Genomic DNA, 121,896 nt, shown 5'->3' on the forward strand with positions numbered 1-121,896 from the left:
GTTAGTATGTCGAAGATCTTGAAAAAAACGTAAGGGGTTAGTATGTCGAAGATCTTGAAAAAAACGTAAGGGGTTAGTATGTCGAAAATATTGAAAAAATAGTAAGGGGTTAGTATGTCGAAAATGTTGAAAAAAAACGTAAGGGGTTAGTATGTCGAAAATATTGAAAAAAACGTAAGGGGTTAGTATGTCGAAAATATTAAAAAAAACGTAAGGGGTTAGTATGTCGAAAATATTGAAAAAAACGTAAGGGGTTAGTATGTCGAAAATGTTGAAAAAAACGTAAGGGGTTAATATGTCGAAAATGTTGAAAAAAACGTAAGGGGATAGTATGTCGAAAATATTGAAAAAAACGTAAGGGGTTTGTATGTCGAAAATATTGAAAAAAACGTAAGGGGTTAGTATGTCGAAAATATTGAAAAAAACGTAAGGGGTTAATATGTCGAAAATGTTGAAAAAAACGTAAGGGGTTAGTATGTCGAAAATATTGAAAAAAACGTAAGGGGTTAGTATGTCGAAAATATTGAAAAAAACGTAAGGGGTTAGTATGTCGAAGATCTTGAAAAAAACGAAAGCGGTTAGTATGTCGAAGATCTTGAAAAAAACGTAAGGGGTTAGTATGTCGAAAATATTGAAAAAATAGTAAGGGGTTAGTATGTCGAAAATGTTGAAAAAAAACGTAAGGGGTTAGTATGTCGAAAATGTTGAAAAAAACGTAAGGGGTTAGTATGTCGAAAATGTTGAAAAAAACGTAAGGGGTTAGTATGTCGAAAATGTTGAAAAAAACGTAAGGGGTTAGTATGTCGAAAATGTTGAAAAAAACGTAAGGGGTTAGTATGTCGAAAATGTTGAAAAAAACGTAAGGGGTTAATATGTCGAAAATGTTGAAAAAAACGTAAGGGGTTAGTATGTCGAAAATGTTGAAAAAAACGTAAGGGGTTAGTATGTCGAAAATGTTGAAAAAAACGTAAGGGGTTAGTTAGTATGTCGAAAATGTTGAAAAAAAACGTAAGGGGTTAGTATGTCGAAAATATTGAAAAAAACGTAAGGGGTTAGTATGTCGAAGATCTTGAAAAAAACGTAAGGGGTTAGTATGTCGAAGATGTTGAAAAAAACGTAAGGGGTTAATATGTCGAAAATATTGAAAAAAACGTAAGGGGTTAGTATGTCGAAAATATTGAAAAAAACGTAAGGGGTTAGTATGTCGAAAATGTTGAAAAAAACGTAAGGGGTTAGTATGTCGAAAATGTTGAAAAAAACGTAAGGGGTTAGTATGTCGAAAATGTTGAAAAAAACGTAAGGGGTTAGTATGTCGAAAATCTTGAAAAAAAACGTAAGGGGTTAGTATGTCGAAAATCTTGAAAAAAACGTAAGGGGTTAGTATGTCGAAAATCTTGAAAAAAACGTAAGGGGTTAGTATGTCGAAAATCTTGAAAAAAAACGTAAGGGGTTAGTATGTCGAAAATCTTGAAAAAAACGTAAGGGGTTAGTATGTCGAAAATCTTGAAAAAAACGTAAGGGGTTAGTATGTCGAAAATCTTGAAAAAAACGTAAGGGGTTAGTATGTCGAAAATGTTGAAAAAAACGTAAGGGGTTAGTATGTCGAAAATATTGAAAAAAACGTAAGGGGTTAGTATGTCGAAAATATTGAAAAAAACGTAAGGGGTTAGTATGTCGAAGATCTTGAAAAAAACGTAAGGGGTTAGTATGTCGAAGATCTTGAAAAAAACGTAAGGGGTTAGTATGTCGAAAATATTGAAAAAAACGTAAGGGGTTAGTATGTCGAAAATATTGAAAAAAACGTAAGGGGTTAGTATGTCGAAAATATTGAAAAAAACGTAAGGGGTTAGTATGTCGAAAATCTTGAAAAAAACGTAAGGGGTTAGTATGTCGAAAATCTTGAAAAAAACGTAAGGGGTTAGTATGTCGAAAATATTGAAAAAAACGTAAGGGGTTAGTATGTCGAAGATCTTGAAAAAAACGTAAGGGGTTAGTATGTCGAAAATGTTGAAAAAAACGTAAGGGGTTAGTATGTCGAAAATATTGAAAAAAACGTAAGGGGTTAGTATGTCGAAAATATTGAAAAAAACGTAAGGGGTTAGTATGTTGAAAATGTTGAAAAAAACGTAAGGGGTTAATATGTCGAAAATGTTGAAAAAAACGTAAGGGGTTAGTATGTCGAAAATGTTGAAAAAAACGTAAGGGGTTAGTATGTCGAAAATGTTGAAAAAAACGTAAGGGGTTAGTATGTCGAAAATGTTGAAAAAAAACGTAAGGGGTTAGTTAGTATGTCGAAAATGTTGAAAAAAAACGTAAGGGGTTAGTATGTCGAAAATGTTGAAAAAAAACGTAAGGGGTTAGTATGTCGAAAATATTGAAAAAAAACGTAAGGGGTTAGTATGTCGAAAATATTGAAAAAAACGTAAGGGGTTAGTATGTCGAAAATATTGAAAAAAACGTAAGGGGTTAGTATGTCGAAAATATTGAAAAAAACGTAAGGGGTTAGTATGTCGAAAATATTGAAAAAAACGTAAGGGGTTAGTATGTCGAAAATATTGAAAAAAACGTAAGGGGTTAGTATGTCGAAAATGTTGAAAAAAAACGTAAGGGGTTAGTATGTCGAAAATATTGAAAAAAAACGTAAGGGGTTAGTATGTCGAAAATATTGAAAAAAAACGTAAGGGGTTAGTATGTCGAAAATCTTGAAAAAAACGTAAGGGGTTAGTATGTCGAAAATATTGAAAAAAACGTAAGGGGTTAGTATGTCGAAAATATTGAAAAAAACGTAAGGGGTTAGTATGTCGAAAATATTGAAAAAAACGTAAGGGGTTAGTATGTCGAAAATATTGAAAAAAACGTAAGGGGTTAGTATGTCGAAAATATTGAAAAAAACGTAAGGGGTTAGTATGTCGAAAATATTGAAAAAAACGTAAGGGGTTAGTATGTCGAAAATCTTGAAAAAAAACGTAAGGGGTTAGTATGTCGAAAATCTTGAAAAAAACGTAAGGGGTTAGTATGTCGAAAATCTTGAAAAAAACGTAAGGGGTTAGTATGTCGAAAATCTTGAAAAAAACGTAAGGGGTTAGTATGTCGAAAATGTTGAAAAAAACGTAAGGGGTTAGTATGTCGAAGATCTTGAAAAAAACGTAAGGGGTTAGTATGTCGAAGATCTTGAAAAAAACGTAAGGGGTTAGTATGTCGAAAATATTGAAAAAATAGTAAGGGGTTAGTATGTCGAAAATGTTGAAAAAAAACGTAAGGGGTTAGTATGTCGAAAATATTGAAAAAAACGTAAGGGGTTAGTATGTCGAAAATATTAAAAAAAACGTAAGGGGTTAGTATGTCGAAAATATTGAAAAAAACGTAAGGGGTTAGTATGTCGAAAATGTTGAAAAAAACGTAAGGGGTTAATATGTCGAAAATGTTGAAAAAAACGTAAGGGGATAGTATGTCGAAAATATTGAAAAAAACGTAAGGGGTTAGTATGTCGAAAATATTGAAAAAAACGTAAGGGGTTAGTATGTCGAAAATATTGAAAAAAACGTAAGGGGTTAATATGTCGAAAATGTTGAAAAAAACGTAAGGGGTTAGTATGTCGAAAATATTGAAAAAAACGTAAGGGGTTAGTATGTCGAAAATATTGAAAAAAACGTAAGGGGTTAGTATGTCGAAGATCTTGAAAAAAACGAAAGCGGTTAGTATGTCGAAGATCTTGAAAAAAACGTAAGGGGTTAGTATGTCGAAAATATTGAAAAAATAGTAAGGGGTTAGTATGTCGAAAATGTTGAAAAAAAACGTAAGGGGTTAGTATGTCGAAAATGTTGAAAAAAACGTAAGGGGTTAGTATGTCGAAAATGTTGAAAAAAACGTAAGGGGTTAGTATGTCGAAAATGTTGAAAAAAACGTAAGGGGTTAGTATGTCGAAAATGTTGAAAAAAACGTAAGGGGTTAGTATGTCGAAAATGTTGAAAAAAACGTAAGGGGTTAGTATGTCGAAAATGTTGAAAAAAACGTAAGGGGTTAATATGTCGAAAATGTTGAAAAAAACGTAAGGGGTTAGTATGTCGAAAATGTTGAAAAAAACGTAAGGGGTTAGTATGTCGAAAATGTTGAAAAAAACGTAAGGGGTTAGTTAGTATGTCGAAAATGTTGAAAAAAAACGTAAGGGGTTAGTATGTCGAAAATATTGAAAAAAACGTAAGGGGTTAGTATGTCGAAGATCTTGAAAAAAACGTAAGGGGTTAGTATGTCGAAGATGTTGAAAAAAACGTAAGGGGTTAATATGTCGAAAATATTGAAAAAAACGTAAGGGGTTAGTATGTCGAAAATATTGAAAAAAACGTAAGGGGTTAGTATGTCGAAAATGTTGAAAAAAACGTAAGGGGTTAGTATGTCGAAAATGTTGAAAAAAACGTAAGGGGTTAGTATGTCGAAAATGTTGAAAAAAACGTAAGGGGTTAGTATGTCGAAAATATTGAAAAAAACGTAAGGGGTTAGTATGTCGAAAATGTTGAAAAAAACGTAAGGGGTTAATATGTCGAAAATGTTGAAAAAAACGTAAGGGGTTAGTATGTCGAAAATGTTGAAAAAAACGTAAGGGGTTAGTATGTCGAAAATGTTGAAAAAAACGTAAGGGGTTAGTTAGTATGTCGAAAATGTTGAAAAAAAACGTAAGGGGTTAGTATGTCGAAAATATTGAAAAAAAACGTAAGGGGTTAGTATGTCGAAAATGTTGAAAAAAAACGTAAGGGGTTAGTATGTCGAAAATATTGAAAAAAACGTAAGGGGTTAGTATGTCGAAGATCTTGAAAAAAACGTAAGGGGTTAGTATGTCGAAGATGTTGAAAAAAACGTAAGGGGTTAATATGTCGAAAATATTGAAAAAAACGTAAGGGGTTAGTATGTCGAAAATATTGAAAAAAACGTAAGGGGTTAGTATGTCGAAAATGTTGAAAAAAACGTAAGGGGTTAATATGTCGAAAATGTTGAAAAAACGTAAGGGGTTAATATGTCGAAAATGTTGAAAAAAACGTAAGGGGTTAGTATGTCGAAAATGTTGAAAAAAACGTAAGGGGTTAGTATGTCGAAAATATTGAAAAAAACGTAAGGGGTTAGTATGTCGAAAATATTGAAAAAAACGTAAGGGGTTAGTATGTCGAAAATCTTGAAAAAAAACGTAAGGGGTTAGTATGTCGAAAATCTTGAAAAAAACGTAAGGGGTTAGTATGTCGAAAATCTTGAAAAAAACGTAAGGGGTTAGTATGTCGAAAATCTTGAAAAAAACGTAAGGGGTTAGTATGTCGAAAATGTTGAAAAAAACGTAAGGGGTTAGTATGTCGAAAATATTGAAAAAAACGTAAGGGGTTAGTATGTCGAAAATCTTGAAAAAAACGTAAGGGGTTAGTATGTCGAAGATCTTGAAAAAAACGTAAGGGGTTAGTATGTCGAAGATCTTGAAAAAAACGTAAGGGGTTAGTATGTCGAAAATATTGAAAAAATAGTAAGGGGTTAGTATGTCGAAAATGTTGAAAAAAAACGTAAGGGGTTAGTATGTCGAAAATATTGAAAAAAACGTAAGGGGTTAGTATGTCGAAAATATTGAAAAAAACGTAAGGGGTTAGTATGTCGAAAATATTGAAAAAAAACGTAAGGGGTTAATATGTCGAAAATGTTGAAAAAAACGTAAGGGGTTAGTATGTCGAAAATATTGAAAAAAAACGTAAGGGGTTAATATGTCGAAAATGTTGAAAAAAACGTAAGGGGTTAGTATGTCGAAAATATTGAAAAAAACGTAAGGGGTTAGTATGTCGAAAATATTGAAAAAAACGTAAGGGGTTAGTATGTCAAAGATCTTGAAAAAAACGAAAGCGGTTAGTATGTCGAAAATATTTAAAAAAACGTAAGGGGTTAGTATGTCGAAAATGTTGAAAAAAACGTAAGGGGTTAGTATGTCGAAAATGTTGAAAAAAACGTAAGGGGTTAGTATGTCGAAAATGTTGAAAAAAACGTAAGGGGTTAGTATGTCGAAAATGTTGAAAAAAACGTAAGGGGTTAGTATGTCGAAAATATTGAAAAAAACGTAAGGGGTTAGTATGTCGAAAATGTTGAAAAAAACGTAAGGGGTTAGTATGTCGAAAATATTGAAAAAAAACGTAAGGGGTTAGTATGTCGAAAATATTGAAAAAAAACGTAAGGGGTTAGTATGTCGAAAATATTGAAAAAAAACGTAAGGGGTTAGTATGTCGAAAATATTGAAAAAAACGTAAGGGGTTAGTATGTCGAAAATATTGAAAAAAACGTAAGGGGTTAGTATGTCGAAAATATTGAAAAAAACGTAAGGGGTTAGTATGTCGAAAATCTTGAAAAAAACGTAAGGGGTTAGTATGTCGAAAATCTTGAAAAAAACGTAAGGGGTTAGTATGTCGAAAATGTTGAAAAAAACGTAAGGGGTTAGTATGTCGAAAATGTTGAAAAAAACGTAAGGGGTTAATATGTCGAAAATGTTGAAAAAAACGTAAGGGGTTAGTATGTCGAAAATGTTGAAAAAAACGTAAGGGGCTAGTATGTCGAAAATGTTGAAAAAAACGTAAGGGGTTAGTTAGTATGTCGAAAATGTTGAAAAAAAACGTAAGGGGTTAGTATGTCGAAAATATTGAAAAAAAACGTAAGGGGTTAGTATGTCGAAAATGTTGAAAAAAAACGTAAGGGGTTAGTATGTCGAAAATATTGAAAAAAACGTAAGGGGTTAGTATGTCGAAGATCTTGAAAAAAACGTAAGGGGTTAGTATGTCGAAGATGTTGAAAAAAACGTAAGGGGTTAATATGTCGAAAATATTGAAAAAAACGTAAGGGGTTAGTATGTCGAAAATGTTGAAAAAAACGTAAGGGGTTAGTATGTCGAAAATGTTGAAAAAAACGTAAGGGGTTAATATGTCGAAAATGTTGAAAAAACGTAAGGGGTTAATATGTCGAAAATGTTGAAAAAAACGTAAGGGGTTAGTATGTCGAAAATGTTGAAAAAAACGTAAGGGGTTAGTATGTCGAAAATATTGAAAAAAACGTAAGGGGTTAGTATGTCGAAAATATTGAAAAAAACGTAAGGGGTTAGTATGTCGAAAATCTTGAAAAAAAACGTAAGGGGTTAGTATGTCGAAAATCTTGAAAAAAACGTAAGGGGTTAGTATGTCGAAAATCTTGAAAAAAACGTAAGGGGTTAGTATGTCGAAAATCTTGAAAAAAACGTAAGGGGTTAGTATGTCGAAAATGTTGAAAAAAACGTAAGGGGTTAGTATGTCGAAAATATTGAAAAAAACGTAAGGGGTTAGTATGTCGAAAATCTTGAAAAAAACGTAAGGGGTTAGTATGTCGAAGATCTTGAAAAAAACGTAAGGGGTTAGTATGTCGAAGATCTTGAAAAAAACGTAAGGGGTTAGTATGTCGAAAATATTGAAAAAATAGTAAGGGGTTAGTATGTCGAAAATGTTGAAAAAAAACGTAAGGGGTTAGTATGTCGAAAATATTGAAAAAAACGTAAGGGGTTAGTATGTCGAAAATATTGAAAAAAACGTAAGGGGTTAGTATGTCGAAAATATTGAAAAAAAACGTAAGGGGTTAATATGTCGAAAATGTTGAAAAAAACGTAAGGGGTTAGTATGTCGAAAATATTGAAAAAAAACGTAAGGGGTTAATATGTCGAAAATGTTGAAAAAAACGTAAGGGGTTAGTATGTCGAAAATATTGAAAAAAACGTAAGGGGTTAGTATGTCGAAAATATTGAAAAAAACGTAAGGGGTTAGTATGTCAAAGATCTTGAAAAAAACGAAAGCGGTTAGTATGTCGAAAATATTTAAAAAAACGTAAGGGGTTAGTATGTCGAAAATGTTGAAAAAAACGTAAGGGGTTAGTATGTCGAAAATGTTGAAAAAAACGTAAGGGGTTAGTATGTCGAAAATGTTGAAAAAAACGTAAGGGGTTAGTATGTCGAAAATATTGAAAAAAACGTAAGGGGTTAGTATGTCGAAAATGTTGAAAAAAACGTAAGGGGTTAGTATGTCGAAAATATTGAAAAAAAACGTAAGGGGTTAGTATGTCGAAAATATTGAAAAAAAACGTAAGGGGTTAGTATGTCGAAAATATTGAAAAAAAACGTAAGGGGTTAGTATGTCGAAAATATTGAAAAAAACGTAAGGGGTTAGTATGTCGAAAATATTGAAAAAAACGTAAGGGGTTAGTATGTCGAAAATATTGAAAAAAACGTAAGGGGTTAGTATGTCGAAAATATTGAAAAAAACGTAAGGGGTTAGTATGTCGAAAATCTTGAAAAAAACGTAAGGGGTTAGTATGTCGAAAATCTTGAAAAAAACGTAAGGGGTTAGTATGTCGAAAATGTTGAAAAAAACGTAAGGGGTTAGTATGTCGAAAATCTTGAAAAAAACGTAAGGGGTTAGTATGTCGAAAATGTTGAAAAAAACGTAAGGGGTTAGTATGTCGAAAATATTGAAAAAAACGTAAGGGGTTAGTATGTCGAAAATATTGAAAATAACGTAAGGGGTTAGTATGTCGAAAATATTGAAAAAAAACGTAAGGGGTTAATATGTCGAAAATGTTGAAAAAAACGTAAGGGGTTAGTATGTCGAAAATATTGAAAAAAAACGTAAGGGGTTAATATGTCGAAAATGTTGAAAAAAACGTAAGGGGTTAGTATGTCGAAAATATTGAAAAAAACGTAAGGGGTTAGTATGTCGAAAATATTGAAAAAAACGTAAGGGGTTAGTATGTCAAAGATCTTGAAAAAAACGAAAGCGGTTAGTATGTCGAAAATATTTAAAAAAACGTAAGGGGTTAGTATGTCGAAAATGTTGAAAAAAACGTAAGGGGTTAGTATGTCGAAAATGTTGAAAAAAACGTAAGGGGTTAGTATGTCGAAAATGTTGAAAAAAACGTAAGGGGTTAGTATGTCGAAAATATTGAAAAAAACGTAAGGGGTTAGTATGTCGAAAATGTTGAAAAAAACGTAAGGGGTTAGTATGTCGAAAATATTGAAAAAAAACGTAAGGGGTTAGTATGTCGAAAATATTGAAAAAAAACGTAAGGGGTTAGTATGTCGAAAATATTGAAAAAAAACGTAAGGGGTTAGTATGTCGAAAATATTGAAAAAAACGTAAGGGGTTAGTATGTCGAAAATATTGAAAAAAACGTAAGGGGTTAGTATGTCGAAAATATTGAAAAAAACGTAAGGGGTTAGTATGTCGAAAATATTGAAAAAAACGTAAGGGGTTAGTATGTCGAAGATCTTGAAAAAAACGTAAGGGGTTAGTATGTCGAAAATATTGAAAAAATAGTAAGGGGTTAGTATGTCGAAAATGTTGAAAAAAACGTAAGGGGTTAGTATGTCGAAAATATTGAAAAAAAACGTAAGGGGTTAATATGTCGAAAATGTTGAAAAAAACGTAAGGGGTTAGTATGTCGAAAATATTGAAAAAAAACGTAAGGGGTTAATATGTCGAAAATGTTGAAAAAAACGTAAGGGGTTAGTATGTCGAAAATATTGAAAAAAACGTAAGGGGTTAGTATGTCGAAAATATTGAAAAAAACGTAAGGGGTTAGTATGTCAAAGATCTTGAAAAAAACGAAAGCGGTTAGTATGTCGAAAATATTTAAAAAAACGTAAGGGGTTAGTATGTCGAAAATGTTGAAAAAAACGTAAGGGGTTAGTATGTCGAAAATGTTGAAAAAAACGTAAGGGGTTAGTATGTCGAAAATGTTGAAAAAAACGTAAGGGGTTAGTATGTCGAAAATATTGAAAAAAACGTAAGGGGTTAGTATGTCGAAAATGTTGAAAAAAACGTAAGGGGTTAGTATGTCGAAAATATTGAAAAAAAACGTAAGGGGTTAGTATGTCGAAAATATTGAAAAAAAACGTAAGGGGTTAGTATGTCGAAAATATTGAAAAAAAACGTAAGGGGTTAGTATGTCGAAAATATTGAAAAAAACGTAAGGGGTTAGTATGTCGAAAATATTGAAAAAAACGTAAGGGGTTAGTATGTCGAAAATATTGAAAAAAACGTAAGGGGTTAGTATGTCGAAAATATTGAAAAAAACGTAAGGGGTTAGTATGTCGAAAATCTTGAAAAAAACGTAAGGGGTTAGTATGTCGAAAATCTTGAAAAAAACGTAAGGGGTTAGTATGTCGAAAATGTTGAAAAAAACGTAAGGGGTTAGTATGTCGAAAATCTTGAAAAAAACGTAAGGGGTTAGTATGTCGAAAATGTTGAAAAAAACGTAAGGGGTTAGTATGTCGAAAATATTGAAAAAAACGTAAGGGGTTAGTATGTCGAAAATATTGAAAATAACGTAAGGGGTTAGTATGTCGAAAATATTGAAAAAAAACGTAAGGGGTTAATATGTCGAAAATGTTGAAAAAAACGTAAGGGGTTAGTATGTCGAAAATATTGAAAAAAAACGTAAGGGGTTAATATGTCGAAAATGTTGAAAAAAACGTAAGGGGTTAGTATGTCGAAAATATTGAAAAAAACGTAAGGGGTTAGTATGTCGAAAATATTGAAAAAAACGTAAGGGGTTAGTATGTCAAAGATCTTGAAAAAAACGAAAGCGGTTAGTATGTCGAAAATATTTAAAAAAACGTAAGGGGTTAGTATGTCGAAAATGTTGAAAAAAACGTAAGGGGTTAGTATGTCGAAAATGTTGAAAAAAACGTAAGGGGTTAGTATGTCGAAAATGTTGAAAAAAACGTAAGGGGTTAGTATGTCGAAAATATTGAAAAAAACGTAAGGGGTTAGTATGTCGAAAATGTTGAAAAAAACGTAAGGGGTTAGTATGTCGAAAATATTGAAAAAAAACGTAAGGGGTTAGTATGTCGAAAATATTGAAAAAAAACGTAAGGGGTTAGTATGTCGAAAATATTGAAAAAAAACGTAAGGGGTTAGTATGTCGAAAATATTGAAAAAAACGTAAGGGGTTAGTATGTCGAAAATATTGAAAAAAACGTAAGGGGTTAGTATGTCGAAAATATTGAAAAAAACGTAAGGGGTTAGTATGTCGAAAATATTGAAAAAAACGTAAGGGGTTAGTATGTCGAAAATCTTGAAAAAAACGTAAGGGGTTAGTATGTCGAAAATCTTGAAAAAAACGTAAGGGGTTAGTATGTCGAAAATGTTGAAAAAAACGTAAGGGGTTAGTATGTCGAAAATCTTGAAAAAAACGTAAGGGGTTAGTATGTCGAAAATGTTGAAAAAAACGTAAGGGGTTAGTATGTCGAAAATATTGAAAAAAACGTAAGGGGTTAGTATGTCGAAAATATTGAAAATAACGTAAGGGGTTAGTATGTCGAAAATATAGTATGTTGACATTTTCGACATACTAACCCCTTATGTGGTCAAAAAATACACATTGTCCCTTTAAGATATGATACCGAAAGCTGGTATCTGTACATGTTCAAGAACCATGACACCCATTTAGCATTAGCATTTTAGCATTGTGGACAATTTCAATCAAGTTTTTGTGTAAAATGTGTTTTTTTTCCCTCTACTTCCGATACAATACTTTTGGGTATTTACCGTATTTCTCCTACTATAAGGGGCACCAAATTATACGATGCAAAAAGCGAAAGCATGTCAAACATAACATTTTATTTTAAGCACACTGAAGTGATGCACAAACTCGGAGGCCACTCTCAATCGATGGATACAGGAAGCAAAAGTAAGAAGTGGGGGCTTCTTCGATGTGTGGACAAAGATCTCATCAATATCACTCCATCCTTTTAATCGTGATCTTTCATACTAAAATCCTTCCCAGAGTCATGATACTTACTGATGAGCTACACCCTTTATCATGATTTTTGTTAAATAAATCTCGGGGATAATGTTTTCAAAAGCAGGGAAACCCGAGCCACTTCGGAAGAACGGAATCCTCAGAGGAACAAATCTTCAAAGTAGTCATCAAACTCTTCTTCCCTGGAAAAGGAAAAAGGACCAATAAATGCCTGACGGGAGCTAAAACGAGCGTACGGGACAAGAAAAATCAGTCACCTCCAGACACGGAATCAGTAAGTCAAATAAAGGTGAAGAAGGTATTAGTACTACTCCGTCATGGAGGGTGGTCGCCCGTTCGCTCACATTTAAGTAGCTTAGCCGGACTCGTTTTCACGCAGGCACTCACCTTGACTTCTCCTCCACGGCGGGGGCGGGTCCTCGCCAGTGGTCCGACTCTGACGGATGCTCGGACTCTTCGGGGTCTGAAAACGTAGAAAGTCGGGGTCGGTTAAACAAGAAAACACCAGATTTCGAAGATTTTCGGCCCTGCTCTGAGTTGTTTATGTCGCGTGTTTCCAGACCTTGTGACCATTCGATATGACGAGCACGTATATGCTACTACTGCGCTGAAAGAAAATGCAAAAGTGGGCTGTATTGCGTAAAACACAAGCCCAATATTTTGAGACTACAGCGGCGATTACACGAAGGAGAATAGTGCCAGATTGCAACGCAGATGTGGAAGTCTTCTTTTGGTGTGGTCTTCAGTGGTTGCCAATCTTTAACAGATAGCATATTTCCTAAACAATAAAGCGCAGCTAGAAAATGAATATTTTGAGACTACAGCGGCAGAGGCGAGTACATGGAGGAGAATAGTGCCAGATTGCAACGCAGATGTGGAAGTCCTCTATTGGTGTGGTCTTCAGTGGTTGCCAATCTTTAACAGACAGCAAATTTCCTAAACAATAAAGCGCAGCTGAATAATGAATATTTTGAGACTACAGCGGCAGGGGAGACCGCACAGCGGAGAATAGTGCCAGATTGCAACGCAGATGTGGAAGTCCTCTATTGGTGTGGTCTTCAGTGGTTGCCAATCTTTAACAGACAGCAAATTTCCTAAACAATAAAGCGCAGCTGAATAATGAATATTTTGAGACTACAGCGGCAGGGGAGACCGCACAGCGGAGAATAGTGCCAGATTGCAACGCAGATGTGGAAGTCTGCTTTTGGTGTGGTCTTCAGTGGTTGCCAATCTTTAACAGATAGCATATTTCCTAAACAATAAAGCGCAGCTAGAAAATGAATATTTTGAGACTACAGCGGCAGAGGCGAGTACATGGAGGAGAATAGTGCCAGATTGCAACGCAGATGTGGAAATCCTCTGTTGGTGTGGTCTTCAGTGGTTGCCAATCTTTAACAGACAGCATATTTCCTAAACAATGAAGCGCAGCTGAATAATGAATATTTTGAGACTAAAGCGGCAGGGGCGACCGCAAGGCGGAGAATTGTGCCAGATTGCAACGCAGATGTGGAAGTCCTCTGTTGGTGTGGTCCTCAGTGGTTGCCAATCTTTAACAGACAGCATATTTCCAAAACAATAAAGCGCAGCTGAATAATAAAAATTATGGGACTACAGCGGCAGGGGCGACCACACGTAAAAGAATAGTGCCAGATTGCAACGCAGATGTAGAAGTCCTCTTTTGGTGTGGTCTTCAACGGTTGCCAATCTTTAACAGATAGCATATTTCCTAAACAATAAAGCGCAGCAATAATTTGCCAGAATTTCAAGGAGCTAAAAGCGTTTCCTGTTTCCAGTTCTGCCCTGAGTTGTTTACGTCGCGTGTTTTCATATCATATTCAATATGGCGAACACATATTTACTACAGTGCCGAAAGAAAATGCAAAAGTGGGCTGCACTGTGTAAAACACAAGCCCAATATTTTGAAACCACAGCAGCAGGGGAGACTGCACGGCGGAGAATAGTGCCAGATTGCAACTCGGATAATGAAGTCATGGTTGCCGCTGCAAATTGTTAACCTCATATGAACATGACAATTCTAAATATGATAAACTGATATACAGTATACTCTGCTTACGGTTAGAACATGTCATTATTACTAATAATTTTCCTTTTTTACTTTTTAGATTTTTGTCACTTTACTTTTGTTCCCTTGAAAAGTGTTAACTTTATTTCATGATGAAACAGTCAACCAAAGTTGAGACATGTTGATTTCTGTTTGCAATGATGTCATGTTCAATAAAAATTAAGAATAGTAAGAGCACTTTTTTATAAAATTGGTTCTGGGCACCCTCTGCTGGACCAAAGTGGTACTACAACTTTTAGCGTCAAAAAATGATGGTGTTGATCGAAGGTACTTAGTGGCTCAAAAATCACGTGATGCGACGGCTCGATGACCTATTGAGTTGCCAACACTTTTAACAATATATCAATCCACTTTATCGATTAGTTGTTGCAGCCCTGGTATCGCTACTAATCAGTGATTTCAAAAGCAAGATTTATTTGTTGAATCTATGGTTTTTAATAATTGAATTGATTTTTAGCATATTTTTCCCAAAACAATTACTGTCAGCAATGCAATTTTCCACATGATGTTAAGAAAATGACATTTGCTTGTTTACGTCCCTCGAGGATGAAAGGAAGCTAACCTTCACTGCTGTTCTATCTGGATGTATAAATGGAGGATCTGGTATTTTCGAATTTTTATCCCAAAAGCAGTAATTAACTCCTAACTCAATTTTACCAATATCCCTGGATGATATCTACTGGATTTTCTGGAATATAAGGCGCACCTAAAAAACAAAAACTGACGGCAATTCGAAAGTGCGCCTTAAAGTTCGGAAAATTCAGAGCTAACGTTTTGAAGGAATCAAGCTGGCAAAATGAATAGAGTAAATGTTGATCAGTCAATAATAACTTCCCATTATTGCTTGACAGAGAATCTCACCAAGGATAACACCTCTTATATATTGAAGGTAGGGCATCTATCACAGCAAATCCCATTATTTCAGACGCAATACCCTCAAATTTAGAATATAAGCCGCGACCCTTTTTAATGCAGTCAACCCTGCGGCTTATGCAAAGATGCGGCTAATTGATGTATGTTTTCAAACAGCCACCAGGGGCAGTAGAGGTCAGAGTGAGACAGGTGGAGTATACGTATTGGCTTATAGTCAGGTGCGGTTTATGTCTGTACAAAATGTTCTTTTCCTTCGAGAATGTACCGGGTGCGGCTTATAGTCAGGTGCGGCTAATTGATGTATGTTTTCAAACGGCCACCAGGGGCAGTAGAGGTAAGAGTGAGACAGGTGGAGTAAATGGGTTGGCTTATAGTCAGGTGCGGCTTATGTATGTACAAAATGTTCTTTTCCTTCGAGAATGTACCGGGTGCGGCTTATAATCAGGTGCGGCTAATTGATGTATGTTTTCAAACAGCCACCACGGGCAGTAGAAGTAAGAGTGAGACAGGTGGAGTAAATGTGTTGGCTTATAGTCAGGTGCGGCTTATGTATGTACAAAATGTTCTTTTCCTTCGAGAATGTACCGGGTGCGTCTTATAATCAGGTGCGGCTAATTGATGTACGTTTTCAAATGGCCACCAGGGGCAGTAGTGGTAAGTGTGAGATAGGTGGAATATATGTGTTGGGTTATGGTTAGGTGCGGCTTATGTATGTACAAAATGTTCTTTCCTTCGGGAATGTACCAGGTGCGGCTTATAATCAGGTGCGACTAATTGATGTATGTTTTCAAACAGACACCAGGGGCAGTAGAGGTAAGAGTGAGACAGGTGGAATATATGTGTTGGCTTATAGTCAGGTGCGGCTTATGTATGTACAAAATGTTCTTTCCTTCAAGAATGTACCGGGTGCGGCTAATTAATGTATGTTTTCAAACGGCCACCGGGGGCAGTAGCGGTAAGAGTGAGACAGGTGGACTATATGTGTTGGCTTATAGTCAGGTGCGGCTTATGTATGTACAAAATGTTCTTTCCTTCGAGAATGTACCGGGTGCGGCTTATAATCAGGTGCGGCTAATTGATGTATGTTTTTAAACAGCCACCAGGGGCAGTAGAAGTAAGAGTGAGACAGGTGGAGTAAATGTGTTGGCTTAAAGTCAGGTGCGGCTTATGTATGTACAAAATGTTCTTTTCCTTCGAGAATGTACCGGGTGCGGCTAATTGATTTATGTTTTCAAATGACCACCAGGGGCAGTAGCAGTAAGAGAGAGATAGGTGGAATATATGTGTTGGCTTATGGTCAGGTGCGGCTTATGTATGTACAAAATGTTCTTTCCTTCACGAATGTACCGGGTGCGGCTTATAATCAGGTGCGGCTAATTGATGTGTGTTTTCAAACAGCCACCAGGGGCAGTAGAGGTAAGAGTGAGACAGGTGGAATATATGTGTTGGCTTATAGTCAGGTGCGGCTTATGTATGTACAAAATGTTCTTTCCTTCGAGAATGTACCGGGTGCGGCTTATAGTCCAAATTTTACAGTATGAGGATTTGTTCGATGAGAACGTATTGTAGAGAATCATTCTCTATGTGAGTCAAAATAACGGGAGAATGGACTCGAGGAACCCAAAAGAAAAAAGGGGAGACCGTTCCGAAAACATTCAGGAGCCAAAAACGGGAAGATTACCTTTGCTTGGAGATTCCGAGCCGCTGGAGGAAGCGGATCCGTCTGTGGAGGGGGAGGGGGAGCGCCCCGGTCAATAAGGGGGTGACTTTCCGAGACGGCCATTTTGCTTTTTCTTACCCCGACGCCTACCGGGTTTGTGCTTCCCGGACGACGCCCTCTTTTTGTCCTTTTTCTTCTTCTTTTGGGACGGCTCCGGGTCCTCTCTCCCTACTTTCGGCAGAGTCTTCTTGGCTTTCACCTCTTTGCGCCTAAAATTAAAAACGGGGTCAACGGCGTGAGTGGAAAATGTTTGGCTTTAGAAAGAGATAAAGAAAAACCGAGAAAAAAAGAGAAAGAAAAAAAGAGAAAAAGAGATATCAAGAAAGATGGCAAAAAAAGAGAGAAGAGAAAGATAAAAAATGAGAGAAAGAGGAAGAGAAAGAAAGAGAGAAAACAAAGAGAAAAATAGAAAGAAAGAGAATATGAAAGAGAAAAAAAGATATAGAGATAGAGAAAAAGGAGGAGAGAAAGAAAGAGAGACAGATAGACAAAAAGGAAGGAAAAAAGAAAGAGAAAGAAAAACAGTGGGAAAGAGAAAAAAGAAAGAAAAAGATAGAGGTATAGATAATGAGAAAGAAAGGAAAAGACAAAAATGAAAAAGAAAGAATAAGAAAAAATGGCAAAGGGAGAAAAAGCGAGAGAACGAGAGGGGAAGAGAAAAAGAGAAAGAGGACAAGAAAGAAAGAAAATAGAGAAAGAGACAGGGGAGAGAGAAAGGCAAAGAGTGTGAGAGAGAGAGAGAAAATGGTAGAGAAAAAGAGAAAGAGACCAAAAAAGATAAATAAAGGGAGACAGAGAAAAAAGACAAAAGAGAAAAACAAAGAGAGAGAGAGAGAGACAGAAAAAAAGGGAGAGAGAGAGACAGACAGAATGGGAGAGAAAAAAAAGAAAGAGAATAAGAGATAGAAAATGATAAATAAAAGGAGACAGAGAAAAAAATAGGAAAGAGAAATAGAGAGAGAGACAAACAGACAGACAAAAAGAAAAGAAAGAAAAAAAGAAAGAGACAGAAAGAAAGTTTACACTTACTTGTGGTGGTAGTTAAGTTTGAAAGAACACTCGGGGCAAAGTCCTGTGAGACAAAAAGTCAATTATAAAAAAAGGAGTGGGAAAAGGAAGGAGCCCTGTGGAATCCCACTTTTTAAGTCAATGGAATAACCCATCCTAATTGTCCATCAATGAGACCCCGTCAAAGATCTTTCTAATGCCTTTTGAAATCAAGACTATCACGAGCCGCCTGAGGAGGACGCGGGCCTCGAACCCGGTCTCCTCCCCCTCCGAGTCTCGAGGACACGCCTCGCCAACGGATTGAACTTACTCAGTTTGACCAGGGCGTTCCGCTTCTGTCCTCGTTCCACGTAGGCAAAATTCACCTCCCAGCTTTTCAGGCCTTCCTGCTCTTCGCAGCGTTTGTTGCCGCACTGGAACTGGCCTGCAGGAACACACATTTTTTAACTGGCCATCCATCCATCCATCCATTATTTGCACCGCTTATCCACAGTAGGGTCGCGGGGGTGCTGGAGCCCATCCCAGCTATTTTCAGGCAGTGGGCAGGGGACACACTGAACTGCTTGCCAGCCAGTCGAAATTCTCCATTGGGTATGTGTTAACAATGCTCAACTGAGTTCAAATAGCCTTTATATGTTTTCAAAGCAATAAAGAAAGAAAGAGAGAGAGAATGAAAGAGACAAGTGAGAAAGATATAGACCAAGAAACAGATGAAGAGAGAGAAATAAAGAAAGACAAAATGAAAGAAAAAAGAGAAAGACAAAAAGAGATGGATGGGGTGCGTAGTTTAAGGTCTCCTTCAAAAGTTGAAAATCTAAAAAAAATTCTCTGTTAACAATGCTCAACTGAGTTCAAATAGCCTTTATATGTGTTTGGAAAGAGACAAAGGAAGAGATAAACAAAGAAAATGAAAAATAATATAAGAAGGAAAGAAATAGACCAAGAACGAGATAAAGAAAGCGATAAAGCGATAGAGATAGAAAAAGAACGAAAAAACAAATCAAAGAAAGAAGGGAAAAAGCAAGAAAGAAAAGGAGAGAAAGAAAGAGATAAGAGATGAAAAATATATAGAAAAAGGGACAGAGATGGAGACAAAGAAAGAAAGGGATAGATAAAGGAAGAATTAAAAGAGAAAACAAGAGATAAAAAATAAAAAACATAAAAAAAGAAACAGTAAAGAAAGAGAAAAAGAAAAAGGGAGATAGAAAAAAGGGAGAAAGAGAATGTGATAGAGAAATAAAGGCAAACTGAAAGAAACAAGAGAGGAGAAAGAGAAAAATAAAGAGATCAAGTGATCGAGATAGAGAAAGAAAGAAAAAAACAAATGAAAGAAAGAAAGAGATAAGGGAGAAAGCAAGAAAGAAAGAGAAAAGGCGAGAAAAAGAGAAAGAAAGAGATAAGAGAAAAAAAATATAGAGAGAAGGGTACAGAGAAGAACACAAAGAAAGAAAGGGATAAAGAAAGGAAGGAATAAAAAAGAAAACAAGAGATTAAAAAAAAAACTAAGAAACAGTAAAGAGAAAAAGAAAAAGGGAGATATATGAGAAAGAAAAAGTGATAGAGAGAAATAAAGACAAACTGAAAGAAATAAGAGAGAAGAGAAAAAGAAAGATCAAGTGATAGAGATAGAGAAAGAGAGAAAAAGCAAATGAAAAAGAGAAAAGGGAGTAAGCAAGAAAGAAAGAGAAAAGGAGAGAAAGAGATAAGAGATGAAAAATATATAGAGAAAGAGACAGAGATGGAGACAAAGAAAGAAAGGATTAGAGAAAGGACAAATTAAAAGAGAAAACAAAAGATAACAAAATAAAAAACAAGAAAAAAAAGAAACAGTAAAGAGAAAAAGAAAAAGGGAGATAAACAAAAGGGAGAAAGAGAAAGTGATAAAGAGAAACGAAGACAAACTTAAAGAAAAAAGGAGAGAAGAGAAAAAGAAAGAGATCAAGTGATCGAGATAAAGAAAGAAAAAAAACAAATGAAAGAAAGAGATAAGGGAGAAAGCAAGAAAGAAAGAGATAAGGAGAGAAAGAAAGAGATTAAAAAATATAAAGAGAAAGGGACAGATAAGGAGACAAAGAAAGGAAGGGATAAAGAAAGGAAGGAATAAAAGAGAACACACGAAAAGAAGTAAAAAAAGAAATAGATTAAAAAAAGAATCAAAGCAAGACAAAGGAAATTCTTCTGACAATAACCTGAAAACGCCAAATTAATCTAGATTATTTTCTACTAGGATTAAAAAATAGATATCCTTAAATTAACCCAAAGATATATACCATCCAAAATACCATAGAAGAAGAAAAATCTAAAATAGGATTTCTCCATTTCACATCCTATGTGCAAGACATGGAGAGGTCCAAGTAGGGTCACGGGGCCCCCGGGATGCTGTCGTCACGGCGACCGGCAGCGGGCGCGGCCCCCACGTGCCGGAGGGGCCCAAAAGGTCGGCACCGGGCCGAGAGGTAAACCGGGAAACTACCGTCCCTCTTACGTCAATGGCTCCTAAATCCCGTGGAGCGGCAGATGGCCCTGTGATTAAGCGGGGCCCCGGGTGACGCGGCGGGGCCCGGGTGACGCGGCCCCGGACCTGGCCCCCTCCCCCTCGCTGACGCTCTTCGCCCTCGGATTGACGTTAACCGGGAGGAGCTCCTCGCCACGTGCCGGGAGGACTTAGGATTTAGGAGCATGGGCGGGAGGGGCCGGTTTTCGAGCTTTCTTAACCCGTCCGGTGCCGTGACGGGTAAATAGGTTCTCTGAATCATTGTCCCTGAGTGCCAAAACAAAAAAATACATGATTTCAGGATGAAAAATCATAAGATGGCTAGAGTGGCTTCGATCTGATCGTTGTCCACACATAAAGGAAGCCCCCACTTCCTAGTTTTGCTTCCTGTATCTGTGGTGGAATGTGGATGATAACCAGCGTTGGGTAATTTTGGATGACTCCAATACCAAATATGCTAATAAAAGACAAAACAAACTAAATATGGATACAATGAAGACTCACAACACGTGGTAAGCTTTCTCTCCTGGCTTTGATCTCTTTGATCTCCGGCAAAACAAACATCAAATGCGACAGAAACAAAATGAAAATCAATCCATCATTTTTGCCGTTCCATGTATTCGTTACTCCCCAAGCCTGCACAAAATTGAGTCATTTGATTCCTATTTAGTTTCTTTTGTCTTTTATTAGCATATTTGGTGTTAGAGTAATCCAAAAGTAATTAAAAGTAATCCAGTTAAAGTAACCCTACCCAACCCTGATAATAACTAATGACAAGTATCTCGGCATCTGGCGAAGGTCATGGGATGAACTTCACGAGATATCTCAACTTTATTTGAGGATAATATGAACGTCCGGAACTTATCCCGATTGCAATAAAGAAGGTTCCCTTTTTGCCATATCTCCTCTCTGCGTATATTTTGGGGCGACGCCCTTTCTCTCCAAAATAAGTGGCGCCCAACTCGGAAAATTGAAACGACGTTAAAACCTTGAGACATTGCTGGTGAACAAAAGGCGCAATGGAGAGTTTAACCCCCGGTAACCCCCGAGAAGACACGATCACCATGGTGACCGAAACTGTTATTTCGCAGGCAAAGTGCCCTTGTTTTATGGAAAGCATTGTTTAGATCGCAGGTGTCAAACAGATCAGGCCCACCGATGGTTTAAATCCAGCCCGCAAGACAACAGTGAGAGAAGTGCAAGAGGAAAATGAGCTGTAGTTTGAAATATTTCCACTGGATGTCACCCAAGCCAGTTAACACTTGCAAAACAATTGTGGTAGTATTTCTCCATTTCTCTCTGACTCACTTCTTTATTTATTCCTCCCTCTTTTTTTTCATCCTGATCACTCTCTTTCGCTCTCTTTTTCTCTTTTCTCTATTTCTCCTTCACTCTCTAACTCTTTCTTTTTCCCTGTCTTGCTCTCTTTCTATTTTCTCCCTCTAATTTACACTTTAATTCTCTTTCTTTCTATGTTATTCTTTCTTTCTCACCCTCTTTCTCTCCCATTTTCATTTCATTTCATTTTCATTTCTTTCTTTCCCTTTTTCGACATCTCTCTTTTCTTTCTCTTTCTCTCTCTCTCTCTCTCCTTTTCTTTCTTTTTCTCTCTTCTCTTTTTCTCTTTCTATCTCTCTTTCTCTCTCTCTCTTTCTCTCTCTCACTTTCTTTCTCTCTCTCTCTTTTGCTCTCGTTCTCTCTCATTATCTCTCTCTCTCTTTCTCTCTCTCTTTCTCTGTCTCTCTCTCTCTCTCTCTCTCTCTCTCCTGCTGACTCTTTTTCTTTCTGTCGTTTCACTTCTCCCTATCCGTTTATTGCTCTCTCTCTTTTTCTCCCTCTCTCTTTCTCTTAAATTTACTAGTCCGCCCCCCGTGAGATTTTTTTATTGCATTTGTGGCCCCCCAGCTAAAACGAGTTTGAAACCCCTGGTTTAGATATTGAAGGTATCAAAAATGAAAAACAACACCAAAGTCAAACTTCTCCTTGAAATGTATCCTTTCATCAAAAGCAGTTTTTACCGTAGTTTTCTTGGAAACGAGTATTTTCAAGAAACCTAGCAATGTTATCTACAAAACAATGCTTAAAGCTAGAAACATTTATTCATAAATTGTGAATGATGTATAAAAGTATGTTTGGATGTGACTTATAGGCTCCGAAACGGCTAAACCAATTCAAGTGAAAATGAACACTGTGGTACTTCAGGATTCTGCGAGTGTCTTTATCTAAGTTTTTTGTCAAGACACCCCAAAATAAATACCAACAAAATCGATAAACATCTGCTTTCATGTGTACGCGTCTCCGAAGCTGTGCGCGATTATACTGCTCTTTGTCACCCCCTAGTGGCTCCTTGGAGCTTTTTTCAACAAACCATAGCCTCAACAACCTCGCCTAGTAGAATGCCTGGCAACCCAACAGGCTCAGGTTATTGCTATGAATCTATTCTCTGCTGAGCGTTGTGCTAATAGCCAATCGCGTCTTTGTCTGGAGCTGTAAGTAACACATGGAAATGGCGGCGCAAACATCAAGTACCTAAACGTACAAAACGAAGTACATTAACAGAAAAATTCCACCGTTTCCATGACTTTCATTTTATATTTCGTACGTGTACCTTTGGCGACGCGCTGGATGGAGTTACTAGAAATTCAATTAAACCCGGTTCAAGAGCGACGGCGATGAAAGGCTAGAAATGCAAACGCGGAAGGACGGCTTTTGTTCGCTTGATTTGGATTTTTTTCTATCGTTTTTTTTTTTTTCAATGGCGGCCTTCGGTTTCCTTTGAAAAGGTTGCGAAGACGTTTCTGAGGGGAGACAAATAACCACGGAGGTAAATGCTGATGAGCTGAACTGCAAAAACTATGTGGACTGGAACTCAATTGGATACACGGTGTATGCTACATAAAGAAATCATATTCTATTGAAAAAAATACATTTTTTTAAACTATACTTTTTGTTTTTTTAGAAATAAAGAAACTTAAATTAAGCCGATTTTTTAGAGACAGATAGATAGAGAAAGATATATAGATTGATAGATAGAGATAGATATATAGATATATAGATAGAGATATAGATGGATAGATAGAGATAGATGGATAGAGATAGATGGCTAGAGATATAGATAGATGGATAGAGAAAGCGATAGATAGATAGATAAATGGATAGAGATATAGAGAGATAGAGATAGGTGGATAGAGACAGAGATAGATAGATAGATAGATAGAGCGATATAGATATAGATGGATGGAGATAGATAGAGATAGATGGATGGGTAGAGTTAGAGATAGAAATAGATAGAAAGATAGAGATAGATAGATCGATCGATAGATAGATAAAGAGATAGGTAGAGAGATAGAGATAGATAGATAGAGATAGATGGATAGATAGAAAGATGATAGAAAGATAGAGATAGATTTAGAGACAGAGATAGATAGATAGATCGATAGAGATAGATATAGATGGATTGAGATATAGATAGAAAGAGATACATAGAGATAGATGGATAGATATAGAGATAGGTAGAGAGATAGATAGATAGATAGATATATATAGAGATAGAGATAGATAGAGATAGATGGATAGATATAGAGATAGGTAGAGAGATAGAGAGATAGATAGATATAGAGAGAGATAGATAGAGATAGATGGATAGATAGAGATAGAGATAGATATATACTTTATTCATCCCCGTAGGGAAATTTACACTTCCAGCAGTATCCTTGTGTTGAAAAATAAAATAATAAAATAAAAGATATAGAATACAAAAATACCCAATATAACGTTTTGCTATAGAATATTTAAATAGTGCTACGGAAAATAAACACTGCAATAAAAATAGGGAAATATGCAAATGAGGGGATAGGGTTTCATGTGGGCTTTTACTCCCCCGGGTGGCGTTAAAGATCCTCATGGCATGAGGAAGAAACGATCTCCTCAGTCTGTCTGTGGAACAAGACTGTGACAGCAGTCTGTCGCTGAAGCTGCTCCTCCTTAATGATGGCAGATAAAGTACAATTGTTTCAATGAATTTAATCATTTTAAAACTTATTACAAGAATTATTTTTTCTTATTATAATATACCTTCTGCCTAATAAAAATAATTTTCTTTTAAATAAAATGATTTTTTTTTTAAAAGTAAAATAAGCAGCAAATACAGTAAAACGAAAAAGTATAACTTAAAATGGTGTTTTCCTTCTCTCCCTTTATTTTAGTAATGAAATGATTAAAGAAAATGACATGCGAGAAAAAGGGGTGGCCTTAAGACCAAAAAGGACGCAGGTTCGATTCCCGGCTCATCCGAATTAAATTTTGAAGCCTCCTAGGAAAAGAAACTGAATCACTAACGCCCCTTATAATCATTTTGAGTGAATGAGTAAGTGTGAAGCGCTTTGGAGGTCCGTAGTGCTATATAAATGCAGTCCATTTTCCATTTAGCATCTTGATTATCCTCAAAACGTTTGGAGGCTGACTCCCTATTAGTGTGTGCGTGTGTGTGTGTGTGTGTGTGTGTGTGTGTGAATGGGTAAGAGTGAAGCACATTGTAAAGCGCTTTGGGAGGTCTCCATTGACTTGAAAAGTGCTATAGAAATGCTGACCATTTACCATATACCATTTAGCATCTTGATTATCCTCAAAACGTTTGGAGGCTGACTCCCTATCGGTGTGTGAGTGTGTGTATGAATGGGTAAGTGTGAAGCACATTGTAAAGCGCTTTGGGGGGTCATTGACTTGAAAAGCGCTATAGAAATGCAGACCATTCAGCATTTAGCATCTTGATTATCCTCAAAACGTTTGGAGGCTGACTCCCTATCGGTGTGTGTGTGTGTATGAATGGGTAAGTGTGAAGCACATTGTAAAGCCCTTTGGGGGTCATTGACTTGAAAAGCGCTATAGAAATGCAGTCCATTTACCATTTAGCATTTTGATTATCCTCAAAACGCTTGGAGGCTGACTCCCTGTGGTGTGTAAGTGTGTGTGTAAATGGGTAAGTGTGAAGCACATTGTAAAGAGCTTTGGGAGGTCTTCATTGACTTGAAAAGTGCTATATAAATGCATTCCATTTATCATTTAGCATCTTGATTATCCTCAAAACGTTGGGAGGCTGACTCCCTATTAGTGTGTGTGTGTGTGTGTGTGACTGGGTAAGTGTGAAACACATTGTAAAGCGCTTTGGGAGGTCTTCATTGACTTGAAAAGCGCTATAGAAATGCAGTCCATTTACCATTTAGCATCTTGATTATCCTCAAAACGTTTGGAGGCTGACTCCCTTTTGGTGTGTGAGTGTGTGTGTGAATTGGTAAGTGTGAAGCACATTGTAAAGCGCTTTGGGAAGTCTTCATTGACTTGAAAAGTGCAACAAAAATGCAGGCCATTTATCATTTACCATTTAGCATCTTGATTATCCTCAAAACGAGTCCAAAATGGAACTTTTTGGAAGGTGTGCAGCCAATTACATCTGGCATAAAAATGGAACCAAATTTTGTTTTGATAACCTGAAAGTTTTGTGAGTGACAAATATGCAAAAAAAATAAAAATAAAAATAAAAATCAGGAAGGGGCAGACTATTTTTTCACGGCACTGTGTCGACAAAACATGGCCGTCAACCACGAATCGGATAAAAGCCGCCTGCCGAGAAGCTAATGAGCATTTTACGTTCGGTGTGCTCTTCTTTTGCCCGTTGCCGGGCAACCTGGGAAGACGACGATTCGGCAAGAGAAAAAAAAAATTCATTATCGCCTTCTGTGCCATTGACAGCTGTAGATGTCAAAGACCCATGTTGGCTAAGCCGCCATTGACGACTACAGATGTTGCATTTGATTTAGCTAGGCTGCCATTGACAGGCTGGAGACATTAGAAACCCATTTTAGCAAAGCTGCCATTGACGGTTGGGGCATCAAAGACCCATTTTAGCTAGGTTGTCATTGACAACTAGAGACGTCAAAGACACATGTTAGCCTAGCCGCCACTGACGGGTATAGACGTCAAAGATCCATGGTGACTGCATTGCCATACACGGCTATAGACATCAGGCATCCACTCAAGCTAGATTTCTATGGACGGGTATGGACGTCAAAGACCCATTTTAACCAGGCTGCCATTGACGGCTATAGACGTCAAAGATCCATTTTGATTGTGTTGCCATACACAGCTATAGATGTCAAGCATCCACTCAAGCTAGGTTGCTATGGGCACCTAGAGATGTCAAAGATCTATTTAAGCTAGGTGGCCATTGACAGGTAGAAACGTCAAAGACACATTTTAGCCTGGCTGCCACTGACGGCTAAAGACGTCAAAGATCCATTTTGACTGCATTGCCATACAGGGCTATAGACATCAAGCATCCACTCAAGCTAGATTGCTATCGACGGGTATAGACATCAAAGACCCATTTTAGCTAGGCTGCCACTGACAGCTATAGACGTCAAAGATCCATTTTGACTGAGTTGCCATACACGGCTATAGACGTAAAGCATCCACCTCAAGCTAGGTTGCTATGGGCACCTAGAGACGTCAAAGATCCATTTAAGCTAGACGGCCATTGACGGCTAGAGACGTCAAAGACACATTTTAGCCTGGCCGCCACTGACGGCTGTAGACGTCACAGATCCATTTTGACCGCCTTGCCAGACACGGCTTTAGATCTCAAGCATCCACTCAATCTAGGTTGCAATGGACAGATAAAGACGTCAAAGATCCATTTTAGCTAGGTTGCCATTGACGGCTAGAGACGTCAAAGATATTTTAGCCTGGCTGCCAGTGACTGCAATAGACGTCAAAGATACATTTTGACTGCCTTGCCATATACGGAAATAGATCTCAAGCATCCACTCAAGCTAGGTTGCTATGGGCACCTAGAGATGTCAAAGATCCATTTAAGCTAGGCGGCCATTGACGGCTAGAGACGTCAAAGACACATTTTAGCCTGGCTACCACTGACAGCTACGAACGTCAAAGATCCATGTTGACAGCATTGCCATACACGGCTATAGACATCAAGCATTTACTCAAGCTAGATTTCTATGGACGGCTATAGACGTCAAAGACCCATTTTAGCTAGGCTGCCATTGACGACCAGAGACGTCAAAGACACATGTTAACCTGGCTGCTACTGATGGCTCCAGACGTCAAAGATCCATATTGACTGCCTTGCCATCCACGGCTATAGATATCAAGCATCCACTCAAGCTAGATTGCTATGGACCGGTATAGACGTCAAAGACCCATTTTAGCTAGGCGGCCATTGACGACCAGAGACGTCAAAGACACATGTTAACCTGGCTGCCACTGACGGGTATAGACGTCAAAGATCCATATTGACTGCCTTGCCATCCACGGCTATAGACATCAAGCATTCACTCAAGCTAGGTTGCTATGGACGGCTATAGATGTCAAAGACCCTTTTTAGCTAGGCTGCCATTGCGGTTGGGGCATCAAAGATCCATTTTAGCTAGGCGGCCATTGATGGCTAGAGACGTCAAAGACACATGTTAGCCTGGCTGCCACTGACGGCTATAGACGTCAAAGACCCAATTTAGCTAGGCTGCCATTGCGGTTGGGGCATCAAAGATCCATTTTAGCTAGGCGGCCATTGACGGCTAGAGACGTCAAAGACACATTTTAGCCTGGCTGCCATTGAAAGCTATAGACATAAAAGATTTTGACTGCCTTGCCATACAGCTATAGACGTCAAGCATCATCTCAAGCTAGGTTGCTATGGACGGCTATAGACGTCAAAGATCCATTTTAGCTAGGTTGCCATTGACGGCTTGAGACATCAAAGATCCATGTTGACTGCCTTGCCATACACGGCTATCGATCTCAAGCATCCACTCAAGCTAGGTTGTGTGGATGTATCTTGAATTTTCAGTTGCAGGAAGTTCTTCCCATTACAATCTCCCAATAGTAAACATTACCATATTTTTTGACATACTTCATAATAATTTCCCATAATTGATATGTAATCCTTGCATTAATACACATTTCATCGAGCCCTTTTTAGGTGTAGCATGCACCTGTCCTTTTGGGCGCCATGATACTCTAAAGCCAAACAAACTAATGCGAGCTCCTGTTAAAGACACTGAAAGAAAAAAATGCAATGGAAAAGCAAAGCTACCAGAATATGGGCGTCGGCGTCATTTTTAAGCAGAGTCGCTTTCACTTGTCTCCATTCAATGCGCGGTCTATCGAGTCACACTGCAGAGAAGCCTTTTTAAGGATTTCAAGCACCCGTACGAACCCTGAACCTTCCATTTCCCCGTCTGTCTGTTTTTGTTTGCTTTGCCGACGCGTAGGAAGCGCAACATTTCGTAACGTTTGTTGACTCGGCAGACGGGAAAGAGCGAAGGGCGCCCGACGCAAACCTTGTCAACAAATAAGGGACGAAGATCGCCGTCGACCGGGACGGAACTTCGTCCCGAGGAGCTAAAATCAAAGAGATTCTCTTACTAGAACAGTGGTTCTCAACTGGTGGTCATCGCTCGAAAGTGGGCCGCGGACCTATTTTCAAAGGGCCTCTGTGTGTCTAACAGTCCTATGCACAAATTTTTCCTAACTAAGCAGTATACCCCTGCAGGGTCTCTTGGTTGCTTCTCTGATTAGTTTTCTCCTCGTTCAGGTCAACTATCGATGGATCTGTGGATTATCACTCTGTGAACCACGGATTTTCCATTTCCTCCTACATTTAAAAAGGGAAGTTTTTCTGTGTAACCGTTGCGGACTTGGTCGTTTAGGTCGACGTTGGATCGGCGCTAAGGGATTGAATCCGGCCCGCGAATGAACGCTGAGAGGAGCGCGAGAGAAAAATGAGCTGCAGGTCGAAATAGGTTTGGCTGATGTTGCAGAGGCCGGGTGCCTCGAACAAAGACGCTGTACTTGTGTTTCTTTTTTTCTCTCTCACTCTCTCTCTCTCGCTTCCTCCTTTTTTTTCTCTCACTCTCTGGCTCTCTCTCTTTCAATCTCTTTCTCCCTTTTTTCTTTCTTTGTTCATCTTCTTCTCTTTCTGTGTGTCTTTTTTACCTTATTTTCCTCTCTCTTCCCTTTTTCTTTTCTCTCTTCCTTTCCCCTTCTCTTTTCTCTTTTTCTCTCTTTCTCTCCTTCTCTTTGGATTTCTTCCTTTCTCTTTTTCCCCTCTCTCAATATTTCTCTTTATCTCATTTGTTCCTCACATTCTCTCTTTCTCCTTCTTGCTTTCCCCTTCTCTCTTTGTTTCCTTTTCTTTTCTCTCCTTTCTCTCTTTCTATTTCTCTGTGGATTTCTTCTTTTCTCTCATTTATTTCCCCCTCCTATTATTTGTCTTTTTATCTCATTTGTTTCTCACATTCTCTTTCTCTCACCTTTTCTCTTTCTCTCCTTCTCTTTTCTCCCTTTCTATTTCTCTTTGGATTTTTTCCCTTATCTCCCTTTCTTTCCCCTGCTCTATTTCTCCTTTTATCTCATTTGTTTCTCACATTCTCTCTCTCTTTCTCTTGCTTTCCCCTTCTCTTTCCTCTCTTTCTATTTATTTCTCTTTGGATTTCTTCCTTTCTCTCTCTTTCCCCCTCTCTCAATATTTCTCTTATTATCATTTGTCTGATTATCTCTCTCTTTCTCTTGCCTTCCCCTTCTCTCTTTCTCTCATTCTCCTTTCTCTCTTTGTATTTGTCTTTGGATTTCTTCCTTTCTCTTTCTTCCCCCCTCTCTCACCATTTATTTTTTTATCATTTGCTTTTCAGATTCTCACTCTCTTTCTCTTGCTTTCCCCTTCTCTCTTACTCTCCTCTTTTTTCTCTATTTCTCTTTGGATTTCATCCTTTCTCTCTTTCTTTCCCCCTCTCTCACTATTTCTCTTTTTATCTCAATTGTTTCACATATTCTCTCCCTCTTTCTCTCCATCTCTTTTCTCTCCTCTCGTTCTATCTTTCTATTTCTTTTTGGATTTTCTCTCTCTCTCTCTCTCTCTCTCTCTCTCTCCTCTCTCTCTCTCTCTCTCTCTCTCTCTCTCTCTCTCTCTCTCTCTCTCTCTCTCTCTCTCTCTCTCTCTCTCTCTCACTCTCTCTCTCTCTCTCTCTCTCTCTCTCTCTCTCTCTCTCTCTCTCTCTCTCTCTCTCTCTCTCTCATCTACTAGTCTTGCCCCAGAGAGAATGTTTGTTCTATTGTGTGGCCCCCCCGAGTTAAAATGAGTTGGACACCCCTGGTCTAGAAGATCGTCTGGAAGCCTCTGGATGAGCTGAGAGAACAGGGGGGTCATGTTTTTTGCAACATCGACATTTAAGGTTTTTTTGCCGTAAATATGCTAAAAATGTTGATCTCGTTTGGTTCCACTTCCCGAAGGATTGCGAAACAACGAGCCTTCGCGGCCGTTCCACGCCGAGGATCAAAAGTCCCTTTCTGTCAAAACACGTCCTGCGTAATTCGCCTCGTGTCTAACATCGACGTGTCGTCGTCGCTGGGTATTTTGTGTTTGTTTTGGGGGTTTTTCTGCCCTCGGATGTCGATTAGGGAAAAACGGCAGCGAGTTTTCTATTGATCTATTAACCTCGAGAGGAAAAAGCGAGAAGCTCTTCTAGGAGGTTAAAAGGACGGTGTGTGATGTGTAGCGCCTCCTGCTGGTACAAAAAAATTCAGTAGGCAGAGAATGCCGTGACTCCTCTTGATCTCATAATGACTCTTAGCTTGGGGAGGAAAAAGGTCAGCCTTCCGGTTAAGCCGAGTGAGACGTCATCGGAAAAATAACCTTCCCTTTCAAATCGGCGAGCGATCGATATATCATCAGAAGTAACTTTTTCGTCAAATCGGCGACCGATCGATGAATCGTCCTATTGCGCGTTCACCCCCAACCCAAGGCCACCTCCGCCACTTTTAACATAATTGGATGAGTATCGATTCCGCCGCGATGCCTTCATGAAAGTGGGAATCGGCGCGCTCGGAAGACACGTCCTCTAATCTCGTTTCTTGTCCAAATTTGCATCTTCGAAATGCGACTGACCGGGATTACGCCGACCTAATCTGGGACGATATATTGGTTAAGTGGGATAAATCGGCGGCCCACTACTTTATTCCCACGGCACAATTCTAACATAAGTGATAATGGTATCAGTAATATATTATATAAATCTATTGTGTCATTCAGGGGTGTCAAATTCAGCAAAATGGCCGCCCTCAAAGAGCCTGATGTAAATAATAAGTATCACAACATGAAATTGGTGTGTTAAATAACTGAGGACCCTTCTCAAGGTTCCCTTTTTTCCTCATGTTGAGGTTTTTGAGATTTTCCTTGCCCTCATGTAGGTTTTAGATCAGGGAATGGTGTCATAATAGTCTGTGGTCTGTGCAGCCCTTTGAGACTGTCCCTTCTCAAGGTTTCTTCATTTTCCTCATGCTGAGGTTTTTAATTTTTCCTTGCCCTCGTGTAGGTCTTAGATCAGGGGATGGTGTCATAATAGTCTGTGGTTTGCAATAGTCTGTGCAGCCCTTTGAGACTCATTGTAATTAAAGGCATCCCAAATAAACATGATTTGACTTGAGGTTTTTGAGTTTTTCCTTTCCATCATGTCGGTCTTAGATCAGGGGATGGTGTCATAAGTCTGTGGTTTGCAATAGTCTGTGGTCTGTGCAGCCCTTTGAGACTCATTGTAATTAAGGGCATCCCAAATAAACATGATTTGACTTGAAGTTTTTGAGTTTTTCCTTTCCATCATGTCGGTCTTAGATCAGGGGATGGTGTCATAAGTCTGTGGTCTGTAATAATCTGTGGTCTGTGCAGCCCTTTGAGACTCATTGTAATTAAAGGCATCCCAAATAAACATGATTTAACTTGAGGTTTTTGAGTTTTTCCTTTCCTTCATGTTGGTTTTAGATCAGGGGATGGTGTCATAATAGTCTGTGGTCTGTAATAATCTGTGGTCTGTGCAGCCCTTTGAGACTCATTGTAATTAAGGGCATCCCAAATAAACATGATTTGACTTGAGGTTTTTGAGTTTTTCCTTGCCCTCATGTAGGTTTTAGATCAGGGGATGGTGTAATAATTAGTCTGTGGTTTTGCAATTGTCCTTGGTATGTGCAGATCTTTGAGACTCTTTGTGATTAAGGGCATCACAAATAAACATGACTTGACTTGAGGTTTTTGAGTTTTTCCTTGCCCTCATGTAGGTTCTAGATCAGGGGATGGTGTTGTAATAACTTGCAATAGTCTGTGCAGCCCTTTGAGACTCCTTGTAATGAAGGGCGTCACAAAAAATGATGACTTAACTAGAGGTTTTTGAGTTTTTCCTTGCCCTCATGTAGGTTCTAGATCAGGGGATGGTGTTGTAATAATTTGCAATAGTCTGTGGTCTGTGCAGCCCTTTGAGACTCCTTGTAGAAGGGCGTCACAAAAAATGATGACTTAACTAGAGGTTTTTGAGTTTTTCCTTGCCCCCATGTAGGTTCTAGATCAGGGGATGGTGTCATCATATCTGTAATGATAGTTTGCCTATGATCGGTGGTCTGTGCAGCCCTTTGAGACTCTTTGTGATTAAGGGCGTCACAAATAATGATGACTTGACTTGAGGTTTTTGAGTTTTTCCTTGCCCCCATGTCGGTTTTAGATCAGGGGATGGTGTCATAATAGTAGTTTGTTGATGATATAGGAAAAGGCATTAGGTTTTATTTCATTATCACACTATCGTCTGTATCGTCCTAAAATATAGAAATAAACACAAACAAAGCACGACGAGGGTAACAACTCCTCGGTGTATCTGATGATAAATCGGACTTTAATATTAATTAATTATATTAACAACGAGGTCGACAGTTCGCTTATGGCTTTTCGTGTTTTTTTGATGAAAATAGTACTTTGTGGCGATAATGGATCTTTATCCAGTAAAACATTTACCTTTTGCATATTTTTCGTACGTATACTCATATTATTCATGTATTCAAATGGATAAATACCTAGATGGATTAAAAAGTGAAATGTGTCCTAAATCAATGATTTAAAATAAGTTATATTGATTAAAAGTTCAATTAAATGGTTCCATAAAATAAAATAAAAAAAATAAATAAATATATATATATAATATATATAATTAAATTAAAAAGTTCATAAATACATAAATATCCAGATAAATAGATGTGTGATGAAGACGTACTCACAAAGTAACTTTAAGAAGTCAGATTCTGCATTTGTTTGTATTCTCCTTGCAATGAAGAATGCTCGTAATGCCAGGGTTGTTCTATTTTGTTCTATTGAATCAAATCCAAATGGTAAACCCACTGGAGTGGCTCAATTTTCTATAGTTGTTTTGTGTTGATCAGGGGAGTTCATACCCTCTTTATACAACATGGTAACCGTGAGTAGAAATAGTGGGATGACGAGATGCCTTTTCCTATGTCATCTGCATCCCTGGAACCAATACAAAGTAGATAGCGACCAGGGTTGGGTAGGGTTACTTTAACTGGATTACTTTCAATGACTTTTGGATGACTCCAATATCAAATATGCTAATAAAAGACAAAAGAAACTAACAAGGAATCAAATGATGACTCACAACACGTGCTAAGCTTTCTCTCCTGGCTTTGATCTCTTTGATCTCCGGCAAAACGAACATCAAATGCCACAGAAACAAAATGAAAATAAATCCAAACATCATTTTTGCCGTTCCATGTGTTCCGTTACTCCCCAAGCCTGCACAAAATGGAGTCATTTGATTCATATTTCGTTTCTTTTGTCTTTTATTAGCATATTTGGTATTGGAGTAATCCAAAAGTAATTGAAAGTAATCCAGTTAAAGTAACCCTACCCAACCCTGATGGCGACAACGCCCTGCTGGATTTCTTCCTGTTCGGTCAACCGGCAGCGTTCCAATTGTGTTTGAGAGATAGATACCGCGTCTCATTTTATTGTGATTTTGTCTGTTTTCTTTCTTAAATGGTGTTGTTTGCAGAGGAAGATGCGAAATAAGCAAAAAAACCTAGACGAGGGGGGTGTTTTCCCTTCCTTCTCTTTTTTCAGATCCCTCACAAATGATAATCTAGACGCCGGCGGATCGTTTTGTGGGGAAAACCAAACACAGAAGCCGGCAGATAAACCGGAGAGACGCGCTTGTTAAAGGTTAAGGGTGCGAGAGGAAAAGGGCTATTATATGAAAAGCCTTTACAAGAAAAGGTCAGAGATCTGAAAAGCATGCTCGGGCCATTTTTTGTCAAGAAGGAGGCCAAAGTACAGTGACCCGTCTCAAGGCTCGAGGGGGGGATTGTATAAAGAGCTGCAGGCTGCTGCTCTTTTCCTTGTCTCTGCTGCCATCTAGCGGCCAAGATTGAAAACTTCATTTGAAACCCATGGAGCAGCCATTGTTTTGATTTGAATCGAATCCAAATGACATTTAGGTGTTAGGTGTCCCCTCTAAGCTGCGCGCGTGCGCACAAGAAAATCTAGCCGGCGCACAAAAATGAGGGCTCAAAATTACTTATTAAGAAGCGACTTAAGTCAAAGTTACAGTGCATGAAGGGAAAAATACACGGGTTCCCCTGACGTTGTGTCCTAAATGCGGTATTTTGAAGTCGAGTCGAAGTAGAACGAAGTTGAGTAAAGTTAGTAGCGTTTGTCGAGAACCGGCTTCTTCGGCTCGGCTCAGTAAAAGGAACCGGCTCTTTCGGGTCCTAAACGGCTCTTCAGGTTGTTTTTGCTTCTCTAATCCCAACGTGACCAAATATTATGTAAAACTATGCACAAAATGACTTAAAAGAAGGGGGGAATAGAACAAAAAGGAAAAAAAATAGAATAGTGAAAAACGGAGAAAAAAAAAAACAAAAGGAAGAGAAAAAAAAGGAAAAATTTAGAAAAAAGCCAGAAAGAAAAGAAAAGAAAGAGACATAGGAAAAAAGTAAATATAAAACAAAGAGAAAAAAGTAAGATTTTTTTTAAAGGAATTAAAAAAAAAAATAGAAAAAAAAAAACACGGAAAATGGAAGAAAAATTTTGTGTAGCATTCAAATAATTTCCAATTATATCAAGTGAATCTTGTTGCCAACATTGTACTTCCACTAAAAAATGTGATTAAATACAGTTGTGTATCGTGCAACCGACTCAATAAGCCCCCCAAAATGTTAGTATTATGCGACAAAATATATCAGGAAATAAAAAGAAATGGATATCTTGTGAAAGAATTGTAAAAACAAATGACGTTTGTAGGCAATCGCACATGAGTCAATTCATTCAAAAGAGAAAAATAATTTTGCATTGCCGGAAACTCAGCAAAATGTCAAGTTTTGGACATGTTTGATCATGACTTAGTTGCCACACTTGGGATTGCCGTTGCTCACTGTTGTTTCAAGCGTTGCTCACCGACTTTGTGCGAACGCTCAGGCCCCTGGAAAATTACAGGGAACATTGATCATGGCCAAATTCAAGCACTTTTTAAGAACTTTTAAAAGCAAATATTCCAAATTTTTAAGTATTATTTGAAGAAAATAATCCTGTGAGAATCATGTATTTTGCCGAGCTACACATATGCTATGTTTAATCTGGAGTAAATTGCACATATATTTGTTTTTGAGAAAATTCTCTCCCCGTATAGGTTTTGGGTAAAAATGACGGTAATTTGTAACTTAAATTTTCAGTTGCAGGAATTTCTTCCCATTAAAATTTACTACTGGGAAACACTACCTTGTTTTTTGCATAAATGTCCATAATTGATACATAATCCTTGCACTCATACCCATTTCATGCTGCCCTGTCATGAGCAAGACCCAAAGGGGGCGATGACGCTTCATTGGACAATACCATACAAACTAATACCAACTGCCGTCAATGACGAAGGAAGAAAAAAATCAATGGCAAAACTAAAACGCCAGAGAGCAGTGTCGGCGTCAATTATAAGCAGACTGAATGAGAAACGTGGCAACAGTTTCAAGCATGTACAAGCTCCACCCATGATAAAATATAGCCCACATTTTCTGTTGCAGGAAATTGCAAACGCTACTTTAATTTTTTGCATCCCCTGTCATAAATGTCCATAATTGATACGTTGTCCTGGCACAAATACACATTTCATACTGCCCTGTTTACAACTGTCCTCATGAGCAAGACCCAAAGGGGGCGATATTGGACAATACCATACAAACTAATGCCAGCTGCCGTTAATCACAAGGGAACAAGAAATGCAATGGCAAAACTAAAACCCCAGTGAGCAGTGTTGGCGTCAATTATAAGCAGACTGAATGAGAAACGTGGCAACAGTTTCAAGCATCTACAAGCTCCACCCATGATAAAATATAGCCCACATTTTCTGGTGCAGGAAGTTGAAAACGCTACTTTAATTTTTTGCATTGCCAGTAATAAATGTCTAGAATTGATACGTAGTCCTCGCACAAATATACATTTAATAGTGCCCTGTTTAAGTGTAGCAGACGCCTGTCCTAATGAGCAAGACCCAAAGGGGGCGATGACGCTTCATTGGACAACACCATACAAACTAATACCCCCTGCCGTTAATCACAAGGGGAAAAAAAAATGCAATGGCAAGGCGTCATTTTTCAGCAGATTTGTTGAGAAACATGGCGACATCTACAAGCGTTTACAAGTACTACACACAAAATTCAAGCACTATCCAAACCTTGAAAACACAACATTATAATTAAAGCATTTTCACGGATTTCAAGCTCCCGTACAAACCCCGAGGCAGACAGAAAGGGTATAAAACTACATAAACTAAGTGTAAAAATTTATTTATTACATGAATAAAACAAAATCCAGTCAAAGTCTTACTGATTTTTTTGTGTGCTATAAAAATCCGTGTCTGCCATCCGGTGGTGACTAGTGATATTGCAAGTAAAAGGTCACTTTGGAACCGTTTTTCATGGAAAACACGTATTCAATATTTCTAATCATTATTTAATGAATTCGATGAATCAAGACCACTCACATTGTCCTCGTCCCTCCTTGTCGGGACCTACTTTAAATCAAAGTATCGAAAAAAAAAAGAGGCAAGTCCTAGGAGAGCTCAAAATCCTTCAGGTGAGGCACAATGTAAAAAGTTTGAAAAATAGAACAGAAATAGAGCGGCGGCTCTCAACTGTTTCCACCCGGAGACCCTCGTTTCCCTACTGTTGCAAATTCCCGACCTACTTTAAAGGAAGTTGGGAAGAAAGACGGTGCGGTTTCGAAATAACCTTGAAAAAAAAGATTTGAAAAACTATTTAGTAGACTAAGAATCTCGTTTAATCGTATTTAATGGAAATGAAACCCTAAACAAATACCGTAAATTCCGGACTATAAGCCGCTACTTTTTGGATGGCTTCAGTTCTAAGGAGGAAGATGAGGACGGTTTACCGTGATTTTTACAAGTACGGCATGTTTTTTTTACCAGACCCGTTTACTGAGTTGCGAGCGTGTTGCTAGCGTGTTGCTACCATTAACTGCCCTGTCACAGGAACCGTTTGGGATGAAAGTTATATTATTATTATGAAAGCTTTGAAAACTCTCTCGGTGTACCGTCTTTCTTTGTAAATATGTGTAACCATGTATAATATGTATTTGCAACTGTATATTTTTGTAATGTATTTATTTGTATTTATTTATTTGTCCCCGGGACGCAACATTTTTGACACCAAATTGTCATTATTACCCGATTACTTTTTTTTTTTAACAAAGATTTACACACTCCAAACTTTTCGTCAGGCAGGTCCGCCATTGTTGTTTTGGTCTCGCGCCGATCTCGGCAACCGAGATCTCGTTGCTTCGAGATGACGTCGTTGTTGTGGCGGTTGTCGAGTGAAAGAGAAGTATGCCTCCGAAAAAACAGTTGGTATTAGGTGCAAATCAACAAAAAGTTGGTCATTTCTTCAGTGTCGGTAATAAGTCGAAACATAACACAGAAAGTGGTTACAACGGCAATAATTCCGGCACGAAAAAACGGCGGAGAAATTCTTCACAAGACCGCAAAGGCAAGGAAAACACGCGTGCTGAAGCGAACGACTCGACGAAAGAAAATAAACAAAAGAATACTAGCGAGAAAAGGATGTTTCTGTCAAATTTGACTCAATTATATTCCTGGTGACGCTATGGGGAGGATGATAATGGATTGGACCTTGAGAAGGCATTACAACTGTGGCGGGACAGCAAACCACCAAGAATATATGAACTGAAAAATCTGAAGTGAAAACTGATTTGTATTACCAATAAACTGTGATGATTAAAACGGAATCAATATATAGATTCATATATTTGTCGCCGATTTACAATTTCAACCTGGATAAGACTAAATTTTGGGGAGCCATAGATCTCTGTTGGGACCCCTAGATTTTTGAGCATGCGAGACCCCGGGACCCATCACTTTTCTTGCTTCTATAAACCTTAAACATACAAAAGAAAGCACTGAAGTATACGAACAAATTCAACTTACGAACAAATTCAACTTACGAACAAATTCAACTTACGAACGATCGTACGGAACCTATAAGTAGGGCAGCATCTGTACTTATACATCACTGATGTCAAACAGGCGGCCCGCGGGCCAGATCAGGCCCGCTAAGGGATTGAGTCCGGCCCGCGAGGCAACACTCAGAGAAGCGCAAGAGAAAAACAAGCTGCAGGTTGAAATATGTCAACTCGATGTTGCCAAAGCCAGCTGCCTCGAACAAAGACACTGTACTTGTATTTATTTCTCTCTCTCTTTCTCTCTCCCTCCCTCTCTCTCTCTTTTCCACCCCTTTTCTCCCACTGTCTGTCTTTTTCACTCTCTGTGTCTCTCTTTTTCTCTTTGTTGCTCTGTCTCTTTCTCTGAGTCTTTTAAACTCTTTTGCTCTTACTTCCTCTTTTCCTTTTCTCTTTTTCCTTTCTCTCTTTCTACCCTTCGCACATTCTTTTCTCTTTTCTCTCCTTGTGTCTTTCTATTTCTCTTTGAGTTTCCTTTCTTCCTCTCCCTTTCTTTTCCCCCTCTCTCATGACTTTTTCTCTTTTGTTTCTCACGCTCTCTCCCTCTCTCTCTTTTTCTTTCTTTGTCCCGCCCTCTCCCCTTTTCCCTCCCTCTTTCTCTTAATTATTTATCTCTCTTTTTCTTTCTCTTTAATCTACTCGTCCGGCCCCCGAGAGAAAGTTTGCTCTATTGTGTGGCCCCCGAGTTAAAATGAGTTTGACACCCTTGTTATATATGATCTGACTGTGGCTGCAATCATGACTTTAAGCCAGGAGATGGCAGCAGAGAGTAAAAACATGTCCACATTTCCTGACAGCACCTATAAATCCAGAAAATATCGCATTCCCGTTCCAGAATCTTCTGTAGTTTATCTCGACTAATGTGAGTTGGACAGCCCTATTTATATTTTTATATAAAAAGAGACTTTTATCAATCTTAACGAATCAACTCAAACGCCGGCCTACCTTTGCCCGAGACCACCTCGCTCTCCGTGCGCCATCGGAATCCAAACTAAAAAAAGAGAAACAGAGGAAACCTCAAAATTCTATTCACGCTTTTTTCGACAGGGATAACCGCTAGGGCAGGGGTGTCAAACTCATTTGAACTCGGGGGCCACACGATAGAACAAACATTCTGTCGGGGGCCGGACGAGTAGATTAAAGAGAAAGAAAAAGAGAGATCAAGAAATAAGAGAAAGAGGGAGGGAAAAGGAGAGAGGGCGGGACAAAAAAGAGAAAGAGAGAGGGAGAGAGTGTGAGAAACAAAAGAGATAAAAAGAGAAGTCGTGAGAGAGGGGGAAAGGAAGGGAGAGGAAGAAAGAAATCCAAAGAGAAAAAGAAAGACAGAAGGAGAGAAAAGAGAAAGGAAAGCAGGAAGGGTAGGAAGAGAGGAAGAAGAGAGAAAAGGAAGTTAGAGCAAAAGAGGTTAAAAGACACAGAGGGAGAATGAGACAATGAGTAACAAAGGAAGAGAAAAAGAGAGACACAGAGAGTGAAAGAGACAAATACAGAGTGGGAGAAAAGGGGTGGAAAAGAGGGAGAGGGAGGGGGGAGAGAGAGAGAGAGAGAGAATGTGAAAAAAGAGGGAGAGGGAGGGGGGGGAGAGAGAGAGAATGTGAAAAAAAGAGAGAGAGAGAGAGAATTTGAAAAAGAGAGAGAGAGAGAGAGAGAGAGGTGTAGAGAGACAGAGAGAGAGAGAATGTGAAAAAAGAGAGAGAGTACAGTGTCTTTGTTTGAGGCACCTTTCTTTGGCAACATCAAGTTGACATATTTCAACCTGCAGCTTGTTTTTCTCCTGCGCTTCTCTGAGTGTTGTCTGGCGGGCCGGATTCAATCCCTTAGCGGGCCCGATCTGGCCCGCGGGCCGCCTGTTTGACACCTGTGCGCTAGGGCATTTCACCGACCAAGGCTAGTCTGAAAATAAAACCTTTAGGTCCAGTTAAATGAATCGGACCCCAAATGTAATCGCTTCTTCGCTTCGCCGAACCTCCCGTCCTCGACGGGGGTACGAAGAAGGATGCCAACGCACGGGACATCATACAAAGCAGGGCTGGGCAGACTACGGCCCGCGGGCCACCTGTGGCCCGTCGGGCTTTCCTTACCGGACATCTACACCGAAATGGTCAAAATATAGCAGCAATATGGCTTTTGTACCATGTGATACTCGGGTGGGCATCTGGCATGGCTGTCTCCGCAACTGGTGTGTGAGTGTGTGTATGAATGGGTAAAGTGTGAGTGGATTCTAAAGCCAGGGTCCGTACACCTTTTTCCAGGCCGAATCCAAGCACGAAATACTACAAAATATTGAGAGAGAGAGAGAGAGAGGGAAAAGAAAAAGTGAGAGAAGAGGAGAGAAAGAGAGAAAAGTAAGAAATCCAAAAAGAAATAGAGAGAAAGAGAGGAGAGAAAAGAGATGGAGAGAAAGAGAAAGAGGGAGAGAATCAGAAAAGCAAATGATAAAAAAGTAAATGGTGAGAGAGGGGGAAAGAAGGAGAAAGGAAGAAATCCAAAGACAAATAGAAAGAGAGAAAAAATAATGAGAGTGTGAGAGAGAGAGAGAGAGAGAGAGAGAGAGAGAGAGAGACAAAAGAGATAAAAGAAATAGTGAGAGAAGGGGAAAGAAAAAGAGAAAAAGAAGAAATCCAAAAAGAATTAGAAAGAGAGGAACAGAAGAGAGAAAAAAGATGGAGAGAAAGAGAAAGAGGGAGAGAATCTGAAAAGCAAATGATAAAAAAGTAAATGGTGAGAGAGGGGGAAAGAAAGAGAAAGGAAGAAATCCAAAGACAAATAGAAAGAGAAAAAAGACAGAGAGAGACAAAAGAGATAAAATAAATAGTGAGAGAAGGAGAAAGAAAGAGGAAAAGAAGAAATCCAAAAAGAAATAGAGAGAAAGAAAGTAGAGAAAAGAGATGGAGAGAAAGAGGGAGAGAATCTGAAAAGCAAATGATAAAAAAGTAAATGGTGAGAGAAGGGGAAAGAAGGAGAAAGGAAGAAATCCAAAGACAAATAGAAAGAGAGAAAAAAGGATGAGAGAGAGGAAGAGAGAGAGAGACAAAAGAGATAAAAGAAATAGTGAGAGAAGGGGAAAGAGAAAAAAGGAAGAAATCCAAAAAGAAATAGAAAGAGAGGAAGAGAGGAGAGAAAAGAGATGGAAAGAAAGAGAAAGAGGGAGAGAGAGATAGATCGATCACCAATGCCCGCTCCTTTGGCGCCAACTGCCTGGGATTCTGATTGGCTCCCTATCCCCTATCCCTATCTATCTCTCTCTCTCGTTCTCTTTTTCATTTTTTTTCTCTCCCTCCCTCTCTTTCTTTCTCTTGATTTATTTTATCCCCTTTTCTTTCTGTCTCTCTTTCCCCTCTTTATCTTACTCTCATTCTATCTCTCTCTCTTGTTCTCTTTTTCATTTTTTATTTTTCTCTCCCACCCTCTATTTCTCTTGATTTATTTTCTATTTCTATTCTCTCTCCTTTTTCCTTTTTTTCTCTCCCTGTGTCTTTCTATGTCACTTTCCCATCCTCCTTTTCTTTTTATTTCTTTCTCTTTCTCCTGCTCTCTAGCTCCCTCACTTTCTCTTGATTTATTTTCTATTTCTATTCTCTCCTATTTTCTCTTTTTTTCTCTCCCTGTGTCTTTCTATGTCACTCTTTTTTCCATCCGTTTCTCTTTATTTCTTTCTCTTTCTCCTGCTCTCTATCTCCTTCTCTTTCTACCTCTCTCTCTCAATTTCTATTTCTCTCTGCCTAACTTTTTTTCTTTCTTTCTTTTAATTTTCTCTCTCGCTCTCTTTCTCTCTGCCACCCCCCCCTTCTGTCTTTCTTAACTCTCTCTTTTCTCTATAATTAAATATTCCGGCTCCGGTGAGAGTGCCTTAGAAGAAATCCATCATATTGATGGCTAGTGCTGCTGGATGGTGTACAGCACAGGTGTCAAACTGGCGGCCCGCTGGCCAAATCAGGCCCGCTAAGGGATTGTATCCGGCCTGCGAGACAACACTCAGAGAAGCGCAAGAGAAAAACAAGCTGCAAGGTGCCTCGAACAAAGACACTGTACTTGTATTTATTTCTCTCTCTCTCTCCTTCCTTCCTTCCTTCCTTCCTTTCTTTCTCTACCCCTTTTCTCCCACTCTGTCTTTCTATTTCTTTCTACCCCTTTTCTCCCACTCTGTCTTTCTATTTCTCTTTGGATTTCTTTCTTCCTCTCCCTTTATTTTCCCCCTCTCTCACGACTTTTTATCTTTTGTTTCTCCCTCTTTCTCCCTCTCTCTCTTTTTCTTTCTTTGTCCCGCCCTCTCCTTTTCCCTCCCTCTTTCTCTTATTTCTTTATCTCTCTTTTTTTTTCTCTTTAATCTACTAGTCCGGCCCCCGACAGAATGTTTGTTCTATCGTGTGGCCCCTGAGTTAAAATAAGTTTGACACCCCTGGTGTACAGGCTCCCCCTAGTGGTATACAAAAAAAAAAAAATCACTAAACTTAATGAAGTGGGCCTTTTTTTAATAAATCCGGGATAGTAAATAATTTCAGGTACGTAGCAGCACAATAGCATAATATCTGAACTGAAGTTTCTTGATAGAAAACATTTTCCCTTTCTTGAATCTCAAATTATAAAATGATCCCGGGTTGAGAGCCCACCTTGTTTTCCTTGTATCGACTGAGATCAGCTATGCAGTATTCCTTATAAAGCTTGTCATAATACTTCTTGGCCAAGTCTTTCTCCCTTGGACATAAAAATACCAGGAATAAATACTTCAAGAGAAGAATAAAAGACACAAAAAATGTGAGAAAAAGGAGTGGGCGGGGCTTTACCACGTCATGTCCTCTTCGTCCTCGTCCCGCCATAGAAAGCGATGGTTCTCTCGTAGAACGTCCGAGTCGGTTTTGTCCTTTGCGCTGAAGGGAAGAAATCGAAACGTCTGGAGATCTACTAGTGGATCGCAGGAGTGGTAAGGGTAGATCACGAGAATTCAGTGGTTTTTGTCTGTTGGGACATGCTGCCATCTAGCGGTCAAATGTGACACTGTTATTATTCCTTTGCCACTGGCTTTGGAAACGAGACTGACTTGACACTTTTTACAAGTCATGTTTATGGATGCACAGACCACAGATTATTGCTAACCACAGACTATTATTAGACCATCCCCTGATCTAAGATCTACATGAGGGCAAGGAAAAACTTAATAACCTCAATTAGGAAAATGAAGAATCCTTGAGAAGGGAGAGTCTCAAAAGGATGCACAGACCACAGATTATTGCAAACCACAGACTATTATAACACCATCCCCTGATCTAAGACCTACACGAGGGCAAGGAAAAACTCAAAAACCTCAAGTCAAGTCCTGTTAATTCTTTTGGCACTTAATCACAAGGAGTCTCAAAGGGCTGCACAGACTATTGCGAACTACAGACTATTGTGACACCATCCCCTGATCTAAAACCGACATGAGGGCAAGGGAAAACTCAAAAACCCCAACATGAGGAAAATGAAAAAACGTTGAGAAGGGACAGTCTCAAAGGGCTGCACAGACCACAGACTACTGAGACACCATCCCCTGATCTAAAACCTACATGAGGGCAAGGAAAGACTCAAAAACATCAAAATGATGCGAATGGAAAAACTTTAAGAAGGGACAGTCTCAAAAGGCTACAAAGACCACAGATTATTGCAAAGTACAGACTATTATGACACCATCCCCTGATCTAAAACCTACACGAGGGCAAGGAAAAACTCAAAAACCTCAATATGAGGAAAATGAAGAAACCTTGAAAAGGGACAGTATCAAAGTGGTGCACAGACCACAGATTATTGCAATCCACAGACTGATATGACACCATCCCCTGATCTAAGACCTACATGAGGGCAAGGAAAAACTCAAAAATATGAAGAGTACTTGAGAAGGGACCACACATGAGGTCATCCCCCTTCCAGGATGACCAGGCTGCAACAGATGGTGCAATAACAAATTGTACCGTATTTAAATAAAATATAAAATAATAAAAGTATAATAAAAAATAAATCACAAATATGAAACCTAAAAAAATAAGCAAATAAATACATAAACACATTTTAGAATTATTGTGAAAGGAAGGAAAAAGTTGTGCAGCCCTATTACACACTGATTAATCCTTGTGTTGTCTTCGTTTAAAGGACCATTTAGGTCAGGGGTGTCAAACTCATTTTACCACGGGGGCCACACGATAGAACAAACATTCTTTCGGGGGCCGGATTAGAATATTAGAGAGAAACAAAAAGGGAGAAAGAAAAAGAGAGAAAGAAATAAGACAAAGTGAAAGGGAGAAAGAGAGAGGAGAGGGAGAGAGAATGTGAGAAACAAAAAAGATATAAAGACAAATAGTGAGAGAGGGGGAAAGAAAGAGAGAGAAAGAATGATATCCAAAGATAAATAGAAAGAGAGAAAGAGGGAAGGAGAGAAAAGAGAGGGAGAGAAAGAGAATGGGAGAAGGAGAGAAGGGGAAAGCAGGAGAGAGCAAAAGGAAAAATGGAATAGAGAGCAAAAGAAGGTAAAAAGACACAGAGAGAGAAAGAGACAAAGAGAAACAAAGAAAAAGAGACACAGAAAGTGAAAGAGAGAGAGACACAGAGTGAGAGAAAAAGGGAGGAAAAGAGAGAGCGAGAGAGAGAGAGAGAGAGAGAAAGAAATAGATTCAAGTACACCGTCTTTGTGAGACGCACCTGGTTTTGGCAACATCAAGTGGACATATTTAGACCTGCAGCTCGTTTTTCTCTTTCGCTTCTCTGAGCGTTGTCTCACGGGCCGGATTCAATCCCTTAACGGGCCCGATCTGGCCCCCGGGCCGCATGTTTGACACCCCTGATTTAGGTACTCTTTTTTACAACTTACATGAAAATATATATGAAAACAGTTCTTTTTTTCTACTGTTGTTTAATAAAAGATCATTTAAGAGGATTTTTCGAGGTTTTTGACAACACAATGGAGGGTCGTTTTGGACCTGAGGACAACAGGAGGGTTAAGTACTCACATAGAACCGAACTAGGAAATGCACGTTTCTTTTAAAATCCAAAATCGGATTGAAATTGCGATACTGGTCGGAAAAAATCGCGATACGATTATTTTCTTTACGAAATCCTATGGCTCTGGTAAACACGTTTAATGTATTGAGGCCTGCATTGACAGATATTGTCAGTATTACACTATAGGGGGGGAGGGATTTTTAAGGGTTATTGTTCTATCTTCGTTTTTCATTATCCGTTATCGGTCAGTTCATAATACGCTACAAAGCCTAGGAGCCGGGACACTTACTCTCAGCCAAAATGCCAAGCTAAGGTCCCAGCCCTAAAGCCTTGCTGCGATCATTGCGAATGCACCGTTCCCGGAGGTACTGCAATACCGGGCCGATGCGTGGAGTGGACAGAGCAAGCTCTTATTCCATCTCCGGATTGCAAAAATCAATGATCATGGCTAAAATACTCTCCCAGAGTGACATTGAATCCTGACCGTCACATGCCGACATACCGCATATACGGTAAATAAAACTCTTTCTGTGTACCGTCCTTCTTTGTAAATAACTCACGTTTTAATGTGGGCACATGCGGCTTATAGTCAGGTGCGGCTTGAAGGATTTTATACATTTGACTATAAAGGATTTTATACGATTGAATACAAGTAACATTTATTGAGTGCAATGAAGATTTTCACCGAGTAGGCTGAAGTTCAATGACAGGTCACGCTGATCCGAAAGCGGAATGTTTTGGCCAGGGAATTTTGATAACAGGACTCTGACGGAGGACGGCAGGCGATGTTTCGAGAACAAGGCCCCGATGACGTAGAAACGCTCTGTGTTGTTTTGAGTTTTCCAGACATCGCGACGCCCAGGGGGGGGCTTCCTTGGCAGGCCCATGGGAGGAGTCGAGACGCCATCTTGCGGGGAGACGTGGGCCGAGAGGAAAAAGCTAGAAGGCTTCAGAAGAGGCATGAAAGAGACTCGAGCTACACTAATTCGGCCATATTTGATGGAGTTCACTTAGTTAAATCTGCCCCGTGTGAAAATGTCGGCTTTTCTTGTTCATCTTTTCCATCAAGAAACGAGCGCGCATTGGTGGGTGAATGTAGTTGTGTTTGATAAATGGAGTCAGACAACGAATTCAAACAATTTGGTAAACGATACATTTGAATATTGAATTCCCAACAGGCTTATAGTCCGCATTTTACGGTAGATGTTTCACAGTATTCCTGATGGGTTGATCATTCCGAGCTGCCGGTTTTTAAGTAGCCTACTTAAATAGTGTGTGCACCCTTACACAAGATAACTCAAAAAGAGACTCGTTTTAACAAAGAAAATGCATACCTAGAGCGTTTGAAGTCAGCCATATTTCCTCCATAGTAAAGGATGTAGTCGCCCACAAACTTCTTGTGTCTCTCAAACTGGAGACAGCTGTTTAAGGACACCGGTTAACCTTTATTTTGCGGGACTTTACAACAGGGATGTGATGAGAAAAAGTCTGAAACCTAGCCGGGGGTTTGGGGGCCGGGGTGTCCAGGGCGGAGCCCCCCCGAATCTCCTGGGTTTTAAGCAATTTACTTGTCCAAAACCATGCTTAACATAATCATTTAAGTAACATCTTTAGAAGATTTAAATAACAAAATAATTTGCCCACATACCTGATTTTTTTGTAAATACTGCAGGGTCAGTTCAAATGCAATTCAGACCCTGCAGCTTGTGCAACGATGCGGCCAATTTATGCAATTTTTCTAACGGCCGCCAGGGTGCGCCAGAGCAATAAAGGTAAGAGCGAGACAGTCGGATTTTTAATTTGTTTGCTCCGCAAATGAAAAAGTGAAAGAGAAAAAGTCGGAATTCCGAATATAGTCGGAAAAATCACATCCCTGTTTACAAGTTTGCAGTTCCACACAAAGGATACAGCTGTTAGTGATATCAAGTGGGCTCTTCTGTTCCTGGCTTCCTCTCTGCAAAAAACAAAGAAATTAATTGCATGATTTAAAACGTTGATCTTTCATTTATTTGACAGTACAAGTAAAAGGGATCGATTGGGGCGTAACCAATGTTCCCTCTAAGCTGCCCGCATATTCTCAGCGCACAAGAAAATCTATCCAGCGCAATGTTCCCTCTAAGCTGCGTGTGTGCGCAATTGCGCACTACCCAGAGCTTTTATGCGCACAAGAAAATCTAGCTAAGCTCACAAAAATCAGGGCTCGAAATTGCTTATTAAGAAGCAAATTAAGTCAAAGTTACAGTGCATGAAGGTAAAAATACACGGGTTGAGGAGAACGAAGTTGAGTAAAGTCAGTAGAGTTTTTCCAGAACCGGCTTCTTCGGCTCGGCTCACTAAAAAGAACCGGCTCTTTCGGGTCCCAAACAGCTCTTCAGGTTGTTTTTGCTTCTTTAATCCCTACACGACCAAATATTATGTAAAATTGTGCACAAAATGACTTAAAGGAAGGGGGGGATAGAACAAATGAGAAAAAAAATACCAAAATGAAAAAGTAGTGAAAAGCTGAGAAAAAAAGAAACAAAAGGAAGAGAAAAAAAGGACAATTTTAGAAAAAAGACAGAAAAAAAGAAAAGAAAGAATCAAAGGAAAAAAGAAAATACAGAACAAAAAGAAAACTGTAACAGCTAGGAAAAATAAACACAGTGAGATTTTTTAAAGGAATTAAAAAAAAAAACAGGGAAAAAGAATAAAAAGTTTGTGTTGCATTCAAATAATTTCCAATTATACCAAGTCAATCTTGTTGCCAACATTGTACTTCCACTAAAAATGTGATTAAATACAGTTGTGTATCGTGCAACCGACTAAATAAGCCCCCAAAAATGTTAGTATGCCACAAAAGATACCAGGAAAAAAAAGAAATGGAAAACTTGTGAAATAATTGTTGTAAAAACAAATGACGTTTGTAGGCCATACAACCTTTGCAATAATACATGAGTCAATTCATTCAAAAGTGAAATTTTTTTTGCATTGCCTGAAACTCAACAACATGTAACTTGATGTGAAGTTTCGGACATGTTTGATAATGATTTAGTTGCCACACTTGGGATTGCCGTTGCTCACTGTTGTTTCAAGCGTTGCTTATAGACTTTGTGTGAACGCTCAGACCTGTGGAAAATTACATGGAACATTGGACGTACCGGTCTACTTCATTTGAATGAAATGTGCAGTGAGCCACGCGTGAGTTCCGATCTTTCTGGAAAGGCTTTTGTAGAATTTCCTCTTCGTGTTTCCTGGCGTGGAAAAGCACACAATGAAATCGCTTTTATTGACTTTGAGGGATCAATTGAATACATCTTTGAATCATATTATATTGTACCTCTTTAGTTTGCTCTCCGAGTTCTCTCCTTGTTTCTCATCGTCGCTGAAATCTGAATCATAATTTGCACCACTGCCGTGCACCTTTTTAATACACACACAAAAACAACATTGTTATATTCAGAGTCGTTCATTCCTCTGTGCAGGGCATGCGTTGCAGGGTTGGGTAGGGTTACTTTGACTGGATTACTTTCAATTACTTTTGGATTACTCCAATACCAAATATGGTAATAAAAGTCAAAAGAAACTCAATATGAATAAAATGACTCAATTTTGTGCAGGCTTGGGGAGTAACGGAACACACGGAACGGCAAAAAGGATGTTGGCAAGCTGTTGTGAGTCATCATTTTATTCATATTGAGTTTATTTTGTCTTTTATTAGCATATTTGGTATTGGAGTAATCCAAAAGTAATTGAAAGTAATCCAGTTAAAGTAACCCTACCCAACCCTGATGCGTTGCATGATTCGATTATAAAAAAAAACACTCGGTGATCGTGTAGTAAAAGCAGTCTGCAATTAGTGTAATCACTATAGTTTGTTGTTTTGAAAATGAATCAAAAATAAAGCTTGTAGGTCGCTTTCTGTGCAGGACCGACGAGTTAGCAAACATTTAAGCAACGTGGCGACAATCTTCTCGCGTTTCTGAAATCAGGTCTTCATATAGTAAGCCAAATAATCGTTAAAACACCCTAATATAGTGAAAAAATACATACTTTGACGAGATTATCCATGCTTTCCGGTTTCGCGTGGAAAAACTAGAATGTTTACAACGCTAGGTCGCGGAATATGACGTCGGAGTGACGGCGCATGTTGATGACGTCATATCCCCCCCGAAATCAAGGTTTAAAATTTACCACAGCGTTGTAAATTTTATATATATTTTTTTGTTTTTAATTATGTAGCCATGAATAACAACTAATTGTGTGTTTCTTTTATTTTTGTTGTTTTTTTTTTAGATAAATAACAAAAACGTTTTCTACCTCAAACAGCGACCTTATTACGAAGAGCTTGATAATCAATTTATTTCGGTTTTTTAATGCTACATTCGTCTTATACGAATGATAAATGGAAAAAATATTTTTGAAAAAAAGCAGTCAAGGAACAGGAAACGAGTGTGAGATATAATCGCATAAACGGGATCCACGCAGTCGGTTTCAGTTCTCCGTTTGAGACATAAAGAGGCTATTATGAATGAAAAATGACGAGTCATCCGTTTTTAAAGATGGTGAAGAAATGAAGAAAGAAGTCTTCTGTTTGGTGCCGTTTTTCCCACATACTCAGAACAAAAGAGTCAATGTGGGATTTATTGAATTGAATCTTCTTGATTGTCACTGAAAGCAACGTGTATGCAACAGGATGGCCTCGGGGTGCTGTGTTCTAGTTTAGTACTCCAGGGTAAGCATGTTATTAAGACTTTAAAGAGAAAAATAAATCACTCTCAGGACAATAGTCAAAATGAGTACGTGGCTTACATTGTCGTAATAGTGCCATAAAAAGAGTGTCAAGAAGCGGAACGGGATCAGGACCCAAATGCGTGACGTTTCTCACACAAGGCTTTTAATTTACGGGAAATGGGGAGTCATGCGCATTGGGCAGAAGTCTGCAGTGGAATGATAGGAAGCCAGAGGCCGACGAGATTGATCCCAATTGCCTGAGGAGAAAATTTAACAGGACAAACTGGACGGGAATGAAACTGGAAACCGATATTAAACAACAGGACAGACAGGGTTGATATCAAAACAGGATATCGAAATTAAACAGGACAAACTGGACGGGAACGAAACTGGAAACCAATATTAAACATTGGGACGGACAGGATTGATACCAAAACAGGATATTGAAAATAAACAGGATAAACTAGACGGGAACGAAACTGGAAACCGATATTAAACAACAGGACAGACAGGAATGATATCAAAACAGGATATTGAAATTAAACAGGAGAAACGAGACGGGAACGAAACTGGAAAACGATATTAAACAACGGGACAGACAGGATTGATATCAAAACAGGATATCGAAATTAAACAGGACAAACTAGACGGGAACGAAACTGGAAACCGATATTAAACAACAGGACAGACAGGATTGATATCAAAGCAGGCTATTGAAAATAAACAGGATAAACTAGACGGGGACGAAACTGGAAAACGATATTAAACAACAGGCTATCAAAACAGGATATCGAAATTAAACAGGACAAACTAGACGGGAATGAAACTGGAAACCGATATTAAACAACATGACAGACAGGATTGATATCAAAACAGGATATCGAAATTAAACAGGACAAACTAGACGGGAACGAAACTGGAAACCGATATTAAAGAACGGGACTGACAGGATTGATATCAAAACAAGATATCGAAATTAAACAGGACAAACTAGACACGTACGAAACTGGAAACCGATATTAAACAACGGGACAGACAGGATTGATATCAAAACAGGATATCAAAATTAAACAGGACAAACTGCACGGGACTGAAACTGGAAAACAATATTAAACACAGGACGGACAGGGTGGATATCAAAACAGGATATCGAAATTAAACAGGACAAACTAGACGAGAATGAAACTGGAAACCGATATTAAACAACAGGACAGACAGGATTGATATCAAAACAGGATATCGAAATTAAACAGGACAAACTAGACGGGAATGAAACTGGAATATTAAACAACATGACAGACAGGATTGATATCAAAACAGGATATCGAAATTAAACAGGACACTGAAAACCGATATTAAACAACGGGACAGACAGGAATGACATCAAAACAGGATATCGAAATTGAACAGGACAAACTAGACGGGAACAAAACTGGAAACCGATATTAAACAGGACAAAATAAACAGGAACAATACCGGACAGGAAATACCAACAGGAAACAGGACCGAGTCGAAAACCACGTCTTGCGGGGCAGAGGTTCGTTGACGGACTGACAAAGGAAGAGTGAGAGCTCTGAGCTTAAACAGACGGAAAGCCAATCTGTCAACGAGCTGCAGCCGGCGCTACAAGGGCGAGGCCAATTGGGCGCCATGGCAACCGTGACAAAGAGTGCATTGGTGAAATAGTGCAATGAAAAGTGCAATCATATTTAGCAGCGACAAAAAAATCCCAAAGCGTTCGTGATGTATATAATTTTTAGTTTAGCACGCTTGTATAAGGAGGTAAATAGGGCAAATTATTTACAACCTGAGAGTTTTAATAATAGTGAAATAAAGAAATGGTGCATCGCAACAATAGTGCAGGGGTGTCAAACTCATTGGAGCTCGGAAAAATGATTCTCACAGGCCGCACTAGTAGAAGGACAGAGGGAGCAAAAGGGGGAAATGAGGGAGGAAGATAGAGAGAAAGAAAAAGGAAATTAACACAACAAAAGAGGAAAAGAGGAAAAAAGAGAAAGAAACACAGAAAAAAAAGAAAAAATAGGTAGGGAATAAGTAATACGTAGATGAAAAGACAGTAAAAAGAGAGAGAGAGGGAACGGTCGAGAGGAAGAGAAAAAATGATAGAGAAAGGAAAAGGGATAAAGAAATAGGAAAAGAGAAAGAGAGAAAGAGAAAGAGAGAAGGGGCGATGCAAAAATAGAAAATAGAGAGAGATATAAATAGAATCAGAGAGAGGGGGGCTAAGAAAAACATAGAGAGGGGAAAAATATGGAAAGAAATAAAAAGAGAAAGAGAGAGAGAAAGTAAAGAGAAAAATAAGGAGAGAAAAGAGAGAGAAAAAAGAGAGGGAGGGAGAAGGAAAGTAGGATAGATTCAGGGAGAGAGAAAAAGAAAGATAAGAGAGATATGAAGAGAGAGAGAGAAGAAAGGGAGGTCAAGGAAGAGAAGGTAAAGAGAGACTGAGAGATAGACAGAAAGAGAAAATGAGATGCAGGTGAAGAAAGAAAAAAAGAGAGACAAATGGAGAGAAACAGAGAGAGAAAGAAAAAAAATGATCAAAAATAAACAGTAGAGTGAGGGAGAAGGAAAGTGAGAGAGATAGAGGGAGAGAGAGAAAAAAAGAAAGATAAGAGAGATATGGAAAGAGGGAGAAGAAAGGGAGGGAAAGAAAGACAGAAGTGAAAAGAGACTGAGAGATAGACAGAAAGACAATGAGATACAGATGAAGAAAGAAAGAAAAAGAGAGAGAAATGGAGATAAACAGAGAGGGAAATAAAAAATAGATCAAAAATAAACAGTAGAGCGAGGGAGAAGGAAAGTGAGAGAGAAGAGATAGAGAGGGAGAGAGAGGGAGAGAGAAAGAAAGATAAAAGAGATATGGAAAGAGGGAGAAGAAAGGGAGGGAAAGAAAGAGAGAAGTGAAAAGAGACTGAGATAGACAGAAAGAGAAAATGAGAAACAGATGAAGAAATAAAGAAAAAGAGAGACAAATGGAGAGAAACAGAGAGAGAAAGAAAAAATAGATCAAAAATAAAAAATAGAGCGAGGGAGAAGGAAAGTGAGAGAGACGAGATAGAGAGGGAGAGAGAAAGAAATATAAGAGAGCTGTGGAAAGAGGGAGAAGAAAGGGAGGGAAAGAAAGAGAGAAGTGAAGAGCAAATAGATAAAAAATAAACAAGGGGAAGAAAGAAATAAAGACAAAAAGAAAGACAGGAAGAAAGAAAGACAAATCATTTCAAAAGATTCAAAGCTCGTTTTAAACTCTTTTTCGCTCGTTTATTGACGCTTTTTTTGGGGCGCTTCTCTTTGCGTTGTCCCGCCGGCCGCATCTTTGACACCCCTGCAATCGTGCAATAAAATAATAGTGCACAACAGCGAGTCAATAGTGAAATTTCGGTGATATTGGGGAAATATTTCGTGTTCTATTGCGCCTCTTTGTCTCATCTGGACCACAAAACCAATCATTTGGGGGGGGGGGGTCCTCATAAAAGCTCTCCCAAATGAATATTTAATGCATCTTATTAGCAGGGTTGGGTAGGGTTACTTTAACTAGATTACTTTCAATTCCTTTTGGATGACTCCAATACCAAATATGCGAATAAAAGACAAAAAAAACTAAATATGAATCAAATGATGACTCACAACATGTGGTAAGCTTTCTCTCCTGGCTTTGATCTCTTTGATCTCCGGCAAAACGAACATAGGATGCGACAGAAACAAAATGAAAATGGAAGGGAGTTCTTCTATTACAATATACCACTTGGAAACGCTACCTTCATTTTTGCATAACCCAAAATAAATGTCTATACATGATGCATAATACAGCAACAAATACACATATTTATTCAACTACTGGGAAACATGGCAACAATTTCTAGCATTTACAAGCACTTTGTTCCAAATTCAAGCCATTTTCAATCCGTGAAAACACATTGAACCACCAAATGTTTCCAGGATTTCAAGTACCCATACGAACCCTGATTAGAATCAATGCAAAATGAACTCTTAGCAGTTATTATTATCAGGGTTGAGTAGGGTTACTTGAACTGGATTACTTTCAATGACTTTTGGATTACTCCAATACCAAATATGCTAATAAAAGACAAAAGAAACTAAATATGAATAAAATGATGACTCACAACACGTGGTAAGCTTTCTCTCCTGGCTTTGATTTCTTTGATCTCCGGCAAAACCAACATAAAATGCGACTGAAACAAAATGAAAATCAATCCAACATCATTTTTGCCGTTCCGTGTATTCCGTTACTTCCCAAACCTGCACAAAATTTAGTAAATTTTATTCATTTTTAGTTTCTTTTGTCTTTTATTAGCAAATTTGGTATTGGAGTAATCCAAAAGTAATGAAAAGTAATCCAGTTCAAGTAACCCTACCCAACCCTGGTAACAATGACAATAAAGGTATATTCTATTCTATCTATGTAGGCTGCTTTTCAACCAAAAAACGAGTGCTAAATGCACAAGGAAGAATACAAACTATGGAGACTCAAAGTGACCGAATCATAACCAAATGTTACCCTCATTTTTTTTGGCCTGGTTTTTCACGATCACACTGGATTTCTTCTGGGGAAAAAATTAAAACTTGGCTACAAACAAGGTGTACGAACCCTGGAATTTGTTACTAAGTAATTTAGGTGGTCAATAAAGTACTTTTTAAATGAAGTACCTACAAACTAAGTATTTTGTTTCCAGTTCTGTTCACCAACCAGGGTTGGGTAGAGTTACTTTAACTGGATTACTCCAATACCAAATATGCTAATAAAAGACAAAAGAAACTAAATGTGAATAAAATGACTCCATTTTGTGCAGGCTTGGGGAGTAACGGAATACACGGAACGGCAAAATTGATGTTTGGGTTTATTTTCATTTTGTTTCTGTTGCATTTTATGTTCGTTTTGCCGGAGATCAAAGCCAGGAGAGAAAGCTTACCACGTGTTGTGAGTCATCATTTGATTCGTATTTTGTTTCTTTTGTCTTTTAATAGCATATTTGGTATTTGAGTAATCCAAAAGTAATAAAAAAGTAATCCAGTTCAAGTAACCCTACCCAACCCTGATAATAATAACTGCTAAGAGTTCATTTTGCATTGATTCTAATCAGGGTTCGTATGGGTACTTGAAATCCTGGAAAAATGTGGTCGTTTAATGGGTTTTCACGGATTGAAAATGGCTTGAATTTGGGACAAAGTGCTTGTAAACGCTTGAAATTGTTGCCATGTTTCCCGGTAGTCTGACTTAATAGACCACGCATTGAATAAATATGTGTATTTGTTGCTGTATTATGCATCATGTATGGACATTTATTTTGGGTTATGCAAAAATGAAGGTAGCGTTTCCAAGTGGTATATTGTAATAGAAGAATTTCCATTTTCATTTTGTTTCTGTGGCATTTTATGTTCGTTTTGCCGGAGATCAAAGAGATCAAAGCCAGGAGAGAAAGCTTACCACGTGTTGTGAGTCATCATTTGATTCATATTTAGTTTCTTTTCTCTTTTAATAGCATATTTGATATTGAAGTAATCAAAAAGTAATTGAAAGTAATCCAGTTAAAGTAACCTTACCCAACCCTGCATGGCAAAGAGGGCCGTCATTTCAGCGAGGCAGGTGCATTTGCAGAGAGCATGAATAGAAACCTCTTTAAAAGCCGCGTGCACATTAGAAGCGCACGTAAATAAAGACAATGAAAGCTGGTGCGGCTGATAAGAGGGGGTGGGGGGAGGCGGCTATTTGTTTGAGGCCCCCCCCCAATTGCCCCCATGTCATTGCTCCCCTTTCACTGGGCTCCAACTTCTTTGTATGCAGCCCACTAATAAGAAGCAGATTTGAGGGGGGAGGCAGGGGGAGAGGAGAGTGAGTGGGGTCTGGATTCCCATTCGGGGTTCTGCACGGATCGGAAGCGTCACGCAAAACAAGGTGCTGCAAAATAGTTCAAAAGGTCGGGATTTTTTTTTTTTTGCATTGGCCTGGAGAGGGTAAAAGGGATAATGGCGTCCCCGAGGAGAAGAACGAGAGGATGGACGCTGGCGCTTTGGGCGCTCGCCGCTTTCTCGCTTCTGGCGGCCGGACGGAGAGTCAAGCAACCCCGCTGTCCCGCCGGATGCACTTGCACGAAAGATAACGCTTTGTGCGAAAATGTTGGCTCGGTGCCTCACGCTTTCCCGTCCGACGTGCTCTCCTTGTAAGTCTTTGAACGGCGTGCACTTTATACGCCTAGAAAGTGCAATATGTGCTGTGTTCGGCGTGCAGGTCTTTTGTCAAGTCGGGATTCAACCAAATCACGGCGGGGAGCTTTGTGCATACACCTGCTTTGCAACTTCTGTGAGTAAATCTCTCTTTTTTTAAAAGCAGATAGGATGGATCTGGTTTTTAAAGGGACAGTGTGTAAGACTTGACCGTTGTGCAACTGAAAACAAATGCAAAAAAAAAAAGAACCAAAGAGACTGCAATCAACCCAGACTCAAAGTGAGCAAAATTCAAAATTCACGTCTTCTTTTTTACTAATCCTTTTGTGAATGAAAGAGAGAAAAAGAAAAGGAAAGATAGAAAATAAAAAAGGGAAAAAGAGAAAAAAGAAAACAGAGAAAACAAGGAGGAAAAAAATGATAAGAAAGAACGAGATGGAAAATGAAATAATAAAAGGAAAGAAAGATGGAAAATGCAAAATAAAGAAAAATGTAAAATAGGAAATCCAAAAATAAAAAATAAAAAAGGAAAAAATAGAAAGAATAGAGAAACAAGGGAGAAAAAAATGAAAACAGAAAAAATAATAAGAAAGAACGAGATAGAAAATGAAATAATAAAAGAAAAGAAAGATGGAAAATGCAAAATAAAGAAAAAATGGAAAATAGGAAATCCAAGAAAAAAAACATAAAAAAGGAAAAAATAGAAAAAAGAAAGAACAGAGATAAAAGGGAGAAAAAAATGAAAAGAGAAAAAAAATAAGAAAAAATGAGCTAGAAAATGAAATAATAAAAGGAAAGAAAGATGGAAAATGCAAAATAAAGAAAAAATGGAAAATAGGAAATCCAAGAAAAAAAACATAAAAAAGGAAAAAAGAGAAAAAAGAAAGAACAGAGAAAAAAGGAGAAAAATGAAAACGGAAAAAATAATAAGAAAGAACGAGATAGAAAATGAAATAATAAAAGGAAAGAAAGATGGAAAATGCAAAATAAAGAAAAATTGTAAAATAGGAAATCCAAGAAAAAAAACATAAAAAAGGAAAAAATAGAAAAAAGAAAGAACAGAGATAAAAGGGAGAAAAAAATGAAAACAGAAAAAAAAAATAAGAAAAAATGAGCTAGAAAATGAAATAATAAAAGGAAAGAAAGATAGAAAATGCATAATAAAGAAAACATGGAAAATAGGAAATCCAAGAAAAAAACATAAAAAAGGAAAATAGAGAAAAAAGAAAGAACAGAGAAAAAAGGGAGGAAAAAATGAAAACAGAAAAAATAATAAGAAAAAATGAGTTAGAAAATGAAATAATAAAAGGAAAGAAAGATGGAAAATGCAAAATAAAGAAAAATTGTAAAATAGGAAATCCAAGAAAAAAAAACATAAAAAAGGGAAGGACAAACAAAAGGTGAAAAAAGAGGCATAAATATTGCGAATATTTGTTCTTACACAGCAAGCTCTTTTTCGGCAGTCCTGTTTTTTGCTCCTGTTTGTCTCCCGCTACGATCTGTTTTGATCTTGACCACCTCTGCTCTCCCGTCCCGAATAACGACCTTTTTTAACCTCGACCACGTCTGTTCTCCCGTCCCGAATGACGACCCGTTTTTGATCTTGACGATGTCTACTGTCCTCTCCTGGCTTTCGACTCGTTGCTGATCACGACCACGTTTTTTGCTCTCCTGTCCCGGCTACTGACCTGTTTTTTTCCGCTCCCGTCACGCCATCGCTCGCCACGGAAGTCCCACTTCCGCATTCAGAGCGACCTGCTTCCCGCGTCCAGCAATCCCCGGATCGTGGGCGCAACCCTTTCCCTTCTTCCCAATAAAACTGTGAGAAACGTTACGCGAGTGGGTTCTGTTGCCGTTCTGGTCCTGACACTTATTAGAGGAAATATTCAATTCTAATCTTTTTAAGGACACATTGAACGATGCACCCCAACTATAGAGATGAAAACTTCATTGAGTTCCAAAAGCGCAGTTTTTATATTTTTATTTCCAGGGTTGGGTAGGGTTACTTTAATTGGATTACTTTCAATTCCTTTTGGATTACTCCAATACCAAATATGCTAATAAAGGACAAAAAAAAAACTAAATATGAATCAAATGATGACTCACAACACGTGGTAAGCTTTCTCTCCTGGCTTTGATGTCTTTGATCTCCGGCAAAACGAACATAAAATGCGGTATTGGAGTAATCCCAAAGTAATTGAAAGTAATCCAGTTCAAGTAACCCTACCCAACCCTGTGGATTACTTTCAATGACTTTTTTATTGTAATTAAAACTTACCATGTGTTGTGAGTCATCATTGGATTCATATTTAGTTTCTTTTGTCTTTTACTAGCATATTTGGTATTAGAGTAATCCAAAAGTCATTGAAAGTAATCCAGTTAAAGTAACCCTACCCAACCCTGTTCACTTATATCTCAGGGTTGGGTAGGGTTACTTTTTTTTTTTGGCAACACATGGGTGGGGCCAATTGGGCGCCATGGCAACCTTTTATTAGCATATTTGGTATTGGAGTAATCCAAAAGTCATTGAAAGTAATCCAGTTCAAGTAACCCTACCCAACCCTGGTTATTTAAAAAAATCAAATGATAAAACAGAACATGTTTCTTCACAAAAACAGGTTTGCAGTAATAAACACTGTTAAGTACTTGTATCCAGTAGTTACCCATCTAGGTTCGAATATTACATAATAGTACTGCATAAAAAATGCATTTGCATGAATAATACATAGACACTCTGCACTCAACTTTGACCTTGAGTTTTTTTTCCCGCCGACTAAAAACGGATACTGTCTCGAAGGCCCTCGAAATGCTTGAATTTTAATGTTGTGTGATCAAGGATTGAAAAGTGCTTGAATTATGGGCATTGTAAATGCTTGAAATTGTTGCCGTGTTTCTCAACAAGTCTCGGACACTGCTCTCTGGTGGCTTGGCTTTGCCATTCCATTTCTCCATCCCTTGTGATTACTGCAGCTGGCATTGGTTTGTATGGCATTTTGCTGTGAAGTGTCATCGCCCCCTATGGGTGACACCCAAGAGATCAGGTGCATGATACACCTATATAGGGGACGGTAAAATGTGTATTAGTGCAAAGATTATGTATTAATTATGGACATCTATCTATCTATCTATCTATCTATCTATCTATCTATCTATCTATCTATCTATCTATCTATCTATCTATCCAAGTAATATCCCCCTCATGGGAATGTGGCTGGAGTCCAGAACAGAGTCACATTCACATCAGTGTTCATTTGAGCTGTGAAACGTGATGGGTCCCGGGGACTCGCATGCTCAAAAATCAATCGGTCCCAACAGAGATCTATGGCTCCCCAAAATTTAGTCTTATCCAGGTTGAAAAATCATCTGCACCGCTTATCTTCAGTAGGGTCGCGGGGAAAAATATATAATATAAATCTATATATTTATCCAGTTTTAATCATCACAGTTAATTGGTAATACAAAGCAGTTATCACTTAAAATTTTTCAGTTCATATATTCTTCGTGGTTTGCTGTCCCACTATAGTTGTAATGCCTTCTCAAGGTCCTATCCATTATCATCCTCATAGCGTCACCAGGAATATGATTGAGTCCATTTTGGCAGAAAAGTCCTTTTCTTGCTAGGAGTTATCTTTTGTTTACTATCTTTCGTCGAATCGTTCGCTTCAACACACGTGTTTTCCTTGCCACCGCGATCTTCCGAAGAATTTCTCCGCCGTTTTTTTGTGCCGGTATTAATTTTGTGTTGATTTTCACCTTCCCTCGACGAGAACCACCACAATAATGACGTCATCTCGAAGCAACGAGATCTCGTTTGCTGAGATTGGCGTGCAGACGAAAACTCGAACCGCGAGACCAAAACAACAATGGCGGATCTGCCTGAAGAAAAGTTTGGAGTGCTGTAAATCTTTGTTAAAAAAAAATGAATCGTGTAATAATGACAATTTGGTGTCAAAAAGGATGCGTCTAAGGACGCGGGCAAACGAGAACACTGAAGCATTCATTCTCCTTCGCTCTTCCCAATCTGACACGGAACATGAATCCCACAGCACAACCTGCACCTGAAATTTTAAACTAGATATTACCATCATGTTACTCCATTTTTTTCTCACAAACAAATATATTTCCGATTTACTCAACATCTATAAATCATGTGTCTTGATAAATAAACATGCAAAATTAAAAATAACATATGTAAATGTATTTGTGGCTTTGCAAAATACATGATTCACAACGTGTCAGGTACCAGGAAAGGAAGCAGGAAGCAGAACCCACCTGCATAACATTACTCACAGTTTATTGGGGAGAAGAGAAAGAAGCGCACACTCCATCTAGAGATCATTGGTCGTGGGGAGTAGATTGCTCGGAACGCGGAAGTGGTCAAAATCAAACCGATTGTGGCGACTGCAAAAACACAGGAAAAACGGAGATTCTCAGGGCTTGACGTCTCAAGACAGAGTTTCGCGGACGCTCCGACAAAAAACGACTCTCAGGACACCGTTTAAGTAGTCAAAGGAAGCAATCTGTCAACGAGTTTCAGCTGGTGTCCATGGGCGGGGCCAATTGGGCACTCTGGCAACCGTGACACAACCGGGGGGGATTTGGTACTGGATAAATTGGAAAATTCTTTTCAAAGTCCTTAAATAGTGCTTGAATTGGCCATGAAAAGGATTGAATAAATATCCATCCATCCATTATCTGTACCGCTTATCCTCAGTAAGGTTGCGGGGGTTCTGGAGCCCATCCCAACTATCTCCGGGCAGTGGGCAGGGGACACCCTCAACTGGTTGCCAGCCAATCACAGGGCACACGGGGACAGACAATACGATCGCTCATTCACACCAAGGGACAATTTGGACAGGCCAAAGAACCTGACATGCATGGTTTTGGAGGAAATCGGAGTGCCCGGAGGAAACCCACGCAAGCACGGGGAGAACACACAAACTCCGCACAGGAAGTCCAGTAGCTGGATTTGAACCCATGACCTCAGAACTGTGCCTCACACGCGCTAACCACTGCCCCGCCGTGCTGCCCTCTAATATCATGTTCAATAGTAATAAAGGTTTTTTTTTGAAAAATCCATTACTGTCATAGACCAGGAACAGAAACGGGACCCTATAGCGTTCGTTTTACTCAGTTTTATTGAGAAGGAGAACAGGATCCGATGATTGTCGGTCACGGGTAGCAGGTAGCTGGACCGCGGAAGTGGTACTTTCGTGACGAGCAAAGTTAGTCGTTGACAGCGAGAAAAAACAGGCCAATGGCCGGGGCGGAGGAGCAAAAACATAAACGGGTCCAGAAAAGAGGTCGGCAACGGGAACCAGACAGAAAACAGGGCAGGATAGAGTCGGAGAATCACAAAAGCTTGCCTAGCTGGGAGCATAGGTTCGCAGACGATCTGACGAGTTCTTTCAGGAAGACGGGAGTGCTGCCCTTGAATAAATATTTATATTAGAAATACATTTGAACCTGTTCTTGACCTCCCACTCAAAATGCATCAATGCTGTTTACTAAAACATGGTATACCAATGAAACACGTGTAAAGTGACATCCTTCATGAATAATGAGAAGCACGTGTGAAGCAGCGCCGATTTATTACTTTCACTCGAAACCCGGAGATAAGATCATCGCTCTCATCGGCCCGTTTTTTCCTTTTTTGTCTTTGCAGATTGTTCACAGCCAACTCTTTCGACCTCATCGATGACGACGCCTTTGTGGGTCTGCCGCATCTGGAATATCTGTGGGCCTTTTTTTGAAAATGATAAATATGTGTTACAAACAGGGTTGGGTAGGGTTACTTTAACTTGATTACTTTCAATTACTTTTGGATTACTTTAAAATACCAAATATGCTAATAAAAGACAAAAATCATTTTTGCCGTTCCATGTATTCCGTTACTCCCCAAGCCTGCACAAAATTTAGTAAATTTTATTCATATTTAGTTTCTTTTGTCTTTTATTAGCATATTTGGTATTGGAGTAATCCAAAAGTACCGTATTTTCCGCACTATAAGGCGCACCGGGTTATAGGGCGCACCCCCAAAAAATAGTCCTTTGTCCGATATTTTCCATACATAAGGCGCACCGGATTATAAGGTGCTGCAATGGGAACGTGGACAAAACAGTCAGATGATTCAGTCCAACTGATTACCCCCTTAACATTCCCAAAGCTTGCAAAGAAGCAAATACGTGTCGTAGACACGTGCGGATGCGGTGTCCGTACGATGTCACCAAACAAACATTTCTTAGTTTCCATTTTATTTTTTGCTGGCAACTGTGTGGACAGCAAAGTCAGAATTTTATTGTGCAGGGAAACGGGGTTCTTTACTGTGCATATGACAATAAACACTTTGAATTGAATTGAGTTTAAAAATAGACTCATCACAGAAACATCAAGATCGTTCTAAAAAAAGATACCGGGAAAATATAAAGCCGCATAGCTCACCTAAGTTCTCTTGCAGCCATCACCTTCAATAATGATACGTAACCATGGTCTTCTTACAACCGTGAGTGTAGTAAATCCAGGAGAGTAAAATATTTACAAATACAGACTAGTAAAAAATGTTTTCTCTATGCCGTAGTGCAACCCAACTGTGTGATTCACATTCATCTTTTTCGGCCAATTGCAGGCTTTGTTTCGCCCCTTTAGCCTATGCGAGCCTGTAAATGATAAAAAAAGATCCGCCCCCTTTACCTCCGAATAACTATAGCCAATAGTGACTGATTCAAATGATGATTGACACATTGGTTGGGAAATGAAACGCCGCTATATAAATCCCAGCATACACCGCGGACGACTTCGCCTTCGGGGTAAAATCGAGTCGGCGGCAGCTTGCTTTAGTTGCAAGACTTTGCGACTTAATATTGATCCATATATAAGGCGCACTGTATTATAAGGCGCATGGTCAGCTTTTGACAAAAAGGCTTTTAGATGCGCCTTATAGTTTGGAAAATACGGTAATTGAAAGTAATCAAGTTAAAGTAACCCTACCCAACCCTGGTTACAAACTAGCCACCATGTGAAGCGCGTAAAACCCTGTTTTGCAGATTCATTGAGAACAACAAGATTGCCTCAATCTCCCCCTTTGCCTTCCGTGGCCTGAAATCCTTGATTCATCTGTGAGTGTTTTTTCTCGACTCGCTTATTTTTCGGAGCTGACGGATGCAAGTGGAAAAGAAATCACATTTAAATAAGACACCCTGTTTCGCTTTCGGATATCAATTCCTCAACAGCGTGCTTGCCCGTGCAAAGATAGTGTGTCATGTGTGTGACGTGTAGGTCGGGACTAAAAATAACGGCGTAGCTAAGAGTCAAGTCAAGTCCTGTTTCAAAGGGCGGCACAGACCACAGACTATTGAAAACTACAGATTATTATACACCATCCCCTGATCTAAAACCTACATGAGGGCAAGGAAAAACACAATAACTGAGGAAATTAAGAAACCTTGAGATGGTGCTCATAACAATATCATGTATAGTCTTTGATGGAAGCAGGATTTTGTTTCTATCTATCTATCTATCTATCTATCTATCTATCTATCTATCTATCTATTTCTACAGTATTCATCTATCTATCTATCTATCTATCTATCTATCTATTTCTACAGTATTCATCTATCTATCTATCTATCTATCTATCTATCTCTACAGTATCTATCTCTCTATCTATCTATCTCTCTATCTATCTATCTATCTATCTATCTATCTATCTATCTATCTATCTATCTATCTATCTATCTATCTATCTATCTATCTATCTATCTATCTATACAGTATCTATCTACCTATCTACCTACCTACCTACCTACCTACCGACCGACCGACCGACCGACCGACCGACCGACCTACCTACCTACCTACCTACCTACCTACCTACCTGCCTAGCCTAGCCTAGCCTAGCCTAGCCTACCGACCGACCGACCGATCTATCTATCTATCTATCTATCTATCTATCTATCTATCTATCTATCTATCTATCTATCTATCTATCTATCTATCTATCTATCTATCTATCTATCTATCTATCTATCTATCTATCTATCTATCTATCTATCTATCTATCTATCTATCTATCTATCTATCTATCTATCTATCTATCTATCTATCTATCTATCTATCTATCTATCTATCTATCTATCTATCTATCTATCTATCTATCCTGGTCATATCCCTTGAGAGGGGTGACCAAAAGCAAGACAAACACATACACTAAAAGGAAAAAGTAGCAAAAAACACAAAGCCAACCCAAACACCTAAACATGTTAAGCACCTCAGCACCCAAGTCGGTCATGCTTTCGTCCCTCCAGATGAGACGGGACACAAGAAAGCAGCCGTGTCACTCGGGTCAGGGTGATACAACACACTCTTTTGTTCAACAGCAGGGCCGCTGGTTTACCCCCGCCGCATCATAGAGGTGCCCTGCCCACCCTTAAAACACGTCCAAACATCCCACTGTCCTTTCACAATATCTCTCCACTCATTCCTATCACCAACAAGAGCTCTAGCTTTCACTACATTTATACCTCTTTCTTCTAGTTCACTCATAACATCATCCATCCACATCAATCGCGGCCTTCTTTTTGGTCTCCTTCCATTGACTCCTTCTCTGTAGATCCTCTTCAACATTCGCTCCTCATCCATCCTCTCCATGTGTCCAAACCAACCGAGTACTCTCCTATCCACACGCTTGCTCAGTTCCGCTACTACTCCGTTTCTGTCTCTCACAATTTCATTTCTCAATCGATCCAATCTTGTCACTCCTAACACACTCCTCAAACACTTCATCTCAAAAACATTTAATTTCCTTCTTAAATCTGCGTTCAGGCTCCAAGTCTCTGCACCATACAACACAGTCGGCACAATCACACTCTCATACAGTCCCCTCTTAACATCCATACTCATCCTCTTGTTGTCATCACTCTCCTCGGAGCACCCAAAACCTTGCTTCCTTGATTCCATTCCAACAACTGCAGCCACATCACAACCCAAGTACCTAAAGCTTTCCATGCAACCATACTTCTGATGCCGTCATATTACTCTTGCCAACATTCACACATAACCTACGCCTTTCACACACTCTTCCAAACTCCTTTCCCAATCTTTAAAATTTTCATCTGCTTACAATAACTGACTTACCTGCCACACTGTTCCACCATATTGAATCATCCCTGTAGTTTAAAAATTAGTTATATGTGAAAGTTGATATAAAACTGCACATGATTTTACCCGACAAGGAATCACTACAATATCTTCTGATTAAATCACTACGTTGACAAAGTTCAGGTACAGGTAAAATTGGATTTGGCGACCTCTCGAGTGGATTTTTAGAGCAATCCAGACTTAGGGAGAGTCAAAAGTCTCTGATTCGAAGTCCACTACCTCCTGTGGTGTGCTTTGGGCAACCCTCTCCAGGCCGTTTTTGAGGGGCTGAGGTTTTCTCCCCCTCGTGAAACAGTACTGGTTTTCATGGTTACCAGTAGAAGGAGACGCCTCCTGATCTGACTCAAATACAGCACTTTCTTCATCTGGTCGCTGTTGTAAACAGTAAATGTACTGCATTTATATAGTGCTGTACCAGTCATGGAGGACCTCCAAAGGTCTTTACAGGACCTGTTTCAGGATCGACCGCTACGAGTTATTCAGGGCCGATACCGATACCGTTTATTAGTATTAAGATGAGGCCGATAACGGATATTTGGAGCCGATTTTAATTTGTCGTAAAAGCTTAAAAGATATTGTAAGAAATTTTCATTCATGTAAAAAGAAACCAAGAATATCATGTTATATTAATGATGTAAATTCAAATAAAGCTTGAATAGCTCAATGAAACCCTATACAGTAAATAAGTAAAAACATTATAAACTTCAAGACATTAAATAAAAGAATCAAATTCAAGGTATTGCAAAACCCCCTCATAAAACCACATTTCAAAAAGCAATGAGAATTTCGACAGAGCTCACGAATTGAAACGTGTGGGCACTCCTGTTTTAAAGCAGAATTGACGAACTAATGTTATGGTAAGAGCTAATCACAGCTTTCCACTTTGGCGTGCTTTTTATGCTCTCTCTCAATCACAAACACACACTCTTGATTGACAAACTAATGTTATGATAAGAGCTAATAGATCGGTCTCCACCTGAACGCGCTTCCTAAAAACAAGCAAACACACATGCTTTTCTCCCACAAACTTTTTTATAATCTCGATATTATCAGCAGTCTTGATTCACTGGCGTGTCGGGACTCAGGATTTAGCAGAGCTCCAGTTGTTTACTCCGCTCTAACGTTATTCTTCTGCTCATTGTAAAGTTAGTAATAGTCGTGAGACTTAGAGCACTGGAGTTTACTGCGTTTACCTTCTACCTTATACCTTCTTCTGTATTCTTGCTCCGGTCTACAGTTTGTGACTTATCCAATCAAAAAGCACAGGGTAGGTAGCGACCGAGACACAAGGCATTAGAGAGAGAGAGAGGCTTGGCTTCAGCTGAGCCTAAATAATCAGCCTGTTGATAAATAAAAAATGCTGAGACGGATTTCCGTCAAATTCCTAGATATGTCCGCCCAATTAATCGTTCGACCTCTAGTACTCCTTTCCATGGTTAGCAGTAGCAGGAACACCCTTGTGATCTGACTCAGGTACTTCATCATCTGTTAGCTGTTGTTTTTCATCTGATTACGCAAGATGGATGCATTATTAAATCATCTCCATCTTGTCCCCTTTTCCTTCGTCATTTGTTTAGAGAGTGCAGCCATGCAAGAATTCTCCACACAGAACTCCGAGTCCTAAATAAATAATGCAAGACTGTGGAATTAAGCTGACGTTTTTCGTTATTCTTGTTTTAATTCGCCTCTCGTCTGGATTTTACCCCATGCATCTTCCTTTTTTCTTCAAAGGAGTCTGGCTTACAACAACCTTGAGATGCTGCCCAAGGATGTGTTCAATGGGATGGATGCTTTGACAAAAGTGTGAGTATTCAGGGTTTTGTTATTTAGGGTAAAAAGAAGTCACAGTCATGGTCCCTGATTGGCTGTTGGACTCTTTTTAAACTCCCGTCTTCCTGAAAGAACTCGTCAGATCGTCTGCGAACCTATGCTCCCAGCTAGGCAAGCTTTTGTGACTCTCCGACTCCATCCTGCCCCGTTTTCTGTCTGGTTCCCGTTGCCGACCTCTTTTCTGGACCTGTTTTTGTTTTTGCTCCTCCGCCCCGCCATCGGCCTGTTTTTTCTCGCTGTCAGCAACTAACTTTGCTCGACACGGATGTACCACTTCCGCGGTCCAGCTACCTGCTATCAGTGACCGACGATCATCGGATCCTGTTCTCCTTCTCAATAAAACTGAGTAAAACGAACGCTATTGGGTCCCGTTTCCGTTCCTGGTCTATGACAGTAATGGATTTTTCAAAAACCTTTATTATTATTGAACATGATATTAGAGGGCAGCACGGCGGGGCAGTGGTTAGCGCGTGTGTGGCACAGTTCTGAGGTCATGGGTTCAAATCCAACCACCAACCTTCCTGTGGGGAGTGTGCATGTTCTCCCCATGCTTGCGTGGGTTTCCTCCGGGCACTCCAGTTTCCTCCCATATTCCAAAAAACATGCATGTCAGATTAATTGGCCCGTCCAAATTGTCCCTAGGTGTGAATGAGTGAGTGAATTGTCTGTCCCTGTGCGCCCTGCGACTGGCAACCAGTTCAGAGTGTCCCCTGCCTACTGCCCGAAGATGGCTGGGATGGGCTCCAGCACCCCCGCGACCCTACTGAGGATAAGCGGTGCAGATAATGGATGGATGGATGATATTAGAGGTGCACTCCAATTGGCAAAATATACAAATATAAAATATATATAGTTGAAAAATATAAAGTGTTTACATCTAATATAAAGTATTTGTCAGGACAAGAACGAAGACAGGACCCACTTGCGTTACGTTTCTCTCAGTTTTATTGGAAGAAAGGAAAGGGTTGCCCCCACTATCCGGTGATCGATAGGCGCGTGAAGCAGGTCGCTCTGAACGCGGAAGTGGGACTTCTGTGGCGAGCGATGGCAGTGTCTGGAACGGATCAGTAGCAGGGACTAGGAGAGCAAGATGTGGTCGGGGTCGGAAACGAGTCGTAAGCCGGGACGGGAGAGCAGACGTGGTCGAGATCAAAACAGGTCGTAGCGGGAGACAAACAGGAGCAAAAAACGAGACAGGTGTGAGTCAGGTCGCAGACAAACCGACAACCTGGGATTGACAGGACAGGGCATAAAGCACTAACAAAATGCCCAAACCAGGAACTGAAAAAGTTTTAGAAATATAATACTTATACTGAGTCAAATTACAGTTGGTATTGGTACCTGCTTGGCCCTTGTTTTCTTAATTTTATATTTGCTCAAAATATGATTGCATATAACTAATTGTATTACATAGTACCTAAGTACAAAACACATTACCCATATGAGAATGTGTACTATACAACCCTGTAAAATTGCTTATATGTGATTATGAAAAGGGATCTGACTCTGAAGTGTCAAGACCAGAACGGAGACAGGACCCACTTGCGTTGCATTTCTCACAAGTTTTAATGGAGGAAAGAAAAGGGTTGCGCCCACGATCCGGTGTTCGCTGGACGCGGGAAGCAAGTCCCTCTTGTACTCGGATTGTGATCCGAACTTGAAAGTGGATCTCCCGTGGCGAGCGATGGCGGTGTCAGGCATGAAAAAAGCGGGTCGTGTCACAGACCAGAAACGGACACAGGACCCAATAGCGCTCGTTTTCTCAGTTTTAATTAATAAAGAGGGAGAGCAGGGCTTGCTTCCACGATCCGATGGTTGATGGAGCAGGAGATGCGGAAGCGGCACTTCCGTGTCTAGCGAGGAGGGTCGAAGACAGGCGGGAATTACAAGTCGCAAGCCGGGACTGGAGAGCAAGGGCGCTGTCAAGTTCGGAAACGAGGTCTGCAACAGGAGACAGGCAGGTAACGGGGCAAAACAGATCGGATAACAGGCGGGCAGAACGGGGCAGAGTCAGGTCCGGAAACAGGCAGAAAAAAGCAGGGCAGGAACAGAGTCTGACGTAAGAGCTTACCGAGCTGGGGGCAACGGTTCGCATAATGATCTGACAGGGATCTCTTGGAAGTCGGGGGTTTGAAAGGAGTACATCAGCTGTCCAGGCTGATTAAACAGTCGCAGGTGCTGGGGCTCTGAATCGGCAATCATGACATTCGGTAGCTGGGACAGGAGAACAAAAACGTGGTCGGGATCGCAGGTGAGTCGTAAGCCAGAATAGGAGAGAAGACGTAGTCTGGGACAAAAAGAGGTCGAAAGCCGGGACGGGAGAGCAGACGTGGTCAGGATCAAAAAATGGGTCGAAGCCGGGACCGACTGGAGCAAAAACGGGACAGGTGAGAGTCGGGGTCGATAAAGGCTTGCCTAGTATTCACTGAGGTTCGCAGACGGACTGACAAAAGAGGACAGACAGGACTGGGTTTAAATACTGACAGGGAGCCAATCTGGAAGAGTGGATGCACCATATAAAACATAAAATGAGCAAATACCTGCAATATTAGATAAGTTATCACTAAAACACTGAAATGACTCATGTGTGATTATGCGAAGGGATCTGAGAGGCAACAACCTCTCGTGCGATTGCAAACTTAAGTGGCTGGTAGAGTGGATGCACCAGACCAACGCCACCTTGGACCAGATGTACTGCAGTGGACCCACCGTCCACCAGGGCAAGAAGATCAATGACCTGCTGCCGCATTCCTTCGACTGCATCACGTCAGGTATCGAAAATTGGATATCGAAGATGTTTGCTTGAGCGGGGGATAAAAACAGACCTTACTTTTCAGAATTTGCCGCTTATCAGTCGCTGAAGTTCGAGTCTATCTCCGTCGAGGCCTTCAACTTTGGTAAAGATCAGTACGTCGTGTTTGCGCAACCCTTCGCCGGGACGTGCAGCTTCCTGGAATGGGATCACGTGGAGATGACCTTCAGGAACTTTGATACCATCGAAAGTAAGTCGCGATGCGGTAAAAATCCAAGTTGACGCGGAAGCAGTGACGGTAACGTTTCCAGGTACTTCCACGGTGGTCTGCAAACCCATGGTGATCCGCAACCACCTTTTTGTCATCGTGGCTCAGCTGTTCGGTGGCTCCCACATTTACAAACGGGACGTTTCCGCCAACAAGTTCATCAAGATCCAGGATATCGACATCCTGAAAATCCGCAAACCCAACGACATCGAGACTTTCGTGATCGACGGGGAGTCGTTCTTCGTCATCGCCGATAGCTCGAAGGTTATGATTGAGTTTCCTTTTTTGAAGTCCTGTTCTCTCAAACATCTGACACTGGGTTCTTCTCATAGGCTGGCTCCACGACCATCTACAAGTGGAACGGCAATGGATTCTATTCGCACCAGTCCCTACATCCGTGGTACCGCGATACGGACGTGGAGTACTTGGAGATCTCCAACAAGCCCCACTTGATCTTGTCCAGCAGCTCCCAGAGGCCGGTGATTTATCAATGGAACAGAGGCCAGAAGAAGTTTGACCGCAGGACCGACTTACCAGAAATGGAGGATGTCCTATCTGTCCAACACTTTCGGGTTAAAGGTAAGAGATCTAGTTTCATCAGAGAACTATCCATCCACTATCTGCACCGCTTATCCTCAGTAGGGTCGCGGGGGCGCTGGAGCCCATCCCAGCCGTCTTCGGGCAGTGGGCAGGGGACATCCTGAACTGGTTACCAGCCAGTAGCAGGGCACAAGGGACAGACAATTCACTCGCTCATTCACACCTAGGGACAATCTGGACCTAACATGCATGTTTTTGGAATGTGGGAGGAAACTGGAGTGCCCCGGAGAAAAACCCACGCAAGAACGGGGAGAACATGCAAACTCCACACAGAAGGTTCGATCTCGTGATTTCAGAACTGTGCCGCATACACGCTAACCACTGCACCGCCGTGCTGCCCTATGAATACATCCATCAATCCATTTTTTTTTGCACCGCTTATCCTCAGTAGGGTCACGGGGGTGCTGGAGCCCATCCCAGCTATCTTCGGGCAGTGGGGAGGGGACACCCTGAACTGGTTACCAGCCAGTTGGAGAGTACACAGGGACAGACAATTCGCTCACTCATTCACACCTTGGGACAATTTGGACCGGCCAATTGACCTGACATGCATGTTTTTGGAATGTGGGAGGAAACCAGAGTGCACGCAAGCACGGGGAGAACATGCAAACTCAGGAAGGTTGGTAGCTGGGATTGAACCCATGACCTCAGAACTGTGCCGCACACGCGCTGACCACCACGTCGCCGTGCTGCCATCACAAAGAGTCAAGGAAAACATATTGAAGTTTTAAAGGTGGCGTACGAAACTTCAATATATTCTACTCGCTCACGCCATCTTCTGGCTGAAATCATCATTGCAGCCTCTGTTAAGCTGTGTATGACGTATGTGTCTCTCTTAGATGCGTTCGCGGGTGGTCTTGGTCCCCTCTTGGAGTTTGGTTAATTTTTGGGAGTTTGGTTAGCATTTTGATCATATTTGAAACAGTCCTTTCTTACTTCCACCATTTTCATCATAGAAAGAAGGAAAACATGGAGCACACGCGTGATATCACTCTCCTCCCCCCTATCCTCCTGCCTCCTTCTTTTCAGCCTAACACGCTCTGCGGCAGGAACAGCGATGATAAAAGTAAGATAAAAGCAGATAAGTGCGGTGAAAAAAATATATAAGGGCTCTTTGAACTCAATTGGGCATTGTTGACACATACTTACTGAAGAAAATATTTAATTTTAAACCTTGTTAGGACACCTCGACCTGCGTAACCCACATTTAAGTTAAACCCCCGTTTTTCAAAGGTGCATCGACATTTTTTTCCAATTATATTTTGTATTTAATAGTAATTTACGGTAATTCAGCTCCAAAAATTGTTTTTGGTTGTGTCCGTGTGTTTTTTGTTTAGTTTTGCTGTTCTATGCGTGTTGCATTTCTTTTGTGTTTTGTGTTTTTCTTGTTTGTCTTCATGTGCTGTTCTGTTTAATGTGTTTTGTGTCAAGAACCGGAACAGGATTAGAACCCAAGTGCGTGACGTTTCTCGCACAAGACTTTTTTTTTAGGGGAAATAGGGAGTCATTCACGTTAGGCAGCAGTCTGGTGTGGAATGATAGGAAGCCAGAGGCCGATAAGATCGATATCAATTGCCCAAGCAGATATCGGACGGATAGAGTCGATACCGGACAGGACAGGACAGACAGGATTGATATCAAAACATGATATCGAAATTAAACAGGACAAACTAGACAGGAACGAAACTGGAAACCGATATTAAACAACAGGAGAGACAGGATTGGTATCAAAACAGGATAACGAAATGAAGCAGGACAAACTAGACAGGAACGAAACTGGAAAGCGATATTAAACAGGACAAACTAAACGGGAACAATGCGGACAGGAAATACCAACAGGAAACAGGACCGAGTCAAAACCCACGTCTTGCAGGGCAGAAGTTTGTTGACGGACCGATCCAGGTAAAATGAGAGCACTGAGCTTAAATAGACGGAAAGTCAATATGTCAACGAGCCGCAGCTGGCGCCACACGAGGGGGGCCAATTGGGCTCCATGGCAACCGTGACATTTTGTTTGTGATTGCTGTTTTGTGTCTGTTTTTTATTTTTGTATTTTAGTGTGCGTCTGATGTGGTATGTATGTGTTTTTCTGTATTATATTTTTTTTGTTTGTGTTTAGTTTTTTTCTATTTAGTTTTGGGTGTTTTGTAAGTTTAATAAAGTTAAGTTTAACGTCCTTTAGGAAGATGAGCTTCAAGAGTTAGGAAACCTGATCCTCCGTGGTAAAAAGTGGCCGAAAAAAAGCGATCCAACCATTTTCTCAACCGCATCAAGCTTTCTTATTCCACTGTCATTTTAAAAGAAATGGCTCACCTTTTCTTTACACTTTACTTCAACCATATTGAATGGATAACCGAGATATTAAACAATAAAAATGTCAAAGTATGGTTTGTTTGTTTTCGTTTGTTAGTGTGTTTCATTGTGTGTTCATTTCTATTTAGAGTGTATCTGTTTGTGTATTGTGTTTGGTCTAATATTTTTAGGAGGATATCTTATTTGTGGGCAGCACGGCGACGCAGTGGTTAGCGCTTGTGCGGCACAGTTCATGTCATGGGAACCTCCTGCGTGGGTTCAAATCCAGCTCCAGACTTCCTGTGCGGAGTTTGTATGTTCTCCCCGTGCTTGCGTGGGTTTCCTCCCAAATTCCAAAAACATGCATTTCAGGTGAATTGACCGGTCCAAATTGTCCCTAGGTGCGAATGGGCGAGCGAATTGTCTGTCCCCGGGTGCCCTGCGATTGGCTGGCAACCAGTTCAGGGTGTCTCCTGCCCACTGCCCGGAGATGACTGGGATGGGCTCCAGCCCCCCCGCGACCCTAATGAGGATAAGCGGTGTGGCTAATGAGATGAGATGAGATGAGATATCTTATTTTCTCCTTTCCCAAAGGTGAGCTGTTCATTTGCCTGACGAGATTCATCGGGGACTCCAAAGTGATGCGTTGGGACGGCGCCATGTTCAAGGAGATCCAGACCTTCCCCTCCCGCGGCTCTATGGTCTTCCAGCCCGTCTCCATTGGCAACTGGCAGTACGCCATCTTGGGCAGCGATTATTCGCTGACGCAAGTCCACCAGTGGGACGCCAAGCGGGGACAGTTCGTCCCGTCCCAGGAGCTGAGCATCCAGGCGCCTCGCGGTTTCTCTCCCGTGTCGGTGGACGGACGCCAGTTCCTGATTGCGTCCAGCTTCAAGGGGAAGTCTCAGATATACGAGCATCTCATGATCGATCTTAGCGATTGAATTCGCTGTCGTAGTTTGGCTGACCTTTGTTTCAACTTTGTTAGAACACGCACACACAAGGAGGGTTTAAATGGGGAAGATAGCACGCATGAGGGAATCCACTCAGTTAGTCTCCATCTTGTCTGTTTTAGAGGTAAGATCAGGCCTCTGAATGAATGAAAACTTTATTCGAACCTCAAAATAAAAACAGAACAAAAACAATAACTCAACAACAAAATAATGTTACATACTATGTTCGAAAAGAATAGAATAGAATAGAATCTACCTTTATTTTCATTGTTACAACATGGGATATATTGTGTCAACAAAATTGGACGTGGCACTCCAGGTCCACATTTTACAGTGAGGATAAGGAAAACAAAGAGATAAAGGAACAAAGAAGATGTTTGCACTGTCCTTGTTGTATAGGCTTTGTTTTCCTCTGGAGGGGGGTGTATGAGGGGGATATATTGTGACAACGAAATTGGACGTGGCACTCCAGTTCCACGTTTTACAGTGAGGATAAGGAAAACAAAGAGATAAAGGAACAAAGAAAATGTTTGTACTGTCCTTGTTGTATAGGCTTTGTTTTCCTCCGGAGGGGGGTGTATATGGGGGTGAGGGACAGACAGAGAGGGCCGGATCCAACTAGATGTTTGATCTTACTGTACGCACGGTCCAGTGTTTTTTTCCCTAATTACTCAGTCCACGTATTGAATGGATTTGGGAAGTACAGTCCTTAAACATGCCTGATTAAAGTCGCCGGCGACGATAAAAGCTCCGTCGGTGTGTGCAAGCTGCTGTTTATTGATAGCGGCGGGCAGGAGATTTAGCGCTATGCTAACGTTAGCATCCGGTGGTAGCAAGGGGTAGCAGGAAGCAAATGCTTATATTCCCGACCCCTTCATCTTCCCCACCAAATACACCAATGATATAACAACAATTGTAATGATATTAATCATAACAGTTATGATATAAGAATAGCAACAATGACACAAAGTTAACTCGACGCACTATTCCCAATCTCTCGTCTCACTCATACCCCATTTTCTTCTTCTCTGTATTCCGCCAGTAATGTGTTTTTGTATTTAAATTTGAACACGTAAATAGTTGGACATTGTTTGATCTCGTCTTGTGAATTGTTCCAAAGTTTGACTCCACACACAGCCACACACATACTTTTCCTGGTGGTTCTCACCTTTGGGATTATGAATTCACCACAGCCCCTTAAGTTATAATTTCCCTCTTTCCGAATGAATATTTTGCGGATGTTTTCTGGCACTATGTTTTTGTTGACCTTAAATATTAGTTGTGCAGTGAAAAAATTTACTAAATCATCTAATTTTAATCATTTGGACTGCAGGAATAAAATATTAGAATGATCTCGATATCCTACCCTGTGTATGGTTCTAATTGCAGGTTTTTGGAGGATAAAAGGGGGCTGTGGTGAACTTTTGTAATTATTGCCCCAGACTTCTGCACAATATGTTAAGTATGGCAGAACTAGAGAACAATATCATAAATACAATGCATTATAATTTAAAATGAATTTGGCTTTATTAATTATTGAAACGCTTTTAGATACTTTAGTTTGTATGTGTCTGATGTGTGTTTTCCAGCTTAATTTATTGTCTATTGCAGCACCATCCATTTTTACTTCTAAATCTTGATTTGCCTTGCGATTACCCAAAAAATATTACTATGGTTTTATTTAAATTTAAAGATAATTTATCTTTATCCATCTATACTTTTAGGTTAATTAATTCACGATTAATACAGGTTACCAAATCAATATAGTTATCATTTGAATAGAAAATGTTAGTGTCGTCTGCAAATATTACTATTTTCAAGAGTTTTGAAACATTAAAAATATCGTTAATATATAAATGAAATAACTTTGGACCCAGGATGGAACCCTGTGGTACTCCACAACAGATGTCCAAGTATTCAGATGACAACTCTCCCATTTTTATTTTAAATCCAGCCCAACCAAGCTCGACCAATTAACTTGATTTGCAGGAACTAGCCCGGAGCAAACCCTAAATTTGATGTTTTATTTGTGAGGAAATGGGAGAAAAATCTGTGACACTGTCTATGAGAACAAATCACTGTGTCTTGCAAAAGTATTGGCCCCCGATGACTTTATGACATATGGCATATTTTAGGCTTCAAACGTATAGGTAAAATACTCGAAAGAAATTCTAGGAATCAATAGCATGTGAGACACACCTTGGAACAGAAATATTTCCATAAGGTTTGATGGTGATTGTTTGTGCACAGCATTTTTTAGATCATTCCACAAATGCTCTACGTGATTGATTTTAGGTTCAGACCTTTGGGGTTGCCGAGCACCCGGGTGGTTATTTTATTTTATTTTTTTAATTTGTTTTCACTTATGATTCATATTTTGTCTTCCCGTGAGTGTATTACCCATTGTCTACTCCCTTTCTACCACTCTCTCTCCTAGTGCTGGCAACCATACACAGATAAATTAGGAGGTTTGTGTGAATTTCGTTATAGTTACTGGGCGTAGTAGACTTTCACCTGAAGAAGGTGCTTTTTTACAGAAAAAAAACCTGAAAATGTCCATGCTGGTGCTGGGAGTATCACCACACATATGGCTTACACACACGCAACAATTAAGCTAGGTGATCAATGTTACATTCGAATATCTGTTGATGATAACAAAGTCATGTTATTGGGTGGTATACAAGATACTCTCACTGTTTTACACTGGAGCCTCCACAGACTCCGCCGCTATGCTGCAAGTGACACTAGTAATCAAATGGACTAAATCGGGGGTCGGGAACCTATGGCTCGCGAGCCATACTCTTCACTAAAGTTTACAGTCTAGATGTCACGCCAACAGAGCTGGTTTTGGCTGAACGTTGCAAAGGAAACTCGTTAAAAATTTACGATTCACTGTTGAGACACTTTATGATAAAAGTCGACAGAAAAACAAGAAAAGCAAGAAACGCCAACCAAGAACACAAAGTTATTTGATTGGGTGAGCGGTAGAGGTGGGCAGAGCAATACACACAGCACAGTTCTGTCTGCCCAGCGCCGTCGGCACCGAAGGTAGATAAATATGTCGGTATACTTGTTTGCAGTATTTTGTGACATTTTTATATAACAACTTGCACCTTGATTTGGAACTAATATTTATGATAATAATTAAAGTCTAAATGAACCTCAGTAATTGCAAGAGGGGGACAGGTTTAAAGTGGTATATTTGTTGGTATGGGACGGAGACTATGGCATTATTCTTATTTCATGAATTTTATCAAATCATTTAACGTCGCACAGTGAAATAAAATGTGCTGAAAAATTGGATTTGGTCTGGAGAGCCGGTTTGGCAGTTTTGCTGATTTTGGTCTTTTGCTATTATGGATTTTTGGGTCAAAAAGGTTCCGACCGCTAGACTAAACCATTTCAGGCCAGCTGAGTTTTTCCGACACTGCGTTTTACACATCTTGTTTTGTTTTTTTACTTTATATCAAGAGTTTTTCATCATATTAAAACCTACTCTGTCCTTTATGAAGAATGAGACTGGGGTGCTTGGGTTAGATTTTCTTGAGCACCCCCAGAAACGGGATGGTTACACCCATGCTTTCACATCTGGCCCAACGCTATTAGCTCGATTTAAAAACCCGAACGTCACGATTGACATTTCAGGCCCGGGTCGGGCTTAAGATCTTACCTCTCGCCTGTTGCCATCGGTTACGCAATACCCCATGCATGATGCAGACCCTCACGGTGTTGCTTTTCGGTCGAGTGATTGCTAGAAGCGTCCCACTTTGTCTGGCTTTCACTGCACCCTTACCCCCTTTTTTTGCCCTCACTGACAAAAGCATTGTTTGTACGAACAGTACCTGCAGCAACTGCGCTTTGTTCTTATCAGGAAACACGAGAGAGTTTGGAAAACAAGTCACAAATTCCCTGACAAAAAATGTGCCATATTTGATTTGTACTCCTTTTTTATGATACTGTATAAAGTAATTTATATGATGCAGCCTTTCTAGGTAGAGATGAACACACTCCGCAATAGTCATGACTATGTAGAAACCGTGTTTATTTTTGTGCCTTGTAATGTTAGTGATAGTCGAATGTGAAATGTCATTAAAGAGAAAAGAAAACCTGGTGTCCTTTTTTTTACGAGTGAGTTCCCTCTGTGTGCCCTGCGACCAGGGTTGGGTAGGGTTACTTTAACTGGATTACTTTCAATGACTTTTGGATTACTCCAATATCAAATATGTTAATAAAAGACAAAAGAAACTAAATATGAATCAAATGATGACTCAAAACACGTGGTAAGCTTTCTCTCCTGGCTTTGATCTCTTTGATCTCCGGCAAAACGAACATAAAATGCGACAGAAACAAAATGAAAATCAATCCAAACAGCTTGCCAATATCATTTTTGCCGTTCCGTGTATTCCGTTACTCCCCGAGCCTGCACAAAATTTAGTCATTTTATTCCGGGTTCCTCCCGCATTCCCAAAAAAAAACCCATTCATGTCAGGTTAATTGACTGGTCCAAATTGTCCCTAGGTGGGAATTAGTGAGCGAATTGACTGGGATGGGCTCCGGCATCCCCGCGACCCTACTGAGGATAAGCGGTGCAGATAATGGATGGATCATATTGTAACAATATGAGGTTTTGTCGACACTTTTAACAGCAATTAAACACATTCACGATTTCATTATGTCATATTCTGACAGGGCAGCACGGCGGTGCAGTGGTTAGCGCGTGTGTGGCAGAGTTCTGAGGTCCTGGGTTCAAATCCAGCTACCAACCTTCCTGTGCGGGGTTTGAATGTTCTCCCCGTGTTTGCGTGGGTTTCCTCCGGGCACTCCCTGTTTCTTCCCGCATTCCAAAAATAAAAACATGCATGTCAGGTTAATTGACTGGTCCAAATTGTCCCTAGGACAATTGTTTGTCCCTGTGTGCCCTGCGACTGGCTGGCAACCAGTTCAGGGTGTCCCACTGCCCGAAGATGGCTGGGATGGGCTCCGGCACCCCCGCGACCCTACTGAGGATAAGTGGTGCAGATAATGGATGGATTGATCATATTCTAACAATATGAGGTTTTGTCGACACTTTTAACAGCAATTAAATACATTCACGATTTCATTATATCATATTCTGACAGGGCAGCACGGCGGGGCAGTGGTTAATGCGTGTGTGGCACAGTTCTGAGGTCCTGGGTTCAAATCCAGCTACCAACCTTCCTGTGCGGGGTTTGAATGTTCTCCTGGTGTTTGCGTGGGTTTCCTCCGGGCACTCCCGGTTTCCTCCCGCATTCCAAAAAAACCCCATGCATGTCAGGTTAATTGACTGGTCCAAATTGTCCCTAGGTGTGAGCGAATTGTCTGTCCCTGTGTGCCCTGCGACTGGCAACCAGTTCAGGGTGTCCCCTGCCCACTGCCCGAAGGTGGCTGGGATGGGCTCCGGCAGCATTTCGTTATATGACGTTTCAACAATTTTTTTTCGACACTTTTAACAGCAATTAAATACTTCTTGGTTTGTTTTTTTTGGGGTTTTAGCAAATAAACAATGTGAGGTTTGAACCATTTTTCTCGACAATCTCAACAGCAAAATTCAGTAAAACTGGCAGTTTGAAGGCCAGTCAAATGGGGGTTGATAGATAATCACAAACATTAGCACCATGTGGTGGGGGGGGATTTTGTAAGGGTTATTGTTCTATATTCGTTATCAATTATCCATTATCCATTAACGGTCAATTCATAATTCACTAAAAAGCCACGGGCCGAGACACTATGTGCTAGATTAGAACCATTGCGTAAAAGAGTTCTCTAATTTTGATCAGTGACATTTTTTTGTCGAGATTTTTTTTGGTTTGAACAAATTTATTGACACTAATAACAGAAAACAATCTTGACAACAGCAATCAAGCACATTGCCTTATCTCATCTCATCTCATTAGCCATACCGCTTATCCTCATTAGGGTCGCGGGGGGGCTGGAGCCCATCCCAACCATCTCCGGGCAGTGGGCAGGGGACACCCTGAACTGGTTGCCAGCCAATCGCAGGGCACACAGGGACAGACAACTCATCCACTCATTCACACCTATGGACAATTTTGGACCGGCCAATTCACCTGAAATGCATGTTTTTGGAACTTGGGAGGAAACCAGAGTGCCCGGAGGAAACCCACGCAAGCACGGGGAGAACATACAAACTCCGCACAGGAAGTCTGGAGCTGGATTTGAACCCACGACAGGTTCCCATGACATGAACTGTGCCGCACAAGCGCTAACCACTGCGCCGCCGTGCTGCCACACATTGCCCAATCCGTTTTCACAATTTCGTGACGTTTCTTCCCACTTCTATTTAACGATCACTGAGATCTATGATAATTGTGTCGTGAAAATGAACAGTATATGCGTGCAAAGCAAGGTTGTTAAACGTCAACCTTGTGACAAAGAAATAGTTTTGTGCTTGATAACGTAAATCACGTCAGCGGTAAACCGAAAAGGGGGCTCGGCTTGTCAAAATCAAGGGGAGGATCGGAGGAGGGGGGGAGGCTTCGTCTCGTTACCGCCCCCTGTGGTTAAAACAATCACTGCAACCGAGTCGGCGTCCTAGCCGACCAAGGTTAGTTATTAACTTCGCCTTTTCCAGTCACTTCTGCGGAACCAAGAACCGGCCAGTCGCCGCTTCGAGGCATGCTGCCGCCCGCTCCTCACCTCTCACCATGGCTGACAGCGACCACTGCCCACCGGAGAGCCCCATAGCCCCCTCGCCGGAACACGTCACGGTGTTGTTCCACAAAGTCGCCAGTCATGGCGAAAAGAGCGGCGGCGGGGACGACGACCGCTGGTGCGGCGACCACGAGACCTCCGAGGACAGGGGGGCTTCCGTGTGGAGGGAGCATGACGGAGATGCTGAGGAGGAGACGGCCGCCTTGAAAGCGCCGGAGGGCGGCGAGTGGGAAACGCTTTGCCCGCCGGTGACCCGCGTCACCGGCAAGGCAGCATCCGCTGACCGCATTGGGAGCCAAGGTGACGCGAGTTTCGATTTCAACCTGTTGTTGCCACATTATTACCCTTATTATCGTTTTATCTTTAAAATAACCCCATTTTAAAAAAAACATTAAATGACTTATTTGAGATAATATGGATTTACAACCGCGTGACGTCACGCGTCAGCGATAACGGCCATGTCACGTGGCGGCTCTTAGCTAACTACTGTACTTTACTGTACAGTGAATTAAACCCGCTCTTCGCGTCACCTTTTATTCAAAAAGAAGGTTTTTTAAACATTCCAGATAAAGGTAATATTATCAACCCGTCTTTATGTGCTCTACTCTAATCTTACTGTAAATATGAATAAGTTAACGAATACAATGTACTGTGGAGGTCCATCATTTTAGTTAGCTTGGCTAGCTGAACAGCTAACATAATATGTCACATTTTTGTATTACATCTCGTCATTTATTTCTAATCCATGATGGGTGCTTTTAATTAAAAACATAGCCTGAACATAAAGACACCATACCTGTCAACCTCAGCTAATTAGAATAGAATAGAATATACCTTTATTGTCATTGTTACAAAATGGGTTAACATATTGTGACAACGAAATTGGGCATGACACTCCAGTTTTACACATTCACAGTGAGGTATGAGCCAAGAAGATAAAGGAACAGAGAGGATAAGGTTATAAAACAAGGGGGATAAGGCTATAGTTATAATTTACATGGTATTTACACAAGAAATGTCGGCATGTGGGATGTTACATACACTCCTCATATTGTTGCTATTTCCCTTATTAAGCAATAATAAACTTTATTAAATACATGGTGGCACCTATTTACTCACAGCGAGACAAACTAGGTACTATAAAAACTAAAATACTTTGTGTAAAGGAGTTTATTTAAAACACAAACGATTCAGCATATACCGTAAATTCCGGACTATAGAGCGCACCTGATTACAAGCCGCACCCACCACATTTTAAGAGGAAAAACGATTTTGTACTTACACAAGCCGCACCTGTATATAAGCCGCATGCGCCCACATTAAAAAAATGTAACACAAAATTAACCCAAACCCGACTTTAAGTCCCACGATTGAAACTGAATGTCCTTCATAAAAGTACACAGTCCAAAAATCACAGCCGGCAAGATGAACGGAAAATGATACCGGTACTTAAGAATTGATGCAGACCTGCAGAGCCCGGGTCCCGTTGAAAGCAATCCAAGGAAAAAAAGTCTATATTTCCAAAGGTAAGTATGGGAAAAATATATATCCAATATTGTCTGCCGCTTCCACAAACAAGTCTCGCCTTTACCCCACTTCCCGTCACCCCGCGTTTGTTTCGCCCCTTCTTTTTTATTCGCCCGTGCAAAACATATTAGAATAAGTGTCTGAAATAAATACATTACAAAAATATACAGTTGCAAATACATATTATACATGGTTACACATATTTACAAAAAAAGACGGTACACCGAGAGAGTTTTGAAAGCTTTGATAATAATAATATAACTTTCATCCCAAACGGTGCCTGTGACAGGGCAGTTAATGGTAGCAACACGCTCGCAACACAACAAACGGATCTGTTAAAAAAACATACCGTACTTCTAGAAACCACGGTAAGCCGTCCTTATCTTCCTCCTTATAACTGACGACATCAAAGTCGTCTTTGCCAGAAAAAAGAAAAGAAAGAAATGTAGGAAAAAAGTAAATAGAGAACAAAAAGAAAAAAGTAACAGCTCGGAAAAAATAAACACAATGAGATTTTTTTGAAGGAATTAAAAAAAAAAAAACACGGAAAAAAGAAGGAAAAGTTTGTGTTGCATTCAAATAATTTCCAATTCTATCAAGTGAATCTTGTTGCCAACATTGTACTTCCACTAAAAATGTGATCAAGTACAGTTCTGTATCTTACAACCGACTCAATAAGCCCCCAAAAATGTTAATATTATGCGACAAAAGATATCAGGAAATCAAAAGAAATGGATATCTTGTGAAAGAATTGTAAGAACAAACGACGTTTGTAGGCAATAGTACATGAGTCAATTCATTCAAAAGTGAAAAATAATTTTGCATTGCCGGAAACTCAGCAAAATGTCAAGTTTTGGACATGTTTGATAATGACTTAGTTGCCGCACTTTGGATTACTGTTGCTCACTGTTGTTTCAAGCGTTACTCACCGACTTTGTGTGAACGCTCAGACTCGTAAGGAAAATTACAGGGAACATTGCTGATAAGTATTCAATACTTCCTTTTGCAACGATGCTAGGAATTTTGATACCATGATCAGCATTTTGATTCCTTTTACCACTCGAACAATCGGGCCTTTATCCCGCACAAAGGTTGGAATAAGCAATTTGATCTACGGTACTCCGAACGGTTCCCATGCTGTGTGCAATCACAAAGACTGGGGAAATCTAACCTTGACAATCCGTGCTCGCTGTGCAGAGAGAGGCCAAGATACCCTTGAACCATTTTTTGTTGCGCGACCTTCATTCTTGCGTTTTTTTTCGCAGGGAAACGAAAAAGATGCCCCGGTCTTGGTTTGTTGTACGCCTTCCTGTCCACGGTCTTCTTCTCCATCATCTCGCTCCTGGTGAAGACCATCGAGGGAGTGCACGCCATCGAGATCAGCGGCATTCGCTGCTTCTTTCAAATGCTTTTCATCGTGCCTTTACTCGTCTACCACAAGTAAGCGGGATTCGGGATAACAAATGAAAAGGAATTACGAGAGAGACATGAAAGATAAAAAAATATATAGATTTAAAAAAAAAACTGTATTCTGATACATATACAAAGTACTCCCCCTCCACTTCAACATTAACATTTCTGCTTTAAAGGGACAGTGTGTAATATTCAGTGCCTCCTAGTGGTAAAAAACCCTTAACTAATAAATATTATTATTAATTATACCCTTAATTAATTCATCACTTCCACTACACAGCATCATCTCCAAACGGAAGAACAGCTTCAGCGACAGATTGCTGTCACAGTCACACTGTCACAGTCTTGTTCCACGGACAGACTGAGGAGATCATTTCTTCCTCATGCCATGAGGCTCTTTATCCCCACCCGGGGGAGTAAAAGCCCACAATAAACCACACCCCCACATTGCATATTACCCTTTTTATTACTGTCTGTGTTTTATGTAGCACTATTTTAATACTCTATATCAACACGTTACATTGGGTATTTATGTATTATATTCCTTTTACTTTATTATTGTTTTATTTTCAACTCAAGGACACTGCTGGAAGTGTGAATTTCCCTACGGGGATGAATAAAGTATCTATCTATCTAGCTATCTATCTAGCTATCTATATCTAGCTATCTATCTGTCTAATTAAAAATAAAAACCATTGATCGAAATACAGGCAAAAATACCTGAAATATGATAGCATTGTTATTTTTTATAAATATTCATAGGTTGAAAAATATTTTGGTTTTCTTTACATAGCGGAATCCATACATAGTAGTCGGCGCCATGTTGGTCTGGCATCTTGCTGTTAAGCTTTGCTCATTTGACACTGGCTTTGGTTCGCATTGGACAATACAGTTCCAACTCGTGGTCAAGTACCCTTAATGGTAATTTTTGAGAATATGATTCATGCACGAACCTTCCTGTGTGGAGTTTGCATGTTCTCCCCGTGCTTGCGTGGGTTTCCTCCAGGGCATTCCGGTTTCCTGCCGCATTCCAAAAACATGCATGTCGGGTTAATTGGCCGGTCCCTAGGTGTGAATGAGTGAGTTGTCTGTCTCTGTGTGCCCTGCGACTGGCTGGCAACCAGTTCAGGGTGTCCCCTGCCCACTGCCTGAAGATAACTGGGATAGGCTCCAACACCCCCGCGACCCTACTGAGGATAAGCGGTGCAGATAATGGATGCAAAGTAAAATGTTGGCGACAAAGGAAATTCGAATGACTCCTAGCGTTTGAAAATATGCTGTTCTAAGGGGCTAAGGGTAAAGGAGATGGACTAACAAAGCATGTCTCCAGATCTAAATCCAATAGAACATCTTTGGGGCATTCTCAAGCGAAGATCTTGAATATCCCCCCAGCTCGGTTATGTTGTCATGGAGGAGTGGGAAAGCATTCCAGTGGCAATTTGTGAGGCTCTGGCGAAATCCATGGCCAGGAGGATTAAAGTGGTTGTGCAAAATCATGGTGGCCACACAAAATATTGAACTACAGGAACTTTTACTTAAGAGTGCACTCACTTTGTCACCAGGGGTATAACTGCTAATGGTTTTTGAGGGGAAAATTAAATTGATACGGCTATATAAGCTTTACACAGACCACCTGCAGAAATGTGAGGGCTGTACTCACCTTTGTGACATACTGTATATACATGCTTTTTTATGCCTTTTGTAGAGTATTTTTCAATGCTTTTTCTTAAAACTAGCACAAAGACAACATTTAAAAAAAAAAAAAAAACTCCCAAGGGTTAAAAACCGCATGTTTATATGATACTAGTTAAATAAAACACAATGCAGTGTGTCTCATAGAATTTTGAGTGACCTTGGTAGGTTTACAGTCTAGTGAAGTGCACAAAGTTAACATTTGTCTCTAGTACTGTGACTAGAAATAATGTGATAACGAGATAAAATCAACTGTCTTTTCGTGTGACATCTGGTGGTATAGCGTGTAAAAGGTTCGTTTTCCTGTTACATCCAAGACTCCCACCTGTTTTTGCTCCCGTCTGTCCTTTGACTAGTTTTTAATCCTGACCACGTCTACTCTCCCGTCCCGGCTTTCGACCTCTTTTTGTCCCCGACCACTCTCCTTTCTTGGCTTACGACTCGCTTACGACCCCGACCACGTTTTTGCTCTCCTGTCCCGGCTACTGACCCGTTTGCTGTTCCCGATACCGCCATAGCTCGTCACGGAAGATCCATTTCCGCGTTCAGAGTGACCTGCTTCCCGCGTCCAGCAACCACCGGATTGTGGGCTCAACCCTTTCTCTTCCAATAAAACTTGTGAGAAACGCAACGCAAGTGGGTCCTGTCTCCGTTCTGGACTTGATATCTATAGCGTTTTTTAATCTAAAATTAGGGTTGCTTTTTATGCAAGAGTGTCTTATATACTATTAAGGTGTATCTAAAAATATAATCATATTTTTTAATAATACACGTTTAGCCTGCCAGAATCTTCCTATGGTATGGAAAACCCTGCAATGTGTCATGATCACTGATGCGGGGCACCTGATTCTGCTCCGTTGGCGGCAAAAGCCATGGACGCTGATTGGTTGCTTCCTCTTTTTCAAACCTCCGCCTTCCTGTCAACATTCGTCGGATCGCCTGTGAACCTACGCTACACGCTAGGCAAGCTTTTGTGACTCCTGACTATCCTGCCCTGTATTCCGTCTGATTCCCCGTTGCCGACCTCTTTTCTGGACCCGTTTATGTTTTTGGTCCTCTGTCCCGGACATCGACCTGTTTTTTCCTCAGTCTTGACTTTGCCTTCGCTTGCCTTGGAAGTGCCACTTCCGCGTCCCAGCTATCCGTGCTACCCGTGACCTAAGATCACCGGATCGTGGGTGCCAGCCCTTTCCTTATTCTAAATAAAGCTGAGTAAAACGAACTCAATTGGGTCCTGTCTCCGTTCCTGGTCCGTGACACAATGTCCCTTTAATGCAGGGGTGTCAAATTCATTTTAACTTGGGGGGCCACACGATAGAACAAACATTCTGTCGGGGGCTGAACTAGTAGATTAAAGAGAAAGAAAAAGAGATAAAGAAATAAGAGAAAGAGGGAGGGAAAAGTAGAGAGGGCGGGACAAAGAAAGAGAAAGAGAGAGAGGGAGAGAGCGTGAGAAACAAAAGATAAAAAGTCGTGAGAGAGGGGGAAAAGAAAGGGAGAGGAAGAAAGAAATCCGAAGGAATAGAAAGAAGGAGAGAAAAGAAAGCGCGAAGGGTAGGAAGAGAGAAAGAGAAAAGAGAGAAAAGGAAAAAAGGAAGTTTGAGCAAAAGAAGTTAAAAAGACACAGAGAGAGAAAGAGACAAAGAGCAACAAAGGAAGAGAAAAAGAGAGACACAGATAGTGAAAGAGAAAGAGACAGAGAGTGGGAGAAAAGGGGTGGAAGAGAGAGAGAGAAATAGATAGATAGAAATATAAGTACAGTGTCTTTGTTCGAGGTACCTGGCTTTGGCAACATCAAGTGGACATATTTCAACCTGCAGCTTGTTTTTCTCTTGCGCTTCTCTGAGTGTTGTCTCGCGGGTCGGATTCAATCCCTCAGCGAGCCTGATCTGGCCCGCGGGCCGCTTGTATGGCACCCGTGCTTTAATGTACACCTGTACCTGCATAGTGTTGCTGCGTCTTATTGGTACACTTCGGCCACTTGGGGGCAGTATACATTGAGTCCCTAAATAAAATGTAGTAATTCATGACATTCTTTGCAGAGATTATGATTTTTTTTTTAACTACAGTTTAAAACAATTTCTACAATATTTAAAATAGATGAGAACTCACCACTGTGTCCTTTCATTAATCTTTATTTTTTATTTTCTATATTGTATTCCTTCCCTGAATCCATCCCCAACTATCATCTGGGCCCCATTTCAGCTTATGCATCCATCCATTATGGTGTCACTCCCCTTCCCTGAAATGTACCGTAAATTCCGGACTATAGAGCGCACCTGATTATAAGCCGCACCCACCACATTTTAAGAGGAAAACCGATTTTGTACTTACACAAGCCGCACCTGTATATAAGCCGCATGCGCCCACATTTAATGTAACACAAACACAAAATTAACCCAAACCTGACTTCAAGTCCCGCGATTGAAACTAAATGTCCTTCATTAAAGTCCACAGTTCAAAAATCACTGCTGGCAAAATGAACGGAAAATGATACCGGTACTTTGATGCAGACCTGCAGAGTCCGGGTCCCGTTGAAAGTAATCCAAGGAAAAAGTGTATATTTCCAAAGGTAAGGGTGGGAAAAATATATCAGATGAACACATTTAATCACGCAACTCCTTTTTCTTTAACCAACTTTTTACCCCCTCTTCTTTCCTCGTCTGTCCCTCACCTTTAGCGGTCCCAACTAAAACTCGGCACCCGCGTTTGTTCCGCCCCTCATTTTTCGTTCACTCGTGCAAAATATATCAGAATAAGTGTCTAAAATAAATACATTATAAAAATATACAGTTGCAAATACATATTATACACTGGTTACACACATTTACAAAGAAAGACGGTACACCGAGAGAGTTTTCAATGCTTTAATAATAATAATATAGCTTTGACAGGGCAGTTAATGGTAGCAACATTCGAGCGCCGCTGGCGGCCGTTAGAAAAATGACATAAATTGGCCGCATCACTGAATAAGCCGCAGGGTTGAAAGTTAGGGAAAAAAGTAGCGGCTTATAGTCCGGGATTTACGGTAATTGAGGACCTCCATTGTCCCCGTCTCGCCAGACATCCTGCAACCCTCCCCGCCATCCAGTTTGTCTTCCATTCATCTGTCACCCTCATATCTGTGTTCCTGCAGGATAGGCTTCCTGGGTCCTCGGGACAAACGTCTCTACCTGATGCTGCGGGGCTTCCTGGGTTCCAACGCCATGATCCTGCTCTTCTACGCTGTCCAGCAGATGCCGCTGGCTGATGCCACCGTCATCATGTTCAGGTATGATGGAACTGGAAATTTACCGGATGAAAACGTGATAGTTGCTCGAACTGTTCGTGTAACAGGCAATTGCGCTCTGCTCGCACATTCTCAGCGCACAAGAAAATCTAGCCGGGGCACAAAAATCAGGGCTCAAAATTACTAATTAAGAAGCGACTTAAGTCAAAGTTACAGTGCATGAAGGTAAAAATACACGGGTTCCCCCGACGTTGTGTCCTAAATGCGGTATTTTGAAGTCGAGTCGAAGTCGAACGAAATTGAGTAAAGTTAGTAGAGTTTTTCGAGAACCGGCTTCTTCGGCTCGGCTCACTGAAAGGAACCGACTCTTTTGGGTCCTAAACAGCTTTTCAGGTTGTTTTTGCTTCTTTAATCTCAACTCGACCAAGTATTATGTAAAACTATGCACAAAATGACTTAAAAGAAGGGGGGAATAGAACAAAAAAGAAAAAAATACCAAAATGAAAAAGTAGTCAAAAGCTGAGAAAAAAAGAAACAGAAGGAAGAGAAAAAAGGAGGAAAAATTTAGAAAATAGCCAGGGAAAGAAATGTAGGAAAAAAGTAAATAGAGAACAAATAGAAAAAAGTAACAGCTCGGAAAAAATAAACACAATGAGATTTTTTTTAAAGGAATTTAGAAAAAAGTAGAAAAAAAACACGGAAAAAAGAAGAAAAAGTTTGTGTTGCATTCAAATTTCCAATGATATCAAGTGAATCTTGTTGCCAACATTGTACTTCTACTAAAAATGTGATTAAGTACAGTTCTGTATCTTGCAACCGACTCAATAAGCCCCCAAAAAGGGTAATATTATGCGACAAAATATATCGGGAAATAAAAAGAAATGGATGTCTTGTGAAAGATTTGTTAAAACAAATGACAATTGTAGGCAATCGTTTATTAGTCAATTCATTCAAAAGAGAAAAATAATTTTGCATTGCCGGAAACACAGCAAAATGTCACTTGATGTCAAGTTTTGAACATGTTTGATAAATAATTATCTTGCCACACATGGGATTATGGTTGCTCACTGTTCTTTCAAGCGTTGCTCACCGACTTTGTGTGAACGCTCAGACTCGTAAGGAAAATTACAGAGAACATTGGTAACAGGTAAACTTTCCTGATAGGAAATCATTTAAAAAGTCATTTATCCATTGCCGACCTCCCAAAAGCCTCTAAGCCACAGGTGTCAAACAGACCCACCGATGGTTTAAATCCGGCCCGCAAGACAACAGTGCGAGAAGCGCAAGAGGAAAATGAGCTGTAGTTTGAAATATTTCCACCGGATGTCACCCAAGCCAGTGAACACTTGCAAAACAATGGTGGTCTCCATTTTTCTCTGACTCACTTCTTTTTTATTTATTTCTCCCTCTTTTTCTTTCTCCTGTTCACTCTCTTTTTCTCTCTTTCTCTATTTTTCTCTCACTCTCTAACTCTTTCTTTTTCTCTGTCTTGCTCTCTTTCTATTTGCTCGCTCTAAATTACACTTGAATTCTCTTTCTTTCTATTTTTCTTTCTTTCTCACCCTCTTTCCCTTTTTTGACCTCTCTCTCGCTCTCTCTTTCTCACCTCACTTTGTCTCTTTTTCTCCTGCTGACTCTTTTTCTTTCTGTCGTTTCACTTCTCTTATTTTCTTTATAATTTTTCTATTTTGACTAAAAAAGAATGTGTCAGGACCAGAACGGAAACAGGACCCAATTGCATTACGTTTCTCACAATTTTATTTAAAGGAACGAGGAAGGGCTGCGCCCACGATCCGGAGTTCGCTAGGCATGGGAAGCACGTCGCTCTCGTACTCAGATTGTGATCCGAACACAGGCGGGATTGATTCCGGATACTGGAAACTGGAGCGAGATACCGGACAGAACGAGACAGGCGGGATCGATACTGGATATTGGAGACCGGAGCAAGATACTGGACAGGACGAGACAGACGGGATCGATACCGGATACTGGACAGGACGAGACAGGTGGGATCGATACAGGATACTGGAGCAAGATACTGGACAGGACGAGGCAGGTGGGATCAATACCGGATACTGGAGACTGGAGCAAGATACTGGAAAGGACGAGACAGACGGGATAGATACAGGATACTGGAGCAAGATACTGGAAAGGACGAGACAGACGGGATAGATACAGGATACTGGAGCAAGATACCGGACAGGACAAGACAGGCGGGATCGATACCAGATACTGAAGACTAGAGCAAGATACTGGACAGGAGGAGACGGGCGGGATCGATACCGGATACTGGAGCGAAATACCGGACAGGACGAGACAGGCGGGATAGATGCTGGAGACTGGAGCAAGATACCGGACAGGGCGAGACAGACGGGATCGATACCGGACACTGGAGCAAGATACTGGACAGGACGAGACCGGCTGGATCGATATTGGATACTGGATACACGAACAGGATACAGAGTCAAAATACAAGTGTTGCAAGTGCAGAGGTTCGTTGACGGACTGACAAGGAGTGAATGAGAGCACTGAGTTTAAATAGGATTGAAGCCAATCAGGCAATGAGCAACAGCTGGCGCCAAATGGGCGGGCCCAAATGAGGGCAACCGTGACAAACACTTGGATTTTCTGTTGTATGTGGAGCAAGATTTTTTTTCCAAATAAATTTCGCTTAGCCAAATTCTCGTGTTTAGAGGTGTTCGAATATAAAGTGTGACTTTATGCATTATCATACAAATATGTCTTTCTGTTTCAGTAATCCAGTTTTCACCTCACTGCTGGCCTGGGCGTTCTTAAAGGAGAAGTGCACAATTTTGGACTGCATCTTCACGGTGTTCACCGTGACCGGGGTCATCCTCATCGCCCGGCCGCCATTTCTCTTTGGAGATCATATCCAGGGCATCGAAGGAAACTACACAAACCACATCAAAGGGACCATCGCTGCTTTTGCGGGTGAGCATATACACCATTGTAATAAGTTTATAGTTTCGTAGACGAAAGAGAGACATTATAAATGAATTTTAAGCTTTCAAGGTTGAAAGGGGGCAGCACGGCGGCGCAGTGGTTAGCGCGTGTGCGGCATAGTTCTGAGGTCATGTGTTCAAATCCAGCTACCAACCTTCCTGTGCGGAGTTTGCATGTTCTCCCTGTGCTTGCGTGGGTTTCCTCCCACATTCCAAAAAACGTGCATGGCTGGCCGCACACAGGGTAGATATATTGAAAGAAAAATGCTCGTTGGACTCGGGAAGCAAGTCGCTCTCGCAATCGGATCGTGTTTCGAATACAGAACGTGGATCTTCCGTCGCGGACGATGGCGGTGTCAGGAATGGTAAAACAGGTGTATAGGTGGGACAGGAGAGCAAAAACGTGGTCGGGGTCAGTAACGGGTCGTAAGTCGGGACGGGAGAGCAGACGTGGTCGGGGTCAGAAGCGGGTTGTAGCTGGAGACAAACAGGAGCAAAAACTGGACAGGTGGGAGTCAGGGTCGAAAAAGGCTTGCCTAGTGTTCACTGAGGTTTGCAGATGGACTGACCAAAGGGGACTGACAGGACTGGGTAGACGTAGTCGGGGACAAAAGCGGTCATAAGCCGTGACAGGAGAGTAGACGTCGTAGGGATCAAAAATGGTTCGTAAGTCGGGACAGGGGAAACAGACGTGGTCGGGATCAAAAACGGGTCGTAGCCGGAGACAAACAGGAGCAAAAACGGGACAGGTGGGAGTCGGGGTCAAAAAAAGGCTTTCCTTGTAAAAACAGAGGTTTGCAGACGGACTGACAACAGGGGACTGACAGGCCTGGGTTCAAATAGTGACAGGGAACCAATCAGAACCCGTGGCGGTTGGCGCCAAATGAGCAGGTACAGGTGATTCACATCGGTAATCATAACACTTCTAGGTTACAAAAAGCAGATCAAGCCTTAAAGGGTGTGGATTTCATGGTTGGCCAGTAGTGAGTTAACAGGCAAAATAACCAAAAACATTTAACCAAAATAATCAACACCAGTCTGCAATAATAAGGAACAACCCTGGCAATCTTCTTTGCAGGTGTCCAATAGTAAAAACATCGACATTCTTTATCATAAGGGAGCAGAATAGAATCCCAAGAAACATTCAATGATTTACTGATCACACTTTCCATTAAAAAGTGCTAGACACATACGTTTTCTTTTATAAAGTGATTAAAAAATGAGTTTGTTAAGACTGGGTTGCTATAACACTGTCACGATTACTGATACGGGGCACCTGAGTCTGCTCTTTTAACGCCAACTGCCTCGGATGCTGATTGGCTGCTTGTCTCTTTTTATATGTCAGTCCGTCTGCGAACCTCAGCTCACGCTAGGCAAGCCTTTCGACCCAGACTTTCTCCTGTCCTTATTCCCGTTTAATTCCCGGCTCCGACCCCTTTTCTGTACTTGACGACGTTTTTGCTCCCCCGTCCTGGCCACCGATCTGTTTTTCCCCCGCTCTCGACACTGCCTTCGCTTGCCACGGAAATACCACTTCCACGTCTGAGTAACCTGCTCCCCCAAGATCAACGATCTACGGATCGTGTATGCTATGAAATGAAATGAAATGAACTGCATTTCTATAGCGCTTTTCAAGTCAATGACTTCCCAAAGCGCTTTACAGTGTGCTTCACATTTCCCAATAGCGGCCTTGTATTGCAGACATGTATGACGCTAACCTGCTTATTGGGGGTATTAGGGGTTCAGTGTCTTACCCAAGGACACTTTGACATGTAACACGGACAAGCCGGGATTCAAACTGGGATCCCTAGATCCCAAGACGAGCGCTCTACCTCCTGAGCTACTGCCGCACCACACTACCCTTTCCCTCCCTAATAAAAAAGAGAAACACACGCAAGTGGGTCCTGTCTTCGTTCTGGTCGTGACAAACACCATATATATTTTGTTTAGTATTCTAATGCAGAATTGTTTTTTGATAATTCAACCTCCAATTTTGAGAAATCTCAAACAATTTTCAATGCTCTGAATTTTGCATTTTTAAAACAATTGTAGAAAATGACAGTAGCAAACGTTTCTCTTTTGAAGCAAAAAGCTTTGTGAAAATACAATATCCAGGACTATCTAAGAACATTTAAATATTGTGATTGTCACGACCAGAACAGAATCAGGACCCAATTGCGTAATGTTAACCACAAGTTTTATTGATCGGAAGAGGAAGGGCAGCGCCCGTGATCCGGTGCTCGCTGGACGCGGGAAGCAAGCCGCTCACAAAATCGGATCTTGATCCGAATACGGAAGGGAATCTTCCGTAGTGGGAGATGGCGGTGTCAGGGATGAAAAAAAACAGGTCGATAGCCGGGACAGGAGAGCAAAAACGTGGTCGGGGTCAGAAACGGGTCGTAAGCCGGGACGGGAGAGTAGACGTGGTCGGGATCAAAAACGGGTCATAATCCGGGACGGGAGAGTAGACGTGGTCGGGATCAAAAACGGGCCGTAGCCGAAGACAAACGGGGAGATCAGGAATGGACAGGTGGAAAAACGGGTGCAAAAAACGGGACAGGCGGGAGTCAGGGTCAAAAAGGCTTGCCTTGTATCAACAGATTTTCACAGACGGACTGTCAACAGGAGAGATACAGGACTGGGTTTAAATAGGGACAGGGTTAGGGTCCTTTCTCTTCTTCCCAATAAACAGTGAGTAATGTTACGCGAGAGGGTTCTGCTTGCTGTCCTGGTCCCAGGGTTGGGTAGGGTTACTTTAACTGGATTACTTTCAATTACTTTTGGATTACTCCAATACCAAATATGCTCTTAAAAGACAAAAGAAACTAAATATGAATAAAATGATGACTCACAACACGTGGTAAGCTTTCTCTCCTGGCTTTGAGCTCTTAGATCTCCGGCAAAACGAACATAAAATGCGACAGAAACAAAATGAAAATCGATCCAAACAGCTTCCCAACATAATTTTTGCCGTTCCATGTATTCCGATACTCCCCAAGCCTGCACAAAATTTTGTCATTTTATTCATATTGAGTTTATTTTGTGTTTTATTAGCATATTTGGTATTGGAGTCATCCAAAAGTCATTGAAGGTAATCCAGTTCAAGTAACCCTACCCAACCCTGAGAGTAATATATTACAGTAATCAAGGTCAGTAGGTCTGTACGAGTGAACTGCACATCTCTTCTCCTCTGCACTATCGTACTCCAATGTTATTGTTATTGTATAATGACTTGTTCACCTGGCTGCCCATTTTGCACATCTGGTTAGCTGCTCCTCTTGCACTCTTTGCACTACTGTATAATACTATACATAGCTATAATTATTTAGCATATTATTAGTACTTCAATACTCTAACTCAGTACAACATTTATTTATATCTGTACATTCAAGAAAACTGCGGGTCAGATGTATCGACATTTCATTCTGTTTACACTTGTACAAGAATGACAATAAAGTAGATCAGAATCTGAACCAACCCCACAACTCCTTATCCTGTTTTTGTTGGAATATCGCCCACAGGAGCGATCGGGGCCGCCTGCACCATGGTCGTCCTGCGCAAAATAGGAAAGGGCGCCCATTACTACCTCTCGGTGTGGTATTACGCCGTCATCGGCTTCATCGAGTGCGTCATCGCCGTTACCGCCATGGGCCAATGGAAATTACCGTACTGCGGCCAAGACCGCTGGTTGCTGGTCCTGATCGCCGTGCTGGGCATCGCCGGACAGAGCTTCCTGACCAAAGCCCTTCAATTGGAGAAAGCCGGCCCCGTGGCCCTGACCAGGACTTTAGACGTCGTGCTGGCTTTCTTCTTTCAGTTTGTATTCTTAGGCCAAGCGCCCAGCTGGTGGAGCCTCGGAGGGGCCCTGTGCATCGTGTTGAGCACCAGCGGCGTGGCGTTGAGGAAATGGTACGTCAACTCACGCAAGAGCTGAAAGCGTAGCAGTATTTATTGTGTTTTAACGGGATCGATTTCTTCTGTTAGTCCCGGGCATCGACTCTGCTGCGATGCCACTAGAGTCCGGTCTAGCCATGTCAAATGTCCCAGGAATGGACCTCACTCCGACATAGGGAAGGAAGGTTCTTGAAGCTCAGAGCAAGTAAATGAGATCGGTTTCAAAACAAAACATGCAGTTGATCTAACAGACATGTAAAAATGCATAAACAAGAACTGGAAAATTTGGGTGTGCGCTATACATGAGGTTATTTCAGTCCAAATTATCGCCATTGACAACCGATGCAACAGGAATGGAACCTGGGTTGCGGCAGTGAGAGAGCCGATCACCAGACCAGAAGTGTTGTAAATGACATATATAAATGCAATCGGTTTTATCTCACGCTATTGTTACAAATCGAAGAAGACAGAGCCTGAATGAGTAACCAAAGCCAGCATTAGGACCTTTCTCACTGTGTCCAGCAGGGGGGGTGTATTAAAAGATTCGAAGTATGGATGGTAAACCCAGCGTCGTAGCACTTGAATTTGCGATGTTGAATGGCAACGACATATTTAAGCGTGAAAATGAATTCTGTCTGTTTTTACATATTTATCACTCACAAAGGTTTCCGATCATCGAACATATTTTAATATCACGCAGAGACGACCCAAGGAAATGCAAAATACAGTTTTTTAATGTTGATTCTATTTATTAAGCATAAAAGAATCGAAACCTGTCATGATTAAAGATTTGAATCACCTGTGCCCGCTCATTTGGTGCCAACTGCCGCGGGTTCTGATTGGCTCCCTGTCACTATTTAAAGCCAGTCCTTTCAGTCCCCTGTTGTCAGTCCGTCTGCGAACCTCTGTTTTATACAAGGCAAGCCTTTTTCGACCCTGACTCCCACCTGTTCTGTTTTTGCTCCCGTTTGTCTCCGGTTATGACCTGTTTTTGATACCGACCACGTCTGCTTCCCCTGTCCCGACTTACGAACCATTTTTGATCCTGACGACGTCTACTCTCCTGTCCCGGCTTATGACCTCTTTTGTCCCCCACTACGTCTACTCTCCTGTTCCGGCTTACGATTCGTTTCCGACCCCGACCACACCTTGCTCTTCCAGTACCGGCTGCCTACCTGTTTTTCCGTTCCTGACACCGCCATCGCTCGCTACGTAAGATCCACTTCCGTGTTCGGATCACAATCCAAGTACGAGAGCGACTTGCTTCCCGGATCGTGGGCGCAGCCCTTCCTCTTTCCTTCAATATAACTTGTGAGAAACGTAACGCAATTAGGTCCTGTTTCCGTTCTGGTCCTGACAAAACCTATCCGGCTCTATTTGAAGAGTAATTCCTTCCTAATTGGAAATTGCAGCGTTAACAAAAACCCTAGCGATAATGAGTAATGAGTCCTTCGCAACACTGTGGGGGAAATTTGGCCCATTCCTCTTTGCAAAATATTGTCAAATCTGCTATATTGAAGGGGTTTCTAGCACGACAATTGAATTTAAATCTGGACTTAATTTGAGTTCTTTTGTGAGCCATGAAGAGTTGGACTTGCTGATGTGTTTTGGATGGCTGTCCTGCCGAGTTTAAGGTCACTAACTGAAGGCTGGAAGTTCTTCAGGATCCTCTGATTCACCCCAGAATTGATGACCCCATTTTTACACAGAATGTAACGGCTGCACACCTTCCAAAAAGTATTCTTTTCTCACTCATCAGTACACAGAGTGCTTCTCCATAAATCTTGAGGATAATCAAGATGCTTTTTGATATGTGAGACAGCAGTGGGTTTTGCCTTGGAACTTCCCCATGGATGCCATTTTTGGCTATTTTTGGCATTTACTCTATTACATTGGGCCATAGAGGTTTCGCTGTCATGATTACTGATGTGACTCAGCTGTTCCCGCTTCTTTGGCGCCACCTGCCAAGGGTTCTGATTGGCACCCTGTCCCTATTTAAACCCAGTCCTGTCAATCCCCTTTTGTCAGTCCGCCTGCGAACCTCAGTTAAACACTAGGCAAGCCTTTTTCGACCCTGACTCCCACCTGTTTTTGCTCCCGTCTGTCCCCCGGCCTTGACCCGTTTTTGATCCTGACCACGTCTGCTCTCCCGTCCCGACTTTAGACCTCTTTTTGCCCCCGACCACGTCTACTCTCCTTTCCTGGCTTACGACTCACTTGCGACCACATCTTTGTTCTCCTGTCCCAGCTACTGACCCGTTTCCGTTCCCGACACCGCAGATTTTGTACTTCTTTGGGTTTTTTCTGTGTTATATTAAAATCGATTTGATGATTTGAAACCACAGAAGTCAGGAAGGAGGCAAATACTATTCTCTTACGCTTTGATTTCTTGGAATGTTGGATTCTCTCAGGGATTGCTTCACCAGAAGAACTGATCGATGTGAAAAACTGTACAGGAACTCATTGACTGCAAGCTCTGTAAAAACGGATTATTGACGTCTCTAGCCGTCAATGGCAGCATGGAATAAATGTGCCTTGGCTCAAAGAGGCAGCTCGAGGCAAGAACTACAAAAATGGGGGTTTCAAAACCAGGGTCTTTGATGCGGGTGTCGTATTCTGTTCCCGTCAACTCCTCGTTGCGTGTTTTCTTCTTCGAGAAGTCGAACCGATTTCCTCAATTTCCTCCATTTTTTTGGTTGACCCTGACTCCCACCTGTCCCGTTTTTCCTCCTGTTTGTCTCCGGCTATGACCCGTTTTTGATCCCGACCACGTCTGCTTCCCCTGTCCCGGCTTATGACCTCTTTTGTCCCCGACTACGTCTACCCAGTCCTGTCAGTCCCCTTTGGTCAGTCCGTCTGCAAACCTCAGTGAACACTAGGCAATTTGAGAAACTACGTCTAAGATTCACCTTTGATTGGATTTGGATGAGGCTGAAATTGAAGGAATTCACCCAAAACGAGACAACCTGTCAAGAACAGGACCCAAACGCGTGACGTTCTCGAAAAAAGCCTTTCATTTAACGGGAAAGTGTGTTTAAGTTTGAGGGTAGGAACTGATGGGCGGACGCCAGAGGTAATGGGCTGCACACCTTCCAAAGACTTCAATTTGAGGATAATCAAGATGCTTGTTGTGAGACGACTTGTGTCCTTTTATGACGACAGTGTTTTTATGCCTTGGAAAACTCCATTGGATGCCATTTTTCGCCAGTCTCTTTCTTATAGAGGAGTCATGAACACTGACCTCAACAGGGCTGTGTCAAGAACCAGAACAGGATCAGGACCCAAACGCGTGATGTTCTCACACAAGCCTTTTATTTAACGGGAAATGGGGAGTCATGCACGTTAGGCAGCAGTCTGGCGTGGAATGATAGGAAGCCAGAGGCCGACGAGATCGATACCAATTGCCTGAGTTGATATCGAACAGATAGGGTCGATACGGGACAGACAGGATTGATATCGAAACAGGATATCGAAAATAAACAGGACAAACTAGACGGTAACGAAAACGGGAGAGAATAATAAACAGGACTAAAATCGACGGGAACAAAACTGGAAACCGAAATTAAACAGGACGAAATAAACGGGAACCATACAGGACAGAAAATACTAACAGGAAAACAGGACCGAGTAAGAATCCACGTCTTGCGGGGCGGAGGTGCGTTGATGGACTGACCAAAGGTGATTGAGAGCACTGAGCTTAAATAGACGGAGAGCCAATCTGTCAATGAGCCGCAGCCAACGCCACACAGGCAGGGCCCATTGGGCACCATGGCAACTGTGACATAAAACCTACTGATTAAAGAGGATAGGGAGCCAGAGACCGACAAGATTGATACCAATTGCCTGAGTAGATATCGGGGACAGATGGGGTCGATACCGGACAGGAGGGGAAAGACAGGGATGATAACGAAACAGGATACCGAAATAAACAGGACAAACTAGACGGGAACAAAAAACAGAGATTATAATAAACAGGAGAAAAATAGACGGGAACAAAACTGGAAACCGATATTCAACAGGACAAAAATAAACTGGAACAATACCGGACAGGAAATATCAACAGGAAAACGGGACTGAGTCAGAATCCACGTCTTGGGCAGAGGTTCGTTGACGGACTGACAAAGGGAGAGTGAGAGCACTGAGCTTAAATAGACGGAAAGCCAATCTGTCAATGAGCCACAGCCAGCGCCACACGGGCGGGGCCAATTGGGCGCCATGGCAACCGTGACACAACCGCCCTGAAGATAATTTTCTCTTCTTTTTTTTTTTTAAATATTATTTCGGTTGACTTGATTGCACTATATACAATTTTCAATTCGAATCAAACTTGTATTTATTGTCTGTATAGTTCTGCATCAATATGGATTTTATTAAAGGGACGGTATGTATTATTTCACCACTAGATGTCGCTGTATTGTGTCGTGCAACTGGAAACAAGTGCTAGAAAGCGCAAGGAGGGGACACTTTTTCTCAGGGTTCGTATGGGTGCTTGAAATCCTTGAAAATGTTTGAATTGAATGTGTTTACAAGGTCAGAGGAACATATTTTTTTCAGGGTTCGTATGGGTGCTTGAAATCCTTGAAAATGTTTGAATTTCATATTTTTACAAGGTCAGAGGAACACATTTCTTTCACGGTTCGTATGGGTGCTTGAAATCCTTGAAAATGTTTAAATTGAATGTGTTTACAAGGTCAGAGGAACACATGTTTTCAGGGTTCGTATGGGTGCTTGAAATCCTTGAAAATGTTTGAATTGAATGTGTTTACAAGGTCAAATGAACATGTTTTTTCAGGGTTCGTATGGGTGCTTGAAATCCTTGAAAATGTTTGAATTTCATATTTTTACAAGGTCAGAGGAACACATTTCTTTCACGGTTTGTATGGGTGCTTGAAATCCTTGAAAATGTTTGAATTGAATGTGTTTACAAGGTCAGAGGAACACATTTTTTCCAGGGTTTGTATGGGTGCTTGAAATCCTTGAAAATGTTTAAATTGAATGTGTTTACAAGGTCAGAGGAACACATGTTTTCAGGGTTCGTATGGGTGCTTGAAATCCTTGAAAATGTTTGAATTGAATGTGTTTACAAGGTCAGAGGAACATATTTTTTCCAGGGTTCGTATGGGTGCTTGAAATCCTTGAAAATGTTTGAATTGAATGTGTTTACAAGGTCAGGAAAATTGTTGAATTTTAGTGGAGAGCTTGAAAATGCTTGAGATTGTTGGCATTACTATGTTTCTTGGCAGTTTGACTCTATAGATCAAGCAATAAATGAAAATTTTGTCTTTAAATGCGTGAAAATGACGCTGACACGCCTGCTCTAGTGGCCTGTCGTTACGGCATGTAAAGAGTCACCGCTGTCCTGATTACCGATGTGATTCACCTGTGCCCGCATCTTTGGCGCCAACTGCCTCGGACTCTGATTGGCTCCCTGTCACTATTTAAACCCACTCCTGTCTGTCCCCTTTTGTCAGTCTGTCTGTGAACCTCAGTTAACACTAGGCAAGCCTTTTTCGACCCTGACTCCCACCTGTTTTTTGCTCCCGTCCGTTCTCCGGCTTCGACCCGTTTTTGCTCCTGACCACGTCTACTCTCCTGTCCCGGCTTTCGACCTCTTTTTGTCCCCGACCACGTCTCTCCTTTCCTGACTTACGACTCGCTTACGACCACATTTTTGCTCTCCTGTCCCGGCTAATGACCCGTTTTTCTGTTCCCGACACCGCCATCGCTCGCCACGGAAGATCCACATCTCGCGTCCAGCAATCACCGGACCGTGTGTACAATCCTTTCCCTTCTTCCCAATAAAACTTGTGAGAAACGCAACGCAAGTGGGTCCTGTCTCCGTCCTTGTCCTGACAACCGCCCTTCAGTGGTCTAACTCAAGAGGACAGCTCTATTTAGAAAACCAACTCTTTTGGCTCCCGAACGGCTCCTCGGATTTTTTTTTTTCATGATACCATATTTATACTAATAAAAGACAATTCACCAAATTATTAACTAATTAGTAATTTCATTTTTTGCGGGGATCCCGAAAATTGTCAGGCTTGGCGACTTGTTTCTTTCTTTCTGCCTACAAACAACTGTCCTGTGCAGTTGAGATCCATTATCCCAAATTGACTAATGCTCAGAGCGTGGGCCGGGAAAGCAAAATTGTATCACGCGTGGGTGGCGACTCTTTTCTTCCTTTATTCTGCCCTAAATGAACAGTCCTCCTGTGTAGCTGCAATCCATTATCCCATATTGACTAATGCTGATAGCGGGAGCCTAGGACAGCAACTATTTGGTCATATGTGATGGGTCTTTTTTCAGTTATTAATAAGATGAGCCCCGGGTTGGCCGCAAACCATTATCCCCAATCGACTATTGCTTAGAGTGGGGGCCAAGATCAAATTTGTGTCATGCGTGGAGACTCTTTTCTCCCTTTCTCTTTGCCTTAAACAAACAGTCCTCTGCAGCTGCAATCCATTATCCCTAATCGACTTATGCTGAAAGCGGAAGCCTCAAAAAAGTATTTTTTGGTCATGTGTGGTGTGTCTTTTTTTCAGTTCTTACTGCCTAAGATAACACCTGTGCAGCCGCGAACCATTATCCCCAATTAACTATTGCTTAGAGTGGGGGCCAAGAGCAAGTTTGTGTCATGTGTGGAGACTCTTCCTTTTCTTTCTGCCTTAAACGAACAGTCCTCTGCAGCTGCAATCCATTATCCCCAATCGACTTATGCTGAAAGTGAAGCCCCAAAAAGCAGTTTCTTGGTCATGTGTGGTGGGTCTTTTTCAGTTCTTACTGCCTAAGATAACACCTGTTTGGCCGCAAACCATTATCCCTGATCGACTATTGCTAAAAGTGGGGGCCAAGAGCAAGTTTGTGTCATGTGTGGAGACTCTTTTCTTCCTTACTTTTTGCCTTAAATCAACAGTCCTCTGCCGCTGCAATCCATTATCCCTAATCGACTTATGCTGATAGCGGAAGCCCCAAAAAGCAATTTTTTGGTCATGTGTGGTGGGTCTTTTTCAGTTCTCACTTCCTAACATAAAACCTGTGCGTCCGCGAACCATTATCCCCAATCGACTATTGCTGAGAGTGGTGGCCGAGAGCAAATTTATGTAACTATTTTCCTCCTTTCTTTCGGCCTAAAATGGACAGCATCAATGCAGCCTCAATCCATTATCCCCAATCAACTGAGAGCGAGAGACCGAGAGCGCCATTCTTTCTTGTGTGGAGTCTTTTTTTTCTGTTCTTACAGCCTAAAATAAACATCACTGATGCGGTCGTGATCCATTATCTCCAGTCGACTTGCCACAAGCAGGTTCTGGTAGAGCGCATGTTAAAATGTGTGTGTTGGAGGCCTTCTTGGTGGACTTTCGCATGTTGCGTAGAGTTCTGGTACCTATTATCTCCAACAGATTACAGTATCTGAGTAGACAAACTTTGCTCGTCTTTTCCCGTGGTGTGAAATGGGCAGTATCGCCATCTACTGTTTGCCTTTTTTAGCAATATCTTGCCAAGTCGAAGGCCCGCGAGCCACCAGTTGAGAAACACTGCTTTAGAGCCAAGATGGCTCGTTGGTAAAATTCCAATGACCTCATTCATCTTGACCAAAATGTGTCTAATTTGACAGTCTTTCCCGTTAAAAACACGAGACAAACTGTTCCTCGTCACTGAAGGCCAGAAGAGGTAAAAGAGAAAAATAAATCAGTAGTAAGTCAAGTGTGAGAGGGATTGTTGCCATTGTGTATTTACACGCATGCTTCTTTTGTGTTCTCTCCCTCGCAGCTGTGAAGATTTTGCAGGGTTGCCGCGAAAAACATTTCACACTGAATACGGCATTGTTACGTTTTTAGTTCAATGGAACACCTGCTTTTCTAGTGAATCTGATTAGGCCAGGGGTGTCAAGCATGCGGACGGCGGGCCAGATCAGGCCAGCTGAAGGTGAGACGACGCTGAGAGAAGTGCAAGAGAAAAATGAGTTGAAATTTTAAATGTTTCCAGTCGCCACTCACAACAGAGCTGTTGCTGTATTTCCTTCTCTATTTTCTACCCTCTGTTTTTCTTTTCTTGTTTTCTGTCTCTCCTATACTTCTTTTTTCTCTCCTATTTTTCTCTCTCTCTTTTTCTATATTTTTTCTCTCTTGACTCCTTTTCTCCCTGCTCGATCTGTTTCTCATGTTATGCCTCTTTCTCTTCTATTTTTGTCTCTTCCTCACTCTTATCTCTCTTAATCTGTATTTAATATTTTTGTATCTCTTCTAGTTTTCACTATTTCTCTGTCACTTGTTATCTTCTCTTCCTTTCTCCCTTTTCTCATGTTTTTTCTCGATTTCTCTTTTTCTCTGTGTCTTTCTCATTTTATTTCCATTCTCTTTTTCTGTCTCTTTTTTCTTTCTCTTCTATTATTCTATAATAGATTATTATTATCTATTATATACTCTTGTCCCTCTCTTGTGTCTTTTTTCTTTCATTTATTCTTATTCATTCTCTACCCCTTTTCTTTCTTTCATTCTCTTTCTCTACCCCTTTGTCTTTCTTTTTTTCTTAATTTATTTTTTATTTTCTTTTCTTCTTTCTTTCTTTCTGTACCCTTTGGTCTTTTTTCTTTCATTCATTCTTTTTCTCTCTACTTCTTTGATTTTTTTGTCTCTTTCTTTCTTTCCCTCTACCCATTTGTCTTTTTTCTTACATTCTTTTCTCCCCACCCCTTTGTATTTTTGTCTTTCTTACTTTCTTTCTCTCTACCCTTTTTTCTTTTTTTCTTTCTTGCATTATTTTTCTCCCCAACCATTTGTATTTTTGTCTTTCTTTTTTCTCTCTACCCCTTTGTCTTTTTCTGTCTTTCCTTCTTTTTCTCTCTACCCCTTCGTCTTTCTTTTTTCTGTACCCTTTTTGTCTTTTTTCTTTTATTCTTTTTCTCTCTACCCCTTCGACTTTTGTCTGTCTTTCCCTCTACCCATTTTTTTTCTTTCATTCTTTTTCTCCCCACCCCTTTGTATTTTTGTCTTTCTTACTTTCTTTCTCTCTACCCCTTTGTCCTTCTTTATTTCTTTCTGTACCCTTTTGTCTTTTTTCTTTCATTCTTTCTCTCTCTACCACTTCGACTTTTTGTCACTTTCTTTCTTTCTCTCTACCCATTTGTCTTTTTTTCTTTCTTTCATTTGTTTTTTCCCCACCCCTTTGTATTTTTGTCTTTCTTTCTCTCTCTCTACCCCTTTGTTTTTTCTTTCTTTCATTCTCTTTCTACCACTTTGTCTTTCTTTATTTTCTTTCTATGTCTTTTTTCTTTCTTTCGTTCTTTCTTTCCATCCACCATTTGTCTTTTTTTCTTTCTTTCATTCTTTTTCTCCCCACCCCTTCGGATTTTTGTCTTTCTTACTTTATTTCTCTCTACCCCTTTTTCTTTTTCTTTCTTTTCTTCTTTTTTTCTCAACCCCTTTGTCTTTCTTTCTGTAGCCCTTTGTCTTTTTTTTCTCATTCATTCTCTTTCTCTCTACCCCTTTGACTTTTTGTCTCTCTCTTTCCCTCTACCCATTTGTCTTTTTTTCTTTCTTTCATTCGTTTTCTCCCCACCCCTTTGTTTTTTTCTCTCTCTTACTTTCTTTCCCTCTACCCCTTTGTCTTTATGTCTTTCTGTACCCTTTTGTCTTTTTTCTTTCAGTCATTCTTTTTATCTCTACCCCTCCGACTTTTTGTTTTTCTTTCTTTCTTTCTTTTTTTCTTTCTTTCTCTCTCTTTTTTGCCACGTGGCCTCTGCGATAAAATGAACATGTTGGGATTTTCTTTTTAAATGTGGGGTATCTGATTGCAATGTGATCATTCGGACACCAGAGGGCGAACAACACAACTCAACATTCGTTTTCCTATGTCACGTGGGTAAAGGTTGTTGCAAGGGTGCCCATAATACGGTCCGCGGGCCAGATCAACCCCCGTTCCAACGGCGAGAGCACCTCAAGGTAAGATCATGGAAAATCAAAATAACCTGCACTTTTAAATATGTCCACCGGGTGTCGCAAATGTGTTCACACCCTCAAAATTTACAGGCTTTACAGGACTTATTATTACCTTATGTTCTTTTCACTACTTTTTGTATATTTTAGTACTTCTCCCATATAGTTTCTTAATTTTTTAAACATATAGTTTACACTTTTCATGTTTCACTTTTTCTACATTCCAGTATTTTAAATTATTCAGTACTTTTGTGTATTTTACAGTACTTTTTAGTACGTTTTCATACTATATAGAATTTTTTTTATACTTAACAATACTTTTGAAAACTTTACACAAGCGTTTACCTTTTTTCATACCACTATATTGCTTTTACAGTTTTATTCATAGTACTTTTTCATATCCATCCATCCATTTACTGACCTGCTGTACTTCTCAGTAGTTTTTTCATGATTTAGACGAGATTTGATACTTTAACCATAATTTTTGGTAGCCTTTCATGATTAGTCTGAAAAAAAAAGATTATTTTGACATTTAGTTATAAAATGTATAGAAGAAGAAAAATCAGGCGGGCAAACACATTCAAGGCAAGACGGTCAAATAAAATTCATTTACAAGGACAGGAATCCTTAATTATCGTTATTTAATATATATATATATCTATATGTAGATAGAAATAGATATAGATAGAAAGATTGATATAAACAGATATAGATAGATAGAAACATGGATATAGATAGATATTTAGATGGATAGATAAAAAGATTGTTAGAAACAGATATAGATAGATATTTAGATAGATGGATAGATAGATAAAAAGACATAGATAGAAAGATTGATAGAAACATATAGATATATAGAAAGATTAATGGAAACAGTTAGATATAGATAGAAAGATTGATAGAAACAGATATAGATAGATGGATGGATATGGATAGAAAGATTGATAGAAACAGATGGATAGATATAGATAGAAAGATTGATAGAAACATAGATAGATAGATATAGATAGAAAGATTGATAGAAAGATAGATAGATATAGATAGAAAGATTGATAGAAACGGTTAGATGGATAAAAACATAGATAGAAAGACTGATAGAAACAGATATAGATAGATAGGTAGGTAGATAAATAGATCGATATAGATAGAAAGATGGATAGATACAGGTATAGATAGATAGAAACATATATAGATATTTAGAAAGATAGATATAGATAGAAACATGTATAGATAGATATTTAGAAAGATAGTTAGATATTTAGAAAGATAGATAGAAAGATTGATAGAAACAGATATAGATAGATAGATAGAAAGATTGATAGAGACAGATATAGATAGATAGATAAATAGATACTGTATAGATAGATAGACAGATGGATAGATAGAAAGATTGATAGAAATATAGATAATAGACACTATAGATAGATAGATAAAAAGATTGATAGAAACAAATATAGATATTTAGATACTGTATAGATAGATAGATAGAAACAGATAGATAGATGGATAGAAAGATTGATAGAGACAGATATAGATGGATAAATAAATAGATACTGTATAGATAGACAGATGGATAGATAGAAATATTGATACAAACAGATATAGAAAGATAGATAATAGATACTGTATGGATAGATAAATAGATAAAAAGATTGATAGAAACAGATAAAGATATTTAGATAAATAGATACTGAATAGATAGATAGAAACATCGATATAGATAGATCTTTACAAAGAGAGAGACACATAGACGAATAGATGGATAGATAGATAGATGGATGGATGGATAAAAGTCTCGTTTATCTGATTAAATTAATTGATTTCAGTCATCAGTCGATTATGAAAATTCAAAATAGATATAAACTGTTTCCTCTATTTAAAATAGAAATATCAACATGTAAAAGCGTCACTTAAACTAGTTTTAGTTGATTAGATGAATAAGCGTAATTTAATAATACAAAAAAAAAAGAAATATTTAAATGTATAAACAAACGCACCGGTTATTCGGAGGTCAAAATCCCGAGGCGTCTTGAAGGCATCAGCAAATGATCTCTTTCACGTGCAGAAACTCTCCTTTCACTTTAGTTCAAAAATGTCCTTTTTCGCCTATTCTCTATGAATTATTTTTCAAAATACTCCAATTATTCTACATCAACTATCGGTAAGTTTAAATATTGAGACTCTAAATTGTCACTGGAGTGTTAGTGATTTCACGCGCCATTTTTTGTTTTGGGGGTACCGTACGCGTATAAAGTCATAACAAATGTCTCAACCTACGAGTATTTCTTATTTTTATTCGTAAATGAATCTATTGAGCTTATTATTCCAATTTAGTTTTTTTTTTTATAATGCAGACTATTTACATTTACACCATAATGAAGATGTCCGCCCTCCACTAGGTGGCGCCTAATTACTCAGGGGCCAGACTAGTATATTGGAAAGAGAGAGGGAGTAAAAGAAAGAGAACAAGAGGGAAAGATAAAGATAGAAGAAAGTAAAGGCAGTGAGAGAAAAGGAAAGAGAGAACAAGAAATTGAGAAAGAGAGGCAAGGAGGGAACAATGGAGGAGAGAGTACAAAAAGAGGAAGAGAGAGAAAGAAAAAAAATGAGAGGAAGAGTGAAAAGAGAGCAAGAATGTGAGAAACAAAAGTGATAAAAAGAGAAGTAATGAGAGAGGGAAAGAAAGAAAGAGAAGGAGATAAAGAGAGAAGGGGAAAGCAAGAAAAAGAGAAGAGAGCGAGAATGTGAGAAACAAAAGTGATAAAAAGAGAAGTAATGAGAGAGGGAAAGAAAGAAAGAGAAGGAGATAAAGAGAGAAGGGGAAAGCAAGAGAAAAAGAGAAGAGAGCGAGAATGTGAGAAACAAAAGTGATAAAAAGAGAAATAGTGAGAGAGGGGGGAAAGAGAAAGAAAGAAAGATAGAAGGAGTAGGCAAGAGAAAAGAGATAATGTGAGAAACAAAATTGATAAAAAGAAATAGTTTGAGAGGGAAAGAAGGAGAGAAAGAAAGTAGGAGAGAAAGATAGAAGGGGTAGGCAAGAGAAAAAGAGTGAGAATGTGAGAAACAAAAGTGATCAAAAGGGAAATAGTGAGAGAGGGGGAAAGAAAGAGGAGAGAAAGAGAGAAGGGGAAAGCAAGACAAAGAGTAAAGAGAAAGAGAGAGAATATGAGAAACAAAAGCGATAAGAAGAGAAATAGTGAGAGAGGGGGAAAGAGAAAGAAAGGAGAGAAAGGTAGAAGGGTTAGGCAAGAGAAAAAGAGAGTGAGAATGTGAGAAACAAAAGTGACCAAAAGAGAACTAGTGAGAGAGGGGGAAAGAAAGGGAAAGAGAGAAGGGGAAAGCAAGAGAAAGACAAAAAGAGAGAGAATGTGAGAAACAAAAGTGATAAAAAGAGAAATAGTGAGAGAGGGGGATAGAAAGAGAGAAAGAAAGAGAGAAGGGGAAAGCAATAGAAAAGGAAAAAAGGGAGCAAAAGAAGGTAAATGACAGAGAAATAGACCAAGAGGAACAAAGAAAGAGATGGAGAGAGTAAAAGAGAGAGAGAGAAAAGGGGAAGAAGAAAGAGAAAAAGAAATACAAATAGTCTTGTCTTAAAATGATGAAAACTTAATTCAATTTTTGTTTTTGAATCAAGTTTTCTTCCCTACGATCATGAACTTTCTTCTTTCTTTCTCTTATTCTATTTTTTTCTTATCTTTCTTTAATTCGATTTTTTTCTGTCTTTGTCTCTTTCTTTCTTACTTTCTCTCTCGCTCTTTCTTTGGTTCTTTCTTTTTTTCTCTCTTTCCTTTTTTTCTTTCTGTCTTTCTCTTGATTTATTTCCCTCATTTTTTTTCTCTGACCTTTTTTTCTTTTTCTCATGCTATTTTTCTTTCTTTCCTTTTTTATTTTTCTCTTGTTTCTTTCAATCATTCTATTTTTTCTTATCTTTCTTTCACTCATTCTATTTTTTCTTTCTATCCCTCTCTGTTTCTTTGTCTCTTTTTTTCTTTCTTACTCTGTGTTTCTTTCTTTCATTCGATTTTTCTCTCTCATCTTTCTTTCTCCCGTTCTATTTTTGTTGTTTTATCTCTTTTTCTGTGTTTCTTTCTCTCACTCAATTATTTTTCTTATCTTTCTCTCATTCTATTATCTTTCTTTGTGTCTTTCTTTCTTTCTTTCTTTCCTTTTTTCTTTTTTTCTTTCTCTTTCCCTCATTCTTTTTTTTCTCTTTTCCTCTTATCTTTCTTTCACTCATTCTATTTTTTCTTTCTTTCACTCTTTCTTTGTCTCTTTTTTTTTCTTTCTTACTCTGTGTTTCTTTCTCTCATTCGATTTTTCTCTCTCATCTTTCTTTCTCCTGTTCTATTTTTTGTTGTTTTATTTCTTTTTCTGTGTTTCTTTCTCTCACTCTATTTTTTTCTTATCTTTCTCTCAATTTATTATCTTCTTTCTTTGTGTCTTTCCTTTTCTCTTTCTTTCCTTTTTTCTTTTTTTCTTTCTCTTTATCTCTTTCCCTCATTCTTTTTTTTCTTTTATCTTTCACTCATTCTATTTTTTCTTTCTTTCACTCTTTCTTTGTCCCTTTTTTCTTTCTTACTCTGTGTTTCTTTCTCTCAATCATTATTTCTCTCTCATCTTTCTTTCTCTCGTTCTACTTTTTGTTGTTTTCTTTCTTTTTCTGTTTCTTTCTCTCACTCTATTTTTTTCTTATCTTTCTCTCATTCTATCATCTTCTTTGTGTCTTTCTTTCTTTCCTTTTTTCTTATTTTCTTTCTCTCTCTTTATCTCTTTCCCTCATTCTTTTTTTTCTTTTTCTCTTATCTTTCTTTTTCATTCTCCCTGTCTGCTCCTCCTATTTCTCTGTCTTCCTTACACTTTCATCCACAAGTCCCCCACGAGAGTGTTATTTCTACCATGCCCCCCCCCCCCCCCCCCCCCCCCCGAGCTAAACTGAATTTGCCCCCCCCCCCCCCCTTTTGGGAACGGGGGAGGAGGGGAGGGGACGCTACATCTTGTCCTCCCTTTTCCAGCCGTCCAACTCAAGTTAGTTATTAACTCGGCCTTTCCAGTCTTTTCAGGGGCCGGTCGAGGTCCTCACGTCCCAACATGGCCGACGCGGACCACCGCCCGCAGGAGAGCGTCTCAAAAGCCGGGTCCCGTCACGTCTATAAAGCGGTCGGGGACGGGACGGAACGCGATGCCGAAGGAGAGACGGTCGTCTCCGAGGAACCGCAGGGGGCCGAGTGGGACGCCGAGTGGGACGCCCTGTGTCCGCCGGGGTCCCGCGTCGCCCCGCAAGGTGATTCCAATTTCAATTTCAAATTCTTCTCGCTGCTTTTCATTTGGAGCGCCATCTATATCTACAATCTATTCCACACTTACCCATCGGGAATCAGTCACGCTTATCAGGGGCCTTGGCGTCTTTCCCAGGGACACACCGAATACTGGGATAGATAGATAGAAAGATTGATAGAAACATAGATATAGATAGATATCTAGATAGATAGATACTGTAGATAGATAGATAAATGAATAGATAGACAGATAGATGGATAGATAGGTACCGTAGATAGATAGATAGATAGATAGATACCATAAATAGAGATAGATAGATAGATAGAGATACTGTAGATAGATAGATAATTTTCAGGTGCAGGAAGGTTGACAAACTGATGTAGTTAGATAGATAGATGTATAGAGATAGATACCATTGATAGATAGATGGATAGATATAGATACCAAGTTAGATAAATAATTATTTTCAGGTGCAGGAAGGTTGACAAAACAATATAGATATAGATACCATATATATATATATATATATATATATATATATATATATATATATATAGATACCATAGATAGATAGATAGAAAGATCGATAGAAACATAGATATAGATAGATATTTAGATAGATAGATACTGTAGATAGATAGATACCATAAATAGAGATAGATAGATAGATTTTTTTCAGGTGCAGGAAGGTTGACAAAACGATATAAATATATAGATATAGATACATATAGATACCATAGATAGATGGATGGATAGATAGATAGAAAGATTGATAGAAACATAGATATTTAGATAGATCGATAGATGGATGGATAGAAACATAGATATAGATAGATATTTAGATAGATACTGTAGATAGATAGATACCATAAATAGAGATAGATAGATAGATAGATGGATTATTTTCAGGTGCAGGAAGGTTGACTAAACGACATAGATAAATATATAGCTATAGATACCATATATAGATAGATATAGATACCATAGATAAATAGATAGATCGATAGAAACATAGATATAGGTAAAGGTTTAGATAGATAGATACTGTAGAGAGATAAATGGATAGATAGATAGAAATATTGATAGAAACATAGATATAGATAGACATTCGATTCCTGTTGAAAAGTATGGTAACATAAACCGAATACTAGAATATTGCAGCAGCAGTGGGCCGTCAGGGCCCGCAAGCCCTTCTATGCTGGCCTTAAATATCTCAAGATCACGTGTCGTGATTATGTGATCTATCAGCTTCCTTTAATGGTTTCCCCCCCGTTGTGCTGCTTCGACATGTGTGCCTGTGGCATGAAAATTCATGTTTTTTCAATCATAGAGAAAACATTAAAACGTCAACACTCTGGAATTGGAATTTTCCCCGAGTTGTGAGAGCATGAATTTGTGCGGTGATTTATGTTTTTGCGTTTGGGAACCAACCACATACTATATACACAAAACCTATAAAAACCATTATCCCTCATAATCTTTGACATAACATAATCCTGCTGTATTTCAATGCATTTCCTGGGATTTTTTTTGTCTTCAGGACCAAATACGTCAATAGTAAGCAAAGTAAATGGTTTTGTTGAGCGTTTACACCTTTACACCAGCAGGTTGCGCCAAAGCCCAAATAAGCAAAGCAAAATGAACACGTGAGTTTTTTGGGGAGAAAATAGGTGCGTATTGGAAACAATTGTCAGCAAAATTTGGACTAATTCAAAGCTCTTCTGGTAGGCCTCTGGAATCTACTTAATTGTAAATATATATTTTTTTTACTAAGCAACTAAGATTCTCATTCCTGCTCTCTCTTTTCTCTCTCTTTTTCCTCTCCCTCTCTTTATTTTATCTCTCTATCTCTCTCTTCATCACTTCTTCTCTCACTCTATCTCTCTTTTACTCTCTGTCTCTCTTTGTTCCTCTTTGTCTATTTCTCTGTGTCATTTTGCTCTTTTACTTTTCTCACTTTCTCTTGTTTTCCCCTTCACTCTTTCTCTCCTTCTCTCCTCTCTCTTTCTTTCTTTTTCTCTTTGTATTACTTTCTTTCTCTCTCTTCCTTCCCCCTTTTACTATTTCTCTTTTTATATATTTTTTCTCACATTCTCGCTCTCTCTCTTTTCTCTCTTTTTCTCTCTCTTTAATCTACTAGTTGGACACCCCTGTTATAGAATATACATCACAATATTTACTGTATAATCTTGAAATTTACTGGTTAAGTTGTCCTCAAACGTTTTTAAAACTTACAAGGGTGCCATGTCTAATCTCATTGCAGCCGATATTCAAAACATAGTTATCAATGGCGAAACAGTGGCTTAGTGGTTAGCGCGTGTGCGGCACAGTTCTAAGGTCGTGAGATTGAATCCTCCTGTGTGGAGTTTGCATGTTCTCCCCGTGCTTGCGCGGGTTCCCTCCCACATTCCAAACATATGCATGTCAGGTTAATTGTCCCTAGGTGTGAATGAGAGTGAGTTGTCTGTCCCTACGTTTCCTGCGATTGGCTGGCAACCAGTTCAAGATTCCTGGGATTCCTGGGACAGACAGGATAGATGATGAATCAGGATATCGAAAATAAACGGGAGAAACTAGACGGGAAACCAAAACGGGAGAAAATAATAAACAAGACAAAGAATAGACGGGAACTTAACAGAAAACCTATATTAAACAGGACAAAATAAGCAGCATTATTCTGCATTTTTGTTCAGGAAAATTCACCCGTCCTGTCCCCGTTTCTTCACACAGAGAAACCAAAGAACTGTCCCGGTCTTGGTTTGTTCTACGCCTTCCTGGCCACGGTCTTCCTCTCCATCATCTCCCTCCTGGTGAAGACCATCCAGGGATTGCACGCCATCCAAATGAGCGGCATTCGCTGCTTCTTCCAGATGTTATTCATCGCGCCATTACTCATTTACCACAAGTAAGCAGGATTCGAGAACCAAAAACCCAAAAACCGGGACCCCATTCCAGTCTCCCTTCAGGACCGGCTTCCTGGGTCCCCGGAATAAGCGCCTCATCCTGGTTCTCCGGGGGTTCCTGGGTTCCAACGCCATGATCCTGATCTTCTACGCCGTGCAGCAGATGCCGCTCGCCGATGCTATCGTCATCACCTTCAGGTGAGCTTGCAAAAGGATCAGCCCCCTTGCTGATTTCTGTGTTTTTTTGCAGATAATCCAAAGTTCTGATCCTCAAACTGTAGTTTTGAAATGTTGGTTACATTTATCCAGAAACGAATGGCGAGTGGGGCCACCTCGGGAGTGATAACAGATATCAAATAGTTGCGATAATCGGTAATGAGTAGTTCAGAATGCTGTGAAGGGATTTCGGCCCACTCTTCTTTGCAAAATGGTTTCAAATCTGCCCTATTGGAAGGTTTTTCAGCATGAACTTCTCATTGAAGGTCACACCACCGCATCTCAATTGGTTTTAAATCCGAACTTTGACTTGACGTCTCCCCCCACTCTTCTTTGCAAAATGGTTTCAAATCTGCCCTATTGGAAGGTTTTCCAGCATGAACTTCTCATTGAAGGTCACACCACCGCATCTCGATTGGTTTTAAATCCGAACTTTGACTTGACGTCTCCCCCCACTCTTCTTTGCAAAATGGTTTCAAATCTGCCCTATTGGAAGGTTTTCCTGCATGAACTTCTCATTGAAGGTCACACCACCTCATCTCGATTAGTTTCAAATCCAAGCTCTGACTTGACGTCTCCCCCCACTCTTCTTTGCAAAATGGTTTCAAATCTGCCCTATTGGAAAGTTTTCCAGCATAAACTTCTCATTAAAGTCACACCACCGCATTTCGATTGGTTTTAAATCCGAACTTTGACTTGACGTCTCCCCCCACTCTTCTTTGCAAAATGGTTTTAAATCTGCCCTATTGGAAGGTTTTCCAGCATGAACTTCTCATTGAAGGTCACACCACCGCATCTCGATTGGTTTTAAATCTGAACTTTGACTTGATGTCTCCCCCCACTCTTCTTTGCAAAATAGTTTCAAATCTGCCGTATTGGAAGGTTTTCCTGTCAGGGCCAGAACGGAGACAGGACCCACTTGCGTTATGTTTCTCTCAGTTTTATTGGGAAGAAAGGAAAGGGTTGCACACACGATCCGGTGGTCGCTGGAGGCGGGTCGCAGGTGTCGGGAACAGATAAAACGGGTCAGTAGCCGGGAAAGGCAACTACCGGCTCATTAGGGGCATTAAGGATTCAGTGCCTTGCCCAAGGACACTTCGACATGACACGGTGGCATCAGGAATCGATCCCAAGACGACCGATTTACCTTCTGAGCTACTGCCGTATGAGTTTTTCCTTGTCCTCATGTTGGTTTAAGATCAGGGGATGGTATCATTGTAACCTGTGCAATGAACCATCGTTAAGTTCTTCAAGACCCTGAAGGTACCGATTGTTTTAATCAGCTATATTGGACGGGAGAGCAAAAACGTGGTTGGGGTCGTAAGCGATTCGTCAGCCAGGAAAGGAGAGTGGACGTGGTCAGGGACAAAAGAGGTCGAAAGCCGGGACAGGAGAGTAGCCGTGGTCAGGATCGAAAACGGGTCGAAGCCGGGGCCCAGACAGGAGGAAAAAACAGGTGGGAGTCAGGGTTGAAAAAGGCCTGCCTAGTGTTAATTGAGGTTAGCAGACGGACTGACAAAAGGAGACGGATAAGATTGCACACACGATGCATTGATCGTTGGTTGCGGGGAGCAGGTCGCTCTGAACGCGGAGGTGGCGAGCGATGGCGGTGTCAGGAACGAAAAAAACCGGGTCAGTAGCCAGGGACAGGAGAGCAAAAAAACGCGGTCAGGATCAGCAACGAGTGGAAAGCCAGGAGAGGAGAGTAGACGTGGTCAGGATCAAAAAAACGCTCGTAACCGGAGACAGACGGGAGCAAAAACGGGACAGGTGGGAGTCAGGGTCGAAAAAGGCTTGCCTAGTATACACTGAGGTTCGCAGATGGACTGACAACTGGTGACATATGGACATGGGTTTAAATAGGGACACGGAGCCAATCAGCGTCCAAGACAGCTGACTCACATCAGTAATCATGACATTTCCAGCATGAACTTCTCATTGACGGTCACACCACATCATCTCGATCGAATCTTCTTTGTCCTGTTTATTATTTTCTCTTGTTTTCGTTCCCGTCTAGTTTGTCCTGTTTATTTTTGAAATCATTTTTCTATATCAATCCTGTCTGTCCCGTTCTGTCCGGTATCGACCCCATCCGTCCGATATCAACTCGGGCACTTGGAATCGATCTCGTCGGTCTCTGGCTTCCTGTCTTTCCACGCCAGACCGGCTGCCGAACGCACATGACTCCCTATTTCCCGGAAAATAAAAAGCTTATGTGAGAACCTCACGCGTCTGGGTCCTGATCCTGTTCTGGTTCTTGACACAGCCCTGTTGAGGTCAGTGTTCATGACTCCTCTATAAGAAAGAGACTGGCGAAAAATGGCATCCATTGGAGTTTTCCAAGGCATAAAAACACTGTAGTCATGAAAGGACACAAGTCGTCTCACAACAAGCATCTTGATTATCCTCAAAAGTTTTTGGAAGGTGTGCAACCCGTTACATCTGGCGTCCGCCCATCAGTTCCTGCCTTCAAAGTTGCTTCATGCAGCAGGACATCCATCCATCCATTATCTGCACCGCTTATCCTCAGTAGGGTCGCGGGGGTGCTGGAGCCCATCCAAGCCATCCTTGGGCAGTGGGCTGGGGACACCCTGAACTGGTTGCCAGCCAATCCCAGGGCACACAGAGACAGACACCTCATTCGCTCATTCACACCTAGGGACAATTTGGAGGAATGTGGGAGGAAACCGGAGTGCTCGGGGGAAACCCACGCAAGCACGAGGAGAACATGCAAACTCCACACAGGAAGGTTCGATCTCATGACGTCAGAACTGTGCCGCACACGCGTGCAGCAGGACAACGATCCTAAAAACACCAGCAATTGAGATACTGTGGTGTGACCTTAAACCTTTCAATACAGCAGATCTGAACCAAAATTGCAAAGAAGAATGGGACAAAATTCAAAGGTGACCATCCAAAGTGTTGCTTTTCAGTAAACCCATCTTCATCTCACTGCTGGCCTGGGTATTCTTAAAGGAGAAGTGCACAATTTTGGACTGCGTCTTCACGGTGTTCACTTTGACCGGGGTGGTCCTGGTCGCCCGGCCGCCATTCCTTTTCGGGGACGATATCCGGGACATCGAAGGAAACTACGAAAACCACGTTAAAGGGACCGTCGCTGCTTTTGCCGGTGAATTACCCGTTTGATATTTCATGGTATCACACTTGCAACACTGGTATCAGTACACCTCTATAACCAGTAATAGAAAACATGTAGGTCTATGTATCATCATTTACTGTTTCTCAACCGTTTTCCATCATGAACCCCCTAGGAAGAAGAAAACCTCTCAAGCAATCACTTAATATGTTGTTATTCGGCACACTTTCACCCCTAAAAAATTCAACAGGCTTCTCAGTGTGATTGGGGTGTAGTGTGTGTTAGGAATTAAATTATTAAAATGTACCGTTAACCAAATTGTTCGGATGAGTTATCTGACTCCATTAACCAAACACAACCTACATTCACTTAACAATGCGCGCTCGTTTGAGAGAAAAATGAACAACAGACCGGCGATTAAATTTCTTAAACAATTTAAATAAGTGAACTCCATCGAATATGTGGCCGAATTAGTGTCAATCGAGTCTCTGTCAAGCCTCCTCTCTCGATCTTCTGCTTCTCCTCTCGGCCCACGTTTTTTCCGCAAGGTAGTGTGCCGGCTCCTCCCATGGGCGTGCCAATGAAAGCCCCCTTGTGGGGTCCGCCCCCTCGCCTCGATGTCTGGAAAAACTCAAAACAGGAGAGCATTTCTACATCATCAGGGCCTTGTTATCCAAACATTGCCTGCCGTCCCCCGTCAGTCCTGTTATCAAAATTCAAAAATCGCTTTTTTTTTTTCAAACATGTTTATTCATGTAGTTTAACATGTTATATTGTACATGTGTTTCCTTATATCATATGTATTGTTAATGAACATTTTGTTGCGAGACACTGAGTTGCTCGACATGAATGAGGTTTGTTATAAAAAAAAGTTCAAAAGTTAAGTAGTTTGGACGTTCACTGTAGAATATAATGCATCAAAGCAAGTGAGCCGTTTGAGAACTGGCTCCCTTGAATGAGTTGAGCCGAAAAAGCCGGTTCTCTAAAAAAGGGACGGACTTTAGCTACACAACTCGAACTTGTTTGACTTACCGTATTTTCCGCACTATAAGGCTCACCTAAAAGTCTTAATTTTTTTCAAAAGCTGACCATGCGCCTTATAACACAGTGCGCCTTATATATGGCTCAATATTGAATTTGCAAGGTCTCGCAACTTACTCAACAGCCGCCGACTCGATTTTACCCCGAACGTGGAGTAGTCCGCGGTGTATGATGGGATTTATATACCGGCGTTTCATTGGCTAACCAATGTGTCAATCATCATTTGAATCGATCACTATTGGCTGAAGTTATTCGGAGCCTCGGATTGGCTAGATGGCCAAAACAAACCCTGCAATCGGCCGAGTTTAGCAATGGCGTAGCAAGCTTGCTAAAGTACACCATAAAGAAACATGTTTTATTAGTCTGTATTTGCAAATAATTTACTTTCCTGGATTGACTTCACTCACGGTTGTAAGAAGACCATGATTGCATATCATTATTGAACGTGAGAACTTAGGTGAGTTATGCGGCTTTATATTTTCCCGGTATCTTGTTTTAGAACCATCTTGATGTTGCTGTGATGAGTTGAGTGAATTCAACTCGATTCCAAGTGTTTATTGTCATATGCACAGTTAAGTTGCGAGCGAAAAAGAAAATAGAAACTAAGGAATGGTTGGCATTTCTTGAATCCCAAGTCTTTAACCTTCCGAATGATGGAACGATGCATTTGAGTGACATCGTACGGACACCGCATCCGCACGTGTCTACAACACGTATTTGCTTCTTTGCAAGCTTTGGGAATGTTAAGGGGGTAATCAGTTGGACTGAACCATCTGACTGTTTTGTCCACGTTCCCATTGTAGCGCCTTATAATCCGGTGCGCCTTATCTATGGAAGATATAGGACCAAAAACTATTTTTTGGGGGTGCGCCCTATAACCCGGTGCGCCCTATAGTGCGGAAAATACGGTAATTGATTTGCTGTTTGGTGATAGTCGGTGTATACCGGATGGTACCCTTCATTGCCAAATTTGCATTTTTTCGTACAGATTTTCTTGTACGTCGTACACGTTTTAAAATGCATAATAAACGTACTTTGTACGGCAAAAACGTATGCATACTTAATCTTCCCTCGCCGACAAGCACCACAACAATGACGTCATGTCGAAGCAACGAGATCTCGTTTTCCGAGATGGGCGTGCAGACGAAAACTCGAACCGCGAGACCAAAACAACAATGGCGAATTCTGTTTTTTTTAAAAAAAGTAATCGGGTAATAATGAAAATTTTGTGTCAAAAAAGTTGATTTGACACTATGCGTCGCCAGAAAAAATGATGCGTCGGGGACGCGGGCGAACCAGAACACTGTAAACGTCACGCAAGTGGGTCCTGTTTCCGTTCTGGTCCTGACACAGGGGTGACTTCTTTATCCGGTTCCTATTTCTAGATTAATTGTAAAAATATATTAGTAGGGGAAAATTTTGTAATTTGAATATCTAAATATCTGTCTGCTCAGACAGCACCATATGAATGTAAATCTTTTCTCTTGTCAAACAATAAAACAAACAGGGAAACATTTTACCTTTGAAAAGTGATGGATCCCGGAAACTCGCATGCTCAAAAATCTAGGGGTCCCAACAGAGATCCATGGGTCCCCAAAATTTAGTCTTATCCAGGTTGAAATTGTAAATCGGCGACAAATATTTACCGCAAATTCCGGACTATAGAGCGCACCTGATTATAAGCCGCACCCGCCACATTTTAAGAGGATGACCGCTTTTGTACTCACACAAGCAGCACCTGTATATAAGCCGCATGTAGTATAATCACAAAATTAGCCCAAACTCTACTTTGAGTCCTGCGATATTATCTGAACATTAAGTATTCAGTTCACCAACCACAGCTGGCAAAATAACGGAAAATGATACCCGTACTTAAAATTTGATGCAGACCTGCAGAGTCCGGGTCCCATTAAAAGTAATCCAAGGAAAAAAAGTATATTTCCAAAGGTAAGGGTGGGAAAAATATATATATCCACTACTGTCTGCCGTGTCCACAAACACTCACCTTTACCGGTCCCCACTTCCTGTCATCCTTCCGCGTCTGTCCCTTCTTTTTAATTGGTCAGTGCAAGACTTATCAGAATAAGTGTCAAAAATAAATACATTACAAAAATATACATATTATACATGGTTACACATATTTACAAAGAAAGACGGTACACCGAGAGAGTTTTCAAAGCTTTAATAATGATATTATAACTTTCATCCCAAACCGTGTCTGTGAAGGGTAGCAAAACGCTACTAACAACACGCTCGCAATACAGTTAACGGGTCTGTTAAAAAACCATACCGTACATGTAGAAATCACGGAAAACCGTTCTCATCTTCCTCCTTATAACTGACGTCATCAAAGTTGTCTTCCTTCAGTATGGGAAAGAGACTTTGTCTTCGTCCAACGCTCCCTTATTCAAAAACACGCAAGCAACACGCTCGCAAGGTACAGTTTTGCGTGCAGTAACTCTTGTTTCCTTCTTTATCGGACTGCTCGATTGCGTTTAGCTTGTAAATCAGTTATCACTTCAAGAGTTTTCAGTTCACAACAATATTGTACATTATACAAAATAATATTGCTGAAATATTAGTCGAAATATTCATGCCGTTTTAATCACTTCAGATTTTTCAGTTCATATATTCTTTGTGGTTTGCTGTCCCGCCATAGTTGTAATGCCTTCTCAAGGTCCTATCCATTATCATCCTCATAGCGTCACCAGGAATATAATTGAGTCCATTTTGGCAGAAAAGTCATTTCTTGCTAGGAGTATTCTTTTGTTTATTTTCTTTCGTCGAATCGTTCGCTTCAGCACACGTGTTTTCCTTGCCTCCGTGATCTTCCGAAGAAGAGGTGTAATTGCTCTTTATATTAAGACAGTTATAGAATATGTGCTCCCTTAGTCATAGGTATATCTAGGAGAGTGGTATCTCTCTAATCAGGGTATTCCTTCTGAATGTTTCCATAGCAACAATTTCAGACGCCTGCACCATGATTGTCCTGCGCAAGCTAGGAAAGAGCGTCCATTACTACCTCTCAATCTGGTATTTCGCCGTCGTCGGCTTCATGGAGTGCGTGGTGGTCGTCGGGATCCTCCGGGAGTTTCGGATTCCTCCCTGCGGCCGGGACCGCTGGATGCTGATCCTGAGCGCCGTCCTGGCCATCGTGGGCCAGAGTTTCCTGACCAAAGCCCTGCAACTGGAGGAGGCCGCCCCCGTGGCCCTGATGAGGACCCTAGATGTCGTGCTGGCCTTCTTCTTTCAGTTTGTTTTTTTAGGCCTGGTGCCCAGTTGGTGGAGCCTCGGAGGGGCCCTGTGCATCGTGTTGAGCACCACCGGCGTAGTATTGAGGAAGTGGAGGGTCAAGTCACGCAGGAGCTAAAACCGATTGTTTCGGTGGTTGGTTCCTCCGTTCTTAGTAGCATTCTAACCAAGCTCTTTCCATGAGTGCAGTGGTACCTCTACTTACAAATGTTTTAGGTTACAAAGTACCTGAAAGTAAAAGTGTTGCCTCTAGTTACAAAGGCTGGAAACCCAACATGCGTCAATCTCAGCCTGCTCTTCGTGTCTCCTTCCCGCTCTGTAATGAAGGATTTTATACATTTGACGATAAGGGATTTTCATCTCATCTCATTAACCGTACCGCTTATCCTCATTAGGGTCGCGGGGGGGCTGGAGCCCATCCCAGCCATCTCCGGGCAGTGGGCAGGGGACACCCTGAACTAGTTGCCGGCCAATCGCAGGGCACACAGGGACAGACAACTCATTCGCTCATTCACACCTAGGGACAATTTGGGCCGGCCAATTCACCTGACTTGCATGTTTTTGGAATGTGGGAGGAAACCGAAGTGCCCGGAGGAAACCCACGCAAGCACGGGGAGAACATACAAACTCCGCACAGGAAGTCTGGAGCTGGATTTGACCCCATGACAGGTTCCCATGAC

The 121,896-nt window shown here is 40.4% G+C and overlaps 4 protein-coding genes, 1 long non-coding RNA gene and 1 pseudogene across 7 annotated transcripts; 4 read left to right on the forward strand and 2 right to left on the reverse strand.

Moving 5' to 3' along the window:
* Positions 1-11,633: 11,633 nt before the first annotated feature.
* Positions 11,634-49,447, reverse strand: fra10ac1 (FRA10A associated CGG repeat 1). 2 transcript variants are annotated; one of them, XM_088323507.1, is made up of 14 exons: positions 49,352-49,447; positions 48,639-48,721; positions 48,460-48,552; positions 47,231-47,276; positions 46,657-46,733; positions 43,138-43,221; positions 42,964-43,048; positions 39,299-39,344; positions 17,785-17,898; positions 17,496-17,538; positions 16,557-16,675; positions 16,428-16,469; positions 12,178-12,253; positions 11,634-11,972 (listed from the first exon to the last, which is right to left on the reverse strand). In XM_088323507.1, exons 1-14 carry the CDS (start codon positions 49,367-49,369, stop codon positions 11,930-11,932), a joined length of 969 nt encoding a protein of 322 aa, XP_088179633.1. In that variant the 5' UTR covers positions 49,370-49,447; the 3' UTR covers positions 11,634-11,929. The 2 variants fall into 2 exon arrangements, with proteins under 2 accessions (XP_088179633.1, XP_088179632.1); XM_088323506.1 differs by having other exon boundaries at positions 16,545-16,675.
* On the reverse strand, positions 45,673-45,762 carry LOC148347841 (U2 spliceosomal RNA; annotated as a pseudogene).
* Positions 49,448-55,905: 6,458 nt separating the features above from the next.
* Positions 55,906-78,360, forward strand: lgi1b (leucine-rich, glioma inactivated 1b). The gene is made up of 10 exons (XM_088323550.1): positions 55,906-56,229; positions 56,298-56,369; positions 61,899-61,970; positions 63,277-63,348; positions 67,121-67,192; positions 69,821-69,990; positions 70,057-70,221; positions 70,283-70,503; positions 70,572-70,818; positions 73,726-78,360. Exons 1-10 carry the CDS (start codon positions 56,036-56,038, stop codon positions 74,073-74,075), a joined length of 1,635 nt encoding a protein of 544 aa, XP_088179676.1. The 5' UTR covers positions 55,906-56,035; the 3' UTR covers positions 74,076-78,360.
* Positions 78,361-80,569: 2,209 nt separating this feature from the next.
* Positions 80,570-96,295, forward strand: LOC148347843 (solute carrier family 35 member G1-like). Of its 2 annotated transcripts, XM_088323724.1 has the most exons (6): positions 80,570-81,077; positions 83,570-83,744; positions 88,546-88,680; positions 91,394-91,590; positions 95,123-95,510; positions 95,586-96,295. In XM_088323724.1, exons 1-6 carry the CDS (start codon positions 80,771-80,773, stop codon positions 95,686-95,688), a joined length of 1,305 nt encoding a protein of 434 aa, XP_088179850.1. In that variant the 5' UTR covers positions 80,570-80,770; the 3' UTR covers positions 95,689-96,295. The 2 variants fall into 2 exon arrangements, with proteins under 2 accessions (XP_088179850.1, XP_088179851.1); XM_088323725.1 differs by having other exon boundaries at positions 95,123-96,295.
* A 3,545-nt stretch (positions 96,296-99,840) lies between these two features.
* LOC148347844 (uncharacterized) lies at positions 99,841-101,315 on the forward strand. The gene is made up of 2 exons (XR_015848043.1): positions 99,841-100,025; positions 100,265-101,315. It is a non-coding gene; the product is annotated as an uncharacterized LOC148347844 (long non-coding RNA).
* A 4,050-nt stretch (positions 101,316-105,365) lies between these two features.
* On the forward strand, positions 105,366-121,562 carry LOC148347845 (solute carrier family 35 member G1-like). Its single transcript, XM_088323788.1, has 6 exons — positions 105,366-105,436; positions 110,482-110,711; positions 113,438-113,612; positions 113,674-113,808; positions 116,760-116,956; positions 120,922-121,562. The coding sequence occupies exons 2-6, from the start codon at positions 110,519-110,521 to the stop codon at positions 121,332-121,334; spliced, it is 1,113 nt and encodes a 370-aa protein (XP_088179914.1). The 5' UTR covers positions 105,366-105,436; positions 110,482-110,518; the 3' UTR covers positions 121,335-121,562.
* Positions 121,563-121,896: the final 334 nt, after the last annotated feature.

The sequence above is a fragment of the Urocampus carinirostris genome, chromosome 19 (assembly GCF_059441175.1).
Source record: "Urocampus carinirostris isolate Australia breed hairy pipefish chromosome 19, RoL_Ucar_1.0, whole genome shotgun sequence".
NCBI lineage: Eukaryota > Metazoa > Chordata > Actinopteri > Syngnathiformes > Syngnathidae > Urocampus > Urocampus carinirostris.

Excerpts from the sequence above, each read along its gene's own strand:
- LOC148347845 (XM_088323788.1), top strand. The coding sequence starts at position 110,519 with ATGGCCGACGCGGACCACCGCCCGCAGGAGAGCGTCTCAAAAGCCGGG. Across the intron at positions 113,613-113,673 it reads CCATTACTCATTTACCACAA|GACCGGCTTCCTGGGTCCCC; the intron begins GTAAGCAGGATT and ends GTCTCCCTTCAG. Across the intron at positions 113,809-116,759 it reads GCTATCGTCATCACCTTCAG|TAAACCCATCTTCATCTCAC; the intron begins GTGAGCTTGCAA and ends GTTGCTTTTCAG.
- lgi1b (XM_088323550.1), top strand. The coding sequence starts at position 56,036 with ATGGCGTCCCCGAGGAGAAGAACGAGAGGATGGACGCTGGCGCTTTGG. Across the intron at positions 63,349-67,120 it reads CTGAAATCCTTGATTCATCT|GAGTCTGGCTTACAACAACC; the intron begins GTGAGTGTTTTT and ends TTTTCTTCAAAG. Across the intron at positions 69,991-70,056 it reads CTTCGACTGCATCACGTCAG|AATTTGCCGCTTATCAGTCG; the intron begins GTATCGAAAATT and ends CTTACTTTTCAG.
- fra10ac1 (XM_088323506.1), bottom strand. Across the intron at positions 16,676-17,495 it reads AAACTTAACTACCACCACAA|GCGCAAAGAGGTGAAAGCCA; the intron begins GTAAGTGTAAAC and ends TTTTAATTTTAG. Across the intron at positions 12,254-16,427 it reads CTCGGAATCTCCAAGCAAAG|ACCCCGAAGAGTCCGAGCAT; the intron begins GTAATCTTCCCG and ends CTACGTTTTCAG.
- LOC148347843 (XM_088323724.1), top strand. The coding sequence starts at position 80,771 with ATGGCTGACAGCGACCACTGCCCACCGGAGAGCCCCATAGCCCCCTCG. Across the intron at positions 81,078-83,569 it reads TGACCGCATTGGGAGCCAAG|GGAAACGAAAAAGATGCCCC; the intron begins GTGACGCGAGTT and ends TTTTTTTCGCAG. Across the intron at positions 88,681-91,393 it reads GCCACCGTCATCATGTTCAG|TAATCCAGTTTTCACCTCAC; the intron begins GTATGATGGAAC and ends TTTCTGTTTCAG.